The 140,431-nt window shown below is 50.0% G+C and overlaps 4 protein-coding genes, 2 long non-coding RNA genes and 1 other non-coding gene across 7 annotated transcripts; 4 read left to right on the forward strand and 3 right to left on the reverse strand.

Moving 5' to 3' along the window:
- Positions 1–4,489: 4,489 nt before the first annotated feature.
- Trnar-ucg lies at positions 4,490–4,562 on the reverse strand. Its single transcript has one exon. It is a non-coding gene; the product is annotated as a tRNA-Arg (tRNA).
- Positions 4,563–4,792: 230 nt separating this feature from the next.
- Positions 4,793–17,678, forward strand: Polg (DNA polymerase gamma, catalytic subunit). Its single transcript, XM_048329887.1, has 23 exons — positions 4,793–4,958; positions 5,497–6,256; positions 8,552–8,747; positions 9,149–9,313; positions 9,395–9,541; positions 9,651–9,730; positions 10,178–10,360; positions 10,442–10,593; positions 10,775–10,901; positions 11,285–11,521; positions 12,524–12,644; positions 12,774–12,860; positions 13,079–13,186; positions 13,417–13,577; positions 14,099–14,152; positions 14,252–14,369; positions 14,672–14,807; positions 14,889–15,135; positions 15,616–15,738; positions 15,839–16,007; positions 16,109–16,317; positions 16,752–16,912; positions 17,229–17,678. The coding sequence occupies exons 2-23, from the start codon at positions 5,646–5,648 to the stop codon at positions 17,303–17,305; spliced, it is 3,669 nt and encodes a 1,222-aa protein (XP_048185844.1). The 5' UTR covers positions 4,793–4,958; positions 5,497–5,645; the 3' UTR covers positions 17,306–17,678.
- Fanci (FA complementation group I) lies at positions 17,499–53,675 on the reverse strand. Its single transcript, XM_048329886.1, has 38 exons — positions 53,629–53,675; positions 51,382–51,484; positions 50,258–50,330; positions 48,543–48,673; positions 47,043–47,199; positions 46,904–46,961; positions 45,071–45,112; positions 44,048–44,171; positions 43,575–43,660; positions 43,014–43,140; positions 42,622–42,714; positions 40,672–40,808; positions 39,878–40,058; positions 37,589–37,676; positions 35,366–35,496; positions 34,870–34,940; positions 34,437–34,551; positions 32,663–32,785; positions 31,458–31,526; positions 30,117–30,218; positions 28,951–29,124; positions 28,746–28,867; positions 28,147–28,311; positions 27,482–27,661; positions 26,653–26,819; positions 25,747–25,814; positions 25,176–25,292; positions 24,531–24,582; positions 23,650–23,777; positions 23,494–23,562; positions 23,180–23,265; positions 20,877–21,072; positions 19,992–20,045; positions 19,831–19,890; positions 19,121–19,180; positions 18,541–18,636; positions 18,187–18,294; positions 17,499–17,613 (listed from the first exon to the last, which is right to left on the reverse strand). The coding sequence occupies exons 2-38, from the start codon at positions 51,463–51,465 to the stop codon at positions 17,551–17,553; spliced, it is 3,957 nt and encodes a 1,318-aa protein (XP_048185843.1). The 5' UTR covers positions 51,466–51,484; positions 53,629–53,675; the 3' UTR covers positions 17,499–17,550.
- Positions 53,676–59,836: 6,161 nt separating this feature from the next.
- Rlbp1 (retinaldehyde binding protein 1) lies at positions 59,837–64,924 on the forward strand. The gene is made up of 7 exons (XM_048329889.1): positions 59,837–59,848; positions 59,992–60,120; positions 61,597–61,801; positions 62,644–62,822; positions 64,258–64,416; positions 64,499–64,609; positions 64,766–64,924. Exons 1-7 carry the CDS (start codon positions 59,837–59,839, stop codon positions 64,922–64,924), a joined length of 954 nt encoding a protein of 317 aa, XP_048185846.1.
- Positions 64,925–67,632: 2,708 nt separating this feature from the next.
- Positions 67,633–75,160, forward strand: LOC125338846. Its single transcript, XR_007208372.1, has 3 exons — positions 67,633–67,719; positions 74,327–74,333; positions 75,147–75,160. It is a non-coding gene; the product is annotated as an uncharacterized LOC125338846 (long non-coding RNA).
- Positions 70,472–121,127, reverse strand: Abhd2 (abhydrolase domain containing 2, acylglycerol lipase). Its single transcript, XM_048329888.1, has 11 exons — positions 121,014–121,127; positions 102,691–102,791; positions 99,250–99,449; positions 86,039–86,214; positions 84,258–84,425; positions 78,432–78,615; positions 76,065–76,157; positions 74,883–74,993; positions 74,491–74,560; positions 73,775–73,859; positions 70,472–72,390 (listed from the first exon to the last, which is right to left on the reverse strand). The coding sequence occupies exons 3-11, from the start codon at positions 99,441–99,443 to the stop codon at positions 72,194–72,196; spliced, it is 1,278 nt and encodes a 425-aa protein (XP_048185845.1). The 5' UTR covers positions 99,444–99,449; positions 102,691–102,791; positions 121,014–121,127; the 3' UTR covers positions 70,472–72,193.
- LOC125338847 lies at positions 105,625–112,062 on the forward strand. The gene is made up of 3 exons (XR_007208373.1): positions 105,625–106,102; positions 108,330–108,335; positions 112,052–112,062. It is a non-coding gene; the product is annotated as an uncharacterized LOC125338847 (long non-coding RNA).
- Positions 121,128–140,431: the final 19,304 nt, after the last annotated feature.

Raw genomic sequence — 140,431 nt, forward strand, 5'->3', positions numbered from 1 at the left:
AGGCCCGAGTCTGCCCGGGGACTCGGTTGGTGTCTGGGACCCGGCCCCAGGCCCCGCGCGCTCGGACGTCCAGCCAGGCGGGGACACTGACGGGGAAAACCCAAGCGAGACTGGGTGTTGGCCTGGGACACCGAAAGAACCGTGGAGGGAGAGAGGCCGGGGAAGGACTGGCAGCTGGCCGGGCAAATGTACCTTTCCCTGCAGCGCCGACGCTCCCTCCCCTCCCTCCCCCCGCTGCCCTCCCTCCCCCCCTGACCCTCTGGCTCGAGGATTGTCGGGTCACTGAGTCCAAAGCAAACATTTGTGCACAGCCCCCGGGGCTTCTAGAGGTCAACCGGGCCTCTGATCTGCTTGTCTGGTCCAGGGCTGGGATTAGCCCAGCTCTTATCCAGCGGGCGCCCGCAGAGGAGCCCCTGAGCCCGACCGTAGCCCAGGAAAGGCCGTGGCCGGGGGTGGGGGGGGCCCCCACCGGACGCAGAACGTGCGCGCTGGGAGGAGACTGCGGTTCCACCGACGCCGGGGAGGGAGAGGTCGGGCGGGCGGGCAGAAGGCAGGACCCCAACACCCAGGCCAAGACCGCAGGACCCCTGAGGCCCTCCCCTCCCCAGGCCTCGGAACCCCCGAGGCCCTTCCCAGACCGAGGGACCCCCGACCACCCCCAAGGCCGGGACCGAGGCTTGGGGCGCCGGCTTCGGCTCAGGCGGGTCCAGGCGCAAAGCTGGAGAAACTGAAGCCCGCGAGCCTCAGGCTCTTGGAGGACACAGAGCTTTTGTGGGGCCTCCCACCACGGCACCCCACATCCTTTTCCTCTAAGATCTTCCCGTCCTTGGTGGACGGTCGGGACTCGGCGGTCCCCGCGAGGCGCGCGCCAGTGCACGCTGTCCCACAGCGCCCCCGACGGCCCTTCCGGGCGCCGCAGGCGCACACGCGGGGCGCGCGGGCCGAGCAGATGGTTAGGGGTCTGGAGGTGGCGCCGGGAGACAGGCTGAGACCTGGGCGAGTCTTTCCCCTCCTGGCTTTTCTTTATTTCTCAAGCTCCCCTGGCTGTCTTGCAGGTTGGTGGGGGAGGGGGGGGAAGAAAACGACATTGATTCAGATGGTAAGAGCGAGGCTCCATCTCCCTTCTTGGGGTGGTGGGGGGCTCTCCATCGCAGTGGCTTTTATGTTCGTTCACCCAGGGTCCCTTCCTAGCGGCAGGCTCTGGGAAAGTTAAGAAATGAGACACCCCCCCCCCCTTTTCATTAGGTCTGGGGACCTCTGCTGCACGGGTGAATGAAGAAAGGCAAGAGGGGCTGCACAGGCAAAGCCTGCGATTTTTGGGATGTGTGTGGAGGGGGGGCGGGTAGATCTGTTTTCAGCCTGTCCCCAGTTTCGAGGGGCTCTTGACATTCATTCTTTCAATACCTATATACCGAGCCCTGCTTGGGACAAAGCTCAGGAACGGTCCTTAACTTGTTCAAGGTCTCACAGATAGAAATGAATCGAGAAAGGACTGGGCCCCAGCCATGTTCCACCTCATCTCTCCTGTCTCACCTTCTCTTAACTGGTCTCCACTCTGAGAATTCAGCCTCCTCCATCATGTGATCAGCATTGCTGACCTCTCTTCCTCCCTCCCTCCCTCCCTCCCTCCATCCCTCCCTCCCTCCCTCCCTCCTTCTTTCCTAGTTCTCATCTCTGCCTTGTGTGTACCTACATTCCAACACCTGGAACACCCCTCTCTCTGGCATCTTTAGCTGCCTGGATGAAAAATACCCCTCCATGATACCTTCTTACCCAAACAAATGCACACAGTCCTCGTGTTCTGCTAGGCCTCATGGGCTCAGGCAGCCACATTTGTATCTCCTGCATCCTCCCTTTCTCCAGTAATGGAACCCACTTGGTTGCTGGCCTCTGGGGGCTAATCACCAGCCCAGCACAAGCTGCCTTGATGTCTCCTGAACACGGAAGTGAACCCAGGAGGTGTGGAGGGAGGAAGAACCCAGTGGGAGATAAGCAGCTGGGCAGAGAGGGGCAGCTGAGCAAAGGCCTTGGGGGGGGGGGGGAGAGAGAGAGAGAGAGAGAGAGAGAGAGAATGCCTGAGACTTTCTCAGATGGCCCCTGCTTCTCCTGGGCAAGAGAGCTTTGTCCTTTTCCTTTTACCTGTTTTGAATAAGACTCTGTCCTCTGTTGCCAAAGACACTCCTGCCAAGGCAGCACGAACAGCACTCAGGCCTGTGGTCTCTTCTGGATGCCCACGTGCAAGGGCTTCCATCCAGGCAGTGGCAGCTGCGCCACCATGTGGCCAATGTGAGGAACACATCTTACTGTCTACCTGGATGACCTCTCAAGAGACTGGGTTTATTGATAAACTTGAAACTGTTTTTAGGATTCACTGGTTTGGATTTGCTCACAGGGTGAGATTTTGCTAACATTTAATGATTGCTGAGGGTCTATGCTGTGCCAACACTGTTTTAAGCACTTTATTACTAATTCTCATAGCCAGTCTTACGCACTAGATTTGGCCTCTGTCCACACACTCAACAGGTGGAAAAAAGCCAGACACAGAGAGCTTAGTAATTTGCCACAAATCCTAACTAGGCAGGGGCTAGACCATGATGAGAACCTAGAGTTGAATTTGTGTGTGTGTGTGCACACACACGCACACACGGATCCAAACCAGGCATTATGCAAGGGCTTTGCCTGTGAGCTAGACAGAGTCTAAATTCCCTCTGTCTGTCTGTCTCTCAGTACTTGGGTTTGAACTCAAGACCTTATATTTGCATGAGCCATGCCTTCAGCCTTATTTTTTTTTTCTGGTTGTTTTTAGAGAGTCTAGTGGATTTTGTTTTTTGACCAGCTGACTTCAAATTACAGCCTCCTGAGTAGCAAAAACTACAGACTTCAGTCACCAAGCACCTAGTGAATTTTTTTTTTTTTATAATTTCCTTTTTGCAGTTATGGGGTTTGAACTCAGAGCTTGGGTGCTGTGCCTGAGCCTCTGTGCTCCAGGCTAGTGTTCTACCATTTGCGCCACAGCACCATTCCTGGTTTTTGAATGGTGAATTGGAAATAAGAGTTTCATGGGACTTTCCTGCTTGAGCTGGCTTTGAACTGAGATCCTCAGACCTCAGCATTCTGTATAGCTAGGATGACAGGCGTGAGCCACTGCGCCTGGCTTGGTGAGTTACTTTATTATTTATTATTTATTTATTTATTTATTTATTTGGCCAGTCCTGGGACTTGGACTCGGGCCTGAGCACTGTCCCTGGCTTCTTTTTGCTCAAGGCTAGCACTCTGCCACTTGAGTCACAGCGCCACTTCTGGACATTTTCTATATATGTGGTGCTGGGGAATTGAACCCCGGGCCTCATGTATACGGAGCAAGCACTCTTGCCAGTAGGCCATATCCCCAGCCCCTTGATGAGGTACTTTAAAGATATGATTGAATACTCAAGTCAGAAGACTGAAGCAGACTCTTCTCCATAATTTGGGTGGGCTTCATCCAATCAGTCAGGTGAAGGCCTGAAGAGAAGAAGGCTGAGGTCTTCCATAGAGAAAGTGTGTCTTGTAGATTTTATGCCTGGCAGCTCCCATAGCTGTGCAAGCCAATTCCTTAACAGACATCTTTCTGCATGTCTTTTTCTGTCGCTGTCTCTGTCTCTGCCCGTCTCCCTTTCAGCCCTGGGCCGCGTGAATGCTACGTGAGTATTACAGCACCGAGCCACATCTTCAACTTGATTTCAATGTATTTTCTTTTTTTTTAATTAACATTTATTTATTGCCAGTCCTGGGGCTTGGACTCAGGGCCTGAGCACTGTCCCCTGACTTCTTTTTGCTCAAGGCTAGCACTCTGCCACTTGAGCCACAGCACCACTCCTGGCCATTTTCTGTATATGTGGTGCTGGGGAACTGAACCCAGGGCTTCATTTATAGGAGGCAAACACTCTGCCACTAGGCCATATCCCCAGCCCCCTTGCTACAGCGAATCTTTTTGGAGGGAGGTTATGTTTTCGTGAGCAATAAAACACACACACACACACAAAAACTAGTGATTACTAAACAACAGTAACAACACATACACACAACAACAAAAACACCCCAAAAAGTAGTCAGATGCTGGTGGCTCATGCTGTAATCCTAGCTACTCAGGAAGTTGAGATTTGAGTATAGGGAGCAAGTGTTCTTGCTCTCAGCAAAGCCAGATGTGTTTCAGGAACCTGGGCATCACCTCTCACCTGCCGCCCCGCCCTACTTGGCAACCAGCCTTCCTGTAAGGGGGCACCAGAGTCCCGATGGGGTGGTGGTTAGGGTTAGGGACAAAGCGGGGTTAAGCATCAGAACTGAAGAACTGACCAGGGCTGCAGAGGGAAGCAGCTATTAAGCTGATATTAAGCTGTGGTCAGCTGGCAGACTGTGAAGATCAAGAAGCTGCCCCGTTTAGTGAAGGTGCAGGAAGAAGTTTCATTCATAGGCTGAATGACTGGCCAAAAGCTAACCAACCGCTTCTCTACGACCGCGGCAGGACTCGAACCTGCAATCTTCTGATCCGAAGTCAGACGCCTTATCCATTAGGCCACGCGGCCTCCCGGCTGCTCAGCTGTCTTGGGTACCTTAAAGTGTCTTTACGTCAACAGGCGCGCTTGGGACCGACCTACCGGCTTCCGGAGGAGAGGGAGATTGGACCTCGGCTCCCGGCGTCCGCCGGGAGGACCCACCCGGAAGTCCCTCTTCCCCACCCGCGGGCGGACCGTTCCATTAGCCGCCCTCCCATTGGTCGCGCTGGGAGTCTGCCGCCCCCCCCCTGGAAGCCGCGGGACCCAGCGGGTCGCCGAAGGGAAGTTGCGGCTGCCAACGAGGCGCCCCGGCCGGCTGGAGGCTACACGCTACTCCGGGGCTGCGCAGGCCGCTCCGTGAGGAACGCCGCGTCGGGAGCCTGGGGTCGGGGACGCCGCCGACCAGAAGGCACCGGGCAGACCGAGGTTCGGCTGGGGGAAGCGGGGGGAGCCCGCGTCCCCTTCCCTCTGCAGGCCGGGCTCGAGGCCCGGAGCAGGGCGGCGGTCGGGCCCGGGGCGCGCCGGGGCCACCGGCCCTCGGGGCGGGGGACGGCCGCCCGCGTCCCCTCGCAGGGCGTGGGTGGGGACCTGGGGAGGACAGCAGCTAGCCAGGCGTCGGGTTCGAATCCGGGCGCTGGCCGCTGCCATCCTCCGAGCGCCGGCGGGGGGCACCCAGACCGCGCCCCTGGGCCACACTCCGGGCCCTGGCGCCCCATTGTACGGAGTTGGCAAACTTGGGGCCTTAATGGGAGCTCGCCCAAGGTCACCCAGCTTGCCAGAGAGCCGGAGCCGGGTGGAGAGAGTGGAGCCTGCGCCGTCCCGGCCCGGGGTTCACCGGCGGCTTCGGGTCCCCCCGGCAGGACGCCCGAGCGGCAGCCCCGGCCGGGGGAGGGGGGGTGGGGGTGGGGGTGGTGACGCCGCCCCGGCCCACGAGCGACCCCGGGTCGTCGCCTGTCTCCCGTAGGGTGGCGCGAGTGAGCCCGGCATGGTCGGATCGAGCGAGCCCCGCGGCCGGACCCGCCTCCCCGCGCGTCTCTGAGCTCGTGGAAGCAGCCAAGCTGGAGCCCAAGGCCAGGGGTCCCGGCGCCCCGCGGGCGGCTCCCTGCACCCACCATGCGCCGCCTGCTCTGGAAGCCGGCGGCGGGCGTCAGCGGCGGGCCCGGGCCGGCGCCAGCCGCGAGACGCCGGGCCTCCAGCTCCGGCCCCGGTCCCGGCCCCAGCGAAGGGCAGCGGCCGCCGCCAGCGCCGTCCTCGGGCCCCGCCGGGCAGGAGCGGCGCAACCCGCTGCACATCCAGATGCTGTCGCGAGGGCTGCGCGAGCAGATCTTCGGGCCCGGCGAGGAGCCGGTCGACCCCGCGGCGGTGCGCCGCGGCGTGGAGCACCTGCGGCGGCACGGGCTCTGGGGGCAGCCCGCCGCGGCCCTGCCCGACGTGGAGCTGCGCCTGCCGCGGCTCTACGGGGGCGACCTGGACCAGCACTTCCGCCTCCTGGCCCAGAAGCAGAGCCTGCCCTACCTGGAGGCGGCCAGCTGCTTATTGCAGGCCCAGCCGCCCCCCCGGCCCGCGAACTGGGCCTGGGCGCAGGGCTGGACCCGGTACGGCCCCGAGGGGGAGGCCGAACCCGTGGCCATCCCCGAGGAGCGGGCCCTGGTGTTCGACGTGGAGGTCTGCTTGGCAGAGGGAACCTGCCCCACGTTGGCGGTGGCCATATCCCCCTCGGCCTGGTGAGTAGGCTCCCTGGTCTGATTCAGCCGGCGCTGAGCCTCTTGTTCTGTGTTCCTCTAGGGCTGTGGGTTTGGGGCACTAAGCAGGCTGAACCCCAGATGCCTGGGGGTTCACTTTGTGGTGGGAACACAGCAAAGGGAGTGGCCATGGGGCCCGAGGGAGGACCATGTTGGTGATGCTTGTGACTGGACCCCGAGTCTGCTGGTGTTTGGCCTCTCTGACTCCTTCCCCTGGAGCTTGATGAGAAGTTAGTGGGAAAAAAAGACACTTCCATGACTTTTCTCTCAGTTCCTTTAGGTAGAGAAGTCTCCGTTTTTGTGGGATTGTCCTAGGCCCCGTAAAACATTCAGTGTCCCCAGATTCACCACCTCTGCTGGAGGTGGCAGTGCCCTCAGCCACCCCAAGCCTTGGTATCCAGACTTTCTCTTCTCTTTTGAAATAACTTTCTCAGTGCTACTTGAGTTTCCTTTCCAAATGGATTCCGGCAGCAGTTTTTCCCTATCCTTTTCCTTCATTCCAGGGTTAAAATACCATTTATAACCTTCATGCTTTCAGGCAGGGAAAGCACAGCTGTTGGCAGTTTCTTTTCCTTTTTTTTTTTTTAATTGTGGGGCTGAACTCTGGCCTGGGCCGCTGTCCCTGAGCTCCTGTGCTCAAGGCTAGGAGCCAAAGCACCACTTCTGGTTATCTGGTGGGTAGTAGGAGATTTCACACTCAGGCTGGCTTTGAACCTCTACCCTCAGATCTCAGCCTCCGCAGTAGGCAGGATTACAGGTGTGAGCCACCAGTCCCTGGACGGCAATTTCTTTATTCCCACTGGAAGCTACATCTTTGTAAAGAAAACTGAAATGTACAAGGTGAAGGGTCATGGAGGTGGGATGAGGACTGAGAAGAGCCAGCCAGGCCATGTCCTGTTGCTTCAGTTTAAGAGTCACCAATGCTTTGATGTCACCCACAGCTAGAGTATAGGGGAATGGCAGCCAGCATTTGAGTGATAAAGCAAAGTCATTCAGTGACAAGAGAGATAATTGTATCTGCTGCTCATGTTTTGGCTAAAGTTCCCTTGTCTTTTCTCTTCCGCCTCCTTTCTCCTCCTCTGTCTTTGCCACCCTCGCTCTGTTCTTGCCAGTGGTACTGAGGTATGCGTAGTCTGTCTGATGACAGAAGCCATGGCTGAGGCCAGGGCCTCTGCTGAGACTGTGGTGTGTATGGTGCCTGATGGCAGTCTACTTCTAACCTCTACGCCCTGCCACAGGGCGCCTCTCACCAAAGCCCTGATTGGAGGCAAGGGGCCTGGGGAGCCCTGGACAGCCCTGAGCCTTCCCCCAGGGCGGCTTCCCACAGGGTGGCCTCCCAAGGCTGTTTGTTGTCAGTCAGGTCATCAGGCTACGTTCCAGTCTGTGGAAGGCTCCCCCGGGCTGGCTGTCTTTTGGCTTCACACACAGCCGCAGCCGCCGCCACCGCCGGGGTTGTGTGCAGTAGCTGCACATGGAGGCTCCCCGAGCCTCTCCTCCCCGGGCTGATTCTAAGGACTTTTCAGCTTGAATCCCCTGGGTGAATTCCTGCTGTTTGGAGTGTGAGTTAGATGTTGCTCAGGTTTGGAGCGAGAACATTCCAGCTTTGCGGAGCCCCCTAGAGGCCGCAGGAGCTGTGAACAGCTGGGCTGCGCATGCGAGGCCTGGCCACGCACTGTGCTTGCTGGTGGGCCTGACCCTTCAGAACAGCTTGTGGCACACAGGCCGCAGCACCTGGGTGTTGCCTGTGTCAGTGCCGGGCTGACAGGCCTGCCTATCTGTCTCTTCCACCCCACTGGCACCTGTGCATACGTCCTGTCACCCCGGCCCCTCCTGCAATCTCGGGGGGCTCCTGTCACGGGCACAGCTGGTTCTGTCCAGGAGAGGCTTGGCAGTGCTAGGCGATTGGCCCTTGTGCGCATCTCAGCTCCAGCCCCATTGCTCTGGGCTCTCTGCCATCCTCCAGCCCCTCAGCATCCAGCTCAATACCGCTGTCTGTCTTGTGTCTGCTCATGTTCACAAACCCCCCAGCCAGGTGCAGACTCAGGGAGCCCCAGGCCCACCAAGCACCCCGATGACCCTAGCCCAAATCCACCTGCTCCCAGTATCACCGCTGTAGCGCTCAGCTCCTCTTTATCCTGGGAGTTAGAAGCAAAGCCTGTGATCCCACCCCCCCTGCCCTCCCCGGCCTCGGGAAGGTGAGGGACACCCGGCCGCCAGCGTGGGCAGGACGTGGTGGCAGGTGGCTGTGGTGACCCACCTGCCTCCTCACTGCCTCAGGTATTCCTGGTGCAGCCGGCGGCTGGTGGAAGAGCGCTACTCCTGGACCAGCCAGCTGTCGCCGGCTGACCTCATCCCGCTGGAGGCCCCTGCCGGTGCCAGCGGCTCCCCTCGCAGGGACTGGCAGGGGCAGTTAGTGGTGGGGCACAACGTGTGCTTTGACCGAGCCCACATCAGGGAGCAGTACCTGATCCAGGTAAGTGCACTGCTGCCCCCTGCAGCACCTGCACAGACCCCCCACTGACCCCCTGGGCTCTGCCCAGCCGCTCCGTCCCTCAAACAAGGCCTGAGGGGCCCTGGCCTGTGACACTGATGGGCAGCTGAGCTCCTTAGGCCCCAGTGTTGTTTGTAAGGAGATTCCGGGGCTTTTGGGGAGCCCAGTCCCAGGTAGCCGGAGGGCTGGGGGCCAGACCTAGAGCTCTGAAGGCCATTCTGGCCACTTAGTACCGGGAGGTTCTCCAAGCTGTGGCTGGCGTGTGTGTGTGTGTGTGTGTGTGTGTGTGTGTTAAGCAGACCCTCTAGCAGGTTAGGGACCTTCCTAATGGAGGCTCTGTGCAAGGCTGATGTGAGCTGGGGCTGCCCCCCCCCCCCCCCCAGGGCTCGCAACTGCGCTTCCTGGACACCATGAGCATGCACATGGCCATCTCAGGGCTCAGCAGCTTCCAGCGCAGCCTGTGGATGGCAGCCAAGCAGGGCAGACACAAAGCTCAGCAGCTCGTGCAGCGAGGCCGGAAGGCCCAGAACAAAGCCAACGGCCCAGTGGTGAGAGGTCACCGGGACCCCGGCCCCAGCCGCTGTCTGCCTGACACCAAGCTGACCTGGGGGCTCCTCCTTGTCCCCCAGATTTCCTCTTGGGACTGGATGGACCTGAGCAGTGCCAACAATCTGGCCGACGTGCACAGCCTGTATGTGGGGGGGCCGGCCCTGGAGAAGGAGCCCCGGGAGCTGTTTGTGAAAGGCAGCATGAAGGACATCCGGCAGAACTTCCAGGTATGTGTTAGCAGGAGCTTTAGGGAGGCGCAGCTGCCGGGTGTGGCCTGAGGCCCTTGGCGGCAGGGCGTGGCTGCCCGCCCAGCGCCTTCCTGTCACCTTGTGCCAGGACCTGATGGAGTACTGTGCCCGGGACGTGTGGGCCACCCACGAGGTGTTCCAGCAGCAGCTGCCACTCTTCTTGGAGAGGTGAGGGGGAGGCTGTGAATCCTGGGCTTGGGGCCTGGGATCTTTCTGGGCTGCAGGACTGGAGCCCCTCCCTGTCCACCTGTGCCCACGTGGGCCCTGGACTCTGGGTGTCCACAGTGGCCCGGATGCAGGCTTGGGCGGCAGTGTGGTCGGTTCTAGTGACGCAGTCAGTCGAGACGTGGTCCTCGGGCTCATGACTCAGTTTCTCAAAACACATGGGGAGGCACGCACTGTGCTTGCTGCCCAGGGTGCCGATCCGTGTTAGTCACTCTTCCCCTCATCACCCTGAAGGTGGGCTGCAACTCCATGCTGCAGATAAAGGAACTGAGGCTGGGGTGTGGCTGGTGCAGGTCTGACCCTATCTGCACAGGCACCGGGCTGTGGGGCAGTTGGAGTTGAACTTGCCTCCTGTGGTCATTGATGGCAGTCCTCCTCTTTGTCCCCTAGGTGCCCCCATCCAGTGACCCTGGCCGGCATGCTGGAGATGAGTGTCTCCTACCTGCCTGTCAATCAGAACTGGGAGCGGTACCTGGCAGAGGCCCAGAGCACCTACGAGGAGCTGCAGCGGGAGATGAAGAAGTCCCTCATGGGCCTGGCGGATGACGCCTGCCAGCTGCTCTCAGGAGACAGGTAGCCGGACTTCCGGTGGGGGGGGCCGGGCGGGTGGGGGCCGGGCCTTGGCTCAGCCTCGGCCTGCCCTGTGGAATGCAGGTATAGAGAAGACCCCTGGCTCTGGGACCTGGAGTGGGACCTGCAAGAGTTTAGGCAGAAGAAGATAAAGAAGGTGAAGAAGGAGCCAGCCTCGGCCAGCAAGTTGCCCGTGGAGGCGGCTGGGGCCCCCGGGGCTCCCCTGGATCAGGAAGGTGGGGAGTGGGGGGTGGCTGGGGCCCCCAGAACTCCCCCAGATCAGGAAAGTTGAGGGGCAGGACGTGGGGCAGAGCACGGGAAGGAAGGGGTCGCTCCAGTTTTGTTGGGATGCGTATACAGGGGGTCTTCCTTGGAGGCCTTTCTCCTGGTAAGACGCCCCCCCCCCCCCATGCACAGACCCCGGTCCCCCCAGTGAGGAGGAGGAGGCACAGCGAGACGTCGCTGTCCGTGCCTGTTTGCAGCAGCTGAAAGAGACTGCCCAGCTCCTCCCCAAGCGGACCCAGCACCTTCCTGGCCACCCTGGGTGAGGCTGCCTCCCGTCCCCTCGGGACACCCCCTCTGGGCTGTCACTCATTCAGCTGTCTCATGCACACCTCTGATGGCCTAGCATTTGGGCCTCAGTGGCAGAGATGAGGAGAGAGCAGCCAGTGGTCAGCTGGGGGCCAAGTTGCCAGCCTGCCCCTGCTTTCTACCCGCTGTGCGTCCAGGGCAGAGGGGAGGGCTCGGGGGGAGGGAAGTCCTAGGCACCTGCTTAGAGGTGCATGGGGTTTGGCCTGAGTTCCACAAAGGGGCCCTGGCCAGAACACCCCAAGGACGGGGCTCATTTGTGACCTGGGTCACTGGCAGCCCTGGGGCCTTGGAGGGTGGGTGGTACCAACTGTGCGTGCTCTCTTTGGTGGGGCACAGGTGGTACCGCAAGCTCTGCCCCCGGCTGGATGACCCTGCGTGGGCCCCCGGCCCCAGCCTCCTCAGCCTGCAGATGCGGGTCACCCCGAAGCTCATGGCGCTGACCTGGGACGGCTTCCCATTGCACTACTCAGAGCATCACGGCTGGGGCTACCTCGTGCCTGGGCGGCGGGACAACCTGGCCAGTGTGCCAGCGGGCACCAGCCTGGAGCCAGCCGGTGTGGCGTGCCCCTACAAGTGAGACTGGGGGCAGGGGCTGGGGAAGAACCGGGGTCTCTTCCCCATGGCTTCCTGCGCTCTAGGCCTCAGAGCCCTAGTAGGGCCCTGAAGGATGGCATCAGAGTGGGGAAGGGGTCTGTAATACGCAGAGGGAAGATTCTAGAAGTGGTCAGGGACAGCCTGTTTTCACTTTGTTTTCCCCTGAGGTGTAATTTGAGTGCTAATCAAATGCCACTTGTTGTTACTGAACCTTTTCAAGTGCTTATCTCATTTGTTCCCTAAGCAGCCCTGTGAGAGAGGCTGCCCTCACTTCACTTTTATTTATTTATTTATTTTTGCCAGTCCTGGGGCTTGAACTCAGGGCCTGAGCACTGTCCCTGGCTTTGTTTTGCTCAAGGCTAGCACTCTGCCACTTGAGCCACAGTGCCACTTCCGGCTTTATTTATACAATGCTGAGGAATCCAACGCAGGGCTTCACGTATGTGAGACAAGCACTTTACCACTAGGCCATAGTCCCAGCCCCCATCTTTTCCTTTTTTAGTTCTGCTTTGGGATAGGTCCTCCTGCCTCTGCCCTCATGTGGCTAGGATGATAAGCCCGTGCCACCTTGTCTCACCGATTTTAATTTTTACTTAAAATATTGGCGTTGGTGGGCTGAACTCAGGGCCGTGTGGTGGGGGAGTGCTCGGCTGCTGAGCTGCGGCCCCAGCCCTTGCCCGCATTTTATAACCGAGAAAGGTCTGGGAAAGCAAGCAGAGGCCCTGAGCTGTTGACCCACGGCACTGCAGTGGCCCAGAATGGAGGTCCGGGCTTGGCCAGAGCTGGCTTGGCCAGGCGTGGGCTGGGGGTGGCTGGCCCTGTGCTCTGATTTTTCAGTGTTCTACTTCAGACTGGGCCTGGCACCCCCAGCTTGCCCACGGTGTGTGCTGTCATTTTGGGTTTGCCACTGATCTGAGAAGGAAAAGGGAGTGGTGGGGGGCTGCTTGGCTCTGGTAACGAAAGGCAATTTCTCGTACCCAGGGCCATTGAGTCCCTGTACAGGAAGCACTGTGTGGCGCAGGGGAAGCCACGAGTGGAGCCCGGGGAAGTTGGCCTAGCCCAGGACCCCCCGCCTCTCGACAGCAGTGCCGTGTGGCACACGGTGAGGCCTCAGCCCTGGGGCGGGGGCTCTGCACCTTTGGCCGGAGGTGGGGGGGGGCAGCTTGGGCTGAGTAGCCTGCAGGGCAGGGCTGATGCACAGGGCCATAGCCTTACTTCCTCCCTCCCCCAGATGGAAGAGCTGGTCTGCCTGGATGTGGAGGCTGAGGCCAGTTTGGAGAACTCAGGCGCTTCGGAGCCAGGGCAGCCCCCAGCTCTGGTGAGTGGCACGGGCCTCTTGCCCACGCAGCTGTCCCTTCCCATGGTTCTCAGGTTTTTTGGGGGTGGAGCGGGGTTGGCGGGCCATGCTCCCACGAATGGAGCCTGCGACCTCACGGCTTCCCATCGCCCCCCAGCCGCCCCGTTTCCCATCCCACCCTGGCCCTTGCTGAATGCAGGTCCGGGAGCAGGGCCTGACCTAGGTGTGTGGCCCCACAGCCTGCTGCTGGTGGCCCCAAAGCCAGCCAACCCTCTTTCTACCATGGCAACGGCCCGTACAATGACGTGGACATCCCCGGCTGTTGGTTTTTCAAGCTGCCTCACAAGGTAAGTGAGATGCCCTCCCCCCCCCACCCCATGATGGGGCCCTTTGTGAGCACGCCAATAACGGCAGGTCGTGGGGGGTTAGGTGATGAGCTCATGTTACATCTAGTGCGTGGTAGGTGCCTCCACGCCCATGTGGCTGGCGGAGGGCACAGCCCCTGCTGCTGCAGGGAGAAGCCTGGCACCATGTCGCTTCTCCAGCTGGCAGCCACCCTGCCTCCTGTGTTCTCTAGGATGGTAACAGCTACAATGTGGGCAGCCCCTTTGCCAAAGACTTCCTGCCCAAGATGGAGGACGGCACCCTGCAGGCTGGCCCAGGTAGGGCCAGTGGGCCCCGAGCCCTGGAGATCAACAAAATGATCTCTTTCTGGAGGAACGCCCATAAACGGATCAGGTGGGTTGTGTGGAGGGCAGCAGTGGCCCGTGAACCCCTATCCAGGTGTCTGCAACCTGGGATCTTCCCCTCTCCACTGACTCAGCCTGACTGCCAGAGAGAGAACCTGGCCGGGGTCTGAGGCCTGGCCACATGTAGCCTCCCTCTCATCATAGGACCCGGATGGTCCAGCTGCTGGGCCTTGGGAGGTGGTTGGAGGCCCTGCAGGGCTGGGAGCTGGGTCTTGTAGCCCAGATGGCCAACGGTGGTTGCAGCTGCCAGGACCTATGAGCAGGGCTGGGACAGGTGGGCTCGGTCTGCCTTGTAGGTGTCTCCACGCCTCGGAGGGTCTGCAGCTGCGTGGAGGACTGGCCGCCTCATGGGCAGCCTGCTCTCGACTGCTGCTTACAGAGCCCAAGCTTTGAGCTGGGCTTCCCCGAGTCTGGTTAGTTAGCGAGGGCGGTAGAAGCTTCGATGCTGGGAAGGCAGTGTGGCTGGCGGGCTGGGGCTGGGGTACTGAGCCGCAGCCTGTGTCCCCACAGCTCCCAGATGGTGGTGTGGCTGCCCAGGTCGGCTCTGCCCCGGGCTGTGACCAGGTATGTGGCCTGCTGGGTGGTGGGACATGAGAACTGAGTGGGGAGGGGTGGATCCGGGGGCCAAGACAAGCTGCTGATCCTCGCCCCTGACCCTCCTAGGCACCCGGGCTATGACGAGGAAGGCCGCTATGGGGCCATCCTGCCCCAGCTGGTGACCGCTGGCACCATCACCCGCCGGGCTGTGGAGCCCACGTGGCTCACTGCCAGCAATGCCCAGGTATGTGCTGTCAGCACATCTGCTCCCTGGGCTTTGAGGATTTAGGAAGGGCCGGGCGGGGCTCTAGCCGTAGTCTGGCTTTAGCAGACCTGTTCTGGTGCCTGTGTCTGGCCACACAGGGAAGATATGACAGCCACTGTTCACGGAGCTCAGGTGAGGCCAGTCCCATGCTGGCCCCATCTCTGAGCCCTGCAGTGGGGCAGGGCACTCTTGAGCTGTCCCCTTAGGACAGACCTGGCACTTGGTCAACTCAGGCTCTGAAACCAGCTGTCTGGCTGGGTCTGACCTCCCTCTTCCTGCAGCACGACCGAGTGGGCAGCGAGTTGAAAGCCATGGTGCAGGCCCCGCCGGGCTACGTCCTTGTGGGTGCCGATGTGGACTCACAGGAACTGTGGATTGCGGCAGTCCTTGGAGACGCCCACTTTGCCGGCATGCATGGTGAGCAGGAGCGGGGCAGGGACAGGAGCCCAAGGCGACCTCTGCAGGTGTCACTGATCTTCCACCCTCCCCATCCCCCAGGCTGCACAGCCTTTGGGTGGATGACCCTGCAGGGCAGGAAGAGCATGGGCACTGATCTGCACAGCAAGACGGCCGCCACAGTGGGCATCAGCCGCGAACATGCCAAAGTCTTCAACTACGGCCGCATCTACGGGGCTGGGCAGCCTTTTGCCGAGCGCCTGCTGATGCAGTTCAACCACCGGCTCACAAGACAGGAGGCGGCTGAGAAGGCCCAGCGGATGTATGCCATCACCAAGGGCCTCCGCCGGTGAGCGTCAGGCCCGGAGGCCCACTTCCCTTAGCCTGTTCTATAGGTGGTGTGTAGTGGTCTTGCCTTGTGCCAAGCTGTCCTTTGGGCTGCTGTTGCCATGCTCTGGGATCCCAAGCTTAGAAGCTTGTGTGAGCGAGAGAGCAGACATGCTCACGGGTTGGTGCAGAGTGGTGTGGAAGGTAGAGCAGTGGTGCAGGGGCAGAGGCAGCCTGATCCTGGGAGGACAAAACCCGAGCAGGTTCCAGTGGTCCCGGCAGCTTCATGGGGTGTAGCTATGGCACCCACACTTGACTGGCTGACTTGCTACAGGAGGTACACCTCCATAGGTGGAGTAAGGGGAGGCCTCTGCATGCCCAGCAGGTTGCACTGCCTCAGACCACATGAAGGGTGCCCAGGGGCCGGGGGGCGGGGCCATGGCTGTGTGCACCTGCGGCACGGCCAGAGCCTCCCTCTGGTGACTGGCAACGCTACCTCCAGGTACCGCCTGTCAGATGAGGGTGAGTGGCTGGTCAGACAGCTAGACCTTTCCGTGGACAGGACAGAGGATGGCTGGATTTCCCTGCAAGATCTGCGCAAGATCCAGAGAGAAGCTTTACGGAAGTAAGCACTTCCATGTGGAGGCAGGGATGGGTGCAGCTTTGGGTGACCCCAAAGCTGGGGTGCTGGCTCAAAGACACAAGGCTGTCCACCTGGTCTCCAGGTCACGCCGGAAGAAGTGGGAGGTGGTCACCCAGCGGGCGTGGATGGGGGGCACAGAGTCAGAAATGTTCAACAAGCTGGAGAGCATTGCTACATCTGATACCCCACAAACCCCGGTACTGGGCTGCCGCATCAGCCGGGCGCTGGAGCCCTCGGCTGTCGGGGGAGAGGTACGTTGCCCTCTTGGAGCATGAAGAAGGGGCAGAGGGATAGTAGGGGTCTCTGTGGAGGCCCTGCCTCCCCCGTGCCCTCATTTGCCCTGTTCCCCTAGTTCATGACCAGCCGCGTAAACTGGGTGGTGCAGAGCTCCGCCGTGGACTACCTGCACCTCATGCTGGTGGCCATGAAGTGGCTGTTTGAGGAGTTCGCAATTGATGGGCGCTTCTGCATCAGCATCCACGATGAGGTCCGCTACCTGGTGCGGGAGGACGACCGCTACCGCGCCGCCCTGGCCCTGCAGATCACCAACCTCCTGACCAGGTAGGCACGCGTGTGTGCGTGCTTGCACTTTCACTGCACTTGACACGAGGGAGGCCCAAGGAGTGGCCTCATTGGCTCCTTGAAGAACACACCATCCCCTCCCCCTTCAGTCGCATAATTTAGCCCAGCGCAGAGAGCATTTTTCCCAACGTGCCAGTTCTGCTAGCAGAACTGCTGGGGAATGTGAGCAAACAGATCACCCGGGAGCCAGCCTGGGAACCAGGACAGAATCCTCACCAAGAAGCAGACATCACCCAGGGCCACCACTTCCCTGGAGACCTGCCCTCAGGTCCTCCCCTATTTCCCAGCGAGACCTCAGGAGCTGAGGCCGTGCTTGGCAATTGGGCTTGACTTTCCTGGCCTCCCGGGTGAAGGGGTGAGAGGCCCCATGGGGCTGTGTGCACAGCAGGCTGAGTTGGGGCGGGCTTTTGCAGGTGTATGTTTTCCTACAAGCTGGGTCTGAAGGACTTACCCCAGTCAGTGGCCTTCTTCAGTGCGGTGGACATCGACCAGTGCCTCAGGAAGGAAGTGACCATGGACTGCAAAACCCCCTCCAACCCAACGGGGATGGAGAGGAGATACGGGGTTCCCCAGGGTGAGTGGATACAGTGCCTCTGTTCGTATAGAGCCTGGGCTGGCCCACAGACTTGGGGTCCTACTCTGCCAGTGCAGGCTGTTGGTGACAAAGACCTCATTTAGGTCTAGTGCAAATGAAGACATGGAATATCCAGCTGTTCTACGGTTTATTGTCCAGGTCAAAGTGCATTCTTAGGTGCAAAAAAGCTTGTGCAAAAAGAGGCAACATGTCAACCAGTTTGTACCTCTCCAGACCGACCCCCACTTTTCCTTAGCACGAGTTGGCCCCTCCTCACTGGTAGGAGGCAGCCTGGCCACTTTGCACTGTCTTTCAGGTGAAGCGCTGGACATTTACCAGATCCTTGAACTCACCAAAGGCTCCTTGGAAAAACAAACCCAGCCAGGACCCTAGCTCTGCCTGGACAATGAATTTGCTCCTGTGGAGCTTTCGTGGGCGGCACAGCTCGCACTCAGGCTCTCACCTGTGCTTCTGCAAAAATGCTGCCTGCAGCTGGCGCTCGGCAGGGGGACCTGCCAAGAAGGCACGGTAGGGCTCACGGGCGGCAGCCAAGATGTCAGCGGGGCCGTGACGCAAAGGCCTGTGAGGGAACTAGGAATCCTGGCAGAAGCCCCAAAGTCCACATTAACTCAGGCGTTTCATTTTTTCCTTTTCTTCTTGACTGGTTCTTCGTCCTGTCCGCTGTGCTCTGGTGCAGGGACCTAGGGGGCAGAGGGACGCTGAGGTGTGCTGCTCTGTGGCAGTGAAATAAACAAAAAAACCCTGACTTGGTTTCCACCTCCTTTGGCTCCAGAAGTGAATGCCATTGAGAACCTCCATGGAATGATGGGAGTGTGTGCATGCGTGCGCATGTGTGTGTGGATGTCGTGGTGTCAAATTTGCTTTAAGCCAGAAATGCAGGGCTTTACTAAAGCCACACTAGCTTTTTTGATCCTGGAGATCAAATCCAGACCATCACCCAAGCCAAGCCCACTTTCTCACCACCGACCTTTATGGTCCCCATTACCTAGATGCAGGGAGGGGGTGACCCCTAACATAGGAAGACTTGCCCAAGGCCACCAGGGCCCTACCTGAGGAACAAGCTTCTGCCTGCTGCCCTGGGGTTCTGAGGACACCGGGGAGACCCCACTGCAGGATGCTCATCCCGTCCTCTTCCCACAAGTGCCCACAGTCAGCTCTGTATACCACCTCTGAGCTCTTCTCTGCTGGCTGCTCCCGGGTGTGTGCATGTGTGTGCATTGGCGCTCGGAGCTGCAGGAGCAGTGGGCACTGACCTCTTCACTTCCATCCTCCGCATCCTCTCGGAGAATCGTGTCCAGGACGTCGCCTTTGATCTTGAAGTCGCGGGAGGTGCTGAGCTTCATGTGCTGCATGAGGTTCACCTATGGCGAGGGGGCCAAACACACCGTCTGCACACGGCCTGGCATAGCTCGGGGGACAGCACAGCACCTGACAAACCTTCAGTTCCTACCTGCATAGCAAGCACTCCACCTTCCCCGCCCCCCCACTTGCTCTCCACGGGCTTTGGGCGAGAAAACCAGGAGGACCAGAGGTCACAGCGTCCCTCCCTGTGGCTGGCCACACCCCTTCCACAGAGCCGGGCAGCCTAACCACAAACAGTGGTTTACCTTGGTCTTCTTAGAAAGATGGATGAGAAATTTCTCATACTGCTCGATGGCAAAGACAAGGTTAGGGATGGGCTTGGTTTCCCGAAGAACTTTGGCCTACAGAGAACAGAAGTCGGGTCTAGCTTCCAGCGCTGCAGTTTCTTCCCCAGCTGTTTTGAGAACTGTACCTGACTTTGGGAAAATCTTTTCCTAGTTGGCACACTGAGTTTTCACTGCTCTCGCTTCCTCGCATTGAATTATAAGCTAGAGATCAAATGTTTCCATGTGTGCTCACGTGTACTTTCCAAACCCCCGAGGACACAGTCACTGCCCTAAATCACCATCTTAAGACAACTCTCCAGCTGTGCATTGCTTGTGCTGGTGTCCCCAGTACGGCCATGCCAGCACCTGTACAGCCGTCCCCATTAGCGGACAGCTTCATGATGCTCAGCATTCCCCCCTATGTCTAGGCCCTAGCAAGTACACCTGTTCTACTGTTTCTCAGAGCCCCTTCCCTGCACCCTCAGCTGTCAGATCCTTCAGGGGCGCCCTTCCGGAACGCAACCATAACAAAGGCCATCAGTAAGGTCGAGGAGCATACCATGGCGGCAGTTTTCTCTTTCTTCTCGTCTGTGCATTTCCCGTTGTTACTGTTCTTATTCTAAAGGAACAGAAATACGTCGTCATTGCTCGAGGCCAGTGTGCATGAACAGCGCTATCGGGGCGCAGATGCGCAGTGCAGTGTGGGAGGCCAGCCACCTGCTTGCTCTCAGAGACAGCGCATGGCATGTGAGGGCAGGACCACTGTCACTGCTGGTCCGAGAGGTTCACAAGGATGGTTACAGTGAGGACTGAGGGGGACTCCAGCCCTGCAGGAACCCGAAGATGCCTACGATCAGATGCAAGGGAGCAGGACTCCCCGCAGGGCCACCCCGCAGTAGACCACTCTTAGGTGGTCTACTGTGTCCTGAGCCCATCTGCCGAAAGGTGCTGGTGGCATAGAGTCCAGGCACCAGGGAGCAAACCAAGACTTCTCCCAGCCCTAGAAGCAAGCACGTGGCATGTGTGAAGGGGTGAAGCTCGTTATATGACTGTGTGGAAATGCACTCCAAGCCTGCTCCCTTCACACAATGAACTTACACAAATGGGAATTATATTGGAAGCCCAAAACAAAACATATCGATGGTCTCCTTAGTATGACTGGAGGTCAAGGGCATCCAATCCCGCCACTCCTGGCTATGGAAGCAGGGAAGGAACTTTCCACATACTCAGCCCCAGGGATCCTGAGATGCCTGGCCTCTGCTAACTCACCTGCACGTAAGAAATCAATGTGTAGCACAGTGGAGTCAGGTGCGAGCCAGACAGCTTCACCTGTAGCACAGGAGACACCGATGTACCGGGAGCTACTCGGCACAGGAGACACCAGTGCACTGGGAGAGCTGCCCCATGCCTGGCCAAGCCATTTCACTCACCAGCTTTTCCATAATTCTGGGAATTCCTCCGGAGCTCCGGCACACCTGGAGATACTAAGGACAAGAGAGTCCCAGCCTTAGCAGACCACCATGGGAAGGCAGAGGCCACTGTGGTTGTGCCAAGAGGCACGCCCCAGAGCGTGTAAGCCTCCAGACAACAGGCGAAGAAGGACTTCTGTTTCTGACTTGCTCAGCTCATTTGCTTTAAAAGTCCTTCACCCAGGCGCAGGTGGCTCACGCCTGTAATCCTAGCTATTCAAGAAGCTGAGATCTGAGGATTGTGGTTCAAATCCAGCAGAGGCAGGAAAGCCTGTGACTCTTATCTCTGACTAACCACTAAAAAGCCATAAGTAGAGCTATGATTCAAATGGTATAGCACCAGCCTTGAGCAAAAAAGCTCAGGTACAGCACCCAGGCCCTGAGTTCAAGCCCTCGTACTGGCATACATGTGCACACGCACACGCACACACCCAAGTTCCTCAGGGTGAGAGACCTTACATGTACGAAGCCAATGAACTCAGTTACTTCTCCTTTAAATGCCAGTGAGAGGGAAAGGCTCTACAGCCAGACCTGCGCAGCCTGTGGCGGCCATGCGACCACCTGGTTGTCTACGGGGCGGTCCTAGGTCACACACAGACAACCGTGTACTGTAGGATCCAAACTCCCTAGCTCGTTCTGCCTTCAGCCCCGCCAGGGCCAGGAGAGCTTTGCAGGAAGCAGGTGTCACAGACACAGGCCATGGAAGCAAGAGCCTTAAAAAAGCAGATTAGGGTTATGGCACGGGCAAATCGCGCCATCTATGAGCAAACAGAAATGGAGCCACCATGTGCAAAGACGGGGAGGGCCAGGGGGAGGGCAGGAGGGCAGCGGTCTCACGGGACTCACGTATCGGACGAGGGCGGTGAGCGTGGTGTACATTTTGCACAGGCCCTTCAGCAGGGTGTCCACGCAGCTGCCCGAGGGCAGGGCTGTCTGCACAAGCTCGTGGAAGCACGTGAGCAGCGTGCCCAGCTGCATGACGATGCCTTTCGTAGCGGCGTAGCTTGGGAGGGTTGCTGGAGGAGAGGCTTCCTCTGAAGAGAGACGAAATCGCCACAGGTCAGCCAGGCTTACCTTCGAGTTATAAGAGAATCAGAAGTGGACTAAAACCTCTTCCCAGTAGCTGAGCAGCTGGCAGAGCGCACACATTCCTCACGCCGTGAATCTATGATGGTTCTAAGCCACACGGCCTCTCTTCCTCCATTACACCAGAATCTTGAAACACCCCGCTGCCACTGTGCCCGGAAGGGAGATGCCAGCGCTGGTCATGGCGGGGTGAGTTCAGAGAAGCCCATCACCCCAGGACCACTGTGGAAACAACTCTAACCCCCAACCCAGTGGGTCGCTGGGCCTCTGGGAGCTGCCTGGTGGTCATGTATTGTCTGCGGCCAGGTAGGTGGAGCACTCTGTGCCAAGGTCCTGTGGCCAGTGGACTTGCTCTGCTGTCGCTTCCCACAGGGACGCAGGCACAGTGCCGGGTTCCCTTGTGTCCCCTCCAGGGCAAAACAACCATTCCTTCCCTTGCCCTCCCATGTTTTCAGGGGACACCCTAAGCTTGGGTGGTCATTATGCCCGGGTCACGTACTGGGGGGGGGGGGGTGGCTCACAGGCTACAGTGCTCTCTCTGCACTTCGGCCTCCCAGCACCCACGGAGAAGACCACAGAATTGCAGCTAGCCCTTCACTACCCAGCCAAGTCCACGCATAACGCGTCCTCCACAGGCTCTGCAGGACGCCGGCTGGCTGGCCTCTGAGGGGTGCTGGGGGGGGGGCGGGTCCCCAAGCGTGGGTGCCAATGTTTCTAGGGTGCATATCCCCAATCCAGTGGGGAGAAAGTGCACTTTAGCTCCCCTCTTCCCAGGCCTGCACATTGAGGCTACTGAAAGAATACAGGTGACTAACCTGCAACCAACCAAAGATACACAAATCCCAATGCAGAAACACAAGAAACAGGGGTAAAGAAGAACAGCATTTCCCTAAAAATAAACATCGACCACTGCACAGTAATAGACTCTCGTGACAGGGAAGTCGAAGAACACTCAAAAGCTTTCCAAGAATGATAAACATCAATGAAATTGAAGAGGAGATGAATAAACACCTGACTGAATCAAGGAAGACAATATAGAATATGAAAGAGAAATTCAATAAAGATATAGAAGTGCTGGGGGAAATCAAATGAAAACCCTAGAAATGGCCATCTCAATAAGTTGAATAAGAACCTGGGCAGAAAGCCTCACAGCCTGGATCAAGGTAGGTGAATGAGGACATTCAGACAGTAATGGGGGGGGGGGCATGAACAGGAAATGTGAGCCCACTGGAACACCACTAAGACTACGGGTCACAGGCATACAGGAGGGAGAAGAGGCAAAAGCCAAAGGCACAGACAGCATTCCCAATAGTGAGAGAGAAAACTCCCCCAAATCTTGACAAAGAGATGGCCATGGGGAAAAGAACCTCTCTAGAGCATACCAGAGATAAAGCGTTAAGTATACAGAAGAATGAGGGAATGCTGAACATGCAAGACAGAAGCCCATAGTACATCCACTATGGAAATCAGTATGGAGGTTCCTCAGGAAAATAATAATATAGAACTCCCAATGATCCAGCCACACCACTGCTGAGTATATACTCCAAAGATTCAAAGCCAGCTTACTATAGAGACACCTGCACCCGTGAGTTCATTGCAGCACTATTCACAATAACCCAACTAGGGAATCTGCAGAAGTGTCTATCAATGGCTGGATAAGGAAAATATGGCTTATGCACACAGTGCAGTTTCACTTGGCTATTAAAGATGAAAGTACATCATCCGCAGGAAAGTGGATGGAAGCGGAGCTCACCACTTAAAGGAAATAAGCCAGTCCCACTAAGCTTGAAATCCAAGCTGAGACAGGAGAAGGCGGGAGGAGGGAAGGGAAAGGGCTTGGGGAAGAGGGGGGAAAATGAAGGCAAGAGGGGGTGAGTGTGACCTTGATCTGCATATGACCTGTGCACTGCCCCACTCCCCACCAATGGCAACAACAGCAACAACAATGAACACCCAGCACTGTGGCTCAGGGCTCCGCCTTTAGGAGGAGTCCAGTTTAGATTTTGCTTGCCTTTCCTCCCATCACAATTCCCTGAGTGCCACCGGAAGCCACCTTACCTGATGTTTCCTGGCTTGGTAGTCCTTTAAGGTTGGTGATCAACCAGTCCACTTCTTCTAGGACCTTCTCAGCCTGACTTAGGACAAGCAACTGTGAAGGGAAAGAATGCGTGCTTGGCTCTGAACAAGGCAGTCATGGCTTCTCAGCGAGCATGGGCTCAGGACAAAAGCCACCACAAGGATGTCACATGAGCAGAGCGGGAGGGATGGACCTGGTGAGTGATGACATCACATGGAGCATAGAGGAAGGGAAGGGTCAGTGATAGCGTCACACGTCACACAGCACACAGAGGAAGGGATGGACCAGGTCAACACTTACACACGCAGTGGGAGCAGCCGTCTTCAAGTTCACCATTGCAAAGTGGTCGCTTTTCTCCACCTCGCAGTCCTGGGGAGGGAGCATGAGACCTCACAGCTCAGGGAATTCTGAGTCCCGCCCCACACTGGACGCGGCCAGTTGCAGACTCTGCAGTACCTCATCTATGTCTCCCAGCTGCCCATGGATGTCCTGGGACAGGTCCCGCAGCACAGTGACGGGGCTCTTGTACAGCACGTGCAGGCTGAAGAGCAGGTTCATCAAGCTCTTGCAAAACAAAGCATCCTCTGGAGCGGGAAGGGAAGAGAGGGGAGGGGGAGCTGTGCCACCAGGGGCTCCAGAGCGTGCCTGACAACATGGTGGCCATGTCCTAGACACAACATGGCAGTGCCAACCTTACTGTCCAGATGACTAACTCCACTGCCATGGCGCCCTTTAATCCATCTACTGTCCCTTTACTAGTTCTGGGCGCTGTGACCAAGCACCTACCAACCACCCTGGAGACCCTCCCTGCAAAGAAACTGCTACCCCAACTTGTGATACCACGGATTAGCTAGCTCTGATTCTGGATTTCATCTCAACGGAATCGCAGTGCTATACAGAATTCTCCTATAGGAGTCACACAGTTCCTGCATCCATGCTGTCCAGAGCAGCTGCAGTGTTTTGACCTATGAAGTTAGTACTACAAGTAACAGGCCTCCATGTACTTCTGCTCAGAGAATTGGGGCACAGGCGCAGGTTTGATTTTAGTCGTTTTTGTCAAGCAGGTGTCTAGCCTGTTATACTCATTTACACCTCTACCAGTAATGAACAAGAAGGTTCCCCAGGCTAGCCCTGAGCTCATGATTCTCCTGTCAGCCTCCTAAGCCCTGAGATTACAGGGCATGTATCATCACCACACCCTGCTTATGTCCTTGCGAACACTTGGCACTAACACCTCTGTCATGAAGGTCACTCTGGTGAACATACAGTTGGGAATGCCCTTTCCTCTCTAAAATGATTCCATACACCACCTTTAGGAAATGAGAGGACGAACTTACCCCTGCTGTTTTCCTTGCAAATCTTACATGTCCAGTTTAACATCTGCAAAAACTGAGAGATCATTCCGATATTAGATTGTCAGAAAGTCCTACACCTTTCCAAGCCAACAAGTGACCTGCCAGAACGTGTGCTCAGATGACAGCGCCGTCACTTTAAGTGACAATGGCACGGACAGAATAAAAGTCCAGAATTCTGAGACTTAGGAATACTATTCTCATACTACAGCAAATGACTTAATTCTCCATGACTATACACGCACATGGGCCCAAGTCCTAGGGTCTGCATCTACTACCTCCAGGTGCTCGCTCAACACCTGGCCCATGTGGGGTGTGTTCAGGTCCCTCCACTAAGCTTCCTGCTCCTGCCCCGCATGCCCGTGCACACCAACAGCCTGCTGTCTCTGCAAGTGCATCAGTGCACACACACCCTCTAATGAACTCCCCGCCCCCCCCCCCCCCCCCCGAGGTCGTGGCCTTCTCACAGCAAGAAACACACAGACTGGGCAAGAACACGGCTATCTGCCTGACTGTGTTCTAGTGTTTGGGTTCACCCAGAACTGGTGTCCCTGTGCACAGTAGGGCAGCAACACCGCACAGGAACACGGCTCGGTCCTCAAGAATGCTAAGTTGTGGATGGGCAATTACCTGAGGAGAGGAAGGTTCCAGCAGCCTGGACAAGCTGGCGAGGACGGCGACCAGCAGCTGGGCTTCTTTGCTATTAAAATCCTCTTCTCCGCTACTGAGTAAGTTCAACAAGGCCCTCTGAGAAGACAAATAGCAGCAGACACCTGTCTCAGGGCGGAGGCACTGAGCTAGAGAGTTGCAGGACAGGGACGGAAAGGCTCAAAGCTACCAAGGTCCACGCAGTGCTCCACGCAAACCTGGGGATGCTCTTGGAGAGGGTGGAAGCCTGCCCTGCCTGCCCGGTGCGCAGGAAGAAGCAACCAAACCACACTGGATTTCTGGTGGCACTCCATTGCTGCCTCCTTAGCCGCCCCCCAGCCAAAGCTGAGAAAGCAATTTGGTCTGTTTCACCCCCACAACAGCTCCTGGCAGACTTTCAATTATTTGCTAAGGAAAACCCCATAATAGGCTCCCATGCTATGTTTTGGACAACCAAGGGCTAGACACAAAGAGACCTCACTGGTCTATACAGTCTGACCAGGGAAGCACCTCGCAGGCCCCCACATCAGCGTGCCGCTGGCAAGGTTCCCACCTGGAACTGTCGGATCTGGAAGGCCGCCCTCTGCGTAACAGGGACGTCCACGCCGTCCTCTTCATTATCTGTGATATTAAGGAACGGAAAATAATTCTTTGAAAGTGCCCCCCTCCTTTCAGAAGCGAAAACTATACAGTCAAAAAGGTCGAAGAGGGCTGGGAATATAGCCTAGTGGAAGAGTGCTTGCCTCGCATACATGAAGCCCTGGGTTCGATTCCTTGGCACCACATATATAGAAAAGGTCAGAGGTGGCATTGTGGCCCAAGTGGTAGAGTGCTAGCCTTAAGCAAAAAGAAGCCAGGGACAGTGCTCAGACCCTGAGTTCAAGCCCCAGGACTGGCAAAAAAAAAAAAAAAAAAGGTTGAAGATGTGAATGTATTTCTAAAACTAAAGGATTTCTTTTTACTTTTTGCCATTCCCAGGGCTTAAACTCAGGGCCTGGGTACTATCCCAAGCCTCTCTGTGCTCAAGGCTAGTGCTCTACCACTTGAGCCACAGCACCATTTCCAGCCTTTTCTATTTATGTGGTACTGAGGAATCAAACTCAGGGCTTCATGCATGCTAGGGAAGCACTCTGCCACTAAGCCACATTCCCAGCCCTTTTGTTTTTTGTGCCAGTCCTGGGGCCTGTCCCTTAGCTTTCTCACTGTAGGCTGGCACTCTACCACTTGAGCCACTTCTACCTTTTGGGTGGTTAGCGATTAAGAATCTCATGGACTTTTCTGCCCAGGCTGGCTTTCAACCATGATTTTCAGATCTCAGCCTTCTGAGTAGCTAGGATTATAGACGTGAGCTACCAGCATCCAACTGCTCCACGGCTTAACATGCTATCTATCCCATGACATCCCACTTTCCAGCCACTACAGCTGAGCACAATCCAGTAGAGGGCGCGCAAGTGCTCACCCAGAGCCCTGAGGAACTGCTGCACCTTGGGCTGGAAGAACTGGCCCACGGCGCTCAGGATCTTCTCCAGGCCTTCCAGGCACATCAGTGAGATGCTCTTCCCCCTCTCCTTCTTCCCCGAGTCTTCCACGACTGTGGGAATTGAAGTGTATCTCCACAACAGGACCCTGCGGTGGGACAGGGTGGTCAGTGCCCCACAGGACTTCAGCAAAGGTACATCTCATCATAAAAGCATTGTATGTCAAGATTTCTAAGCAGCTGTGTTTCTGAGGTTGTTACGTGTGGTACTCAGGGTCCTGCTCTTGAGCCATGTACTTGGCCTACATGAAACTATTTCTTGAGTTTCAGTCTCCACTTCTGTACTGTTAGTAAATAAAAATACTATTTTTGATACCAACCTTGTTAAACTCAGAAGATCTATTAGGCCTTTAAGAAACTCTGGCCATTTGTTCAAGTGATTCTGTCTGTGCATCAAGTTATCTGTCCCTTCCCAGTCTGGATGCCTCCTAAGTGAAGCATGCACAGAAACTGGTCTTCCACCATTCGACTTCACAGATTATGGACACGGGGTTAGTCAGGATTAAGAATCCATCCATTTTTCCTTCAATTTTATCTTTTTTTTTGCCTTAGCATTTTGAATCTCTTGTCAGATGTATATACACTTACACTGCACAATGTCACCCTCCCTTCTGGTACTACAGTAAGCTTTAGTGTAAGACAAGTCTCAATAGCAGTGGGCACATTTCACTCTCCACCACTGGTCAATGAATTCCTGCTGGACAAGGCCAGGCATGCAGGCCAGCGCGCATGCGTGGGCTGGGAGCCTTACCGAGTGATGTCGCAGAGGCTCTGGAAGGTCTTGTTGGGGTTGTGGCTGTCAGGGCCGCCCACGTGCCCTGTCTCCTTGAGTTGCTGCGCCTTGTGCAGAGCCACACTCACTGCGTAGCGCAGGAACTCAGTGCTGGACCTGAGGACAGACAGGCTCTCCTCATGGCTTTGGGTGCTGTCCCTAGGGAGAGAACAAGAGCGTCACCTGCTGCTGCCTAGGGAGAGTGAGAACACCTCCCCTGCTACTGTCAGGATGTGGAGTCAGGCTCTCTTGGGATGCAGAACCCAGCAAACTTTGGACACCAGACTCCGAGCAGCCCACACCAGCTTCTCCACAATCACCACTACCACTCCCCTCCCTTCATCCTTTATATGCAATAAAATTTAAATGTCAGACTTAGCCTTTAGGTTTCTTAGCTGTCCCTTTATTAATTCAGTTTCTTCCTTTATTCTCTTTTAATCTGTTGCTGGGTTCAAACCATTTGATGGATTTTCTATAACTTGGCTGGAATCCATTCCTATCCTTTCACCCATTACCCAACATTGAGGACTTAGCTTTAATAATCTGAGGGACTTAAGATTCCTGCCTCCGATCATCCAGCTTTCACTTTAGGTGGGAAACAACCACACTGGGCTCTGACCTGTTGTTTCTACACCTTCAAGTACCTGAAAAGCGCCGTGAGAAGATCAGACACAAATTTCATAGACAAAAAACTCTCATTCGTCTTGTTGGCCATTTTGCTTTTGCCTTTCCCAGTTTTTTCATTAACGATGTCAGAGAGCTTCTTATAACACATGAATAAGCTCAGAATCTCCTCAAACTTATTCTTACTGTGTAACAGGAGAAAGAGGCCATCAAGAACGTACGTTAGTATATTCTGGGTTATCTTTATGATCAGTAAACACTCTATGCATTTGTTAAGTAGATGGACTTCAATTAGCACAGCAATCCCAGCCCTCACCAACCCTTATTTACAATGGTTAAGGCAGAGTGCGAAAGCCTGACACTGCCTCTAACCCAATTCCTCTACTAACAGGACTACTGGAGCTCCAGGCTGGGAATTTGAATAACTATGAAAGCCCGCTACAGGAGAACAGAGGCCTGACTGGAATTCGTGCTGGCATTCTCTGGAGGGAAAATCATACAACGCCCTCCAGTTAGAGCCACTTAGGAGATGCTGTAAGAGTGTAAGGCCCCGGCTACTTATGTATGTAACTAGCTAGGTAAGAGAAACATGCTACATGTGGTCTCAGCAACACTTTACCTGAAGTTACTTATGTAGAAATTATATTCTATCAGAACCTCACAGACACCCATCACAAGGTGTGCAGACATGTGATTCTTGATGCCAGTATTGGTGCTCTGAGAAAAATCTGCAGATTTATCCTGAAAGACACGTGGCAAAAATCAACAAGCTACTTATTGCTACCCACTCCCGTGCTTCCACATAGTCAGGCCCGAGTGCTCACGAGTTCAAAGTCTTCTAGCTCACTCTTAACCATTCTACTGGTAATAGACCCCAGCATGTCATCTAGCTCTTGGTAGACGCCCTCTTCCTCCTCGTCGGCATCTCCATGTTGTAGGGGCAGCACTGTGCTCTTGTACCAGGACAAACAATGCTGGGTACAGCACAGCAGGTAATCCTGTGGAGGAAGATGAGGAAATCGAGTCTGTAAAGGATACATGCTTTGCTTTGCACACAGGATCTTTTGCTTTGGTCTTGGCCAGCCTCAAACCACAGACTTCTGACCTCTGCTTCCTGAGTATCTGTGACTTGTTCTTGTAACTACTGGCTAGCCCCCAACTGCAATTTTCCTATCTTCACTCCCCAGTAGCCGTAATTACAGGTATACACCACCATGTAAATAATAGTCTTGGGTATAAAGAGATAGGTTATAAAGCTTTTAACAGCAAGCAATTCTTATGAAGTTCAAGTTACTTGTAAGCATCATAGATTAAATCCATTGAAAATAATGAAACAGTACAAATGTAAGGGAATGGAGATGTTGTTTTGTCCACCTCTCCCAAAGGAATGATCATTAGATGTGTTAGCTCCAGTCAGAAACAAACAGCCTTGGAGCCAGGCTATGGAGTCCCAAGGTTACTATAAAGGAGAGGTTTATGTTGAAGGCACTTTTGGGAGACCAACACAACATCAGAGACCTTAGGCTGGCACAAAAGGCACTCAAATGAACACGGGTCAGAACCAGAGAGACAGCCTCTGCCCCCAGCCACCAGCCCGAGGTCCATTTATTCCCCTTTCTACCTTTCCTAGACAACGAGAACAGAATAACAACCCATCTTACCTCCTCTGAAGGGCCCGTGAGCGCCCATGGCTCACCCTACATGATACACTCCTTCCAGACCTGCTCCCATGTGACCCATCCTAAAGCCCAATTATTTAACTTATATAATCACAGAGCCATGACAGAAAGGCCAGATGCTTCTGGGGTGGGGTAGGGGTGCCATGACTTAGCAAGGTCCCACCACGGACATCCCCATCCACAGATCCAAGGTGGCAGTGGGTCAGACATGATGAGTAAGGCAAGATCCACAGAGAAAAGTATCTCTTTACAAAGATCAACCTTATTTCTACCAGTAAGAGTAACGGTTATAAGAGGAATGCAAGTTTTACCAATGGTTCTTGCAGAGAGATCTGATTCCCTTGTGTCAGAACACAAGCTTCTACTTTCAGAGGCGGCAGAACATCAGGTTTTGGCTCATAGTACTGTTTTAACTGCAGGAAGACAGTAAGGAGGAGAACCATCAGAGCTTTTGAATACCTCCGCTTTCTTTACTATGGAAACCAACCAGTACCTTTGCTAGCCCCCATGGAGGGGTGCAGCAAAGCTGATCTTATTCCAGCTTGCCTACATCCTTCTGCCTTTGCCTCAGGCACAGAAATGACAGGATTGTAAGGAGCCCTGTCCTGTACTCCTTCACACCAGTTCTAACCCAGTACAGGCAATCGGCATTTTCAGTGTAACTTTGTGGTTGAGCTTGAGATTCCAGTACCACCACTGATTATTGATTTTGACAAGCTTATCAGCGTCTTGCCCTTCATTTGAAAATGAGCATATAGTCACCAAACAAGGGTTCTCAGTACACTATGTGTTAAGTGCTTCACACTATTTAGCATTCACTAGAGCTGAAAAAGCTGTCCACCATCACTTATTTTGAAACCCTCTGTTCTGAGATCTACATAACCTAGGTCAGGAAGCCCTGCTCCAAGGCTTTCAAATATCACTTGTTATTCTTGCTAATACCTGAATACTCACCAGTTGAGTATTAGAGTTTGAAAGATCTGTATAACCAAAAGGCTATAAGTTTTATATAGGATCATGACAAGGCCCAGGGAAATCTTTTTGGATAACAAAAGACCTTCCAGGGGCTGGGGACATGGCCTAGTGGCAAGAGTGCTTGCCTCATATACATGAGGCCCTGGGTTCAATTCCCCAGCACCACATATACAGAAAACGGCCAGAAGGGGTGCTGTGGCTCAAGTGGCAGAGTGCTAGCCTTGAGCAAAAAGAAGCCAGGGACAGTGCTCAGGCCCTGAGTCCAAGCCCCAAGACTGGGAAAAAAAAAAAAAAAAAAGACCTTCCAAAAGACTGAGTTGCAAGAGAGCACAAGCCTGCGCTCACTTCCATTTCAAACAAAATGATGCAAAGGGGTCTAGACTAATAAAAACTACAAGTGAATTATGTCTCCAGCTGTTAAGAGGAGAGTACAGAAAACATCCTCGCCAAGACCCATGCATGTGTCAGAGAACAGCAGCTGCCAAGTGCAGAAGAGCCACAAACACCCAGAATGGGGAAGCCCCCAGGGCATGCCCCATCCCAGCAGGACCACCCCCTTCCCAAGCAGGGCACAGCCCTCTCCCCACATTGGCACAACCTACCAGGGTACTCCTTGAGAAATACTTTATAGTACCCCAAGTCTGGAAACCATGACTCGGGTGGGCTGCACATCTTACCTGCGAGAGAAGCGCCTGCATGATGGAGCTTGCCAGCTGAGAGTTCCTTCGAAGCACATCACAGAAGCCCTAGGAGCAATCAGACTTTCTTTATCTTGTGTAGCTGGGATGATAGGTGTGTACCACAATCCCTAGCTTTCTTTTTCCCTTGAGATGAAGTCTCAAACTTCCTTTTGCCCCCGGGGTAGCCTGAAATGACGATCCTCCTGATCTCAGTCTCCTATGTAGCTGAGATGATAGATGGGAACCACCACACACTGGCCTCAAACTGCAATCTTCCCTAGTAAAACAGAACATTTTTATTCTCCATATTTTCTGTAATGAGCCTGGAATAATCCAGCTCATGACACGTTCTGCAGCTTACTTCATGAAGTCAAATGAAGTAAGCTAGCACTGCTCTTCTCTGAATAATGTCCACATAAGTCTCCTTGCTGGGCTGTTCAAGCCCTCTATTCCTGCCTCTACACAGAAGTACCCAGCATCCTGATGCAGAGTCCTCCACAGCCCCACTCCCAGGGGGCCACAGGCTGAGCTACGCGCTATGCGCCAGCCATCAGTGCTAACTGAACTGGTCCGTGTGCTGCTACTGTGCTGTCATGAAAACTACAGAAGACTTACAGAAGTGGCGCTGTGGCACCTAACTAGCCCTGAGCAAAAAAGAGCTCAAGGGACAGTGCCCAGGCCCTGAGTTCAAGCCCCAAAATTGACAAAAAAAAACAAAAGCCCCACAATTGACAAAAAACAACAACATCAAAAACCCAACTATATGATTTAGTCAGACCTGCAAACCAAGTATTTTTATAAAAACCAAGGTGAATGCATGGGAAGACAGTGATGGCTGAATGGCCAACAAGTTGGGGGTGAGATAATGTGAAGAGAAACGCTGGCCCATTGAGAGGTTCTGAACCTGGCCTGTATGTGAAGTACCTGGAAATGAAACTTTGGAAGGCAATAAATTATGTTTATGGCTTGAGTTACAAATGGAAAACTAGGTGTTATATCAAAAGACTGGAAAGCAACAGTCCATTTCAGTCCCTTAAATTAATACAACAATTAAGATATATCATTTAAAGTTTAGAATTCTGACTCCATCATGGTCTACATGTAGCACAGGCCTAGCACAAGGGCCTGTACCTTTATATCAGCAAAGAGTGAACACACAGAGGGCCGAGGCAGGTGAAGGCGTGCCTCCATGTGTGACTTACCTCATACAGCATGAGGCGAATGTCGGCCTGCTGGCCCAAGCACCGCCGCAAACTGTCCATGATCTCCAGGCAAAAGGTTTCATTGGCAACAGAATTGTAACGGCTGTGGACATCCACACGAACCTGGAAGGAGGAGGGGTCAGCTGTAACTCACCAGAGTCTCTCCTGTAAGGAGTAACACCAACCAATGCCCCTGGCTGAGTTTAAGACACTGTTCCACCTGGCTGTCACTACGGGGAAATGCAGCACTGAGGCAGACAGGATTTTATCTAAGAACCTAGTGCCACACTTCTATGAATCCCAGGGAGGTTTACACATGGACAGGGCCAAAAACAGACATCCTCTGTTCAATTTAAAATACAGTGGGGCAAATGAGAGACCAACAACTCCCAGGCATCTAGTGAGGTAGCTGCTAGCACCATGACAAATCTTATTTCTACCTTCTACTGACTATGGCCTGGCAAGACATCTAACCTCTCAGCCTTGGTTTTCTCATCTTTAAATGGGGATAATAAATAATACGCACAAATGATTTCTGCTGCTCCTAACATTTAATGGAAGTCCTATGTTATAGACACAAGGTTTACAGTTATACTAGAGCAATAAAAGATTCCCATTGGGACTATAAATGTAAATCACATCATTTAAATCATAAAGACAATTTTATGGCCCCAAAGCCCGGATTATCAAACTACAAAACTTTATTTTCTCAGATAGTAAGGCTTAATTGACATACATGTGGTAGAGTAAATATGCTTAGTTTTGGAATGGGTGATAAAAATAGTACCTGGCCTCAGAAAATTACTGTTGAGGATTAAATGATAGTGAATGTAACAATGAACCCCCCCAACCATATAACTTAATGTAAGCCAATAACTAAAAAGATAGTATAAAATAGTGTAAAGCACTCATGTAATGATTAAACAGTGCTATCCAATAAAAGGACAGATCACAAATGCAAGCCACATACATAATTTTAAATTTTCTAGTAGCCACATTAAAAAAAATGAAACGAGCTGAGTGTCAATTGCTTATACCTGTAATCTGAACTACTCAGGAGGTTGAAATCTGAGGACCACAGTTTGAAGTCAGTCCAGGCAGAAAGTTCTAGAGACTTTAATTATCAGGCAAAATGCCAGACTGGGAACATGGCTGAAGTAATAGAGTACCAGCCATGATCAAAACATCCTAGAGAGAGTATGAAGGCAGGAGCTCAAGCCCCAGTACCCACATATACACAAAAGTAAAATGAAGCAGGTAATGTAGATATTATCTACTTAACGTATCCAATATTATCTCAAAACACAGTCATTATAAGGTAATTCTCTTTTTTAAATTTATTTATTTTGCCAGTCCTGAGGCTTGGACTCAGGGCTTGAGCACTGTCCCTGGCTTCTTTTTGCTCAAGGCTAGCACTCTGCCACTTGAGCCACAGCGCCACTTCTGGCCATTTTCTGTATACATGGTGCTGGGCTTCATGTATACGAGGCAAGCACTCTTGCCATTAGGCCATATTCCCAGCCCATTATAAGGTAATTCTTAAGGTAATAATATCTGTCCTTTTATTTCATACTGAATCTCCAAAATCAATGTGAACTTATATAGCACAGCTCAATGGACAAAAGTTATTAGTCCAACGACAACAGTGAGGCTGTCCCATCCAGCGCACAGCAATTTTCCACTACTGACTGGCAGCTCACACCATCATCATGGAACGCAGCTTCTTCAGGCTCACTGCACCAGCACCGGGCACTTCCTATGGGGCAGTGCTTACCTGACTGACGCCGATAGACTGGCTGCACTGCGAAGATGCCAGGCTGCCCAAAACCTTAAAGTTCTTCAGCAGCAACAAAAACCCAGCAACTGCAGACTTCCGGGCATCAAGCTGGCTGGCTCGGAAACACAGAGACATTAAACAGCAGAGTCCCTGAGATCAGATGACGACAGATTTGTTCCGCCATCAACCTCTGCGGGAGCTTTGGAAAGCACTCATCTTGCCTAAGCCTAAGTTTCCCCATCTGTCAGGGGGAACTGTGGTGCTTTTCACCTCACAGGGCTGCTCTGCAGACATAGGAGAAGCAACATGTGATGTGTGGAGCAAGGAGGTGAGACTTGGCAATGGGGCTGTGCTGGTTGGCAACATGCGGGACTCTCCCTGTGAGTGGCACACTAAAGCACACTGGTGCCACCTCAGGACTGGGATATACCTGGCAAACATGGCTTTCCGAAGGACGAGGATGAGGGAGTCTCTCACTGCCATGCTGACTTTGAGAAGCGGCTGAGGAGGATGCCCAGGGTAGAAGAAAGAGCAGTTAGCACATTAGGGGTTAGAACAGTCCATTCAGTGCTGTCAGCACCCACACTCTGGGGTGAGCTTTACGCATGTCTCAGGACTATGTTTTCTAAAAAGGATTGGCAGTACATGCTGGGGCTGGCTGTCAAGGCCTTTGCTAACTCATCACACTCAATAATTCTCTAAGACGTTCAATAATTTTATTAAAGTGAGGAGAGAGGCGATGCCCAGGAGCCAGCTTGGAAAGCTCTCTAGCTCAGCTCTGTGGACCTTTTACAATCAAACTCCACATTTCTGACCCAAAGAAAACAGGATTTCTTAGACTTAAGCATGCATAAAAGAAATGTTACCAGACTTTTGTTGGGTACTTAAGCCCCATTCTGGCAAGAAACTCAGGTGAGAAGACTTACCTGCACAGCCTTAAGTAATCCTTGCACGGTCTGAAGCGGCAGGAAGGACAGATAGTCAAATGTCTCTGTGACTTTAGAAGAACAATTCTGAAGAACCAACGGTGCATACAAGATGATATCTGAGAGCAAGTCTGAAAAACAATATATAATCAGCTGCTTCAAATGACCATAGACATTTGCACTAAAGTACAGAGGAAAAGAAATAACTCACGTATACTGTCAACAAGTTTCTATTGAAATAATTTTTCCCAATGTAAGCGAGACCTGTTAACATTTTTTGTGATAACTCAAGAATACAAAATTGCCGAAAAGAGAAAAAAGCCAGCATATAGTCTAGCCTGTCTTTGAACTCAGGGCCTGAGAACTGTCCCTGAGCCTCTCTCTCTGTGCTCAAGGCTAGCACTCTACCACTTGAGCCCCAGAACTACTTCTGGCCTTTTCTGTGTATATGGTGCTGAGGAATCGAACCTAGGGCTTCAGGCAAGCACTCTACCACTAAGCCACATTCCCAGGCCGCCCCCCCCCCACCCCCCCCCCCCGTTTTAACATTTCTAAGCTAATTGTATTTGGGTGTGGGGGTGTGGGGGAGGGGGAGGGAGTAGTCCTGAGGCTTGGACTCAGGGCCTGGGCACCATCCCTGAGTTCTTTTGTTCAAGGCTAGAGCTCTACCGCTTGAGCTATAGCTCCACTTCCAGCTTTTTGGTGGTTAAGTGGAATTAAGAGCCTCATGAACTTCCTTACCCTAGCTGGCTTTGAACTGTGTTTCTCAGATCTCAGGCTCCTGAGTAGCTAGAATTATAGGTGTGAAACACTGGCAGTCTGCTGAAGGTAAATTTTTTTTTTTTTTTTTTTTTTTTGCAGTCCTGGGGCTTGAACTTAGGGCCTGAGCACTGTCCCTGGCTTCTTTTTGCTCAAGGCTAGCACTCCAGCCCTTAAACCACAGCACCACTTCTGGCTATTCCTATATATGTGGTGCTGGGGAATCGAACCCAGGGCTTCATGTATGTGAGGCAAGCACTCTACCACTAGGCCATATTCCCAGCTCTGGAAGCCTTTGTTTGTTTATTTATTTATTACCAGTCTTGGGGCTTGGACTCAGGGCCTGAGCACTGTCCCTGGCTTCTTTTTGCTCAAGGCAAGCACTCTGCCACTTGAGCCACAGTGCCACTTCTGGCCATTTTCTATACATGTGGTGCTGGGGAATTGAACCCAGGGCTTCATGTATATGAGGCAAGCACTCTTGCTACTAGACCATGTTCCCAGCCCATGGAAGCTAATTTTTATAATGCAAGCCTACAGTCCCATTAGGAATATATAAAAAATGAAACATGGGTCTCCAAATATTTTAATGATTTAGTTGGAAATAAAAAAAGTTTAGAGGAATAAAAACATAACAATGATATCAAATATCTAAAAAGAAATTGTTCTAAATTCAAGCCTAAGAGCTGAAACTAGAAAACCTCTAGTTGAAAACACAGGAGAAAATATCAATGATGTTTGGTTGGGAAAGGTTTGTCTTTTTTTTTTTTTTTAATACTTGACACAAAAACTAGGAACTATAAAAAAATGATACATTAAAAACCTCATTTCTAGGAAGGGGAGCTGTGGCTAAAGTGGTAGAGCACCAGTCTTGAGCAAAACTGCTCAGGTCCTGAGTTCAAGCCCCATGACTGATCAAAAATAAATAAAATTAAATTAAAACAACAACAACAACAACAAAAACTTCTTTCTATATGACAGTGCAAACATGCAGGTGACTTTCCCTAGCCCCTGACTGCAACACCATAAATTCTGACGGTGACCCTACACCTACAGATTCAACCAACCTCGGGGAGAAAATACATGAAGAAGCGCACCTCTTGGTTAAGCTAATGGCCAATTCTGCATGCATCACCAAAGACTTCTCCCATCTTGTCATTCATTCCTACACAGTACAGGGTAACAGCTACTTACTAACAAGCACGAGTGATTTAGAGATGACAACAGCATTTCAAAAAGGCCCAGCAGCAGCTGTGGGTTTGGATAACAAAAGGGTGAGGGCATCCTGAATTCACCTCCCCATGTTCCCCCTAAGAATACCCCCTGCTCTACTGGCTATACTGACTCCCCAAGTGGACCTCTCAGAATCAGAGGCTCTACAGGAACACACTGCTGCTCCAAATCAGCACGGCATTAAAAACAAAGATTCCTAAGAACTTCCTTCATCTCCTCAGAGTTCAGTACCTAAGAAATGACTGATGGGAGAGGATGCTCTGGTAATGACTCTGTTGAAAACTTGCTCCAGAATTTCTTGTCTGATCACCTCATGGACCTGAAGAGAACAGAACAGGTAGCGTATCACTCTCGATTCGAAGGGCATCAGTGCATGTCAGGCAGGATATCATCTGCACAGGGAAAAAACTGACAGCTTAGTCACCAACATGACAGAATATGGTGTGGGTCACCTGAGACAGTCACAACTCTGCCCTCATTCTGTGCTCTGATGAGCCAATGAGCAAGAATGTCATACTGACACAGGATGCATGAAATACTGGTGACATCAAGGTCAGGCATCAAATAAGGAACACTTCTGCTGAAGTAATCCATTACACTCAACACTCACATTTCTGACAGTACCCAGAACTGATTCTAAAATCATTTACAATGAAAGCCACTGACTTCACCGTTCTAGATAAAGTACTAAATGTATATTAAATTACCTGCAGGAAGTGGAGGTGTAGCTCAAGTGTTAGAGTGTCAGCCTTCAGCTAAAAAAAGCCAAGGAAGAGTGTGCCTTGGGTGTGAGTTCAAGTCCTAGTACCAGCACACATAAAAATTACCTCCACGGCTAGAAATGTGGCTTGGCAGTAGAGTGCTTGCCTAGCATGCACCAAGTCCTGGGTTCAATTCCTTAGTAGCACATAAAAAAAAAAAAAGCTGGAAGTGACACTGTGGCTCAAGAAGCAGAGTGCCAGCCTTGAGCAAAAAGAAGCCAGGGACAGTGCTCAGGCCCTGAGTTCAAGGCCCAGGAGTGGCAAAAAACAAAACAAAACACACACACACACACACACACACACACACACACACACACAAAAACCCTCCAAATGACATTTTTGGAAGATATTAGTGGTACACAGATATATTAAACAGCTGAGTATCAGGGAGATTAGATACAAGACTCAGTAGCAAAGGCATTTAGCACCAGGTATGACCTAGCTTTTTGTTTCCTTTGAAAGAAAATGAACTTTACGAGGCAAGCATCCTACCATGAGGTCATATTCCCAGCCCTGAAAATGAACTTTAGAAAGCTGTTTCAGAGCCAGACTCCAGTGGCTCACGCCTGTAATCCTAGCTACTCAGGAGGGTGAAATCTGAGGATCACAGTTCAAAGCCAGCCAAGGCGGAAAATACTGTGAGACTCTTATCTCTAATGAACCACCAGAAAACTGGAAGTGGTGTTGTGGCTCCAATGGTAGAACACTAGCCTTGAGCTCAGGACAGTGCCCAGGCCCGGAGGTCAAGTCCTATGACTGACAAAAGGAAAAAGAAAGCTGTTTCAGAAACCAAGGTTCAGGTGGCAGTTAGAAGTTGGAAATAAGCCAAAATAATGTAACCCTCGCAATTAAAAAAAAAATTATAAAAAAAAATCTTCCAAGTCTGATGTTCTACAACAAACCTAAACACAATTGCATTTTGAGGTCAGAGATGAGCTCAGATAAGATGTTTGCCTAGCACACATTCATGAGCCCTCAGTTCAATCCTCAGCACCACCAAAAAAAATAATAATAATTGCATAAGCAAATTCCATTAAAATAAGCAACTACTCTGATGGTTCATCTTTAAAAAAAAATTTTTTTTTTCAGGTTTTGAGCTCTGGGCCTCATACTTGCTCAGCTTCTTTTATTGCTGGAGCTCTACCACTTGAGCCTATGATAATTCATCTTGACTGGACTGAGAGATACCCACAATAGTAAAGTGCACTTCTGGGTCTCTCTGGAAGGTGGCTCTAGGATGCCTGGCATACAGGACAGCAACTGAGGGAAAGAAAAGACTCCCTAGATAGGGGTGGCACTATCCAAAAGGGAACGAATGCAGAAGCTCGTAGAACAGGCTGCTAACACTTGTGCTCTTGCTCTGCCTCTGTGCGGTGAGCAGATCCTCACTATGCTCTGCTACCCTGAAAGACGTTCTGTCCACACTCAGGACTGAACCTCCAAAGCTGTGAGCCAAAGGGAATCTTTTCTTCTTCTAAATAGTTTCTTAGGCATTTGATACAGTGATAGAAAGCTACCACACACTGCTGGAGAAGAAAACCATGGAAAAGCTAGCTTACATTCCAACCCCCAGGACATGGCCAGGAAAAATAGCCTCAAGTGCAGTGAGAAACCTCTATAAAGACAGAGAAATATTCTAAACCGGATGTGCAGTGTTTCAACACCACCCACACACTGTTATGCTTACCCCATCACATTTCCTTACCTGCCATACTTGCCCAACTCCCAGGCCAATGTCCTAGAATAACCAGAATCTCACCTTGAACGTCTCCAGCAAGATACGGGCACCCAGATCACAGGCATGCTGGCTTGGTGTCTTAGAAAGACTGGAGCTGGTTTCAACAGCTTTTCCATCACCAATCTTCTTTGGGCCATATGAATCCATCAGAATAAAACCAAGTTTCACCAGGCCCTGAGTCACATGATCCCAACTATGAGCACTGTAAGAGAGGGAAACTTGGTTAAAGAAAGAGGAACCTTCTTTAAGAACTTGTGTGAGAAACTGACGTTACCCTTCACATACGAACTCTCAGCGAGAACCCCACACCTACAAGAGTAACCTACACCATTGTCCATTGCTATCTCCAAGTTACAAAGGCAGATGGTGTTATGCAGATACCCCTGAGGCTGGTGCTACATGCCTGTCATCTTAGCTACTTGGGAGGCTGAGATCAGGAGGATGGTGTGAGACCGGTTGGGTTCATTAGACTTATTTTCAACTAATAGCTGGCTGTACCTGTCATCCCAGGAGCAAGCAGCTGGGATTGAGAGAATCAAAATTTCAAGGCAACAAAGCCTGTGAAATTCCACCTTAAAAGAAGCTGATCGCGGTATTGTGTGGCTTTCATAATACCTAAAACAGGAATTCAAAAATAGAAGGAAAAAGTCTCTCAGACATTTCTGCCTAACTGTTTTTGAACCTAAATCCACAGATCTCAGTCTCCTGTGTAGCTGGGATTACAGGTGTAAGCTACTGGTGCTCAGCCCACATTGAATTTTCAAATGGAAGATCCCTCCCTCACAAACCTTTGGTCAATAGTTTAACAAACTCACCTATTCTTCACCACTTCCAAGATGATGGTTGAAATACAAGTTCTTTGAGGAACAAGGTTCTGAAGGAATTTCGAACCTTTGAGGAGCTGTAGATCCTTAAAGCATCTCATGATCGAACTCTTTAAGAGATCAAACACCTAAAGAAAACCAAGGAAACAGGAAAATGAAGCAAAACATTATGGCTGTGCTCCGAACGAATCTTGACCCTGTTTGCATGTCACCACTCACTAACTGGAGACCAAAAAAATCATGACTTCCAGGGGAATGTAGGAACTGAAGGCAGGCCTTTGTCAGTGAGAAAAAGGGCTAAAACTTAGTCACAGCAGGCAAGATGTCTCATGCCTTATAATCCCAGCTACCCAGAAAAGGCAAGCAGGCAGGCAGGAGCACCACAAGTAAGGTTAAACTAGGCAATGTAGTGAGACTGAGCCTCAAATTAAAAAGCAAAAAGCAATGGGTGGGAATCTAGCTCAAGAGTAGAATGTTTGTCTAGCAGATGTGAGGCCACTGGCTCAATTCTTAGTACTGGAGGGAAAAAAAAATCACCAGTAATCTGGAATGCACAAGGTTGGGGAGGGCGTGCGTGTGTGTGTGTGTGTGTGTGTGTGTGTAAGATTTTATATATTTCATTCTTTCAAGGCACTTGCTCTATAATTTCAACTCAACCTGGAACAATTTCTTAGAAAGCTCCAACACAATAAAACCACTGCTGAGTCCCACCTGTCCTACCGTTTCCTGCAATTCTGGGCCATGGAGCACACTCCCAACTTATCCCCCCTGTACCTCCTGGCTAACTGCACACAAGGAAATGAAGGTGCAAACTGAGTTTCTGAAGCAGTCATTCAGCCCAGCTGAGAACAGTGAGCTATGTGTTCTCAGCACCAGCAGGTGGGGATGAAGTTGTTTAGAAAATTGGGGGCAGGGTCTGGTGATGCAGCACTGGAGGCTGAGGCAGGCTCCAGTAACACAGCAAGACAAGTCTAAACACAATAAAATCCCCAAACAAAACCCTCAACAGGTTTGTTTTTGTTGCCATTGTCCCTGGCTTCTTTTTGCTCAAGGCTAGTACTCTGCCACTTGAGCCACAGCACCACTTCTGGCTTTTTCTATATATGTGGTGCTGAGGAATCAAACCCAGGGCTTCATGTATATGAGATGAGTACTTTACCACTAGGCCATAGTCTCAGCTCAACAGGTTCTTATACTGGCTTTTTTTGTTTTGTGGCCGGTCCTGGGCCTTGAACTCAGGGCCTTAGCACTGTCCCTGGCTTCTTTTTGCTCAAGGCTAGCACTCTGCCACTTGAGCCACAGCACCACTTCTGGCCATTTTCTGTATACGTAGTGCTGGGGAATCGAACCTAGGGCTTCATGTATGGGAGGCAAGCACTCTTGCCACTAGGCCATATCCCTAGCCCCTATACTGGCTTTTTTGTTTGTTTTTGGCCCTGGGACTTGGATGTGGAATCTAGGTGCTGAACTGAGGGTTTTTGTTCAAGGCTAGCCCTCTGCCACTTGAGCCACAGCTCCGCTTCTGTCTTTTTGGTGGTTACCTGGGGCTAAGGGTTTCATAAACTCCCCTCCTGCCCAAGCTGGTTTTGAATCTAGATCCTCCGCTCTCAGCCTCTTGAGTAGCTAGGATTACAGGTGTGAGCTGCCGGCACCCAGCAGGTTTTTATATACTCTTTCCTTTTTTCTTTTTTGCCAGTCCTGGACCTTGGACTCAGGGCATGAGCACTGTCCCTGGCTTCTTTTTGCTCAAGGCTAGCACTCTGCCACTTGAGCCACAGCGCCACTTCTGGCCATTTTCTATATATGTGGTACTGGGGAATCGAACCCAGGGCTTCATGTATACGAGACAAGTGCTTTTGCCACTAGGCCATATTCCCAGCCCACTCTTTCCTTTTTTCTTATCAACTATGAAAGAAGCCAAGATGTCATTGAGAATATTACCTGTTCTTCAAAGCGCTGTATTCCTGTTACAGAGAGAAGAAGAGCCACACTGAAAGGACAAAAGTATCTACTGGGATCTCCTTGCTGCCCTGCCTAGAACAGAAAAATCAAAGGAGAGTCACTGCTTACACACAGCCAACTTCAAAACCAATCCTGGACTGATCAAAAACCTCAATGTAGAAGCTCAAACTATAAAACTTTTAGCAGAGAATACACACACAAAAAAACTCTTTAAGCCTAGGTCCATGTTTCTTAGTTACAATGACTTTTTCAAAAAATGAACAAAAGAGGTGAACAGGCATTTCACCAAAAGTATTAGAAAAGCTAATGAATATATGAAAAGATGCTCTAATGCTAAGTATCTCTAAGTGAAGAATACTGCTGGTTATTACCTTTGCTTGTTTCAGAAGTTCTCTGCCTAGCTCAGAGTCCAACTTGATGGCAAACACCACGTGGAGGATAATGGTGCCTTCCACATGGCGAAGCTCACCTGACGGCACAGTAACAAGATCCAGCAGCCTGCCCAAGTCAAGGAAAGGCACAGTTACACAAGTGCAGGTGCTTCAATGACCAACAGGTGGACATGAGCTCAACTCGCAATGAAGTAGAATAGGAGCTGCCCCACTCTGCTCCTTTTATAACAAAATTCATTGAAAGAAGTCCAACAGTCATTATTTCCGCTCCTTTTATTCTTTGCTGAGTCCAACCTAATTCAACCTGGCTCCACTCTCCCCCATTCTAACCTCCCAATGGTGAACTATTCTTGTAAGGTGATAAATGAAGGCTGCCTAACCATTAAGTGGGGAGAAGACACGGGAAAGGGGAGGGGAAGCTACAGCGGTTGTATGCTGGGGTAAGTAAGTGGGTGAAAGGGAAGATGTCAATGAAGTGGCTAAAACACACAGTGAGAAGAACCTACAAGCAATTTTTGGCACCTGAACCCCGACACTCACTCATCACCGCTCTGATCCTCACTATGCTGCTTATCCAGCTCTCGGAAGAACGACACGATTCCTTCTAAAACAGTCTTTCTACTTCCCTGGAGGAAAACCAAAATAGGTAAGCTCTTTCAATTAAAGGCAAAACAACAGAGCTTCCAGTACTTTCCAACACAAAGGATTATCAAGGAAATAAACTACAATGGGGAGTCAAAATGTGTAAAACACTTTCAATGTGTCTTGAAAAACTTAGTCCTGGGCCTGAAAAGTCCTCTAGCCCACCCTTTCTGAGATCAAATAAAATAAGAGAAGGGAGAACCGGGGCAAGTATACACAGGTGGATTGTAATTGAGGCTAATCCAAGACCCTACTTGAATGTGAGAGCAAAAAGGGCTCCAAGGCATGGGGGAGGAGGGAAGGAACAAAACTGAATGCCTATACCTAGCCAGTTATACCACAAAAATGCAGGATCAATTTGTCATTTGTACCTTTGAGGAGAGAACTAGAAGCTGATAGACCAAAGGTGGTATTTCTTGAAGATTCAACATGGACAGCATCTTCAACACTTTGTCCACTACAAATTCCACTTCTTCTGCAGTCAGAGGGATGTCCCTGTGGAGCACAGAGTCCTAATGTCCATCCAGGACCCAATGGCCTTGGCTTGAGAGATTGATTCAGGATTTTACAACAGCTACAATTGTATCAAAAATTTTGTAGGAAATAAAATTTGGGAATAGGAAATAAAGTAGGAATTAGATTGTTTTGTCTGTTATTTTTTATTTTTCTTATATGAAAAATCTTTAAGAAACCACTGGTGGCTCAGGCCTGTAATTCTAGCTACTCAGGAGGCTGAAATTGGAGGACTTAGGTTCAAAGCCAGCCCCAGTAAGAAAGTCTGTGAGACTCTCATCCCGCCTAAAATTAACCACCCAAAAGTTGGAAGTGGAGTGTCCTGACTCTGAATTCAAGCTTCAGGGTTGGCATATGTGCACGTGCACACAAACACATACATGCACAGAACAATAACCTAAGTAAAATAGCCTTGGAAATGAGAAGAAACTCCCTAAGAGAAAAAATATCGGAGTGTACTGTTTCAGTGTCTAGAAGAAAGGTTCCCGGGCTGGGAATGTGGCTTAGCAGTAGAGTGAGTGCCTAGCACGCATGAAGCCCTGGGTTCAGTTCCTTAACACCACATAAACAGAAAAGGCCAGAGGTGGCGCTGTGGCTCAAGAGGTAGAGTGTTAGCCTTGAGCAAAAAGAAGCCAGGGACAGTGCTCAGGCCCTGAGTCACAAGCCCCAAGACTGGCAAAAAAGGAAAAAAAAATGCATTATATGCTGTTGATAATACTGACTATTGATTACACAAATACTTATTTCTGTATTATCGGATATCAATATTTATTGTTACATACACGATTCATTGTTTATATATAAGTAAAATGGTTACCTCATAAAAAAAAAAAAAAGAAGGAAGGTTCCCAAGGCAAGCTGGAGAAGAGAATAAGGCTTACTTGAACATGGAGGTAAGCTGGATTATATGTTGTTGATCCCATCTGGTTAAAGACAAATAGGAAAGAATAAATTTATTTCATTTTAATTTGTTTATGGGCAACTTCATAAAACCAGTAAGGACAGAAAAAAATTGAGTACTTTCGAATTTGATTTTGCAGAACTCAGCAACAAGATAAAACATACACCACTTATAGTAACAATCAACAAGATAAAACAAATGCAATTTAAAATAATAATGAGAGCCCAGACGTTGGTGCCTCATGCCTGTTTTCCCAGCTACTCAGGAGGCTGAGATCTGAGGATCTCCACTGGAAGCCTGCCAGGGCAAGAAAGTCTATGAGACTCTTATCTCCAATTAAGCACCAATAAAGCTGGAAGTGAAGCTGTGAATCAAGTGGTAGGGTGCTACCCTTAGCAAAAAAGCTCAAAGAGAGTGTCCAGACCTTGAATTCAAGCCCCAGGACAGACATAGATAGATAGATAGGCAGACAATAAAACAATCAGTTTTTAACCTGCTGGATCAGTAAAACAAATAAAAACCAGTCTGATGACACTCAACACCTGTGATTGTGTAATACACGTCACATAATATTTTATGGAATACATAAGATAGCACAAAATGACCCTCAAAATTTCTATTTGCTATTTAAATACATCACATGCATATATCTGTCATTTAGACATATAAAAACGTCAATTGCCTCACTTTTTTTTTTTTAATGTTGGTCATGGGGCTTGAACTCAGGGTCTAGGCACTGTCACTGAGCTTTTTTTTGCTCAAGGCTAGCTAGCTACGTGTCACACTTTGAGCCATAGCTCCACTTCAGGCTTGGGGGTGGTCCATTGGAGATACGAGTCTCTTGGACTTTCCTGCCCAGGCTGGCTTTGAACTGTGATCCTCAGATCTCAGCCTCCTGAGTAGCTAGAATAACAGGAATGAGCCACCAGCATTAGCTGCAGCACTTTTTTTGGGGGGCGGGGGGGGGGGGAGTGCCAGTCCTGGGGCTTGAATTTAGGACCAGGGAACTGTCTCTGGCTTCCTTTTGCTCAAGGCTAACTTAACACTATACCACTTGAGCCACAGCGCAACGTCTGACTTTTTCTGTTTATGTGGTGCTGAGGAATCCAACCCAGGGCTTCGTGCATGCTAGGCAAGCACTCTACCGCTAAGCCACATTCCCAGCCTCTGCAGCACATTTTTTACAAAAGAAAGAGAGAGAGAGGGAGAAAGAGAGAAAGAGAAAGAGAGAGAGAGAAAGAGGGAGAGGGGAGAGAGGGAGAGGAGAGAAGGGGAGAGGGAGAGGGAGAGAGAGGGGGGAAAGAGAGAGAGAGAGGGAGGAGAGTAATAGGAGGAAGGAAGCAGGAAGTGGTAGCAGGGCATATCCTTACCATAAGAACCTCAGAAGGACACTAAATCATGTTTAGTGGACTACTCTGCTACAGTAAGGTTGACAAATCAATTGAAACTGTACGGTCTTAAAAAAGAATGTAGTGAATCATTATTCTTGAAAATTCACTGCAGAATTAATGGGTTTTATGGTGGAAATTATAAAATAATAACAAAAAAATGGAATATAGGCTGGGGATATGGCCTAGTGGTAAGAGTGCTTGCCTTGTATACATGAAGCCCTGGATTCGATTCCCTAGCACCACATCGAGCAAAAAAGAAGCCAGGGACAGTGCTCAGGCCCTGAGTCCAAGCCCCAGAACTGGCAAAAAAAAAAAAAGGGGGGGGGGATATAAATTTTACAAGTACAAATCCTTGAAATAAATGCTAGTGCTTCTGTCCTCTGGCAATCCCGAGAAAGTTGCACCCAAATGGAAAGACTCACTTGCCAGAACAGAGAGTGTTAATCAACTCCTTCTTACATTCTTCCCCACTCAATTCACCTGGAAATGTAAACAAGACACAAAACTAAGTTTTGATCAAGTGAACTGAGAAAAAGCCACTAAAAATTGGAAGAAATTTACCTGTCCCATATGTCAGATTTTCCTTTTTGGTAGACAATGCTACCAAAATGATAGGCAACAACTCCAAGGACTTTCCATTCACTAGATTGCCGTCTTTGATCATGCCAACAAACTCAGTGGCTAATTCAACCAGTAATGGTCCTGGAAAACGGTGAGCCTAAAAGTTCATGAGATGAAAGGAAATCAAGAAGCAGGCATCCAGTGTTTAAAAATCATGTTTTGCCTGAAGTAACTAGATTGATGCAGAGACCCAGAACTGGCCCTAGGAGGGAGACAGGGGACCAGGCTGCCCTGTTACAGTTAATTACCATAAAGGACTTCAACCTTCTCCATCAGTTCTTCAGGGAGACCCATGCCTGAGGTACCACAAAGGCAATGTGCATGTCGAGGTGACTTCTATTCACTATTCTGTTCTTTTTGTATTTATTTATTTATTTTTAATTTGTCAGTCCTGGGGCTTGAACACAGGGACTGGGTACTGTTCCTGAGTTCTTCTGCTCAAGCTAGCACTCTACCACTTTAAGCCACAGGTCTACTTCCAGTTTTTGAGTGGTTCACTGGAGGTAAGTGTCTCATGGGGACTTTCCTTCCTGGGTTGGCTTCAAACCACGATCTTTACATCTCATCCTCCTGAGTAGCTAGGATTGCAGGCCTGAGCCACTGGCTTACACTTCTGTTCTTTAACAATAGCTCTTATTCATAAATACAAAAGTATGTTAGGGCTAGGCACCAGTGGCTCAGGCCTGTAATCCCAGCTACTCAGAAGGCTGAGATCTGAGGATCAGTTTTAAGTCAGCCGGGCAGGGAAGTCTGGTGAGACACTTATCTCCAATAAACTATTCAGAAAATTCAAGACCCAGGACCAGAAAAATAAATAAATAAATAAAATAAAAGTATGCTACAGCCAGGCTCCGGTGGCTCACGTTTGAAATCCTAACTATTTGAGAGGTTGAGATCTGAGGATTGCATGGTTCAAAGCTAGCCCAGGGGCTGGGAATATAGCCTTGTGGCAAGAGTGCTTGCCTTGCATACATGAAGCCCTGGGTTCAATTCCTCAGCACCACATATATACAAAAAGGCCAGAAATGGCAGTGTGGCTCAAGTGGCAGTGTGCTAGCCTTGAGCTAAAAGAAGCCAGGGACAGTGCTCAGGCCCTGAGTCCAAGCCCCAGGACTGGCTGGCAAAAAAAACAAAACAAAACAAAACAAAGCTAGCACAGGCAGGAAAGTCCATGAGACTCTTATCTCCAACTAACCACCAGAAAACCAGAAGTGGTGCTGTGACTCAAAGAGGTAGAGAACTAGCAATGAGCGGAAAAAAACAACCTAGGGATAATGCCCAGGCCCTGAGTTCAAGACCCATGACCCACAAAAGAAGAAGAAGAAGAAGCAGCAGCAGCAGCAACAACCCTAGGTTTGGCACTTACTTTCCTTTCTTTCAACAAATTATAACCACCCTCCAATCTACTCTAAAACAAGTAAGCTTACTCTTGCATCTTACCTCCAGCATTAGGGATCCTATGAGCTCAGAGGCTACTTGTTTTGGTAAATCTCCTGATTCGACCAACTGGATACAGTAAGTATATATCTTTCGTCTCCTAAGGGCTCCATCTTCCTCAGAGCAGGGAGAGCCTTGTTTTAAACAGATGGTACAGAACAAAGAAAAAAGGAAGAAGTCTTACAAGGGTGAAGGATAAACAGAAAAGCCAAACATTTGTAGTTTAATATGGACTGAATTCTTAAGGGACTAATGATACTACGATGCTCAGAGCAGCAATATGGAAGGGGCTTTGAAAAAGAGCGTCATTTAGCCAAATAGAAGACCGAGACATCATCATTCTCTGTTGTTCACTTATTTTGATAATTATGTAGCACAGGAGGAGAAATAATATTATAATATCATATTATAGTCTATCTTATATTTTGGGAGAGTAGAATTCTGTCACCCAAATTTAATGTGCTTAACATACTTCATTTCAAAGCACCATCCCCTCAGTGCTATCCACAGGAATGGTGGTGTAATAAGGATTTAAAAATATGTCTCTTGGGCTTGAGTGTGGCTTAGTGGTAGAGTGCTTGCCTAGCATGCATGAAGCCCTGGGTTCCATTCCTCAGTACCACATATACAGAAAAAGCCAGAAGTGGCACTGTGGCTCAAGAGGTACAGTGCTAGCCTTGAGTAAAAAGAAGCTCAGGGACAGTACCCTGGTCCTGAGCTCATCAAGCCCCAGGACTGGCAAAAACAAAACAACAACAAAAAGTCTCTTTAATAAACAGTGAAAATACTAGCAAAGACAGCCAAATCAACTTGTTCAGACCTCTGGAAGTTAGCCACAGGCTTCCAACAACCCAGGAAGTACCTACTGAAGAAAACTGCTGAATCCATTTTAACACGCTATACTATTTCCATCCCTGACCCAGTAGTCCTGAAAAATGCTAAGATACTACATATCACATGACAGTAAGTATCACATGGAATGGAATACTCTGAGACTAATGCTTTTCAAGTTTATGTAGACTCCACACCATTTCTACTAAATCCTTAGCACTATTTATTTATTTATTTATTTATTTTCCAGTCCTGGGGCTTGGACTCAGGGCCTGAGCACTGTCCCTGGCTTCTTTTTGCTCAAGGCCAGCATTCTACCACATGAGCCATACTGCCACTTCTGGCCTTTTATTTATGTGGTGCTGAGGAATCAAACCCAGGGCTTCATGCATGCTAGGCAAGCACTCTACCACTAAGTCACATTCCCAGCCCCCTTAGCATTTTTTTAAAAACAGGAACTGATGAGCCACTAGGCCTACGCCTTGACCTCAGGGACTAGATACTGTCCCTAATCTTTTGTGATTGAGGATAGTACACTATTACTTGAGGCACAGCTCTACTTTCACCTATTTGGGGGTGGTTAATTGGAGAGTGTACCACCAGCACCAGGCTGATGATGAGCTTATCTTAAAAAAAAAATGTAAATATAAAAGACCACAATACCCAAACAATTCTGAAAGATGCCATTTCATACTTCAAAGCTATAGGTGACTATGGACTGGATGTATAGAGACAGACAGACAAGGGGACAGAACTAGGAACCTAGGAATAAACCTTCCTATTTACAGGCAAGTAGTTTTTGTTTTTTGCTGGTTATAGGGCTTGAACTCAGGGCCTAGGTGCTGTCCCTGAGCAAACAAACCAACAGACAGATGAAGAACTGTTACCTTTGAAAATGGCTCTCACCAGAGCTCCAGCAGCTTTGCCTGCCACTGCTTGATTCTGAAGGAGATTAGTCAACTGCAATCAGAGAAGGAAACACTGTATATGTCTCTGCTAACAGCTCCTTTATCTGAACCACCTAAACACTCAAAAGGAGAAGGCAGCAGGGTGTTGGTGGCTCATCCCTGTAATCCCAGCCACTCAAGAGGATGAGATCTGAGGACTGAGGTTCAAAGCTAGACCAGGGGGTTGGGAGTATGGCCTCTATGAGGCATAGTGCTTGCCTCATATATATGAAGCCCTGGGTTCAATTCCTCAGAACCACATATATAGAAAAAGCCAGAAGTGGAGCTGTGGCTCAAGTGGTAGAGTGCTAGCCTTGAGCAAAAAGAAGCCAGGGACAGTGCTCAGGCCCTGAGTTCAAGCCCCAGGACTGGCCAAAAACAAAACAACAACAAAAAAACCCACAAAGCTAGATCAGGCTTGAAAGTCTGTTACTCTTATCTCTAATTAGCTACACAAAAAAGTCAGAAGTAGAGCTGCGGCTCAAGCAGCACCAGCCTTGAGCACAAAAGTTCACGTTCAGTTGTCCAGGCTCTGACTTCAAGACTACAGTATCACAAATAAGTATAAGTATACATATTTTTTTCTTTTCTGTCAGTCATGGGTTTGAACTCAGGGCCTGGGCACTGTCCCTGAGCTCTTTGTTCAAAGCTAGCACTCTACCACTTTGTACCACAGTGCCACTTCCGGTTTTTTGGTGGTTAAGTAGAGATGAGTCTCTCAGACTTTCTTGACTGGGCTAGCTTTGAACTGGAGGACCTGTGACGAGAGGAAGTAGCAGAGACGTCGCTTCACCCTCCATGTCCAGGATTGTCACCGTGTTCCTCTGCTGCTTTTTTTTTTTTTTGGCCTGTCCTGGGCCTTGGACTCAGGGCCTGAGCACTGTCCCTGGCTCAAGGCTAGCACTCTGCCACTTGAGCCACAGCGCCGCTTCTGGCCGTTTTTTTCTGTATATATGTGGTGCTGGGGAATCGAACCTAGGGCCTCGTATATCCGAGGCAGGCACTCTTGCCACTAGGCTATATCCCCAGCCCCCTCTGCTGCTTTTAGCAAACCATGTACTCACCTCATCCTCTCTCAGGGTTCTAAGGAATTCCTGCAGTCTATCAGTTGTTTTACTTGTTGCCAGAGATAAAATTTTCTGGTCCATTGTTGCTCTTATCGGGGAACTAGAAGAAAAAAAAATGTGTCAGAGCTGAATAAAGCTTTCCAAGCAAACAAGTTTATTTTCCCCCTTTCCCCGAGTACTTCACACCTATTACAGAAAGCTCACTTTATTCTCAGATTTGTTAGTTTTGAACAACCATGATTTAAAAAAAAAAAAATACATGAGGAACTTTTGGGATTCAGGGATCGGAAAGTTTCCCCAAGGTTAGAAGCAATAGAACTGAAACACTTGGCTATCCAGCTCCAGACCCCAAGACTCCATGCTTAAACTACTATGCTGTTCTGGGGTGGCAGAGGATGCTAGGGAGGGAGAGGGGAGGTCAGATCACAGCAACCCAAACTGGCATCCAGGCAGATGAGGGCAGTTTCATGGTGAATATGATTAAGTAAGCCTATTTCAGCAAGCACCTTTGCTAAATAGTGGCCTGAACAGAGATGAGTTATAGGCAAATGGCTGCTAAGCCTAGTGAGCACAGATTTCTTGCCAAGACTCCAGTAAACATTACAGACAGGACAGGCCCCGAGGGGTGGAGGCCTCATCCACATATTCAAAGGATTTCGGTTTATTTTTGTTTTTCAATAATGGGGTCTGAATTCAGGGCCTTATACTTGCTAGGCAGTCACAAGCACTGGCTAGATTTTTGCCTGGGTCAGCCTGGGATCCAGCTCCTTGATTATATTACAAGCTAATGCTGTGGGGGCCTCTAGAAAGGCAAACAGACCAGGCAGGGTGGCTCACACCTGTTGATCCCAGCTTCTGTGAAGGCAGAGATGGAAAGACCACTGATCTAGGCTAGGGGCACACCCAATCCCAACGGTACAACCCAGGCGTCAGGTAAGAGGGAGGCCTAGGTAACAAGTAGGGGGGATTGAGGAACGAGGTCTCTCGGCACAAAACCTCGAGACCTTATTTGGAAAATAAAGCAGAGCAGGGCTGGGGGTGTGGCTCAAGCGGCAGAGAACCAATCTACCACACAAGCACAGGGTCCTGAGTTCAAAGGCGGGGACTGCAAAATGCGGCAGCTGGCCACGCCCACCTGGGGCCTCCCGGAGCCCGTCCAGGTACCACCGAGTGGGTCTGCCCCCTGGCGCGGAGCTACAAACGCCAACCCAGGATGTGGGGAATTTCCAGAAGCAGGAGCTTGACGGGGGGTGGAGGGAGGACGAGGACAGGGAAGAGGGAGACCGGTGGGGGGTAGAGGGGTAAGTGGAGGGCAGTGGGCACGGGGTCGGAGAGGGGGTCGGGCACCCCCGGCCCGAGCTTGGCAGGGGTGGGAGCAGCGAGAAAAGCGCGCAAACCCCAGACCCCGACCCCAGCCGTCCCCCTCAGCGGTTCGCGGCGGGGCACCCCCAACCTCTCGGGGCGACAGAAAGGCCACGTCGTGAGGAGAGTCCCCGAGTCCGGAGAGATCCACTCCCTTGCGTCCCGCCGGCCCGGCGACGCACCGCGACCGTCACCAGAGCCGCCGCCACCAGACTTACAAAATGCGCGCGCTCCCCTCCGAACGCCGCCGCACTTCCGTTACCCAGGGCAATAGGTCCCGCCCCCGAGGCTCACTTCCGCCTTCAGGGACGGGGCGTGGTTGGAAGGTACCACTAAGGCCAAGAAGAAGGGGTGAGTCCCCGCCGCAGTTCTTGGGCGTTCCCACTCGCAGGTGGAGGGAGGGGAGGAAGCGTAGGCGTTGCGGCCCCGAGCGTGCGTGCACCGTGCGTGCGGTGTCTGCTCGGGGTTCCGCGTTCTAGAGTGGAAGCCTCCAGTGCTGAAGCGGGTGGGGTCAAGCGGTGGTCCCCGCAAGTCTTTGCCTTAGAAGCATCTGAAGGCACCTTCCCCTCCCCCCACCAGGTCCACCCCAGAGTAGTGAGTGCTCCGTCAATACATTTGCTAAGTTTTCTAATTCTGAGGTTCTATCTTAGATTAAGGGAGCCGCTTGTGCAGAAGGCCTGGGTAAAGTCACAAGCGCTGGCCAGTCCAGAATGTGAAGGTGCAGGTGGGGAGGACCCCTTCGGGGTGAGCGAGGAGCCACCCCCAGGGGAAGGGGGGGGTGGTTGTATTCGAGTACAGTATTCCTGGCCGGTGACTGTCGCTGGAATTGTACAGGAGAGAAAAGTGTTGAGACAGAAGGTGGTTCTGGAGAGAAATCCTTACCTTACCAAGAGAACAGATGACCAAAGCCGCTCAAAAAGCAAACTTTTCTAGGCCTGGGCCTTGAGGTGAGGAACCCAGTGTGTGTAACTTTAGGTTAGCTCGTTGACTCTGTTGCATTTGTGCATTCCAGGTGCCAGCAACCTCGGGATCACAGGGGTCTGGGTTGCCTCGGCTTTCCATTAGCATCATGGCCACGCCTATGCCAAAAGAATAGATGCTGATTACTAACCAGCTTTCCTACCCTGCCAGGCTTCCTTAGCCAAGCAACAAATCTTCATCCCAGTGGTGCACCTGGACTTCATGCATTAGCCAATAGCAAGCACTTCCAGAACAATCATCACGGCTTGCAAAGGAAAAGGCAAAAACCTTTAGGCCCTTTAAAAAAGGATTGTGATGTGAGGCGGGCCATTAATATTTTCATTTAGGAAGATATATCCCCCCACATCCCCAAATGTTTACCAAGAGCAGCAAAAAACAAAATCGAAGGGTGAGTCATACGGACCCTGTCTTTAAGGTGACCTAGAGTAACCTTTGCTCATTATAATACTAAAATTTCCACCTAATCTCCTTTCCGTCTGCCATGTTAGAACAGTGCTGTGAACAACGAGGGCATTGAACTGAGCATGCACGGAGAATGTCCCTCTTCCCCGCCCCTCCCCCCACCTGAGGAATCTTTCCCACCCACACGGTCTCGTGTTTGCTTTTTGGGCAAAAGAAGCCAGCCCCATTGTACTTGGTTCCACCTACACTGGGGAGCTATTATGATAGATGATTCTAGAAAAGCGGGCTTCTGACCTTACCAACATTATAACCACTAACTCTTAGAAGAGTCCAAAGCACTAGCTGGGCCCAATCCGTCCTGCAGTGCCAGGTTGCTCCTTTGGGAATTTCTGTTTTCTCCTGTCACCTCCCCCCTTCTTTGTTTATTCATTCGTTTATTGTGGTTCTGGAGAGCAAACCCAGTACTCCATTGTTTCAGAGTGTGAGCTTCTCAAGACAGAGTTGTGTTTTATTCACTTCCAGGTTCGTGGTGTCTGCCACACAGCAGTTACTCTAGAGAGGTTGGTTGAAAATATTCAAATAGGGTGCTGGGAATATGGCCTAATGGCAAGAGTGCTTGCCTCATATACATAAAGCCCTGGGTTCGATTCCTCAGCGCCACATATATAGAAAAGGCCAAAAGTGGTGCTGTGGCTCAAGTGGTAGAGTGGTAGCCTTGAGCAAAAAGCCAGGGATAGTGCTCAGGCCCTGAGTCCAAGGCCTAGGACTGGCAAAAAAAAAAAAAAAAAAGAAAGAAAGAAAGAAAATATTCAAATAGCCAGGCACTGCTAGCTCACAGGTGTCATCCTGTTGTGCCAAGTCGCAAGACCACCCCCAAGAACACCACCGAGATTCAGACACTCCGAAATGCAAAAGCAAGGCAAGGCTTTATTTAACGAGCTGCCAACTCGGGCCTCGTCCTACCCACCGACACAGCGGAGGTTAGGAGGAAGCCCCGAGCTGTGATTACACAGGGCTTATAAAGGCAAAGAACAAGGTTACAACAATCAGCTGTGCAAGCAAGATTAGCACACAGGTACAAATCTGATTGGCTCAGGGTTCGATTCTAAAATGGGGTTCACGTGGTGGGGCCTGACTTCAAAGTCTGGCACCTCATTTCCCCCTTTTTCTTTTTGGTACCTTGGGAGCCAATCATGGCTCCATTCTGTCCATTTCAATGGCTTGCATGTCTAGGGGATGATATAGAGGTAAGGCATGGGCCAGTAGGACCCAATGTAGTAACCAAAGGGCCTGTCACCATTTCTTACAAGAATATTCTCTGTACCTCTGTTCTGCATGTCTCTAGTTTATCCTGCCTCATCTTCCCAAAAACAACTCTGGTCCCTTGATTTTAAAGGGGGGCTGATGGGTGAAGATCATCCATCTTCTGTAACTTCTTCAGGCTGACTCAGGGGCGTAGACCTTACCTAGCCAGGAACCTATAACCTTAGTCTCAGTCTTGAGGCGAAGGCAAAGCGGCTGAGTTGGGTGCTTGGAGACCTCCCATGTTCCATCATGGTAGTTGTCATCCAGGGCAAAGGGGTCAGCTGGCCTGGTGTAGAAGCAATGAACCCAAGTGGCGATGCCGTCTAGGGTCCCTTCCACCGTGGTTCTTAGGATTTCAGTCCCCTGGTCTGAATAAATGGGGGGTAGGGACAGAAGCAGAATCATATCTTTTAGAGTCCAATTCATTTTCTCTACCTGTCCTGCACTCTGGGGTCTATAAGCACAATGCAATTTCCAATCCGTCCCCAGTGCTGCAGCTATTCCCTGACTTACTTTTGAGACGAAAGCCTGTCCGTTGTCTGACCCAATGGTGGATGGGAAGCCATACCTGGGTAGGATTTCTTCCAGATCTTCTTAGCCACTACATTCGCAGTCTCATGCTTTGTTGGATAGGCTTCAACCCATCCTGAAAATGTGTCTACAAAAACTAGCAAATATTTGTAATTTCTGTGAAATCTACTTCCCAATACACACCTGGCCTATTCCCACAGAGGCGAGCTCCTTTAGTAATCTGTTGATTGGGGGCATTGGCAAGCTGACAGGCCTTTAACAGATCTCAATAAGGACACAATCTCAGGTCTACAAGCTTTCTTTACTAAACAGATGTATGAGCTTAAAATTCTCACTGCCAGTCAGGGCTTTGAGTAAATGCGGGGGGTGAGATTTTAATCTATCCTCTCATTTGACAAACTTACCCTTACTAACCACTATCACAGATGACTGGCAAATTCCTGCCCAGTAGACAGACATGGGCACTGGAAAGGCATGCTCATGAACTATTCTTCTAGGACTTCCCGGCTTTAACTTTTGAAAGGCCAACAGTAGTGACTCTAGGATCTGACACCATCTCTGCCATCCAAGCAGTGGCTTACTGCCTCTGGATGCTCCATCACTTTTGTCCCAGGAGGAGTGACTTTCGACTTGGACTCAGGGCCTGAGTGCTGTCCCTCAGCTCTCCAGCTCAAGACTAGCACCCTACCACTTTTGAGCTCCACACCACTCCGTTCCCAGCACTCTGCTGGCTAATTACAGACAAGTCTCTCACAGGGACCTTTCTTTGCCCGGGCTGGCTTCGAACCGCAGATTCAGATCAATGAGTCTTATAAGGGGCCACTTTACTCCAATTATAAGCAACAAGGTGGTCCACACAGAAGTAGTTTTTAAGCATGCTCTCTTACCTGGAACTTATTAAGGGTCAGTATTAGATCTTGACAAACTTGTAGGAATCACCTGTGCTTCTCTGTGGGCCTGCTGGAAACTGTTACAAAAAAACCTACAAAGAAGCTGGAATGGCAATTAAACATTTTGGTAGCCATAATTCTCCTTTTCTCACTTTGCAATAATTATTTAGGACAATTTTACTTCCAAATTTCTTCCAAAAGGCTACAAAAACAAAACAATTAATACAAAAGGAGGAAAACACACAGGCCTAAGAAAAGTTACGAGTTGGAGATCTCCCAAGCTGGCCCACAACCTCCTACAAGGGTGCAGAAGGAATGGACCCGAGTTGGCCCACAACCTCCTGTAAGAAGGAGTGGACCCGAGTTGGCCCACAACCTCCTGCAAGGGTGCAGAAGGAGTGGACCCGAGTTACGAGTTGGAGATCTCCCAAGTTGGCCCACAACCTCCTGCCAGGGTACGGGAGGAGTGGACCCAAGTTGGCCCACAACCTCCTGCCAGATAAGCAGAAGGAGCAGACCCAAGTACAAGGTGGGCGGGTTGAGTCTCGTTTAGGAGGTCCTCCTGGTCAGTTCCGGCCAAAAACCAAACTGACTCGCGCCCTACAAGCAAAAGCAAAACAGACAAATTACAGGACAAGACAAATGAACAGTGCTGTTTTCTTACCTTCGGAGTCTGGGATCTCGGGGTCTCTGGGGCTATCCCGGACGAGCCCCCAAATGTTGTGCCAAGTCGCAAGACCACCCCCAAGAACACCACCGAGATTCAGACACTCCGAAATGCAAAAGCAAGGCAAGGCTTTATTTAACGAGCTGCCAACTCGGGCCTCGTCCTACCCACCGACACAGCGGAGGTTAGGAGGAAGCCCCGAGCTGTGATTACACAGGGCTTATAAAGGCAAAGAACAAGGTTACAACAGTCAGCTGTGCAAGCAAGATTAGCACACAGGTACAAATCTGATTGGCTCAGGGTTCGATTCTAAAATGGGGTTCACGTGGTGGGGCCTGACTTCAAAGTCTGGCACCTCAATCCTAGCTACTCAAGAGGCCCAGATCTGGAAGATCAAGGTTTGAAGCCAGCCCAGGAAGAAAAGTCTATGAAACTCTTATCTCCAAGATATCTAGCAAAAAGCCAGGCTGGTGGTATGGCTTCAAGTGCTGGTGTACCAGCTAAGCAAGCAAGCCAAGCAAGCACAAAGTCCTGAGTTCAAACCCTAGTACTGGCAGGAATAAATAAATAAATAAATAAAATAATGACAAAAGAAAATACAAGAAGGTGGGGAAAGGGAAGGGAAGAGAGAGACTGATGAATTAATTAAATGGGCTTTCTTGTTTGGGCTAGCTTTGAACTAAGAGCTTCTGATCTCAGCCTGTTGAATAGCTGGGATTACAGGTATGAGCTGCTGGCTCTCAGCTAGCTCAAATCTTCTGTTGAAGGGCACTAGCCATACTGGATTAGTAGGGCCTATCCAAGTAGTTAGCATTTCCCTAGCCTCAGGTCCTCAGCTCCTCCCACTAGACCCCAGACCCACCCATACCTAATGAGCCACTCCTACTCACTATCTACATCCCCTTTACCCCCAGAGAGAAGCTGCCACCTGGATAAGGTGCAGATGCCATGTAGCTCCCTCTCCCATGGGAACTATGGCCCCACTAATAAACCTCCTTATGAACCTTCTTCTCCTGCCTGTGATTATCTCCGCCTGGTCCTCTGGGATGGCCGATACCTATGCTTTCACAAGTGACCTCATTTCAACATTTATTACCTCTCTAAAGGTAACCTGAGATCTGGGGTTGGCAGAGCAGGTGCCAGGCATGTTGGGGTCCTGCTTTAATCCTCAGCAACACACACAGGAGCCTGTCCCCCACCCTCACGGTATCATCTGGAAGGCAGGTTGGCCTACCTGGTCCCTCTTGCCCAGCCTTCACCAGCTACATTTCCAACTGACTCTGCTTTGCTGAGGCTGTAGGGGGAGGGTGGTCCACAGGCTTGGGTTTGCCAGAGCTGCGGCTCCATCTGTCATTCCATTCATAACTTCCTTCACTCCTGTAGGTCCTGCCTGGGGAATGGGCGCTCAGAGGCCTCCTGCCCTCTGCTTGAGGACAGCGAGGGCAGGGAAGTAGGTCAGATCCCAGGTCCCAGCCCCATGGAGGGTGGCTGGAAGCTTCCACATGGCTGAGCAGGAGAACACAAAGGAGGGCTTTGATGCATCTTTCCCCTCTCCCCAGGCCACTTCGCCACCCCACTCCGGGCCTCCTGAGAGCCTGATTTAATGGGAAACTGTGGGCACAGTGAGAAGTTTCTTGTGACCCACTAATCTGGGCCTTCTGACTGGTCCCAGCCCCCAGCTGAGGCTTCCCAGAGCTCTGCTGGTTCAGGTACCAGGAGGCCCCAAGGAGGAGCTGCTGACTTGGCAGGTGAGTGGGGATCAGGGGGGCCTGCCCGGGCCAGGGAACCCAGGAAAGGGGTGAAGAGGTGGGCCTGGGGAGGGGGTCCTGGAAGGCCACATCACAGGCTGCCTGGCCATTCTCCAGGGCCAGCCAGACCACCTTGTCCTGCAGCAGAGTCTGGAGTTGAGAATGTAGTTGGGCTCTAGTTTATTTCTGGCCATATCAGCTAGTTACCATGGCTGATGTGTGCAGTATTTACATGTACCCCTTCTGCCAGCCTAGCCCAAGGATTAGGCCCTTCAAAGCTACCTGGGAGTTGTGGTCCAAGTGGTAGAGCACCAGCCTTTAGTGAAAATTCCAAGCAAGAGCACAAGACCCTGAGTTCAAGCCCCAGTGCTGGCAGGAAATGAATGAATAAACAAATACAGCCCCACATACTGAAAGCCCTCAGCAGGGGGCTTGTTCCTAAGGGCACAGCAGGTGTTCACTTTTGCATTCCTGACCTCCTCTGCTACCGAACCACTGGGCCACTCCAGCGCCAGCACAGAGGCAGCAAGGCCCTTCTCTTCCCTAGGAGAGTCTCCCAGAGAAAGATGTCAGAGGGGGTGAGTAACCCTGGGACTCCCCTTCCCTACTCCTCTCCTCACCCCTTCCCTTCCTTCTCTAGCATCTCTGCTCATGTAGCCCCTCTGTGGGCCCTGGGTCCCCCAAAGGAGGGGGCTTAAGAGTGCCCCACTTGTCTGCTCAGGTGGGCTCGTTCCGCATGGTCTCTGAAGAGGAGCAGGTCCTTCGGGCCCAGCTGCAGCAGCTCACCACCAAGGACCATGGCCCTGTCTTTGGCAGGTGCAGCCAGCTGCCCCGCCACACCTTGCAGAAGGTGAGGGGAGGAAGGAAGGGGGAGGAGCAGAGTGGAGGGAGGAGGCGGGGCTGCCGCTGGCGGCAACACAGGATTGGTGTGGAGGACAGGTGTGGCAGCAGGCCCCGGCTGGAGTGTAGTCTGCTGTCCAGGTCATGCTGGATGTTAAGAGACTGAGCTGATCTAGACACTATCCTGGAGGCCAGGGTATGCACTGGGCTGACTGGAAGCAATCTAAGGCCCGGACATGAGGAGCACTGATTAGGAAGAGGCTGGTGTTAGGCCCTGAGTTCAAGTCTTGGCCCTGGAGGGAAGGGGAAAAAGAAATGGCTAGTTAACAAATCTCACTTCTGTCCCCACTAGACAGGCAAGAAGCCTAGAGCCCGTCCTTCTTCCAGCCCGCTATGTGACCTTGTGCAAATAGCTTTTCCTCTCTGTGCCCCTCTCAGAAATGGCCAGATGGTGCTCTGTACAAGTTAGCAGAGATGACTTGGGGCTGCAGGGGGTGTACTTGGGAGCTCAGGGCCGAGCTGAGTCGGGGCTCTGCATCTCTGGGCATCTTAAGTGGAAGGTGCTGATAGGTCCCCACACCTGACTCCTCCTCTGCCACCTTCCCGCCCTCCTCACACCACCAAGCAGGGAGCAGCCTAGAACTCTCAAAGCCAAGGAGGCTGCTAAGTCAGAGTCTCAGCTCTGCCCTTTGTAAGCTGGGTGAGCCCAGGCAAGACACTTTGCCACTAGGAGCCCCCCGCCCCCGTCTACTCATCTGAGAGACAGGAATAAGAATACCAACCATGCCAGGCCTGGTGGCTCATGCACATAATCTCGGCACTGGGGAGGCAGATGCCAAAGGATTGAGAGTTACAGGCCAGCTTGGGTCACATAGTAAGATGCTGTCTAAACAGACAGATAGACGACAACAACAACAACAACAACATCCAGAATAGAATAGGATAGGACCCATGATGAGTGGTGGTAAAGATGAAAAAAACATGATGTAGCCAGGCACCTGTAATCCTCGCTACTCAGGAGGCTGAGAACTGAGGATTGTGGTTTGAAGCTAGCCTGGGTAGGAAAGTCTGTGAGACTGGGCTGTGAGGTGGAGGTGTGGCTCAAGTGGTAGAGTGCCTGCCTTGAGTGATAAAGTGAAAGGACAGTGCCCAGGCCCTGAGTTCTAGTTTCACTACTAGCACATACGTGCGCATGCGTGTGCACACACACCACACACACACACAACTAGCAGAGCTCATGGTAGGACAGAGCAGTCACCAGCAGTTATTGTGGGAGACACATGCCATTGGCAGTACCTTGTGCAAGCCCCAGGACCAGCAGTTTCACCCAACTTCCTTCAAACACCCAAATCAGCAGCAGGATCTGGAGTGGCGGGCGGTGAGCGGCAGCCCTCAGCACCAGCCCTAAGTCCTGGCGGGCTCTGGGAGGGGTCTCCTCACTCACCAGCCCCTGCCCTGTAACCCTGTGTCTGCATACCCGTCCCAGGCCAAGGATGAGCTGAATGAGCGGGAGGAGGCCCGGGAGGAGGCTGTCCAAGAACTGCGGGCGCTGGTGCAGGCGCAGGCGGCCTCGGGGGAGGAGCTGGCCCAGGCGGTGGCAGACAGGGTCCAGGGAAGGGATGGCGCCTTCTTCCTGCGCTTCATCCGGGCTCGCAAGTTTAACGTGGGGCGCGCCTACGAGCTGCTCAGAGGTGAGGCCTGGCTGGGGCAAGCCGTTGGGAGGGCATTGGGAGGATGGATGTCCACCTCCCACCTGGCATGGACAAGACTCCCTCCTGCGTGGGCATCTGCAGAGTGGGGGAGACCTGCTCAGTGGGGGACAAAGATGGAGCTGGTGGACAGTAGAAGTGCAGCTGGAATCAAGGAGAGCCTCTGTGTCCTGCTGGGATTTTGTATTTTGTTGTTGTTGGTGGTTGTGGAGCTTGAAGTTGGGGCCTGGGCATTGTCCCTGAGCTCTTTTACGCAAGGCTAGTGCTGTGCCAGTCTGAGCCACAGTGCCACTTTTGTTTTTCTGTTACTGGGAGATAAGAGTCTCAAGGACTTTCCTGACTGGCTGGTTTTGTGTGTGTGATCTCAGCCTCCTGAGTAGCTAAGATGATAGGCTTGAGCCACCAGCATGGAGTTTGGACTTTATGGGGAGGGGGAGCTCTTTCCCAGAGCTGCCACACCCTTCAGCTGACCTTGTGCCCAGTTCCCATGGCAAGAGGTGTGGGAAACAACCATCACCCCTCCATCTAGGACGATATCTCACACTTGCACAGTGAGTGCACAACACCTTTGCACTTTGAATCTCACGGGGTTGCCATGACAATTTGCTGAGATAGGTGTGTGTGTGTGTGTGTGTGTGTGTGTGTGTGTGTGTGTGTGTGTGTGTGTGTATGTGTGTCAAATTTTGGGAGAGGAAGCATGAGGTTTGGACAGCTCGTGAGGAATCAGGAAGGAGCCCAGGTCTCCAACTCCCACCCCAGGATGGGGTGGGGGGCAGGCCAGGGCTGGGATGACTCCCTCCAAGCACTCCTTCTCTCTCTTCCAGGCTATGTGCACTTCCGCCTGCAGTACCCAGAACTCTTCAACAGCCTGTGTCTGGAGGCTGTCCGCTGTACCATCGAGGCGGGCTACCCTGGGGTCCTCTCCAGCAGGGACAAGTATGGTCGGGTGGTCATGCTCTTCAACATCGAGAACTGGCATTCTGAAGAAATCACCTTTGATGAGGTTTGCAGGGGCTCCCCCAGCTCCCCTACCTGCCTCATGGACAGCCTGGATCCCCCTCCAACTCTCTCCCCTCTCAGATACTTGCTCTGGCACCTCTGGAGGTCTGTGGGATGGGGGTGGAGTGGGGGAAGTAGCCACCACAGGCCACTGAACCCTTTCCAGGCAGAGAAGATTTGTGGCTTGTTTCAGGGCAGCTGGAAAAGCTCCTGCATTGCAAGCAGAGCCGGATGGGCATAATGCATGGAGCCTCCATCATCTCTACCCAGTGCACGGGGGGGGGGGGGGGGGGGGGCGGGGAGGCCTTGCCCAGTGCTGCAGGCTGACAGCAGAACAGGATTTGCTGACTGAGGGCTGAAGGAGCTTCTGGAAAAGACAGGTTCCTCTACTTAACAGACAGTTTCCTTTGTATCTGTGTGGGTGGCAAGCTTGCTTGCCTGAACCCTGAGAGGTTGCACCAAGTGGAAAAATGAGGCTTTGTTTTGGGAGAACTTTGGGATATGGCTTGAAAATGGCTTTTTAATTAGGAAAGATGCTGCAAACTTGTTTTTGGAAAATACTATTCAGTTGCTTCAATAGAATTATTAAATAAATGTCCATCTTCATCTGGGTACTGGTGGCTCATGCCTGTAATCCTAGCTACTCAGGAGGCTGGGATCTGAAGATCACAGTTTGAAGCTAGCTCATCAGGAAAGTCTATGAGACTTATCTCCAGCTAACCAACAAAAAGCCAGAAGTAGAGCTGTAGCTCAAGGCCTAGAGCACTAGCTTGGGGTGAAAAAGCCAAGTGAGAGGCCCTGAGTTCAAGCCCTAGTACAGTTTCTTGAGGATACCTAGTTTAGCATGGACAGATGTAGAAACATCTAATTTTCTTATCACACACACATCACTAACAAATTTGAAATTATCCATCACTTAGGTACCCAGACACTTTTACATCTTCCAATAATTTGGTTTGGTGGTTGTAGAATTTGAATTCAAGGCCTCATGCTTGCTAAGCAGATGTTCTATCATTTGAGCCACTCCTCCAGTCCATCTTCAGTCTAGTTTTCTAGGTTGGCACACATAGACACCAATATTTTTCTTATAAAATGGGATCCTACTTTAATATGGTATATGCCATGCACATCTTCTGGCCATTAGTGGCTCCTGTGCCATTTTTCACTGTTCCTGAGTGTCACAAGGCTTTGATCTATCATGATTTTACGAGTCCTTTGTGGCGTACTTTAGTTGTGTCCAGCAGTGCCACCATTATAAAGAATGTTGGGATAAATACTCTTAACTACAAATGGAAACCTCCAAGGTTGTCATCTTGTGCACATTCCCTGAGGGGAAACTTGTAGAGAATTCGTCCAGTCAAAGGATGTACAATTAACTGTTCCCTGGGAAGGTCGGGTCTGACCCCCCCACCCCCCACCCCCCGTCTCTCCTTCCCCAGATCTTGCAGGCATATTGCTTTATCCTGGAGAAGCTGCTGGAGAATGAAGAAACGCAAATCAATGGCTTCTGCATCATCGAGAACTTCAAGGGCTTTACCATGCAGCAGGCTGCGGCACTCCGGGCTTCAGATCTCAGGAAGATGGTGGACATGCTGCAGGTGGGGCCTGGGAACCTGCCCCCACAGTCATCTCCTCTCACAGCTGGGGAGGCTAGGGTCATGGGGATCTCCATTTCTGCAGGATTCCTTCCCTGCCCGGTTCAAAGCCATCCACTTCATCCACCAGCCATGGTACTTCACCACCACCTACAACATGGTTAGGCCCTTCTTGAAGAGCAAGCTGCTGCAGAGGGTGAGTGCAGGCCTGACCAGGGCGCATGCGCAGTGAGCTGGAACGCCGGCCTGGAGCATGAAGCAGAGAGCTCCTGTCCCTCCTCTCTCCCTTTTTCACCCCCATCTGCATCCTCAGGCTGCCTCCTGCTCACCTGTCCTCCTTGCTTCCCTGCAGGTCTTTGTCCATGGAGATGACCTCTCGGGCTTCTTCCAGGAGATTGATGAGACCATCCTGCCTGCTGACTTTGGGGGCACACTGCCCAAGTATGATGGCAAGGTGGTTGCTGAGAAGCTCTTTGGCCCCCGGGTCCAAGCCGAGAATACAGCCTTGTGAGCATGCATCCATCCTGAGTGGGAGCCGTAGTTAGCATCCCGGCCCTGTCCCCACTGGCTGTCCTGGACTCGAGGCTGGGGAAACATGGCCCCAGAGGCCCTGGCTTCCTCAATTCTGAGCTTCAGGGGAGCTTGGGGGTCACCTTTGAGGGTGGGAGTGGCAGCCAAAGGGTGGGGGGGATTTCTCTTGAACAGAATAGTAGGACATTTTGACTTGTGTGAGATTAGATTTCAAGACGTTAACAAGGCCTGTTGATAATTTCCTCTGGAACTTCTTAGGGTCTGTGAAAGCAGGCCAAGAGGCTGGATTAAAAGCATCCCCACCCCGCATGCAATAAAAAGAAAATAGGGTTAACATTGACATGATTTGGCAAACATAGTGATCTTGGTGCTCATAGGCAGGTGAATGATTTTCTCCCAGAATTCCAGTGGGGAGCAACTTCATTGTGGGATAGCCAGTCCTCCTCCATCAGGTGCAATTTGATGTACTTGCCAGCCTGTTCTGACTGTGGACTCATACTGACCCCTGCTGGCCATGTTCTGGCATTGACCCACTGGGGGCAGGTTGGGCAGGAAGGTCCAGCTGCTTCAGACCTTGCCTGGGAAGGAGGTCCTTGGATGCTGAAACCTGACTTGCTCAGCCCCACTGGCTTGTGTGTACCTTTCTGTTTTGTTTTGGTGTGCTGGTACTTGAACTTGAACTCAGGGCCTGGGCACTGTCCTAGAGCTTCTGTGCTTATGGCTAGCACTCTACCACTTGAGCCAAAGCTCCACCACTTCCCCATGTGTACTTTTTTGACTTTAGTTATTTCTAAAACAGACAGGGTCTTGTCCTTTTACTTGGGCTAGCCTGGACCATGATCCTCCTATCTATACCTCCCAAGAAGTTGAGATTACAAGGGTGAACCACCACACCCAGCCTTGCCTTAGAGATTCTCATGTACATAATCTGACATATGGCTGGACACCGGTATCTTTTCCAGTCCCCTAGGCAGCTCAGATGTAATTAATTGCTTTAAGCCCTGTGTGTGGGCACATGGAAGTTACGTTAAGAAGGTGCCACACCATGCTGGGTGCCAGTAGCTCACTCCTGTCATCTTAGCTATTCAGGAGACTGAGATCTGAGGATCATGGTTCAAAGCCAGCTTGAGCAGGAAAGCCTGTGAGACTCTTATCTCCAATTAACCACTAGGAAACTGGAAGTGGTGCTGTGGTTCAAAGTGGTAAAGCACGAGCCTTGAGCAAAAAAAGCTCAGGAAAAAAAGGCGTATGAAATGCAAACTTAGAACTTGAGTTCAAGGAGCCAGACTCCTCTGGCCCCATTTGCAAAAAAAAGTCTATGTGAGAGGGTAGTAGCCACAGGCTCAATGTCTTAGAAAAAAAATGAGCAAATGGTGCCCAGGACTATGCACAGTAGTAGCCCTGCCAGCATGCAGGACATGTGTGGGTGAGCACAAGAAGGAAGAAGTTAGAGCTTGATGATGGACACAAACCCTGTGAGTACTTTCAAGCCAAGATGCTTTAGGAGGTTGTACACACAGGCAGATTGCTGCTATCCTCTGGGACCCAGTAGACATGTGCAGCTGTGCCATGGGGAGACTCCTGGTTTCTACTCTGTAGTGGAAGGTGGTTTCTGAGTGGGACCCAAGCAGACCAAACCAGAACCACTGCTCCAAATAACATGAGCACCTTGGAAGATACTGAGTGGCTCAATGGCCCACCGTAGGCACACTTATCATTCTTCTTATCTCATAAGCTATTTTTTTTTTGAAGCTGGGTGTGGTTTGTGCCTACAATCCCAGCTCCTTAGGAGGCAGAGAATGGGAGGATTATGGCTTGAAGTGAGCAAGGCAAAGTGTTTGTGGCATCCTATTTCACAGTGTGTGAGCTGTTCCAGCTGTTTAGGAAGTATATATTTAGGAGGGCCATGGTCAAGTCAGATCCTAGTCAAAAAAGTAACAAAAGCGAAAATGGATAGGAGTGCTGTGATAGAACACCAGCTTAGCAAGTGCAGGACCCTCAGCTCAAACCCCAGTACCACTAGAAAAAAGAAAACCCACTAGACAAAACCACACAGAGCCCTGCTATGTTTTTTGTCTTTATTTTTTTAAATAAAGAAATCCCATTGAATCAAAGATAAGAAAATTACAGTTTTTGTAATGATTTTTTTAAACCACCACACAGAATCAAAGTAGAATCAAAAGTAACATGAGAACATAAGACGACCAAGGACACAATTGTTTAGTACAATTTCTTAGTAAAGGTAAATATCCTCATGTTTAGAAAAAATTGCATTGCTAGTTGCAAATCTTGAATGCTTCTGCCCTGAAGGATCCTGTATTCCGCAACACTCCCCCCCCCCCCCCACCCCAAAGATCCAGCTGCACAGGGACTTTTGGAACTTGAACTTAACAATACAGTATTTTCAGGGCAGCACTGGCGATTTGAGAAAACCTCAAGAGGACAAAACCAAACCAAACCCAGAATCAGGAATGTGAAAGTAATGGTTCTGAAAATCAATCTGCACACAGATTTGCCAACCTATGGGGGGGTCTCACTAGGAAAAGGAGTGATGCGAACCTCTGGTCATCCTTCCGGGTGTTCCTCCCTCCATCCCTCCATCCCTCGGCCCTTGGCAGCACTGAGGCAGCTGCAGTGGCACAGGTGAAAGCTCAGGTGCCGGGTGGCACCTTCACAGTGGGACAGACCTGGACTGCCTGGAATTGGGGTGGACTTGTGCTTTAGCAAAAGAAAGAGACCCAAATAAAAATCACAAGCAGACAAACCCTAACTCCTGTCCTTCCTCCCCTAATCCCAGAACAGCCTGGGAGAAAGATTGTTGGCGCTGGGAACAAGGGGTCAACGATGGGGGGGGGGGGGTGGGCAGCAGGGGAGGCGATGGCCTGAGGCCAGGTGCCAACAGTGGACTGTCCTGGGCCTGTGTTTCTGGGCCAGTGGGGACCGGAAGGGAGAGAAGCTGGGTTATGGATTTCATCACTGATTGCGAGGCGCCTGGTTAACAGCTGAAGTCTTATCACGAATCTCAGGATGGCCGACTCAATCCACCACGTAGAAGTGAACTTCAGCTTGTTCATCAAGGGGCACATGAAAACACATGCTAGGAAAGGCCTGAACTTCCGAAGGGGCCGTTGCCCTTGTGTGAGTCTGGGCAGTGGAGTTGGACTCTGTGCCCTACTCCTAGGGCTGCCATGGGGACGGGGGATGGCAGCCACCCCAGGGGGCAGCCCCTCAGGTGGAAGAAGACAGCCTTTGCTCTGGATGGCGTCGGGTCCCCTCTGCCAGCGGGGATCCAGTTCCCCTTTCCTCAGCTGAAAATACAACTTGGCAAAAGCAATTCCAACCTTTGAGGGGGAGGGCACTTCCCTCTGCTTAGATAACAGATAACTTGCCTGCAATTGCTTGGCCCCTCAATGCCACAGGAAGGCCAGTTTTCATGGCTTTTGGAAGCATCTGAGCAATGTGACTTTGAACAAAATGTGGCTTTGAACAAAAGGAAGGCCAAGATGTCAGAGGAGCTGTAGGTGAGACATTTGGGTCTGCTCTGGGTCTCAGATTGTCGAGGCCTTGGAGGTGCGGGACATCATGTGACAAGGACCCTTCCACTCACCTGTGGGATTTCCCAGTCTGGCCATGGGTTTGCTTTGAGTCTCATTCATGATGTTGCTGTAATGCCCAGGAGGAGGGGGAGTTTCCAAAGCAAGTTAAGGCTTTGTGGCAAGGACGACAATTCCAAATGGTGCTAGGCCGGATGCTGCAATGAAATGCTTTCTCCTTCTCTTTCTCCCATCCTCATAGACTTCCTTCAGTGGTGTGTGCTGTCCAGGGGTCCTTAGCTCTAAGTCAGGATCAAGGCCACAGGAACAGAAAGGCCTCTCACATCTCCGACACCTGCTTGCTGGCGAATATACACAAGAACACACACCCACAATTTCCTCGGAAGTCCAAAACCCATCTCAAATCCCCCAGATACAAAGGCAGCTCTCATCCAGAATGCAAGGCTGCAGACAAGCTCAGCGACCCAGGGAGGTCAGCGCAGCCAAGACCATCTGGGAATGAAAGGCTGAGCAGGAAGTGCTTTCTGACTGGCGACACGGCACGATGGCATCAGTCTCTTATCCCAATGGCCGGCACCTGCCATGGTCACGAGACCACACCAGGACACTGCAGTGACAGTGGAGGAAGAAGAAGCCAAAGACCAGGCTCTGGATGGGATCCAGGCTCTACTGAGGAAAGGGTGAATGCACAAACTCCCCCTCCAAGGGCCCCAGAGACCAGTAAGCCCGGGGCTGTGATCTAGCTGCTTCCACCTGCCATGACTGTGGAGGCCATGGCCAGCAAAGACCCGGCAAAGGGTGCATCGGAGGAGAGAGTCGTCTTAGAGATGAGCTGGGAGAAGGACTTGTCTAATGTGACTAGAGACAGTGGGGAGAAGCCAGGCCTCCTGGACAACATGTCAAGAAAGTACATGGAGCTTACAGATCATTGTAACAACAGCCTGTCATTTCTGCTCCACGTGGGGGCCGTTGATGCAAACTCATTCAAACCCACCAAGATCCCAGGTCTTCTCCAAATCCACAAACCTCCCTCCTTACATCACTGCATTGGAGATAGGACAGTTCTTTTTGAGTCAAACAGTCCTAATGTGACTGGAATCAGTATCTCCAAACTGAGGGGCAGGAGGACAACTGGTGAAATGTGGGTGCATCTCCCCTTTGGCTTTTAACGTTGTTCCTTTGATTTTAAAGTAGAGTATTCAAGCACTCTAGAGATCCAGTCTTGTTTTAGCCCAGATAGGATCTTAGTAGCAAGAAGAGCAGTCGCATGGCCATCAGGAAGTGGCCTACCCTGGCTTACCCGGTGCTCAGAGCTTGGTGCCCTCGTTCCCAGGCAAAGAGATGCTGCCTGAAAGACAGCTCCAGTCTCATCTCATTCCCACGCCTGCGGGTCTGAAGCTTGAATGAAGAAAGGGCCTCAGTTCATTTCATGTGAACCAAAATGGAATGTGAATGCCATTCAGTCACACATTGAGAGATTTCAGCTGGGACGTGTCCCCCCTCCTGGTGTATGTGGGGGGGGAGGAGTTCCAGCTGAGTGGTGGCAAAGCCCATATCCCTGGAGGGGGAAGGACCCCGCACCCCTTACTTCTGCCTGTGTGGCAATAGAATTGACTCTTCTCTGGAAGGGAGTGCTGCTGGACCACTCCCCGTCAGTAGGTGGCGATGTGGCTTCAGGCAGATAAAAGGGGATTCAAACCTATTATTGCTTGGTTCACCTATTTTCACAAAAAGTCTGGAGGCATGAAGGTAAGTGCAGAAAATATGTCTGAATCGTCTAGATTACAGCTATTGTTGGAGAGAGGAAAGAGGCAGAGGAGAGGGACTGGCTTCCAAGTTGAGGGGCAGGTAATAAAGTGCTAATTTGTGCTAAAAAGAATATAAAAAGAAATGCGTTGGAGAAATGACAATGCGTTGGAGGAAAAGCAAAATGCAGGAATCTGGTGAATGTGAGAAATGAGACCATGGCAGGGTTGAGAGCACAGAAACGGATTCTTTTGAGCCAATGGCTGTGTCTTGTGTTACTTAGGGTGACCTGATGATTGTCAGAAAACGACTCAGGTTACAGAAGTCACTGTCACAATCACAGCCAGTGCCTAAAGTCTACCCGCCAGTGGCCAAGACCAGGCGTTCTGATGGCTCCAGTCATCGCTGAGACCCACATACAGACCCACTCATTATATTCCAGTGTGTCCTGGAGCCCAAGAAGAAGCAGCAGAGAAAACATATTTTTACATGTCCAGTTGACATCCCTCACAGTTCTGTCCAGTTCCAGGTAGCAAGCGCCGGGCTCTTAGATTCTCAAGAACTGCAGAACTGCAGACAAGGAGTTCTTGAATCCTAGAGTGATGTGTCTGCCTCACAAGACAAAGGTGTCACAAACAGCAAACACAGGCAGCAAACAGCTGCTAGTCAATGAAAAAGCTGCTTGCGATAAACACCTGTCCTTGTGGGTTGGATATAAGCTTTCTTCAAACTCAGATCCGGCTTTTGAATTGTTTGGTATCAAAAAGCCAGAGGTAGAGGGGCCTGGGTTCAAAACCTAAAATGACAACTGAGTGCTTTAAAGCCCTCCCAAATCTCTTTACATGGAATGGGGGAGGAGCGAGAAAGATAGATGAGGACACCTACATGCTTAGATGGGAGCTAGCCCAGGGCTGGACTGGAGGGGTGCTCTCCCAAACCTCAGCACTCTGATGTCACGGAACCTCTAAACTGGTGGTCACCTCGGCAGAGCCCCCTGTTTTCTCACTGAGAAGTGGAGCCAGGGTTCAGCCCATACCCACTTCCACCCGGGGCTATGGGAGAATGTCACAAGGCCAGCTATAGGGACCTGGGGGAAAAGACACTTGATTATGGGTTCAACAAAATGAGCCACCAAAAGCTCCTGATTGAGAAGGTGCTGGACAACCTGGTCCCCCATCTCTGCCTGGTGATGAGAGTCCCCTGGGGCACTTGTTAAAAATTAAAATCCCCAAACTCCTCCCACCCCCATTCAATCAGCCTCTCCGAGGGGAGGGGCCTGGGAGGCCGAATTTTTAAAAAGTGCCCCATGCGACCCTCTGCAGCGGCAGCAAGGAGTGAGAAACCACCTTAAAGAAGGTGAGGGAGAAACTTGGCTAGCAACTGGGAATGTTTTAATTTGCGGTGCTGGGGATGGAACGCAGAGCTGGGAGCCTGCTCGGCAAAGCCCCACCCCTGAGCTCCACCCCTAGCCCTTTCCTTTGCCAGGTAAGAGACTGAACTCTGAGCCCTGGAGGCCCAGGTCCTTGGACTCCCAAGCTGAGTTGTGCCTTGGGCACTGGCCTGGGTTGGTGGGCATCTATCTGGGTCTACGCCAGGGCACGCACAGTGATCACAAGGTGACACATGGTCAGGGAAAAGCCTTCCAAGTGGCAAAGCAAAACTGCACGGCAGACACATTTTTAATAGGGAAACTAGATGTGACTGGCTAACAAGTAGTCAGACGCTGAGATTCAACAGGAGGCTTGTCCCCATGGCTAACAACTCAATGGGGAAAACCAGTAACTAAGCACAAAAATAACCTGGAGCCCCAGGGAGAGCCGCCTACTTGACCCAGATATGCAGGTGGGTGGGCCCCGCTGGCTGACGATGTGAAGTCCCATCCGGGTCACAGAGCCAGTGGGGAAGAACGCGGCTTCCGCAGGGCTGGAGTGCGCCGGAGTCCAGGGGCCTCATTCCTGCTCGGCCTCCACCTGCTCCGTGTCAGAGCACTGGGACTTGTTCCGTTCCCACTGGCATATGGCATCGGCGTACTCCACCACCAGCTTGTCCATCCACGTCAGGGGCTCGGGGAACAGCACGGACCCCTCGAAGAAGCCCAAGTGTCCCCCGTGCAGGGGTAGCACGAACAAGACATTCTCTCGCTTCTCTGCAGGGAGAGGGGCCGAGTTACTGCCTTCTCCTTAGTGCCTCGGGGGAGGTGAGCTGCTAGGGCTGCCTGGAAAGGTCACCTAAGTGGGCACCAACCAGTGTGGGGGCAGAATGGACATCGGCTTCAAGAATTCTTAGAACTCTCAGTGAATCTCAGACTTGGCTACAGATTTCAATTACTGAGGGATAATTTTTTTTTTCCTTTGTGGTACTGGGTTTGAACTCAGGTCCTCATACTTGTGAGACAGAAGCTCTACAGCTTGAGCCATAGTCCAAGCTCTGTTTATGCTATTCTTCAAGTAGGGTCTCGCTTTTATGCCCAGGCCCAGCCTGGACTGCAATCCTCCTATTTGTTTCCCATGTAGCTGGGTGACAGGTGCACACCACTGTGCCCAGTTTTTTCTGTTGAGATAGGGTCTTGTGAGCTTCTTGCCCAGACTGACCTCCAACCTCAATCCCCCCAATCTCTGCCTCCCGAGTAGCTAGGAGTACACACGTGAGCCACTGGGCCTGACTCTGGGTCCAGGCTGTCTCTAGACTGATTTGATCAGTAACTCTGGTTGGGGAAGGGTAGGACGAGAGGGTCCTAGGCAGGGATATGGCTGTATCCTAGGTGATGGGCTATGCTCCCCACCCTCGCATACCTGGCATATCTTATTAAGATGCTAGACAAGGAGAATTCAGTGGGGCAATCACCTTTCATGACAGGCATTAATCTCCAAGACTGATACCTAAGTTGTGACAAAGGATGCCTGAGCTCCAGATGCCACGTGCTAAATGGCCACCTCAAGTGGATGGCTTGCCTGACTTGATTCAGCTGCTTACACACATGGGGCTCACGGAAGTGGGCTGTGGAGGGTGGGGATAGGATCCTGGGGCTGAGAATCCCAGCACAATGGAAGTGTGGGATTCCCCCCTCCCCTGCTCTTCTCTTTTCCTTCTCCTCTACCTCCTCACCAGCAGGGACTGAGGCTGCACTGGCCCGAAGCACAGTGACACCCCACAAGCCATGCGCCTGCCATTTCAAGCACCTACATTTTCATTCTACAGCAGCTGGAGAGACTGGTCCCAGAGGGAACAGCATGGGCCTTATCATTTTGCTTCTCAGGACAAATTTTAAGTGCAAATATTTCCTTTGGTCCAATTCTATTTCTTAATGGAACTAGAACGTTGGGAAAATACTTTTGCAGAATACCAGGACTCCCCCAAAGCCTTCGGTGGTAGACTCAAGGATGGCTCTGCCTCCTGTACATGGACATTCCAGAAGGTTCTGTCTAGGCCCTCCTCAACCCCAGGACTAGCAGATGAGGCAGAAGAGAGCAGTGCCATCAGCTGTCCCTCCTCAGAGAGGCTGGGGCACGGGACGGCGAAGGAACACTTACCTGAAAGAGATTTAGGAATGGTTAGAAGGCTTTCATGCACCAATGGGTCATCAGCTGCATTCACCAGCATGAGAGGCACATAAATCTGCAGTAAGAAAACAGATCAGAATGAAACACAGATACCCCTTTCCAGTATCACATTCACGACTCAATGCTCAAATTCACTACTAGACCTCTCTCTCTGCCTGCCTGTTGTTTCCTGTTACAGTTATAGAGAAATTTGGAGTTTAGTCTTACATATCATGTAACAATCATGGCCAACAACAATAAAAGGCCAAGGCTGGCATGACACCTAGATGAATCCATTATGAGATCAGAGACGAGGCAATATTATACTATTAAAGGAAATTTAAGAAAAACTCAGGCACGGCAGTAATTTCTAGGCTTCCTAGCAGTCCAGGAGCAGCATGGTGTATGTGGCAGGCTCTGGGATTAGTGGACGGTGGTCACAGAGGGAAGGACTTTGGCTGATGGTGACAGAGGGAGGGACTTTGGCTGAAGACAAAATTCAAGTGGGCTCAAGTGGTAGAGCACCTGCATAGCAAGTATGAGGCCCTGAGTTCAACTCCCAGAAACATATGCACACACACACACTCTCTCTCTCTCTCTCTCTCTCTCTCTCTCTGCAAGTAAAATACTGGGGTAGTTCTAGCCAGATTCTGGGTGAGCTTGGAGCAATTAATGAGGGACATGCGTTGAGCTGTAGGGACACTCACCCTGTGCAGGTACCTCATGCAGCTCTCCTCCTCATAGTATTCCTTCAGGGAGTTATAGCCATGGAACTTCCTGGAACACACCGAGAAAAAACAAGGCAAAGCCAGCCTGTCATTACATTGCAGTGATCGCCCTTAGGTTTGGGCAGGAGAACACCCGGGCAGCGGCTGGGTCTGAATGCGAAGGCTGAGCTGAGCTGACTGAGCTCTGCTCCTGTACTTACATGTGTCATCTATGGGTGGCAGAATTGGGGCGTGGGGGTCAGGAGTACTGGATATGCTAATGAACCAACACTATGATGGCTCTGATATGCCAGTAAGCCAACCCCAAGGTTTCTGGGTGGAAGGCAGGGCAGCTGATGAACCCCGCAAAGGGGAGGGTACTCTCCACCCACCTCATCACGTTGTCGTCGATCTGCGTCAGGGACGTGGCTGTGTAGAGCCGGCTCAAGTCTGTGTCCTCCAGGCTCTGGGGTTTCTTCACATGGTCTCCAAAAAGAGCTTGTCTGGAATGAGACACAAAAGCAAATGGGGTACACAGAGGCGGTGCTCGGGTCCTCGGAGCTCTCTCAGTGTGGTTCTCAAGACCCAGGTTCAGATCTACACAGCCAGGAAAAGCGAGGTGGTAGAGGAGAAGAGGCCTGAGGTGGGTCTCAAAGGAGCAGCCGGGGAGCTGGCAGGATGACAAGGAGACTCTTGAAAGGGTGAGGGAACAAGGGAGGGAGGCTCTACATGGCCTCATGCCACTGAAGGGAAGAAGGGAACACATGCACGTGGAGGGGGAAAGACAGTCATAATAAAATCATCACTGCCGGGCACTGCTTCAGGCACCCAGGGGTTAGCCCAGCAAGGACCAAGTGCGGGGGGGGGGGGGCAGAGTGGGCATGACAAAAATCAGGAGGCCTGACTTTGGAGCTTCCTGTCACCAAGCTGCTTGGTTAGAGCCCAAGGCTACGTGAAAGGGGGGTGACAGGGTCAGGCCACCTCAGGGCTGTTCTAGTGGTTCCTGTCTTGGGCTTAGTGGGAATTAGGTTGGTTTTTGGGGTACCGAGGCTGGAACCCAGTGCACACCACACCATTAGACCTTTTGCTTTATTTATGTATTTATTTATTGGCAAGGGCTTAAGTTTTTGCTTGAGGCTGGTTTAGACTACTTGTGTCTCTTGCACAGCTAGGATTTCAGGAGTGTTCTACTGTGTTCTTTTAGTGGAAATTTTGACTGCAGAAAGTGACTTGGCAAATAGAGAGCTTAGGATGAATTTGTTTCTAAGTCACCAGTGCAGTCAGCAAGTTGGCGCACACCTGCTTTTATTTTAAGTTTTGCTTCTTTTGAAGTAGAGTCTCGATAGTCCAGGCTGGCCTGGAACTAGTACTGTAGGCTAGGCTAGCGTCAGAGGCCAGCCCAGGCAAAAAGCTAGCAAGGTCGGCTGCCAGAGGCATCAGAATGGAGATCTTCCTGCCTCTGGTTCCTGAGTGCTGGGATTGCAGGCATGCACTACCACACATAGGTCTCTCTCTTGCTTTTTTTCATTTTTCTCCTGGAGAATGGTATCCTGGGTGGAGGGGAAGTGTCCTACCTGTGCGAGAGGATGATCTTCTTCATGTTGTCGGCCATGAGGAAGTTGTAGAAGCGCCGGCACTGGTCCCACTGCATGAAGGTCTCCTGGGCCCTGGAAGAGCACAGTGAGAGTGAGGGGCCGCGTGGGGTGTGTAGGCCGCAGGCTGGGAGCGGCCTCTGGGGGCTGATCTTGCTAGCTTTTTGCCTGGGCAGGCCTCAAATTTTGATCCTTTCTATCTCCACCTCTATTTTATCTATGGATAAAATGCTTTTATTTTAGTTACGTACTTATTGGCCCTCTCTGCAATGCAGGCTTTTTGAGGGCTTATTCTGGATGAATCGAATTGATTTTAGCTGCATCCAGTCCAGAAGAGCTCCCTCCTCCCTTCTCTAAGCTTTACAAGGGCAGGACATTCTTCTGCCCCGACAAACCAATGAAGGAACTCATTTTCCTCCCCCTTCCCTGTTTCCCCTCTCTCCTGTCCTGCTACTGTTCAATAGATGAATTTACAACTAAGTATCTTTACCACCGAGTTCCACCTAACTGAGCACACAGACTCCGGGGCTAGTTGGCAGCTGTTTCATCTGGGTCTAGGAGACACCATGTCATTCAGGGGGCATTTGCAGAACCCCTTCAGTGTTCGGCAGGTAGTAAAAAGGTGAGCTGGCCTAGCAACAGCTAGACTTTGTGAACAATAGCAAGTGGGTAGCTGGCTTCTCCAAGCCCTCGATTAACTACAACAAGGCTAGAGGGGAGGGCTGAGATGCCACAGGGAGGGGGTTGTGGAGCAGAAAGGTCTCAGACAACTAATGGCGGGGCGGGGGGGTGGGGCATAACAACCAAGACTCTCAGCAGGGCCCTGCAGAAGAACTGCTCTTCTTCATCTTGGAGAAGAGGATGCAGCCCAGAGGCCCAAGGTGCTCACTGTCCTCAAGTCAAGGGCAGGAAGGAAAAGCTATACTGGTCTAAAGGAAGGGACCATTCTCTGTTCACTCAGCCCATCTGGTTGAGAGGATGGAGCTGAGGTCCATTCATGCTGCTGGGGACCTGCATTTAACTGCACTGCGCATGTGCCATGGCTAACAGCAGATGGCGCTGCTGTAACAGAATGGCATGGAAAAGAGAACCCATTTTGTTAGCTGGGCTAGCAGGAGAACCTAGCGACTCCCACATTGGCCAGCTAGCTGTCAGGTGAGTTCAGAGGCCCCGCACCTGTCTCCCTGTAGGCCCTGACCCTGGATCTGGTGGTAGCCTGGCATTTATTCACCATTTTCTTGGGTGGGGGAGGATGGGAGGAAGGGGTAGTGTTTGAACTCAGATCCTTGCACCTGCTAAGCAGGCTCTACACTACTTGAGCCACTCTACCAGCATTGTATGTTGGTTGTTTCTAATAGGAGCTTGCTGTATGCCCAGGCTGACTTGCACTGTGACCCTCCTTTCTGTGCTTCCCCCACATGGCTGGGTGGCAGGTATGTGTGCCACTGTGTTTGGCCACTGGTCAAGATGGAGTCTCGCTATTTTTTTTTCCATGTTGGCTTCAAGTGGAAGTAATATGTACCTTTAGAAGTAATACAGACTGCCTTTCCAATTAGAAAATGATGAAATATGACTATGCAGTGTGGAAGGTATGGGGGAGGCAAAACTGAAGGGTTCTTATAGTTTTCAAGACTGTACAGTGTTACACGGACCCCAGCAGTTTTCTGTTACTTTCTTGTGGAACTCTGGATCTCTTCAAGAGATCCTGAATAACTAACTGGCCACACCCACGTGTAACAAGAGAGACATTTTCATGAAGGAAAAACGAGTGGATTTGCAGTCTGGAGAAATGTGAGCCTGGTGACTGCAGAGACAGGGAGGGGAGGCAGGCAGGGCAGGTGCCGTGGACGCGCATCACCCTGCTGAGATAGGCAGGGTGTCCTGTTGGCCTGAAGTCTTCCCTAAGGGTCAGGCCCTCTGTGAGGAGGGCTAGGGCAACCGAGATGAATCCTTGAAGCTGAGGGCTACACAGACCCCTTCCCGATGCCATCTGAGACTCCACTGAGGAAGGAGGAAGCGCCCAGCTGTCAGCTCCTGTGTTCTCCCATCAGCCCCTGATGCTGCCCCACCCCTCACAGAGACCCCCAGGAGCAGCAGTGGGCTGATCTAACTGCATATCTGATCCTACAATGACACAGCCACGTGCCCCAGGTTTAATGGTCCCAGAGGACAGCTCCAGTGGATGATTTGGGCCCAACCCAGGTGAGTCTCGGACTCAGAAACTTCCACCTAACCTGCCATGCTGTTTTCCTGTCCCTCAGCTCCAGGTCTTGGGGCATCTCGGAAGGTAAATGCTTACTGAAGAACAGACAATGTGGGAAGAGTGGGTGCAGGCGGTGAGCGACTCACCTCAGTGCACTGTACCCCTGGCACACGCTGACGCAGCACAGAACCTTCTCTTGGTTTGCCTGGGTCTCCCCCAAGTATTTGCACACAATGTTGCCCCCCAGGCTGAAACCCACCACGACGAGCTGGGTCAGAGGATACATCTTCCTGATGTAGTTCACCATGGCTCCGAACTCCCATGTGCAGCCTGTGGGCAAAAGAGTGAGGCCACCTGTTCACTCCAGGGGGAACACAAGCTGGAAGGCAGAGATGAGCTCACATCTGTGTGCTGAGACAGATACAGGCACACACTGATCTGGCTACTTGGGAAAGTTTCCAGATGCCCCAGATCCCAGAGAACCAGGGGCAGGCAGTGCCCATGAGAGGAAGTACCACATATCGAACAGCTTTAGGATGGGTCATGGGCTGGGAATGTGGCCTAGTGGCAAGAGTGCTTGCCTTCTATACATGAAGCCCTCCTGGGTTTGATTCCCCAGCACCACATATATAGAAAACAGCCAGAAGTGGCACCGTGGCTCAAGTGGCAGAGTGCTAGCCTTGAGCAAAAAAGAAGCCAGGGACAGTGTTCTGGCCCTGAGTTCAAGGCCCAGGACTGGCCAAAAAAAACCAAAAACAAAAACAAAAAACAGCATGGGACGGGACATGAGAAACCTGCTTTGATATGGATGGGTATCAACACAAGCATTCTGGATTTGTACAAGGGTTCATACGTGGATGTACATAACAGCAAGGGCAAACCCTTTGGCACTGGCTCCTTGGGCTAGAAACGGGGAGGCCATGCCCATGTGTAGAATGATCCTGGTATCCAGAACAGAAAGGTCTGGAGAGGATGTCAGCTTTGGGGTCCTCTTGCCAGTACTTGGGGAGGGCAGGAGAGATGAACTCCCTCCCAGGGGATGTCCAAGATGCTTGGTAAAACAGGAAAAATGTTCCTGACACAGGGCCAGGGTGCCCAGGGAGGCGGGCTCCTTCAGAAGTACTCGGGGGTGAGGCCCTCTAAATGGAGAGGTTGCTGGGGCCTGGCCTGCCCAAGAGAGGTGATCTCAGCCGGTGTCTGCTGGGATGCTGGTGGAGCCATGTCAGCTCCACCTCTACAGCATTGCTTGAGGTGAGGTCAATGGCTATACCCACGTGAAGGGATTCAGCGCATCCCACAGGCACACTTAGAGATCTTTAGGGGTGTTGGCTAGAGGCCGACCTGCAAGAAGATGGATCTACAATGGAAACAGGAGCTGCTGACCTGGCACCAGCGCAGAGGTATAGAGACCCTGTGAACAGCTCCTTTGCTAACCAGCAAATCACAGGCACTACCTTTAGGGCTTGGGTCAGCTCTACCATCTTCCTTCTGGCCTAAGCCAGGCCAGTACCATCATCTGCCATTCTCGCATGGCCCCATGTGCATAGAATCACCTGGACAGGGTATTAGGAATGAGCATCCCTGTGCCCCACCTGAGAAGCAGATGGCCCAGGGACCTGCATTATTTCTTCTGAGTGGGTAATTGATGTAATGGTGCAGAGTTCAAATAACAAAAGATGCAGTAAGAGGTGTCTCTCCTACCCTTCCTTTTGATGCCAGAGGTGATGTATGCATTGGTTAGTACCTTGCTGGAGCAATTACAGCTAATGGTGCAGGCTCCTGGGGGTGGGAGGCTCTGCTTAATGAAACTAAACATGTCTCATTTGGAGAAAAGGTTGTGCCTGATACTGGACAAGCTGTCTGGTGTTCTGCAAAGAGCTGACACACATGCCTAGAATCCCAGCACTCAGGAGGCTGAGGTGGGAAGATTATGAGTTCAAGGGCAGCCTGGCCTATGTAGTGAGACTCTGTCTTGAAAAAGCAAGAATGCCAGGACTGAAGCTTGGCTCAAGTGATAAAACACTTGCTTAGCAAGTGCAAGGCCCCAAGTTCAAACTCCACTACCATTACTGGGTGAGGTTGTAGGGGAGAGCTGTCACCTGTCCCAGGCAAAGGATGGGAAAAGACCACAGTGTGTCCAGGATCAGCCTTCTGGAAGGCTCAGAGCCCACCTGGGATCTCCACCTGACATTAGCTGCAACCTCTCTTAGTGCCTGGAGCCCCTCCCTAGCTAGACAGTAGTCTAGTCTTAATACTGGGAAGTCGTTAATGAGGATCTATGTGTTTAATCCTTCTGGAATTAGCACCAGTAACAAGATTAGACATTTAATCTTGCAGCAGTGTTTCAAAGACAAAGGCAACATAGGAGATTCTAGCCTGGCTTCTAGACAGAATGGCAGGGTTGTTTGGGAAGGTGACCTGCTGAGAACAGGAAACACTTTTTTTTTTCTTCAAGTCACTAAAGAAAGATAAGGCAAAGGCTTTCTGAAAGCCTTTTTAAAAACCCTTTCTCTAAATGCCACTAACATGACTAAGCAGGCTAAAATATAGGGACCCAGAGACACAGTGTGCCCATGCATGGAGCCTGAATCATCTCTGTGTTCCCCATGCCAGGCATGGGCAGGGCCCTGGGAGGTGCCCGCAAGATGTCATGTGGGTAAGACAGAAGCTTGAGTCAGGTGCCCATGTGACCGGCCAAACTGTTCCACGGAGGTCTATGACACACTCATGGACAGGTGGGTGGCTGGGAGTTGGCAGCCCAGCACTTTCATAGTAAAAACATATTGGTCATTTCTTTCTTTTTTTTTTTTTTTTGCTCAAGGCTAGCACTCTGCCACTTGAGCCACAGGGTCACCTCTGGCTTTTTCTATATATGTGGTGCTGAGGAATTGAACCCAGCACTTCATGTATGAGAGGCAAGCACTTTTTACCACTAGGCCATATCCCCAGCCCCACGTGGGTCCTTTCTTAAAGCCCAGGGAAGCTACTGCTAAGGTGAGTCACACAGGATGAAAATTTCAGAAGGAATCAAGTGACAGCCCCTCTTGGCCCAGCACATTAGCTTGTCTAGCTCTGAAACAAAATGAGAACTTTTAACTTTGTCTCCCCCACTTGCTGGCCTAAACATGGCCTTGCCCTCTTTATTTGTTTTGTTGCCAGTCCTGGGGCTTGGACTCAGGGCCTGAGCACTGTCCTTGGCTTCTTTTTGCTCAAGGCTAGCACTCTGCCACCTGAGCCACAGCACCACTTCTGGCCATTTTCTATATATGTGGTGCTGGGGAATGGAACCCAGGGCTTCATGCATACGAGTCAAGCACTCTTGCCACTAGGCCATATTCCCAGCCCCGCCCTTGCCCTCTTAAGGCTGTAGGCATCCACACTGGGACCTCATCCTACAGAAGCCATGGCTGCCTCATCTCCATCCTGCTCTGGGCCTGTGGGGGTGCGCCCCTCCCTTGCCCCTCAGATGGGGACTGGTAGGAGCCTCCTGAAGGCAGGGACTTATACTCATGCCTGTATTTTCACTCCAGGCCCTACACATGTCTAGATGTCTAGAGCCTCTCCCCTCCCCCCCCACTACTCCCCAACCCAGCTTGTCTGTGTCCCAGAAGCTCAGGATGCTCTTTGGCTTTAAAGTGCATGTGCATCTGACATAAAGCAGTGCCCTCACTCCTTGGAGGAAATAGCAGCACGTGTCTCCTATAGGAGAGGCACTGCAGCTTGCCGATCAGGACATGGCTACTTGGAAGGATGGCTTTTAAAGCGCTTGGTTTGAAACCTGGGTTAAACAGTCCTTGTCTTTGTGACCTGAGTGAGTGAAAACACAACTCAGCCCAGTCTGGCCCTCATTAGTGAGGCTAATGGAAAGCCCCACGATTCCACCAGTGCACAAGGAGCTATTTAGGAAATTCTGGGCAAGACAGATCTGTGGTCAAGCATATCTAATCACATCAGCAAAGCTGGCCAAGGGCACAGGATCAGTGCTTCTGTGGCCTGGAACAGAGTTCCAAAGTGGTAAGTGGGAAAAGATCTTTCCTAGCTTTCTTGGAGGGAGTGAGCAAGCTAGGGGCTCCACACAGGACAGGAAGAACACAAGGTTCCACGCTTGCTTCCGTTTTCTTCCGGGAAGGGCCACTGTATCCAAAAACTGAAGGCTGTTTGCAAGGACTCAGAGCCTGGCCTCGGCTCAGAGCCGTTGTTTGCACAGGGAGTTCTCACCTAACCATCAGGCACACCTGCTTGACAAACATTTGCTTGTGAGGTGTCACCATATGTCCACAACCCCACTTCACGTCTATCACCTAAGGCCTCAGCCTGTCAGCACACAGCAGTCCCTGGCAGAGAAAGAGGGAGGGCCCTTTCCATAGGCACAGGGAGCTGCAGCAGGAAGCAGGAAGACCTTTGTTCTCATGGAGTGGATCTCTAGGATGGACAGACAGCCAGTAAATATGGACACAAATACAAGTTACAAAAGCCAACTCATAGCTTGGAAGATATGAGAAGCACTGGGTAGAATAACGGGGGAGGGACATCACATGGAGGGGGGCAATGAAGGGTTCTTTTGAGAGGATGAGACCCAAATGGCAGGGAAAAGCCTACTGAATGCCACAGAGGGCCTTTCCAGGCAGAACTGGGCAGCTCCGAGACAAGAGGCTCTGGGGTTTCCGGGAACATGGGGACTTCCTAGGCCAGTGGCCAGTACTCCCATCTGCTCAGGGTGGGACAGTACCCAGTGCCTTAGCAATGGTGGCACAAATGGAATGACCATAGGAGGGCAATCTGACAATATGTGCAAATACGCCTAAAAATGTCAACTCTGTAATTCTACTGGAAACCCACTCCAAAGAAGTTATTGAAGAAAAATTCTTTGTACATGGCATTTATAGCATCATTCTTTTGTTTGTTTTTTTCCAGAGCTGAGGACTGAACTCAGGTCCCTGCACTTGCCAGGCAAGTGCTCTTCCGCTGAGCTAAATCCCCAACCCATAGCATCATTCTTAAAATGCAGAAAAACATTAAATAACCCTACATACCATACAAAGAGGACCAGTTACATAAACCATAAGAGCAATAATAGCAATGTGGCTCTTAAATGATTAAATACAGCGACTCTGCAGCTTCATGTTGGTGATTATAAGGTTCTTAAACAAGTCACCATAGATATGTCCACTGAGACTGAAGCGAAATACAAACTGCGAACACATAGATGAAGACAGGGCGGGTGGATGGTAAAAAGTTCAGTTGTTTCCCACTAAAACATACAATTTTTCTGGTTACAAACATTGCAAATGGGGGCTGGGAATATGGCCTAGTGGCAAAAGTGCTTGCCTCGCATACATGAAGCCCTGGGTTCAATTCCCCAGCACCACATATATGGAAAATGGCCAGAAGTGGCGCTGTGGGCCTTGAGCAAAAAGAAGCCAGGGACAGTGCTCGGGCCCTGAGTCCAAGGCACAGGACTGGCAAAAAAAAAAACCAAAAACCAAAAACCAAACATTCCAAATGTTTATGCCTAATTTCATGTGTTTATTATTTCTGGCTGAAGATATCATCTACAGGGAGGACTCACAGGAATCAGGATGGAAGAGTCCTGAGCCTTGGCTCACATAGGACTTCTGGAAGCATCTGCCCAACCATGAGGGCCAACTGTTAACCTCAAGGAATGTGGAGGTACACTTGGGTCTAAGGTAGCAGGTTCCCTCCCCACTGACACGCATGTGCCTTGCTGTACCCTCTCCTGCCAGCCACAGAGTCCTGAGGATGAGTGTCAGATGGCAGAGTGGTGAAGGGCGAGGCTCAGCTGCCAGTCTCCCTGGCTCCAGTCCTCCTCTGGTGCTTACCAGCAGCAGGCCTTGAGAATCCCTTCCCCTACTGTTTCTGGAAGATGGCCAGGAATTGAATACTTAAAATCACAGGGCTCGGCAGGGGTGGCAGGGTACCTCCACAGACACAGGGAAGGGTGCCCTACTTACCATAGGTGAACATGCGTGGCGAGGTTAGCTCGATGTTGGGCAGGGCTCCCAGATGGTTGAGCACCGCACACCGATAGCCGTTTTTCTGGGCGTAGTCCACGAAGGTGCGGATGTACTGCTTCTCACTGTGATTGGCAATTCCAGGGCAGATGACCATGGTGACATCGTCTGCAAGGGGAAGACAAAGGTCCTGAGGGGGTCCATCGACTAAGTCAGCACTGATATTAACATGGAACTGGGTGGTAGGATGAAGGGTGACTTGTTTTTCTTTTTACACGTTCTGTATTATCTCTACTTTCTAAAATGAGGACTTAGTCCTTTGGTAGTCATCATAAGTGGAAGAAAAAGGTGCTTTTCTTAGAGCATTTGGTGGGTGTGGACACTGCCTTCCCTGGAGCCACCTGCCTCAATCTTTTTTGGTACAGGGCTGGTGGAAAGACATCACTACAAGGAAGAGTCAGTTTTTCCCTTTCCAGCCCCACCAGGAGGAGCATGCTGGCCACACTAAACCTTCTGCTTTCATGTGAAAAGAAGTCAAAGAAACAGGAGAAAAAGAAAACAACATTTAATTGAGAATGCTAGAGAAATAAATATTTGAAAGACCAGCTACAAGATTTATAAACACAGTGTGAACAGCTACTCTATTCATCTCTTCATTTCTTTGTGGGTGTTTACTGTGAGTCCCTACTTCTGGACGTAGGGGGCTCCTGAATTCCTGTAGGAGGATGAAACACACACACACACACACACACACACACACACACACACACAAAACTTTAGAGTGGCAGGTGCCAGGAAGAACTGAAGCAGGGGGGCGTGATGGAGCTACCAGGAAGGAAATGCTAGTTGGTAAGGGGATCAGGGGCTCTCTCTCCAGAGTTGACATCTGAGCTGGGACCTAATGACCAGGACAGATAGCTATGTGAAGGTCTGGGGAGAGTAGGGGCATAAGTGAGACTTGAGCAGCTACGCAGCCATTCCTTACTTCAAGTGATTTAGAATGTATTTACTGTATTTCATGCAAATGATTACCACATTCCCCAAACAAACTAGGTGCCTTTGAATAAGCAAAAGACATGGTCTCTTTTCCTAGGAACTGTATTCAAAAGGATGTGGGCATCTAATTCCACTTCCTCAGCTTCCTCGTTATGAAACATTTTATTGTATTACACAGAGCAATGCCAAATGCCAGCAGCAATGGAATTGCCACTGGAAATGGAGTTGTTTCTCTGCAATAGGCATCCCTGACCCATGTGTGGTAAATGTGGCTTTAATATGTCTTTCTTTCCAAGGAAATATACCCACAGGGCACCCAAGGCCTTTGTATGCTCTACTCAGCTGCTTCTCCAAGCTCTGTTTCCCATCAGTGACAGGCTATCTCACAGGGCTGTGAAGGAGACTGAGGCAACAGCACATATGAAACACCTAGAAGAGTCCAGGATAGTCCAGCCTCTGTTCCTCACATTGATGGGCATGTTTCTGCAGGACCTGGGCTCCGTGCTCTCCCTGCTCCCTTTAAATGAGGTTTCTGGATTTCCCACGTGCATCATAAAACTGTTCTCCACAGTTTCCTTGAGATCTCTGTGCAGGATTCTCTCCATGAACCGGCAGGCCCACGCTAGATTGAACCTTTGCAGACTTGGATCTAATCTCAGCAGATTTCCAGATGTCATCCAGATGATGTCCTGGATACCACGTGATGGGAGGGTGGCATTTCCACCATGCCCCGCCCACTCCTGCTCTTTGAGTGATGGCCCAATGCACACCCTGAATGAACTCACCTCCGATACAGTGCTCAGCCAAGGGCTCAAAGAGGTCGAATGTAGATGTGGCCCCATCAGACATGGTGATGAACTTGCGGTGTCCATAAGGATGTGGTGACCTCACCCTCCCCATCTTCCCATACAGGGCCGTCTGGATGTGTCCACTCTTCCCCCAGATCAATGGTGGAATGTATCTGAGAAGGAAGGAGAGAAGAGGTCAGTCTCCTCAAGCTCCTTGAACACTCTACACAGTAGGAATAAACACAAACGTGACATATTGCCTTACATCTGGGTCACGCCTTCCCCTTTTACTTCATATATTATTACATCCTTCATGAAGTGAGCTAACATACTCATCTAGACAGGATTTCAAAGTTTGGGTGGTAAGTACGATAACCCCGGTGATCTCCAAGACAAAACAGCAAGCAAGCAATATATTTTGAATACATTCTAACTTGACAGAGCTGGCCTCATTAGCATCAAATGAGCAAATGTATATAAAATAGCTACTGAGTGTCTACAAGCTGTAAATTCTCACTTCTTTCTCTTTCGCTAATGAGAGGCCACAGCTGCAGTGTTTACCCCATTAGCCAAAAAACTGCTGCGCTCAGCTACATCCAGAAGGGCTGCAGACTCTTCCAAAAGCCTGCCAATATCTTGGGGTGTAGGGCAGGGGAGCGCCACTGTACACCCGAGAGAACGTGCTAGAAGGGCAGAGCAGCATGACTGGTGGGTTAGGAAGGATGAAGCCTGGAAAGCCCCTAGGCAAGCCATGCAGCCTCCTTCCTTGCCACTGGCCTGTGACATCATCAAGTGACTCCAAGCTTTGGAAGAGAACACCCAGATCACAACCTAGTCAGTGATGGGAAAAAGGGGTGCTCCAAGTCACAAGGAGGAAGCGGTGATGGTTTGTGGCCAGAGTACAAGACCACCCCACTTATGCTGACTGACGAGGGCTTCTCTCCCACATGGCTTTTGGTTGGCCAGGATGTGTTCTACATATAAAGAGCCCCAGAATATACCACAGCCATGGCCTCAAGCACTCCTCCCTGTATGTGTCACAGCAGTGTTTGTTAACAACTTACCTTAACCTACTTGCCAGCTCAGGCCTGACATTTCCCTTGGGTCTGGAACATTCAGAAACTCTTTCATTCATTCTTTTTGTCTGCAGGCACATAACTTACATCTACCCAAACTTAAGAGAAGGGATGTTGCCATGGTAAGCCAGGTCCCAGACAAGCTTCCTCTGAGGGGTGGGGATGAGAGGAAGAATATTTTTTTAAGACTGAAAAGCCACTTGCCAGCTCACCATGACAGGTGCAGCTGTCAGCACAGAAGCCACACCTTTGGAGAGCAGACGAAGGTGTTTATAGGAGCTGCCTGGATTATAACAGTAACAAAACACAACCTTATAAAAATGGTGTTCATTGCAGGCGAGGCCCAGAATTCTAAAGGTGGAGACAGGAGGATGAAGAGTTTGGGGCCAACTTTTTTTTTTTTTAAGATCTTGTCTCAACAAAACAAAACAAAAAAATGATGTATGTTGATTAAAAAAAAGTTAAGAAACAACAAAGATATACATACATACATAATTTTAAAAATAGTGTGTACCACGGTAACATGAATTTGGCTATTATGTGACTAGTACTTGACAACTTCCTTTTTCTGGCCCATTCAACCCCCTTCTCACACAGAGAAGGAGTAAACCCCTCCACGGCATGTGTCATGTCATCAAAGAAGGGAAAGGTGGAATTCCCTCTGTCCTAGGAGATGAGCTTGCCATCCTTCCATAGCAAGCAGTCCATCTGTTCCCTGAGTGATCACATGTGCATGTATGTGTGTGAACACATGTGCACGCATGTCCTTGCACTCTTATGTTAGGAAATGACTGCCTCAGAATCACTCAGACTTTCTCTGTTCAATGTACGGTCAATTGTGCACAGCAGACATCTTTCAATCTTTATGATATCACCACCTACTGATAAAACACTGTTTTTAATTAACTTCACAATAACACCACAGCAGCATTTATAAAACTCAACTTTAGGAATGCATTTACTCAAGTGGGGTATAGTAGATGTTTTCCTGTTTATATAACTTATCTACAGGCCACAAGAAATGTCATGGCTTTCTTTGCGTTTTGCAGAGTGCTGGTTTGACACACTGACTTGCACATGGACACGTTTTAAAGGCCATTATGAGTACGGGAGGCCTTTAGGTATGCTTTGCTGATTCTGAGAGCAGGAAGGATGCTCTCTGCTTCTTTACCAGTCCACACACCAGGCTGTCTGTCCGATGTGCCTAATAAATGTTTGTTACTAAGAAATAATCTAAACCACCACAAAACATAAAGGCCGGCCTATCTTTCTCTGCTGGAGCCTATTTATAACCAACATCTGGCTTTACGAACACAGCTGCCCAATGGGAAAGACAGCAAGGGAAAACCTGCCTCTCCCTCCACCCACGTCCCCAGACACATGAATGCACACATGGCTCTGGGCAGATCACACATGCGCGGACACACACAGCCTCTGGGCAGATGGATTAGGGACAAGATGGATGCTGGATTCTAGAAACAGAGGTGAAAAAGAAAAGTCAACTTAAGCTTCTCTTTGTTCTAAACCAGTGGGTAACCACTTCTTCCTTAGGGGACCTGATCCTCAGTTGCAAATCAAGCTACTTTATAGCTAGTGGCACATCCAGCTTCTGCCAAGTAAGTGCAAGATCTGGCACGTGGTAGGTGTCTAAAATACATTATCTGAGGTTGAATCCTCATGGCCCTGTCCTTCGGGGCACCACGTGCCCATCAGTAGCTATGCCTTGGCACTTTTGGTTTCTCTTGGAAAGGACACATTGTTAAAGCAACAAAACCTAGGTGTGACTACCAAGTAAAGAAGAGAATCAAGACTGAGATAGTGGGCGTTCACAAATGGAGGACAGGATGGGGAGCAGGGCAGAAAGATCTGCCGGGTCCAGGAGGGAAGCAAGGGCTGTGCTCTTTATCCAGTCAGGAGGACCCCACCACACACACGGGGGTCAACTCCCAGGAGCTATGTGTTAGATGTAAGAAAAACAGACCTGGATTGCCTGGTGCCATGCAGCCAGGATTAGAGGCCAGGCCTCTGACTCAGTCCAGAACTTCCCTTACTAGGCCACACTCAAGGAACCCCAGTTCTCCCGCACAGAAGTCAAGTGAACAAACATGTCTTTTGATTTTTGGTGGTCCTGGGGTTTGATCTTAGGGCCTTATGCTTGCTAGGAAAGTGCTCTACTATTTGAACGCTGCTCCTAGCCCTTTTTGTTTTTGCTTTTTGGAAAGTGTCTTACTTTCACCCAGGCTATCCTGGGCTGTGACCATCCTATTTATGCTTCCGGTGTAGCTGGGATGACAGGAATGCTGTTGAGCCTGGCTATTGGATAAGATAGGGTCTTGCTAACGTTTTGCTCTGGCTGTCCTCAAACTATGATTCTTCTGATCTCTACCTCCCTTGCACCTAGGATTACAGGGGTGATCTAAAGATTAAAAACAAATCTTTGTATAATTTTTTCTTCTGTCTGATCAGTTATCACAATGTTCTGTTAAATCATGTTTGTCCAGATGATTGACTGTATTTATTGGAACTTCTCTATGGTGTTCATGGAGAGATTGAACAGAGAGCCACTTCTCTGCTTTTATAAGCTTTTCATGACTATCACTGTCTTCTGATACTTCTAGAAGGTAGTTATTTGAATATTCACATGTAGGTATTTCTAAAAGAAGGCCAGAATGTTAATAAAAGCATCTTTGGTCTGTCCCTGAAGATAATGAGACCTCAGAGAGTAAGAAGAACAAGAGCAAGGGGGAATGCAGGCGCTTCCAGAAAGGTGACAGGTGTCTGATTTGGGAGAGTGTTTCATCCTGCTTTAATCTGTGCCTGACTCACCAAGCTGAGCACGGTTCTGGGTGCTGAGAGCAACACTTGGTCTGAAAATGAGCTGGCCTTCCTCTGTGTGGGAGGCCAGGAGGCCAGGGAGAAGCAGAGCCTTTTACTTTTAGGGGAACATCTTGTACCTACTTTTCCTGGGCCCTGACCTGCCAGAGCTCCCCACCAAAGGCCAGAAATCCAGGACCATAGTGGTTCCTGCCACTTTCCTGTACCAGAACTGGCTGACATGGAGCCAGGAGGTCAACAGTAAGGCCTCACCCTGCACGGCTAGCAGCCCTGCAGGGGTGGCAAGGCCGAGGTGGTGAAGGACTTCATCAAGAGCTTCAGGAACAAACAAATAAGTTGGGCCTTGAATCTCATGGGCAGCTTCCCAAATGGCCATCAATAAGCACAGCTGAAGTTCGCTCTGAACACAGCCTTCCCCGGACCACAGGCAGACACTCCACAGCTGCCACACTCACGTGTACACGGCTACCACTCCATGTTCTATTCTTGATCTGCAGGAAAATTCCAGGGCAGAGGCAGACCATTCTGCGCCTGCCCGAAATGACCAAGAGTGGCCTGAGGAAACCAGACAGAAGTCTCGTCCTTGAACTTGCTTTTGAAGTCCAGGATGGTGGGGGAGTGGGGGCAGCTGGACAGAGCCTGCCAGTCTCCAACTCCTCTTGCATCCTGGGCACGCTATTGGACAGAGACTTTAAAGAGAGCAATGATACCACTTTAAATGAAACTGCCTTTTTTTTTCTCTAAGGAAAACAACTTGGGTTTTTAAAATTGAAAGAAAACCAGAGAAAATTTATTTAAAGGTGATGCTTTTGGTAATGAAATCAATTAAAAGAACAACATTTTTAAAGAACACCAACCACTCTATAGAAAATCATGATACCTGGGCGCAGGTGGCTCATGCCTGTAATCCGAGCTACTCAGGAGGCTGGGCTCTGATGAAGATTGTGGTTCAAAGCCATCTCAGGTAGGAAAGTCTATGAGACTCTTTATTTCCAATTAACCACCAGAAAACTGAAAGTGGTGCTATAGATCAAAGTGGTAGAGCGCTAACCTTGAGTGGAAAAGCTCTGAGACGCACCCGGGTCCTGAGCTCAAGCACTACAACTGACTGACAAAAAACAACAAAACAAAACAAAATAACAAACCCGCTTCCTGTCCCAGACCAGGCCCGAGGGCTGGCCAGTGTGTCTGTATAGAGGTGTGTGGCCCCTCACCTGCCGTGGACACTGTGGTTTACTGACAAATGTCATCCACTGCAGGACCAATAGTGCAAATAGCTCGCTAATCAAGGAGGAGTGCCCCAACCTTAGGAGGATGTACTGAAGCAAATCCACTGATCCTCCTAGCGTCATCTCTCCAACTGCAAATCTATGGAGTCAAAGACCTGCCCACACTGACCAAATAGGACATTGTTGACCCAAAGTACACAAAACAACTCTGTCTTGCTCCTGTGTCCCCCATGACCTCTCCTGCAGGCAGGAGACATGCACAGCGCCAGTGGGCTGCCCTTGTCTGACCCAGGGCTGGCTTTGGCCAATTTCCAGCACAAGGCTACCTCACTCTGTCAGGCAGGGCAGAGGAGAAAAGATAAGGACTTGAAAAATCCCCCAAGACTGGCCTCAATTCCTTGTGGGGAACTGGAGGAGCTACATGCAAGCTACTGAATTCTCCACCTGGCAGGTTCTTAAGAGAACACTTTAATTAAGAGATTCCTGCACGAAGTCAATGTTGACACTTGACATCAGCACCTTGCCTTCCTTCAATGTGCAGAAAATAATTTCTAAAGTGACAAGCAATGAGGTTGGGGGGGGAACTCAGGTGTTCTTAAAATATTTAATAAAAATGATGCTGCTTTTGTCAGTAATTATATAGATCATTATTAATAAGCCACGCTCCAAACCTGACTCTTTGTGTTCCCTGAGTTTTCAGTCATGATACAGGAGATTAAGAGGGAAACCTGAGGAAGCTCTTGGGGCTTGAGTGACTTGAAGAAATGAACTTGGACTGGAAAACTTGGCATCACAAACCATCGATACTCCCTAGGTTAGCTATAAACTATGGGGGTTTTTGTTTTTTGTTTTTGGTCTGTTGTGGGGTTTGAACTCTGGGCCTGGGCGTTGTCACTCAGCTCTTCAGCTCAAGGCTAGTGCTCTATCACTTGAGTCACTGCACTACTTCCGGTTTTCTGGTTAACTGGAAATTAGAGTCTCACGGACTTTCCAGCCCAGGATGGCTTTGAACCACAATCCTCAGATCTCAGCCTCCCAAGTAGGTAGGATGAGCCACTGGTGCCTGGCTTACCTACAAACTTAATGAGAGGATTTTTATATTTGAACTTAAACACTCCAAAGTTGGTACTGAAAAATGAACTTAGCTGTCATAGCCAAGGCAATTATGAAAAAGAGTGCTTGAGGAAGCCTGCACTGCCCACTGCCTGAACATGGACTCTAACAGTACAATCTGCTGGTGGCCTGTGTTCAGGATCACCAGCATAAAAGGCTGGAACCATGCCTATGTACATCCAGGAGGTTTAGATGGGGGAATTTGTAGCACTTGAATAAATGGGGTGAAGAAGGCAAAATAAAAGGCCATGAAGAAAGAAAAGAAAGAAGCTGCACGTCACATCAAGATAAACTCCAGCAAGATCAAACATTGCAAATGAAAAATGACATCCAGCATGTGCTGGAAAATAAGGTAACTAATTCTGTATTAATGATCTTTCTGAGGAACATCCTAAACCTAGAAATGATAAGAGATGTTTGATTATGCATACATTAAAACCAAAACAAACAAACAAAACCCTCCACCTTCCACATGGCAAATACTACCATGGGCAAAGTCAAAAGACAAATGACAAACCAGGAACAAATATTTGCAATTCCTATCGCAAAGGACTCCTTTATTTCCCTGGTGTACACAGAGCTCTGGCAAATAACCAGAAAACAGGCTAGTGACTGTGAGCTCCATGGCCGGGGGTATCCATGGACACTTACCAAAAAGGAAAGAAAAATATCTTTCAGAGGTATAAAAAAGTGCACAGCCTCTTTCATCAAAGAAATACCAATTAAAATCACAGTGAGTAAACATTCCTCAGCCACCAGCTAGGCCGCCATAGACAAGCAGAAGACCCTCCTCCCCAACGTGAGCAGGTTTGGGGACATGGGAGCAACCACATAGTGCCGGCGGGAGAGGCTTGAGGACGATGGCCAGCAAAACGTTCCACACCTTCCTCCAATCTAGTTGCTTTCACACCAACATGGGTGCATCAAGATGGAAGCACAAAATGATTGGAAGGGCACAGGGAAAAACAGGATTAGAAAGAGGGCAAGCGGCTCCTCTGGAGGCATCTCTAAGAGATGTTGTGAAGAAGATGGCAGGCTAAAGCTAAGGGCCTCCCCCGGCAGCAAGGGCAACAAGATCAGAGACCCGACTGCCTTGAGAAACTACTGGGAAGTAAGTGAGCCCTGCTTCTCAGAAGGACCTGAACAGAAAGGAAGGCGGAGGCGCAGCGGGCTCAACAGGAGGCACACAGCTCCTAGAACTACACAGAACCGCACAGAAGCCGCTGTTGGTGACTGTTCGGCTCCTTGGGCCCCAGCTGGGTCAGCCCTGAGGGTAGCAGCGCTCTCCTGAGGCAAGGGAGCAAACAGGTGCTCAAGCGGTCAACAACTCTACCATTGAGAGAAGTCAGGCCAGCTGAGGCACCCGACTCCGCCATACAGTAAACATATTCTCGAAAGTTCCTTCACCAGAAAAGGCAAAAGCCAAGGTAAGTGGAAGCTGCGAGTGAGCCTTGTGCTCCCACTGCTTCCTGTTGCCACACCTGTACCTGTGCAAGCAGGGCTGGGTGGCATCTCTGTTCTGTCTGTGGCACTATTCTTTCTCCACAGCTTGGCGGCCTTGTCACTAAGCCACCAGAGACTCAGCCCTTTCCTCTGGTGCCCCAGACCATTTCAGTACCCAGCAGACCCCTGGCTTCCCAGGTATGCTCAGGAGACTGCCTCCTCATCCCCTTTCTGGGGATCCGAGACCTCCCACAGACCCAGGACTCTTGGCTACAACCAGATGCCTCTTGTCACCAGATCATGGCACAGGAACGGGGCCAAGAACCAATTATGGAACCAAAACAAGTGGTTTGCATCACTAGCAAACAAAATCAAAGAGCACAGCGACCAAAGGGCAGACTGCGTGGCAGGTCTACATGCCAGGTAAACAGCACCAAGTCTACATCTAGGAATGAAAAGACATGGCCAAGGTTGAGCCAAATGAACATCATGGAACTGGGGGACAGAATGAGACAGGAAGAGGGCAAAGCAGTCACTTCCTTACCTTGGTGACTAGTTCAACAGCGCATAGGACAACAGGACAAACATGAAGGGGTATAGAGTGTCAGCTTGCAAGGCAAAGCCAGTGCTCCACCTGCCAACTGCTCCAATGTCCAGTTCAATAGTTCATGCCCTCACTGGCCTTGGTTGCCTTCTCACATGCTGCAGTGCCAGGACACGGGTCCAGAGCTATCTGAGCTTGGGGCCACACAAGGTCTCCTCACCCAAGTCACCAAAAGGACCATCTCTCCCACTCTCCCTGCCCTCCTTTGTCCCTAAGAAAAAAATCACTATTCTGACATTAAATTACAGATACCAGCATGCACTGTTTCTGGGTGAAGCAAACACAGAAATTTCTGACAATCCCTTTCTCCAGCCTCCAGAAGACAGCTGAGGGTAAGGAGAGAAGTTATTGTATATATTTGTCATTTAGGAGAAGGTCTTGAGGAGTGGAGAGGGGACATCAGTAGAAATGAGCAGAAATGAGATGGGCTAGGATATGGCCTAGTGGTAAAGTGCTTGCCTAGCATACATGAAACCCTGGGTTCGATTCCTCAGCACCACATATAGAGAAAAAGCTAGAAGTGGCGCCTGTGGCTCAAGTGGTAGAGTGCTAGCCTTGGGCATAAAGAAGCCAAGGACAGTGCTCAGGCCCTGAGTTCAAGCCCCAGGACTGGCAAAGACAAACAAACAAACAAAGTAGAAATGAGAGAAGAAGCATCGTGTTACATGTGAGGAGGAGAGTGTGGTGGAGTGAACAGACTAGAAGAACAGGTGATTAAATATTGCTAATTAATTACCAAAATACATATGCATTTATTCACAGAGAAGGATCTTTATTTATTCAATTGCCAAGAAAGGAAAATTCTATATTGTTATGCTTCATCTCCAATTTTATAAAGGAATTTTATGGAATGTCTCACTTTGGATTAACATGGACTTCCTGTTCAAGCTGGTGGGATGTGACTGGACACACCAATTTGGGCTCTGGCCAGGAGGATTTGGTGCCACCCATTACAGGAAAGTCAAGTTCATTGTGGGAATGGCAGGAGGAGACATTGGAAAGATGGAAAATCCCACTGCTTTGCTGTTTCTCCTGAGCACCTGCCTTCCTGGGAGGCCACAGCTGGCTCTCGATCACACTGGCCATCAGATAAGGTTTCCCAAGTGTTTCAAATGCCAGACTTTTTAAATGACTTCTTAGAAGTCAAGTAGCCCAGCTTGATGTCCGGCTGACCACACCAGCCCCCCCAAGTCTTCACTTTATGATTAGAAACTAACATGGGTTGAAGATTTAGGATGGTCCCCTGCCGTCACATGGCTGAATTATGTCCCTCTTCATGGGGGAGAAAGCAGGAGACACTGTCTCAACAATACCCAAAGCAAAAGCACTGGGGGATATGGTGCAAGTAGCAGAGCACTCACCAAACAGGCCTGAGGCCCTGAGTTCAAACCTCAGCATGCCAACACCAAAAGCAACAACAAAAACCCAGGAGGACTTAGGATATAGCTCAGGGCTAGAGCACCTGCCTCGCTTTGGGACTGATCTCCAGCACCACCTTGTTGTCTGTAGATAAAGACAGAAGCAAAGAACACAGAGATACCCATGGTAGCAGGGGTACTTTATCTCTGGTTGGGAAAATGGTAGGGTTTTTTTCTGTGCCTTGTTTTCTATTTTTTTAAACTGAGTATGCATTACAATTTTTATTCCAAAAACAAGCATTGACTGCTACTGTCTAGATTTTTTGGGAGGGGGATGGTTTCTAACTGAGCTTTGGTTTGCTTATTTCACTAAAAGCAAACACTTGTTATGAACAAAAATATGCATCACTAGGTAAATATTGGCCTGTTGCTAAGTGAACAAGAAGCACTTTACTCACCAACGTAAAACTTCAGACATTCACATATAAAAGGTGCATTTTCGGATGAGTCTTTGAGCCAATTATCTTAAAAGAGGTTTAAAAACTGACTTTAATGCTGAAAGAGAAAAACATCCCCATTTCATAGCAAGCACTGAGAGTTCACCTTTCATCCACATGTTTCCTCCCCCGGAACAGAAGGAGGCTCTGTTCTGATTTGCACAAGTCACGGTAAGCATTTTCTGACAGCCAGGGGTACAGAGCAATCCCAGCAATCCTAGCTGCTAGCAGGAAATCAGCTAACTGAGATTTCCAGCCAAGGCCAGGGCTGGAGTGGCGGGGAGGTGAAGGGGCTGCTGCAGGCAACCTTCCTCCAAGGAAAGTTCTTTGAAAGCTAGAAGATGCCCTGTCACCCTGTCAGTGTTACCAAGTTTCCTGCTCTGGGTTTCAAATAAGCGAGACCATTATGAAAATGTGATCCAGACGAAACATCAGAGTACAGTGGCTTCCCCCAGAGGGGGGGAATTAGAGGTCATGTGGGAATTGAAAGCATTTGGGTGGGTGGGGAGGTGTCAGTCCTGCTAATGACCCTCCTAGTGGGTAGCCTTTTCCTGCTCAATGTCTCACCTGACAGAATGTCCCTTGCACTACCCCATGAATAAGAAGGGAGAAGTTACTTGTTTAGGCTTTTTCCTCCCTGACATCCCTAGTGCCCTCCCAACCTCCAAGTCACTAAGAGAACCAGGTGTCAGAGTGTCAGACTCAATGCAGTCACATAGGCAAAGAGGAATCTGAGAGGAGCCTGTTACTGCACTGCAGAAACACATACAGCAACCCTGGGATTTGACTCTGTCAGACATAAGGGTCCAGAGAAGAGTCGGGGAAAGGATCCTTCTACTCTCCTGGGTGCCGGTGGCTCACGCCTGTCATCCTAGCTACTCAGGAGGCAGAGATCTGAGGATCACAGTTCAAAGCTAGCCCGGGCAGGAAAATCCATGAAACTCTTAACACTAATGAACCTCCAGAAAACCAGAAGTGGTGCTGTGGCTCAAAGTGGCAGAGTGTTAGCCTTGAGCAAAAGAGCTCAGGGACAGAGGCTGGGAATGTGGCTTAATGGTAGAGTGCTTGCCTAGCATGTATGAAGGTTCAATTCCTCAGTACTATATAAACAGAAAAGGCCAGACGTGGCACTGTGGCTCAAATGGTAGAGCACTAGCCTTGAGCAAAAGAAGCTCAGGGACAGTGGCCAGGCCCTGAGTTCAAGCCCCAAGACTGGCAAAAAAAAATGTTCAGGGTCAGGCCTAAGCCCTGAGTTCAAGCCCTATGATTGACCAAGAAAAGAAAAGAAGAAGGAGAAAGATGAGAAGCAGAAGGAGAAGAAGAAGAATCATCCTTCTGCCCTCATCATTTTTCATGTTCCAGGTAGAGGGCTGCAGGCTGGGAATTCTGCTGCTGTAGGAGGCAGGTCCATCCATAATGGGAGGGCTAGGAAGCAGTTTCTTTCTTTTTTTTTTTTAATTTAATTTATTAATTGAACACAAATTTTTTGACAAGGTGTTGTGCAAAAAGAATACAGTTACATAGTAAGGCAGTGTGTACATTTCTTGTGATATCTTACACCCTGTTTTTCTTTCCCTTCTCTAGGTCAGGAAGACATATATACAATAAACAATGTATCAAGAACATATACAGTAGCCACGTGGCCAAGCCCAAGAAAATTCGCCTAGGGCTTTAAATGTAATGTCGATATTAGGCAATATGTTGACAGTAGTCTTATATGAACGTACATACATAGCTTTTGAGCTATTGTATTCCACTGAGAGGTCAATTTTTGACCTTTATATGTTGAGTAATCGTTTGGTTTTAGTTACATACTGTTGGGTCGCTGCCCCAATCCTGTGGGAAATACTCTTTGACAAGCAGTTTTTTATTTCACAGACCTGGTCTCCTACTGTCTCTCCGTCTCCCTTTCTTTTTTTTTTTTTTTTTTTGGCCAGTCCTGGGGTTTGGACTCTAGGCCTGAGCACTGTCCCTGGCTTCTTTTTGCTCAAGGCCAGCACTCTGCCACTTGAGCCACAGCGCCACTTCTGGCCATTTTCTGTATATGTGGTGCTGGGGAATCGAACCCAGGGCCTCATGTATATGAGGCAGGCACTCTTGCCACTAGGCCATATCCCCAGCCCCTCCGTCTCCCTTTCTTTTTCTTTCTTTTTTTTTTTTTTTTTGCCAGTCCTGGGCCTTGGACTCAGGGCCTGAGCACTGTCCCTGGCTTCTTCCCGCTCAAGGCTAGCACTCTGCCACTTGAGCCACAGCGCCGCTTCTGGCCGTTTTCTGTATATGTGGTGCTGGGGAATCGAACCTAGGGCCTCATGTATCCGAGGCAGGCACTCTTGCCACTAGGCTATATCCCCAGCCCCCGTCTCCCTTTCTTAACAGTCATATATCAGGGAGAACATGCCCCTTTGTTTTCTGTGTTCTAGGCTTGTCTTGCTCAACATTATTTGTTCAAGTTCTGACCATTTCCCTGCGAATAACAATATTTCACCATTCCTAATCGCTATGTAGTATTCCATTGTATATAGGTACCATATTTTTTGGATCCATTCATCTGTGGAGGGGCTTCTGGGTTGTTTCCATATTTTGGCTATTGTGAATTGTGCCGTGATAAACATGGAAGTACAAATGTCTTTTTGATATCTTGGGACTTGCTGTTTAGGATAGATGCCTAGGAGTGGTATGGCTGGGTCATAGGGTAGGTCTATATTGAGCTTTTTGAGAAACCTCCATACTGTTCTCCAAAGTGGTTGTATGGGAAGCAGTTTCTGAGGAACTTGTCTTTTTGTACTTCAAATTCCTCCATCAACCTCAGCTCTGCCTTTAACCTAGGCCCTCTCCACCCTTCTCATCCAGGATGGGGCCAGGGACTAGAGGATTGGTGCTGATGCACATGCATGGGCTCAGGGAGATGCTCACATCCAACTACACCTGGCCTGGAGCCCCAAGGACATAGGACCACACATTCCTCCACAGCAGGTCGTGACAGAGGTCATCTCAACACAAGTTCCCTGGCTCCAGGTCAGCACCTTAGGATGACGGAGAGAGCATGTACTCACTCTTTGGTTAGAAGAGGACAAGACTTGAGCAGAAACCGCGAGAGCCCTGAGTCCTGGAAGTAGAGGTCAGGTGGGGCGGTGGGGCTCTTCAGGTTCAAACAGCGGACGATCACATACAGCACGGCGGCCACGGCAGCCAGCTTCACCCCATCAAACACAGCCGGGAGCTCGGGGGTCTCCAGCATAGCATTCATCTTGATCTAGGGAGCAGAGGCACATGTCTGGGGTTACAAACGCAGTAAGGCGGGGTGGAACCCACTATCTGCATGTTCTGCTGTGGGCATGTGCCAGGTGTGCATCAGGCAGAGAGCGTCGGCGGCTGACAGCACAGATCCCCAGGCAACACCCCATCACAAACCCACAGCCCCCCACACTGACAGCCCAGGGAGGGCGTTGTTGACGCTCGACTCTCATGAACATTTTGGAGATAAGTACATTTGGAGTTGGATGCCGGTGTCAACCTAGCTACGTGGGAAGCCGAGATCAGGAGGCTGGAGGTTCCAAGCCAACCTAGGCAGAAAAGTCTGTGAGACTCCATCTCAACAGAGGAAGCTGGGCATAGCGATGTCGTCCCAACTGAGGTGGGGGGGAGGCAGGGGAGCAGAGAGAAAAATAGTTAAGATTGTGGTCTACTCCCAGGCAGGAACAAAGAGGCTAATCTGAATAATAGCCAGCAAAAAACAGGGCTGGAGGGGGCTGGGAATATGGCCTAGTGGCAAGAGTGCTTGCCTCCTACACATGAAGCTCTTGGTTCGATTCCCCGGCACCACATATATGGAAAACGGCCAGAAGGGGCGCTGTGGCTCAGGTGGCAGAGTGCTAGCCTTGAGCGGGAAGAAGCCAGGGACGGTGCTCAGGCCCTGAGTCCAAGGCCCAGGACTGGCCAAAAACAAAACAAAAAAACAGGACTGGAGTTGTGGTTCAGCAGTAGGGTATCTGTGTAACAAGCAAAAGCTCTGAGTTCAAACTCCATTATGGTAAAAAAGAAACATAAAAAAAAACATCCTTTTGAGAATGGGAAAAACAAGACTAGTCACAAAGGCAGGGGCAGGCTTTGATTGTCCTAACTGGTTGCCCCAATCTCTCTGCAAACTTCATCCCCATCTGTGTGTGCTAAGTGCTGTGGGACAGGAATGTGGACGGGGCTGCAGGGGTCCTGAGTGTGTCTGTGCTGTCTGCTGGCCCCAGCTCTCTATTTTCAGAGCAGGCTGGATAAAGCTACCTACTTAAGCCCCAGCCATCTGCCCCTCAGAGTCCCTGGCACCTTTGTTGAGATTCAACCCAAGCTGGGGCAGTCCTGGTACCTGGGGCTTTTGTGCCATGTGAAATGGAGCTTGCCGATTTTCTTTTTCTTCTAGACAGTACCTGATGTAGCCATTAGTCCAAAAGTAGGCTAAGGGTAATAGGTCAAGTTTAGCCACCAGACCAAAACTCAAAATTGCAGTACAGGAAATACATATGCATATTTGTTTTCTCCCAAGCTATCCTAATTTTTCATCTTTTGATGTAGATTTACACACACACACACACACTTTCCAAATATCATCAACAACAAATGCAGCAGTAACCAAAATCCAGCAGTTTCCCCACTGTCACCAGCATGCCAGGACATCAGCTGCTGTCTTCAGAACTAGAGAAACCACACAGGAAGGAGAGGATGGTAACTCTCGGAGCCAGGTAGCTACGGCAACTGCTTCTCCGCAAAGGTTCCAGTACCCTTTGCTAAAGACAGGCATCACGAGAACTTCGGGAACCCACAGTTGAGACATAATGGGCTGGGCAAAACAGTCACCAAAAAGGTAACTCCAGAGTTCTCTCTCCACTGGCTTCCCCTTGTCAGAACAAGAGCAGACTGTGTATAGCTTCCCTGGGTAAGCATGTATAAGGGTGGATCTTAGAGTACATTCTTGGCTGCATGAACCTTTGGCCTGAGAGGAATAGTTTGCTTAAACTTGACTTTTGGTGTGGAGCTGGTGGTTCATACCTGTAATCCTAGCTATTCAGGAAGTTGAGATCTGAGGATTATGTTTCCAGGCTAGCCCAGGCAGGTAAGTCCATGAAACATATCTCTAATTAACTAAATATGAAAATAGCCAGAAGTGGAGCTGTGGCTCGAATGGTTGAGTGCTAGCCTTGAACACAAAAGCTCAAGGGACAGTGCTCAGGCCCTGAGTTTAAGCCTCAGGAATGGCAAAAGACAAAACAAAACAAAACTTGACATCTGGTAGCACATCACCTCACTCCTGCAGTCATGGCTCTCAAGGCTCTCTGTAAACACCTAAAACAATGATCCCCAGCTTTGGGGGACCTGTGGGGTTCCTATGGGAATCCCCAAAGTCTATGAACCCCTGAAATGTACACAAATGTTTGTAAACAGAATTTTCTGTGGGGAGGATTCTCAAAAGCACTTGTAGCCTGAACAAAAGTACATGGCACAGTGCTTAAAAGATGCTCAGCAGGTACCACCTTTGCCTTTGTCTCTTCTCCATCCCCTTGCTGGAGATCTATGGAGCTAAACCGATACCCAATGAACACCCAAGACAAAGCAGTGTCTTAGCATGGATTTCTATTGTTGTTTGTTTGTTTGTTTGTTTGGCCAGTCCTGGGGCTTAGACTCAGGGCCTGAGCACTGTCCCTGGCTTCTTTTTGCTCAAGGCTAGCACTCTGCCACTTGAGCCACAGTGCCACCTCTGGCCTTTTCTATATATGTGGTGCTGAGGAATCAAACCTAGGGCTTCATGTATATGAGGCAAGCACTCTTGCCACTAGACCATATTCCCAGCCCTTAGCATGGATTTTTAAGTTTAATAATGGAAAGACCTTAGGAAAAAAAATTTATATCAAAAACACTATCAGGCCAGGAGAATGATACACATTTGTAATCTCAGGCCTGCATAGTAAGACTGTGTTTTAATAAAACTGAACAGCTGGAAGCTGGTGGCTCACACCTGTAATCCTGGCTATTTAGAAGGCCGAGATCTGAGGATCATGGTTCAAAGCTAGCATGAGCGGAAAAGTCTGTGAGACTCTTACCTCCAAATAAGCCAAAAGTGGAGGTGTAGTTTCAGTGGTGGAACACCAGCCTTGAACAAAAAAGCTGGTGGATGGTGCCCAGATCCTGAGTTCAAGCCCCAGCAGAAACAAAAACAGAAGCTAAATAAAAAACTAGTAAAAAACAAAACAAAACAAAACCTACCCAGAAATTTCAAAGTTTCTCTCTGACTCTGGTGTGGTGAGATAAGCAGGTCTTTCCTATCACCTTTGTTGAAAAGAGAACAGAAGAGCGGTGCTGGGGTCCCCCAAGCTGGGCCAGCTCTTACTGACTTACAGGAATAAACAAGTCCTTCCCTCCTTCCCCTTCTGTACTCATGGCTCACTAGACTATACAAGCCTATGGGGAGAGGGACAGGCGGAGCAAGAATAAGTCTGTGCAGTGCATACCTGGTTCACTTAACTCCTCTCAGCGAGAACACAAATTTTCCTTGAAGAGAGGTCCAGGTGGGCTGACCAGGTCAGATCTCTTATTCAAATTAACCTACAAGCTGAAAAGAGTGCATGGTGACATTTCACAGAAGAAACCATTTAATGGACATAGACGCAGTCTTTAAAGTCTTCCAGGGAAAATGGAATTTCTTTAATTAACATGTGGGCCATGTTGTGGATGTTTGGCATTTTATACCTGCTGGGGATAGCCTTTGGCAGATGACCAAGACTGGTGGCCATCTGCTGCATCCTTCTGGCTACTTTGCACTGACCTGACCCCTGATCCCTTAAGGTGGTTGCCAGCAAGAGCCAGTGTAGGCATCATTTTCGAAGGCTCAAAAACCCAGCCAGGGTCCAGAACTAGCAAGAACAATAGGTAGAGGCCAAAGTCTAGATGGGCACCTGGGTGGGGGGCTACAGAAGGGAGCGGTAAGACCAAGGACCCCATTGCAAACCTGCTAAAACACTGTAGATTTCAAGACAGCAAGGACGTGAAAGGAAGAATATGGGTCCCAGACAGTTACTCAGGATGATGAGATTTAAAGATCATAGTTTGAAGCAATCCCAGGTAGGAAAGTCTGTGAGATTCTTATCTCCAATTAACCACCAAAAGGCCAGAAGACAAGCTGTGGCTCAAAGAGTAGAGTGCCAGCCTTGAACAACAACAAAAAGCCCCAGTACAAAAAAGAAAAAGAAAGAAACATGCAGTCCTTGGAAAAAACAATATAAAGGCCTAGCCATGGATATGTCTAGTCTACCCTGACTGACCATTCAAAGTGATGATATCCACAATAAGAAATGAGGGGAACTGGTGTGGAAGGGGGGTAGAGACTACAGGGTAATAAAACTTAGTGCCTGGTCCTGATTTTTGTTGGGCCTAGCAAGCTTGAAGCTCTGAGGTCAAATCTTAATTTCTAAAACAAAAGAAAGAGAAGAGATTTAAAAGAAACCACTCATAAGAAAAAAAAATGAAAACCTTGTATCAAGAAAGCACACATACCAGTGTACACAACAGCTATGTATGTATGTGGTCCAGCTGAGAATGCCTTTGAGCTTCCTGTCCGGGAGGACAGAACACCCTGGTTGCCCCCTAAAATGAGAAGGCAGTTCACATCCAGTGCTCCCACCCCCAGAGGCATGGCATACAGTGCAAACAGGGCTCTGTGCACCAGATTTTAAAAACCTGTGAGAGAGGGGCTAGCCAGCACCCTCCTACAGGTTTCTTCAGCAGCAAATGCAGAAAAGGATTAATTTTCTCAACCCTCGAAGAATGCCGAGGCTTTAACACCCCTGGCAGTTAAGAAGTCTTGTGAGAGACTTATGATCACTGGGGCCCAAGCACACAGCTGTGACCCTGCAGTCCTGGCAGGGATCAACTCTTCCACACATCCCTGGAATGCCGCTGGCTAAGTGAAGGAATGACCTCCACTACTGTGTGCCCAGCATCCTATAGGAGTGCAATTAAGTAGAATCTGCATTTCAACTGCAAAGAAAAGAAGCTTATGTTAAGGCTGTGTCAGCACAGATTTACGAGAAGAGAATTTAGTCTAGGAAACAATTAAGTAGGGAAAGACTTATGGAGTCTGGGCCTTAGGGTGCTAATGCAGGGTTTAGGGGATTGGGAGAGGTAGGGTAGATAGGGAGAGAGAAAGCAGAAGAGGGACAAAACAATGTTTCTCTATCCATCCATCCATCCATCCAGTGATCAAACCAGGAATTAGCAGGCAATTTTAGAACAAAACTCTCTTCACATTCGTTTCAGTGTCTCACATCTTTTTTTATTTTTTATTATTTATTTATTTATTTATTTTTGCCAGTCCTGGGGCTTGAACTCAGGGCCTGAGCACTGTCCCTGGCTTCTTTTTGCTCAAGGCTAGCACTCTACCACGTGAGCCACAGCACCACATCTGGCTGTTTTCTGTATATGTGGTGCTGGGGAATCGAACCCAGGCCTTCATGTATACAAGGCAAGCACTCTTGCCACTAGGCCATATCTCCAGCCCTCAGTTTCTCACATTTTATATTCTGGTGTTCTTTCTTTCCAAGGCCAACCTGCCACTGAATTTGGTAACTATAACAAAACTTGGTGTTCATTGTACTATTTTGTGTGTTCCTGCCCACTTTCTGGGTGAGTGAGCAGGAGGCAGCCTAGAAGGGAAAAGAAACCCCAGAGGGCTGGGCACCCTCTCCACCTCCCCTGGGCTGGGCTTCCATGCATCTATAGCAAGCCCCACCTGCTAGATTATGAGTGAGACTTAGGTGCTGTAACTGATAGTTAGAACTCTGTTTGTAGTTTCTCCATTAACAAAAGAATCCCAGGTGCTGCCAACTGCCAGCCAGTTTGCCATCTGGTCATTCCAGGTGTCCCTTGGACTTAAGAGACCAGCTTGACTGGTATTTCCAGCTCTGAACCAGGCTGGGCCCCACCTCCCCACCACCTTCCACAGCAGAGCATCACTTAAAGATGCAGAGAGAGGCCACTGCACTGAAGAAGCTCCAGTCTGGGTGCTCAGAGACCTGGATCCTAGTGCCTGCTCTGTCCTTTCCCCTTCAAGGTCACCAGGCTGGGAGGTAAACTTGAAAAAACCACTTAACCTTCCAGGCCCTAAAGACCTCATCTGTAAAAGGAGAGGACTGCAGTAGAAGTGGCCAATGCCAGAGACCTCTTTAGCTTGAAATGGCTGAGATTTTTTGTAAGATACAGTTGCAACCCTTGGCTAAAGAGCACAGGAAAAATCTGTTCATGTGATGTAACAGAACCCAGGCCTAGGGGGGAGGGGGGAATGAGGGATGAGGTAACAAACAGTATAAGAAATGTATCCAGTGCCTAACGTATGAAACTGTAACCTCTCTGTACATCAGTTTGATAATAAAAATTAAGAAAAAAAAAGAACCCAGGCTTGCTTTCCAGCTTGCTGCTTAGACCATACAACAAAACTCACAGGAGCACCAACCCTCAGGGTCTTCTTTCTCCAAATAAATTAAGTTCTCATCTGTGTTCTGCATGCCAGGAATGCCAGGGCACTAATCAGGAAAGTGCTCAAAATATTAACAATCACCACAAAAGATACACTCTCCTGACCAGCACAAAGGTCTCCTCAACAATAAAATAACTGGCTGATAGACTAGTTATTTGTTAACTTTCAACCTTCAACAAGTTGAAAATTAATCCTAGGGCTCACACTTCCACATTGAACTTACATTAGACTTAATAAGTCACTGAATGCCAGTGATAATCAAGTTCCCCTACACTTCCAAGAAGCTGGGTGTGGTAGCATATACCTGTAATCCCAGCACTCGGAAGGTTGAGGCAGGAAGTTGGCAAGTTCAAGGCCAGTTACACAGAGAGCCCCAGGCCAGCTCGGACACTGTTATATGCGGCCCCTATTTCTGTGCTAGAAGGGATCCTTGCAGCCCAATACCCTGGGCAATTCCTCTAGACCGCCCCCCCCTCCTGCTCAGGGTCTCTCTTGCCCCTCACAATTGCCGCCTCCCTACAGAAAAGTCCATGCTGGCTTGGCCTAGCCCTCTCAGAACACTGCTTCCTGCCCTGCCATAGAACCCTAGGCCTTCACAGGCAGGCTCCACCCTCAATACCACCCTGGGAGGGTGATGGAGATCTCAGCTCTCTGCCACAAGACCGAGTGGTAGTGATAGGGCACATATCTGTCATCCTAGCACTCAGGAGGCAGAGGCAAGAGGATCTGTGGTTCAAGACCAGCCTGGGTTACACAGTGTCTCAAAAGTAAAAACCAAACAACAGAACATGGTCTGTTCTCAATCTGAGTCATTTCATCTTTCATCTTTGTTTGGTGGCCCAAGGCAGGGGGAAGGGGGTCACCCCAATGTAGATATCATCACAATTCCTGAGAGAAAGCAGGTAAGAAAAGAATCAGCTTCTCTCCTTGTCTGCCAGTAGACCAAGGAAGGCAGAGCTGTATATGTAGCAGGAAGTGACAAGGCCTAGAAAGCCCAATGGGCCCTTGGTGTCTGTCCTTCACTGCCATGGCCAGAAGTACTGCCAGGTCTCAAGGTGTGGCCCCGGCCCTGCTCTCCTGCCTCTCTGTGGCTCTCATGGTGATGCAGTCACCACCCAGCCTTTCAGTCAAAAGGACAGTGCAGGTGAAGCTCTGCTTCATCCTCTAGGGACTAGCAGGAGGTTCTGGAGGCACAGCATTTTGAGGCATGCTTTACTCTTTCCTCTTTCACAAATACAGTACCTCTGCTGCTGGAGCAGGGATGAGAGCTCCTGCCAGTGCAAAGCAGCAGGCTCTCGATCACATGGATTCCATGGTGACTGGGCTTTAGGTGACGCACGCTAGCAGCAAAGGTAGATAAATATGGACAGCTGGTTTGTGCTCTGGCCCCGGGGACTGGGCAGACATGAGCTGGGCTGAACAATCAGGAAAACTAAAAATTTAAAAGGAAGCATGTTGAGTTGATTTATTTTGGGGCTTGAGCTAAATGGATTGCTTTTCCAAGGAAAGAAATAGAAGTTCACACTCTTCAGTGTTCCTATCTCCCATCGGCCAGTACAACCTCCTGCTTGTCTGGTGCTGGCCTCCTGCCTTCCGGCCTCCTACTCTAGAAGTAAGTATTCTCAGACTCTGTAAAGCCTGGAGGGCAAGTCCCAACTGCCACCCTGGCTTGGCTTGCCAGCAGCTTTCACCCTTTGGATTTTAGCCAAACCTGCATGTAACAGGCAGACATCTGGTCTATCTCCACAAACTACAGCACACCATAGATAGTGAGTGCACCCCACATCAAGTGGGTACTCAGCTCCCATCTCAGGAGCTTTCCTCTAATGGGCCTTCCCAGCACATATGACCAGCCACCTTATCAGTGTCCTGGGATGGCAGGGAGTGGCCAGCAAGAGAAGTGATTTCACCAGAAACATGGCAAATACTTTTCCATAGTAAGAGGCAAAGATGATCCCTATGTACCAAGAATGGACTCCCCTGCAGAAGCGGGAAGTGCTTTCCTGGAGAAGGCCACAGCCAACATATGAAAAGAACAGAACCCACTGGAAAAGGGTCAGTACCTCAGGGGAGGGAGGGTATAACCTTGAAAACAACATCCTCTTTTTTTTTTTTTTTGCCAGTCCTGGGTCTTGAACTCAGGGCCTGGCTTCTTTTTGCTCAAGGTTAGCACTCTGCCACTTGAGCCACAGTGCCACTTCCAACTTTTTCTGTATATGTGGTGCTGAGGAATCCAACCCAGGGCTTTATGCATGCTAGACAAGCACTCTACCATTAGGCCACATTCCCAGCCCCCAACATCCTCTTTTGACATTCCACCTTCCTCCCTACACACCTCCCCAAGGCACTGGCTTCTTTCTCACCTCTGTGGGAGCTTAATGCATGGAATCCCTGAGTAGGGAAGTAGACACAGCATAAGTCCACAAAGCACTAAGTACTAAATCCTGAAGCACCACATGAGCACTAGCAGAAATCACACAAAGAAGCCACTAGAGAGGAAGGTGGACCCCTAGTTGGAGAAGCACAGAAGAAACATGACAGAAGAGATGGTGAGAAGGAGAGGTAGACACTGGAATGCTGGGCAGTCAGGAGACTGGCAAACAGGACAAGGGGGATGAGTCTGGAGTAGCGACAATGAATCACTGGGGAATGACGCTTCTGTGTGTCACTTGCAAAGGGGAACTCCAGACATCAGCCTGGAAGGTGGTGCCACACCTAAAGTTGCTGCTATGTGTGCTGGGCCATGCATGCTACATAGTGCAGGCCAGTGCAAAATGACCAGAGCCTGCAGGTGTAATAAGCATTTACCTGCTATGCAGAAGTAGGCTAAGGGCTATGCAGGACAATGCAGCAAGACCTTCATGATGCCTAGCTTGTTTTGTAGGATGTGCTAAATTATACAAGGCCCTTTACTGAGGGGCCTATCCCCCCCAGACCCTAAAATCAGTTGCTTACCTTCATGTTTTATAACTGTCCTATCACAAAACTCACTATTCTCATTTCTACATGAAAGTGACGATTCCTCTCTCTTTAAACTGATGGTGAATCTGGCTGTGCCCTTCTAAGGCAGTGTTGGCGTTTGATCTCCACACAAATCGAAGATGAGAATGTTGAGCACGTCATGGGCATGTGTAGATATTACTGGTTACCCGAGTCTACGAACAGGCCTGGAGCACCACCACCATGAGCCCCTGAACAGAATTTGCTTAGCAGATCATTCCATAAGGCAGTGAAGCACAGTTCCCTATGGGCAAGCGGGCAAGCGTGTGCTGAGAAAGTTCACTGTGACCTGGGCTGTCAGCTGCTTTGGGGTATTTTAGAGAACAGTTTTGAGGTTCGGGCAGATAATTAGCCATTCAAAATGAAAACTGTCTGCTTTCCTTCATTCAGGAATGACTGTTCGAGGTTATATTCTTCCATCACTTCCTTGTTTACCTAAAGAACATGTTACTAGATTCAAACTCCTTCCTGGCCAAGGGAGATATTTCAGACTGAAACAAACTTCTCTGGGTAGCAGAAGGAAAGCAAGCCTCAGAAGGAAGGTGAGATAGAAACCTACCCATTGGTTGTTAAGGTTCTGAAATACCCTGGAAGACCCATGACCTCTGCTACTCAGCCCAAACATCCAATGCAACAAAGTTGTCAATGGTATTTTCTAACTGACATGAGCTTATTTAGCACAGCAAATACACATTAGAATGGTGTTAGTCCTAGGTTAACCTAGACCAAGAATGAGGTGGAATTATAAAATAGGACTGCTTAGCTAAGTGTGGTGGCTCAAGCCTGTAATCTTAACTACTTGGAAGGTAGAGACCAAGGGATCAGGGTTCCAAGGCTAGGTCAAAAGGAAAAAAATGCTAGGTGCAGTGGCTCATACCTAGATTCCTAGCTACTCAGGAGGCTGAGATCTGAGGATTGCAGTTTGGATGAAGCCAGATGGGACAGAAAAGTTCTCATGAGACTCTTATGTCCAATCCACTCAGAAACCAGAAGTGACAACTGTGGCTCAAGTGATAGTGCTATGCTAGTTCCATGACTTTGGGCAAGTTCCCTCACCTCTTGATATCTGAGATGCTTCACTCATTAAATGTGGATAATAAGGCCTTCCTAGAAGAGTCACTGCGTGATGTAAATGAGGTAGAACAGGCCAGGTACCAATTGCCAGAGTACCCTGCTATAACAATAAAAGTTAAAAATGTAAACACAGGGCTGGGAATGTGGCCTAGTGGTGGAGTGCTTGTCTAGTATGCATGAAGTCCTGGGTTCCATTCCTCAGTACCACATATACAGAAAAAGCCAGAAGTGGTGCTGTGGCTCAAGTAGTAGAGAGCAAGCCTTGAGCAAAAAGAAGCCAGGGACAGTGCTCAGGCCCTGAGTTCAAGCCGCAGGACTAGGGAAAAAATGTAAACACTAACTTGCCAGTGGTGAGCCATAATGGGCAAAGGCAAAGGGGCTTGTGCCATCCACTAACAACACAGATTCTGGCCCAAGGCTGAATGTCTGGATCTGCCAGCTTAGTTAGCCTGGTCTTTACCTTACCAGCAAGTAATCGCCACCCATCTCAACGTAACCATTTACTACGGGTGACAATGGCACGATGCATGCACATTTATGCCCAGGCTGGCTCGGATTGTGATTCTCCTACTATAACTGAGACCTCCCTTGTAACTGAGACCTGAAGTGTGTATCACCACATCTGGCTTGTTTTCTGAGAATGGAGTCTTGCTAACTTCTTATCCAAGCCAGCCTGAACTGCCACATTCCCAATCTGTCTCCTGAGAAACCAGGATTATAGCCTGGCAACTCACTACACCTTCAAATGAAGGAATAGAACTACATGATAATAAAGTTCTCTATTTCTGTAACTCTATACTTTATCAAGTGCTCATGATTTAATACATGACCTCACTCATTTCGCAAAATGCATTTGTGTTGACCGTGGAGACCAGGCACGTAATTTACTACTTAAAAAGTGGAGCTTCAGACATTACCTCATTCAGTACCCACTGCATCTGTGGGAGTTACTATGAATGTAAGAAAGGAAACTGAGGCTGAGGCTCCTAGTGGCAGCTCTGGGTGAGGCTCCAGGAGTTCAGAGAGAGAAGGATCTACCTATGTTGGAGGCCCTTGGCAGAGCTGGCTGAATGCCAGCATTTCAAAGACAGACAAAAATTCCTGTGCCTTTGATACACCGTAGTGACAACGTTGAGATTTCTTGTGTAGTTCCAGTGCACCTTCCAGCCTTCCATGTGACACTGTTAATAACCACTAGGGGTGATATTAATGACAGACCATGGGAAAGGTCTGCTTTCTACATCAGGGACCAGCCCTGGCCACGGCCCCTAACACATTCTCACAGTGTTGTTGACAGGACTGTATGAGCGCTTTGTTTACTTGATCAAATAGAGGCAGGACCTGCAGCCAGTCTATGTGGAAGGGGAGGAACAGGAAGCATTCATGGAAAGCTCTGGGAGAGCTGGCGGATGGTGGGACACTCAGCATCTAGGCCCCAGCGGAGATCCTGGAGCAGAGCCCCTGTGTCATACCCGGCAGAGAAAGGGCTGTGTGAACACCTGCCAAGCAAATAAAAACAATGAGCACTACCAATGCTGATAGTTCAGCACAACCATGGTCCCAGGATGCTGTGTGTCCCTCAAGTTTTGGGGTCCAATAATTTCATAGCTGGATATGTGAGAGAAGTTACTAGGATGTCCAAAAGTACAGGGGCAATGCACTAAAACACATAATTCCATGTCAAGTGAATAAGGCAAGGAACACACACAATATCAGGTCAGTTATACAAAAGAGAAAGAAGGGCTGAGCATTATGGCTCATGCCTTTAATCCCAGGTACTAGGGAGGCATAGGAAGAGGACTTAAATCTAAGGTTAGTACTGGGTAAAAATGAGACTACCTAAAAAATAACTTTAAAAAAAGGGGGTTGGGGGCATGGCTCCAGTGGTAGCATACTTGCTTAGCACCAGATTTCAGAAAGTACTGCCAAAAAGAAAAGGAAAGAAGGAAGGAAGCCAGGGAAGGAGGGGAAGAAAGGAGAGAGGGAAGAAAGGCAAGGAAGAAGAGGAAGGGAGGAAAGGCGGAAGGAAGGGAAGAGGGAGGGAGCATATGGATATAAACACATATATTTGCTGGGTTGTACATAAAATATTTTTGCAAAAACACGCAAGGCCCTTGTAACATTCACTGCTCCTGAAGAGGAGGAATATTCCCTATTTGCTTTTGGAACGTTACAGCATCTGAATGTGTCAAGAAAACCTCTCTACAGGACAAACTACCCAAGACCTCTAGTCCTATAGTTTAAAAGAGGTAACCAATCAGTGGGAGGTTCTTATCTAAATCCTTAAAAAAAATTAAACTTATAAAAAAAATCCTGATGATATATATTTTTAAGTGTGTGTGTGTGTGTGTGTGTGTGTGTGTGTGTGTGTGTGTGTGTGTTTGTCCTGGGGCTTGAACTCTGGGCCTGGGTACTCTCCTTGAGCTTTTTTTGCTCAAGGCTAGCACTCTACCACGTCAGCCACAGCACCACTTCCAGCTTTTTTTAGTAGCTTATTAGAGATAAGAATTTCATGGACTTTCCTGCCCTGGGTGGCTTTGAACCATGGTCCTCAGATCTCAGCCCCTAGTAGCTAGGATTACAGGCATGAGGCACTGGTGTCCAGCCCCCGATGATAATTTTATTTATTTTTTTAAAAATTACTTTTATTTTTATTTTTGTCTGTCGTGGGGCTTGAACTCTGAACCTGGGTGTTGTCCCTGAGCTTTTCAACTCAAGACTAGTGCTCTACCACTTGAGTCTCACAGACTTTCCTTCCCGGGCTGGCTTTTGTTTGTTTTTTCTTTTTCTTTTTTGCCAGTCCTGGGGCTTGAACTCAGGGCCTGAGCACTGTTCCTGGCTTCTTTTTGCTCAAGGCTAGCACTCTGCCATTTGAGCCATAGCGCCACTTCCGGCTTTTTCTATATATATGTGGTGCTGAGGAATCGAACCCAGGGCTTCATGTACACGAGAGGAGCACTTTACCACTAGGCCATCTTCCCAGCCCCCTGATGATATTTTTAAACAGTTAGAAATCTGAATGATTGGATACTTGATGGTATGAAAAGAATCACTGTGAGCTAAATATATACATACATATATATCATGGATGATTGACTCAGGAAGTCTGTAAAAAGAAATACTTGTGGAAATACTTTTCCTGGAAATACTTCTACCTGTGGCTGTGATGTTTGGGCTGGACTTGCAGATAAAGGTGATCTGGAGAAGGAGATGAGGGGAACACAGGAAACTGGCTGACCAGTCATCATTTCAGGGGTTGGTGCTGGTCAGAGCTACAGGCCTCCCTGTAGGGCTGTCTAATCAAGATGAAAGCTTATTTCCCAGCAGGACACAGGACACCGCACCTTTAGCTGCAGTGAAGCCGCCCAGAGCCTGGCTGGAGCCCATGAGTCAGCGGCTGCTGTCCTGGCCAGGGTTTAGGTCATGCAAATGAATTCCTTTTACCCACTTATGAGTTATCCAATCATCTCCTCACTGAAGAAGTCCCTACATCTTTCCACACTCTCTATTTCTGTAGCACATCTCGATTTCTCTCCCACTTGGGTTTACCTGGCTCTAACTCACAGGAAATCCACATGCACAGGGGGAGCACTAAGATTATATGCATCCCAACATGCCAGGACAGGCCTGTGGATATGGCCCAGTGGTAGAGGGCTTGGCTGGCATGCCCTGAGAGGCCCCAGGTTCCATCTCTGGGGAAAAAACAAACACCATGAAATCACAAAGTTGGAGAGTTCTTCCTGTAATAAGAACCAAAGAACTTGAAGAACCTACCATTGCACAGTTAGAGCTGCTCAATGAACAGAATCCTCCCCTCTAAGCCCTCTCAAAGGCCAGGAGTCTCCCACATTCAAAATGGCTCTAAATCAGATTCAGAGGTAAACTGAAGCAAGAGAAAAATTCAGGTCCATTCCAAGAAAAAGAGAAAACCAAAATCCACAGCCAAAATCTGGAAGCCACAGAAGATTCTAGCCCCACGTTTCCATTGTGTGATTATTGAAAGCACAATTTTTCCTGGAGTAAGAGAACAGATAGGGCGGGGTGCTTAATAATGCTCCCCAAACAGGAAGTCCTGGGATGAAGGGCAGGGCTAAGGCAGGACAGACACAGCAGGTGGGGTGGTGTGAACACCAGCTCAGACAAAGGAGATGCGGGAAGTGCCCTTCAAAGAGTCCAGGCCAATCCTCTGGAGATCAGAGAACACAGGGTGAGGCCCAGGCCCTGGCCCAAGGCCCTCTTCCTCTCCATTGCCCCGACTCTCCCTGCACAGGGTGACGTAGAGCCTGCCACCTCACCTCACCACTTCTCAGGCTCAGGGCTACAGATCATAGAGAAGAAGGGTATTTGCCACCGAATGCTTTTAACATCTCCATGCGAAGCTGCTGCCTATTTAAGACTGATTCTCAGCATCTTTAGAAACAGCAGATATCTAAAATAGACGGCCTTCATAAAATGTGACGTGGAAGCGCTTTTCCTCCTGCCAAGAGATATTAAGTGAGGGAAAAAAAAGCAAGATTCCAAACAGCATGCATATAGCACGCTAGCATCTGTGTAAAAAGCACGGTGTGCAAATATTCCTGACAAGTCTGCCCTGATGTATTAAGTATATGATATGTGCCCGTGGCTGTTGACTCACGCCTGTTATCCTGATTACTTGAGAAGCTGAGAGCAGAAGGATCTTGGTTCCAAAGCTGCCTAGGTAGACACCTAAGACCCCTTCTTAATCCATAATGGCCCAGCAGCATGCTCCTGTCATCCCAAACTATGTGGGAGGCTGAGATCAGGAGGATCGTGGTTCCAGGCTAGCCTAGGCAGAAAAGTCAGAAAGGGTCCATCTCCACAGTCTTGCTTGCAACCTATGACCAAAGTGATGCCAGAAAGATTATAGTAGCTCAGGTGTGCTCTTGGTAGGAGCAAGACCCTATAGAATAATAACCTAGGCTCAGCAGTATTCTGCCAGCCTACTGAGTTTGAGACCCTGTGTTCAAATCCCAGTACCAACAACAAGAATATATGTATGAGAAGCACATTCCTGGAGGAGGAAAAAATTAGTGATGCTGGTTGTCTCACAAGGAAGCAGGGACCAGGGTGGGCAAAAACACATTGACCATCAAACCTTTTGTGCTCTTCAAATATTTCCCTTCAACATAGAAATGCACTGCCTATTAAAAATTAAAAAAAAAACTTTTGAATTAAATACGTTAAAATTCTGTTTGTTTTTGAGACAAGATCTTGCTAGGTAGCCCATGTGGGTCTTGAATTCTTAAGCCTCTTGCCTCATACTTCTGAGAGCTGGGATTACAGGTATGTACCACCACCCTGCCCCTTCCAATAAAATTTAAATTAAAACAATTTAAAATGAAATCAGTGGCTGGGAATATGGCCTAGTGACAAGAGTGCTTGCCTCCCATACATGAAGCCCTGGGTTCAATTCCCCAGCACCACACATATAGAAAATGGCCAGAAGTGGCGCTGTGGCTCAAGCAGCAGAGTGTTAGCCTTGAGCAAAAAGAAGCCAGGGACAGTGCTCAGGCCCTGAGTCCAAAAGCCCCAGAACTGGCAAAATAATAATAATAATAATAATAATAATAATAATAATAATAAAAAAATAAAAAATGAAATCAATCCTTAAGCAATAAAGCAAATATACTTGTTAGTCTGGTTAACTGTGATCTTGGCAAGCACCAGATGCTCAGTTTGTTGACCTTAATGAACCCCCAGTTATTGACAATGAAAGAAACCAGAAACCAAGAAACCCAAGGGAGTCAATATGTTAATTCCCTTAGCACTCCACCTGTCTGCTACTTAACTGTGGCAAAAGATCAGAGAATGGGCTTGTGGGTAACAAGCCCTCAAGCCCCCTGGGCCAAGCACACATACTTCACCTGTCTACATCAGCTACTGATGAAAGAAAACATGGATCCTCAAACAGTGACCTGAAACTGAAACAACAAAATAAATCTGCTGATATAAGGGTGGCCCCTGAAAGGAAATAATGTTAGCACTTATCAAACACATGGAAACACAGAGGTTAAAAAAAAAAAAAAGGGGGCTGGGGATATGGCCTAGTGGCAAGAGTGCTTGCCTCCTATACATGAGGCCCTGGGTTCAATTCCCCAGCACCACATATACAGAAAACGGCCAGAAGCGGCGCTGTGGCTCAGGTGGCAGAGTGCTAGCTTTGAGAAAAAAAAGAAGCCAGGGACAGTGCTCAGGCCCTGAGTCCAAGCCCCAGGACTGGCCAAAAAAAAAAAAAAAGGCCTTAATCACTAGGTATGGTGGTGGCACACACCTGTAATCTCAGCACTTGGAGGCAGAAGTAGGACGTCGAGGCTACCCTGGGGTACTTGGGGAGACCCAAGTCTCAAACCATCTCAAATCAACAGCCTTCATCACATTACATACTGGCCAAATGCTGGATGAGGAAAAGTTGCTATAACAGAGGTACCTGCTCTTGGGGCTAGCTTAGCCCTAGACAAAACGGTAAAGTTTAAAACACCTCATGCTGGACATCTACTGTCTTCAACTGCTCAAGGAGAATGCAACACTCACCACCACCCCAAAACCAAGAGTGTATCAAGTAGACCACACAGAATCCCATTACATTGGAAGGGTCTCTCTGCTAGGGATTTTCAGAGCCAGATTTTATTTTATTTTATTTTATTTTTTCAGGCAGGAGAGAAAGTTTATTACCGAACTGCTGGCCTTAGGCCAAGATGATCCATGGCCGGAGAGAAGGGAGAGAGAGAGACCCCCACCCAGCCCTGCCTTATATCTAGGGCAGGGGCAAGGGGTGTGGCCTCAGGGAAAGGGGAGGTAACTGCCTCCAGGTCTGCAGGTTACCCAGGTAACTGGGTGGAGACTTAATGAGGTGGGGGCTTCTACATGAAGCCCTCAGGGAGAGGACCTAACATTCCAGCCTTTTAATAGTTATGAAAAAGGATGAAGACTCTCTCTGGCTGCTTCCTGCTGGCAAGGGGCGTGGGTATTAGGGGTAAAAGGCAGAAATGTGGCCTCTCCTGGAGAAGGCAAGCAGCAGGGTCCCTTGGTGGTAGATGCCAGTCCTTGAATGAAGCCTGGAAGAAGTCTCATGAGGCAGGGGCTGGACAAAAAAAAAATATTAAGGCAAAAGGAAGGGTTTAGGGCAAAAAATTAAAAATTGGATGACTTGGACAGTTCTTATACTCAGGTATGGACATTAGATGGACAAGCTACTATCTCTTGATCCCCTGGCTCTGATTAATTTTGAAAGGGTGAGACAAAGTGACTCCATTTTGGATATGATCATTTTCCTCTTACTCCACTCCATGATACTTGTTCCCGGGACTGGCTGAGTCCCAGTGGTCTAGGTGCTTGTTGCTGGGATGGCTTGCCCCCATTGGCATTCACAGGATTTGAACTCAGGGCCTGGGCACTGTCCCTGAACACTTCTGCTCGAGGCTAGTACTCTACCACTTGAGCTCCACTTCCAGTATTTGTCTGGTAAGAGATAAGTCTCTTCAGCCATGCTTACAGCCTGGCTCTTCGCCGATTAATTGGGAGATGGAGTTTGAGAGAGATTTTCAGCCCTGGCTGGCAGAGCCAGATTTTAAGATTAAAAAAAATAATAAATCCAGGCATCGGTGGCTCATGCCTGTAATCCTGTCTACTCAGGAGGCTGAGTGCTGAAGACTGCAGTTCAAAGCCAGCCTGGGCATGCAAGTCTGAGAGATTCTTATCTCCAATTAACTACCAAAAAACTGGCAATAGTGCGGTGGCCCCAAGTAGTAGAGCACTCGCCTTGAGCACAAAAGCTCAGGGACATTGCCCAGGCTAAGTTCAAGCCCCAGAACCACAACAAAATAAAATAAAATAATATAAACATGTTTTCCCCTCTTTCCCATAAGATCGAAGAGATTGTGCTGTGCTCTTGGTAGGAGCCCTGGGCAGAGGTAATGAGAATCATAGTAATGTGTGGGCCCTGCCAGAGATCTCATGGAGAAAGGTACAAGATGACAGAGCCAAGAATAAGGTTGACTAAGATGCCCTCCCACCCCAGTGTCAGAAGCAATGAGCAAGACAGAAAGCCAGGGGTCCACATTAAAACACAAGAAAAACTATTACTCTAAAACAACCACTACAATAGCCTAAGACAAGCACACCCAACTCCACATCAACAATCTTAAGAAAAACAAGGCAGAAGGTACCAATCAATAGAGTGAACCTTTCTGATTTAATCTAAATCAACAACAAAGGTGACAGCCATCTTTCCATCATAAGGGAACCCACTGAGGGTGACTGATATATCAGAATCATGAGGGGAACGGGAAGGGAAAGGGAAAAGGGAGGACAGGGAACCTCTAGGGCTGCTGTGACCAGACCACTCGGTGGTGTCCACCATCTAGCTTATTTCAGGCTCTGGAAAAGAACAGGGAAAATGCAAATGTAACTGCGAATAAGCTGGATTACCAGCGAAATCGGTGGTCCACTTTTGTTCTCTGCCAGGCGGGGCAAGTGCCGCTCCTCCCCCCACCCCCTCCATACCCCTCATATGACTAAGGAGCTTGCTTAAATGCACTTGACACACGATCCCTGAACTTCCGAAAAGCACTTAAGATAGTGGCTCATGAAATCTTAATCTAAAAGTGTTCATCCATTTATAATCAAGCTGCAGCACACTGATGACTGGGGAGAAAGGCCAAGCAGAGGGGCCCACATATTTGCATAGACACTGGACACTGCCATTGTCCTCAACTTGGTTTACACTTAGAGAGATCCTCTCACCCCATTTAAAGATAATTTTTTTTAAAAAAGATTGAGCATCTAAGAAGAGTGTGGTTACAAAAGGAGATAATGAATTATCTAATTCAATAAAAGAAAAGAAGGATTAGAAAAAAGATGCCATGTGAGTTGAAAACCCCTGCAGATGGTCTCTGTTAAAGTGAAATGGTTTTTATTTTATGTTGGAAGGGGGAAATTAGCTTCCTAGTGGAACATACTGGGTGGTAGATCTGAAACAAAACTAGACAAAAAGGCAACAAAATATTCTATTTAGCAAAGCAATATAGCTCCTGTCCTTCAATCTCCTGACCCAAGTGCCACTCTCCTTCCTGTTTGATAGATGCAGAGATGTTACTTGTCCAAGTTACACAGCTAGTAAGAAGCAGAGCTAAGATTCAGGCACTCGGGTACCACACTTTGTGCTCCTGCTCTCTCTGGGCTTCTCTAGACCTCAAATGCGAAGGATGAGACAACTAGTCTGGAGGTAAAGTACCAGACATGTGCTGGCTACATCTCCATCAAGACAGCATCTCTAAGCTGGGCACCAGTGCTCACGCCTGTAATCCTAGCTACTCAGGAGGCTGAGATTTGAGGATTGGGGTTCAGAACTAACCTCAACAAGAAAGTCTGTGACACTCTTATCTCCAATAAACTACTTAGTAAAAGCTGGAAGTGGCACTGTGGCTCAAGTGGTAGAGCTCTAGTCTTGATCAAAAGAAGCTCTGGGACAGCACCCAGGCCTAGAGTTCAAGCCTCAGGACTGGCAAAAAAAAAAAAAAATAAAATAAAATAAATAAATAAAAGATCAACCTTCAGTCATGGCTCTGATGACATCTGCCTTGTGAACACCCCTGGCCTCAGTTTCCTCTCCTGCATCTTGAGGAGATTGAATTAGATTAGCTCTAGCTAGAGTTCCTGGCCTCTCAGATGACACAAGTCCACACTGACAACCAACAGTATATAGACTGGTCTGTTCTCATACTGGCGATTCAAAGGTTAGACCAAATAGACAGCAAGTTGTATTCTGATTGTTCCTCTGCCCCTGACCTTCAGAAGACCATGTCCTTGTGATTCAGGAAAATGACAGAAGGTTCTGAGGGGGGGTGGGGAAGGAGATAGTTTTTCTTTTGCACTTTACTTAATGTGGTTGTAAGGGTCCTTGAAAAGCTCTGGCCCAGATCATGCAGACTGCCAACCCTGCAATCTCTCCAGTCCCTCTTTCTTGGAACCTGCCTTTGGATTTAGTTACTAAAATGCAGGTACAACTGGAGGTTTGAAAAAAAGAGGAACTGAAAAGACGGAATTCACTGTAGTTCAAATTTAAAGCACTTGCTGTGGTAAGATAAACCATTTGGCTTATTTACTTTTTGGTAAATCTGCACTATAAATCCTCACATCCCCACTTCTAAGCTGACACCTCAAGACTCAGTATGAAGCTGGGTACAAGTGGCTCACACCTGTAATCTTAGCTTTAACTCAGGAGGCTGAGATCTGAGGATCACTGTTGGAAGCCAGCCTGGGCAGGGAAAACCATTAGACACTTATCCCCAATTAACCCGCAAAAAGCCAGAAATGGAGCTGTGGGTGGTAGAGGGCTAGCCTTGAGCACAATAGCTCAGGGACAGCACCCAGGTCGAATGCAAGTCACGAACAACAACAACAATTCATTATGAGTGAAGTCAACACCCTCTTGGGTCCTAACCAACTCCCAGAAGTACCCTTCCCCATCGAAGGATGTCCCTGGTGTGCACCTGCGCCTTAGACAGGGCCTTACAGGCGGATCCCGGGGGCCTCCCTTCGGGGTCCTCCCTTTGAGGACCTCCCGAAGCATCCCTGACAGGTGGCTGCCTTGGGCCTCTGCCTGGTCGCCTCCAAGGTCGAGGCCCTGGCTGCTCGTCTGGCAGGGAGCCCCTGGAGCTGCTGGACAGCTCTCCCTGTGGGCCCACGAAGCGCCCAGAATGGTATAGGGCAAGCTCGGTCAGCGCATCTCCAAGTGGATCCCAAACTGTCTCCCCTCAGAACTCGAACCCGTCAGTGGTGAGGGCGCCCCGGGACCCTCAAACGCAGAGGCCCATTGAATATCCGGAACTAAAATCAGCACCCTTTCCTGCACTTTCTCCCGCCGGCCGGGACCCGGAGATCCCCTCCACACCCCGGGGAGTGCGCGTGAACCAGGGCGGGGGTGGCGGCCCGGCCGCCGTCGGGGTGGTCCCCGAACTCGCCTCCCCGAGCACGGAAGGACAAAGGACTCCGGGAAGGCGGAGCCCCTGCGCGGCCCGGGCGCCCGGCCACGGCGGGAGCAGAAGCCGGGCCCGGGGACCCCGGGTGACAGGACGCCCCCTCCAGAGCCGGAGCGCGGAGCTCGGCGGCGCCTGGCCGGGCCGCAGCGGGGACCACTGGGCTCGGGGCTTTGGCCCGACGGGTCGTGCCGACCCCGGCTCCGCGGAGCTCGCTCAGCCGTGGCTTTACCTGTGCTCGGTTGACGACCGTGGCCCAGCTTCGCCCCAAGTCCGATTCCCCTCAGCTCCGCCCGCCGCCGCCGGCTGCGCTCCTAGAAATGCAGCCGGAACCCCTGGCCAGCGCAGCTCCCGCCGCTACCGGCCCCGCCCAGGCAACGGCCGCCACGCCCCTGACGACCGCCTCGGCCACGCCCCTCACCACGGGGACCCAACTGTTCATTGGATAGCTCAGCCGCCACTCTAGTGGCTTGGGGGCCCTCACATTGCATCTAGCCGGCAGCCCATTGGTCAGGAGGACTGCTCCTCAAAACGGAGGTGGGAGGGCGACCTTACCGAAGAGCTCTTCGGCCATTGGTTACTTTTGACGTCTTTGGCCCGTGGGCCAAGACACTATTGGACAAGGCTCACCCTGAGGGGGTGGGGTAAAGGAAGCAGGCCTGGAGGCTTGGGTGGTGTTTGGGGGTGATGGGGGCGAGTGGAAGAAGCTGGGGCGATTGTGACCGCAAGCTGGTTTGCGGGGTTGGGTAAGGTCAGGTGTCCTCCGCGGGGTGGGGAGAGGAAGGCTGCTGACAGTTCGGAGGTGAGACTCTGATGAGCTCGGGCCACTGGATGGACGCACCTGTAGCCCCGGACTCACGGGGCCTTACCCTGGAGAGAGGATGGAAAGAAAGTCTCCGGAGAAGGAAGGGTGGAGGCAGTGGAGGCCGCGGCCTCCGGCGTCTTCCAGCTAGAGAAGGAGGATGGAGACCTGTGGGGTCTTGTAGACTTTAGTTGTCTGTCCTACTGGTCTTTTAGCCAGCCCTGGGCATTGGAAGTGACCTGAAGGAATGGGTGTGTGTGGGCGGGGGGGTGGGGTGTTGGTGCAGACCCAGAATGGAGGTGGGTACTGGCAGAAGGTGGGGGGAGGGGGGAAAGGGGTCCTCTGGCAAGTCACCCTGATTTCTTCATTTGGCATCTAGGGGTAACGTTAGGAGGAGAATGAAATAGATAAGCCCTGCTGGGGTGTCTGGCATGCGGTAGGCCCTCACCCACTCACCCTGATTGCATCGATGGAACCTGGCCCAGCTCTAAAATTCTACGAGCCTGAAACATGCCCTGGCATGTGCTGTCCTAAGAATAGAACGCTGCTGTGTCCCGAAGTGCGGTTCCTGTAGTGTGGACCCAGGCGCAGTGGGCAGCCGGAGATGAAGTGGGAGGAGCCACCTCACCAGAGAAAGGGTGTGTGAAGCAACTCCTGAATGTTCTCCAGCACACTTGGGGATTGTGACAAGGAAAAATGGGCTTGCTCAAGGTATAGGCCCAAAAAGCAGAACTTGAACTCATGGGCCTGTTGCTGTCATTTGCCAACCCCCCTCCCCCAATCATGGATGGTGGCGCCCTACCATTGGAGCCATGCCTCCAGTCCCAGCATTTTGCTGACTAATTGGAAATAAAAAATCTCAAGGATTTGTCTGCCTCAGGCTGCCTCCACTGCAATCCTCAGATCTCAGTCTCCTGAGTAGCTAGGATTGGAGTCCTGACTATATTAAAACAGTTCCGACTTCCAGAAAAAGAGCCTTTGCTAAGTAGGAGTGGTAATGCAGGTGTAAACTAGATTGCTTTAGCCCATACAATAAATACATCAAGGCTTCAGGTTGTATGCCACAAATAGGTACAATGATTTGTCAAGTAAAATAAAAAAAATTAAAATAGTAACTTAAAAAATAGATTGGTTGCCAATTGGAAGGGTTGCCTGGGTGTAGGTGGGGTGGGGGAGGGTGTGTGCAGACATGCTTGGTCCTGATCCACAATTTTCTGATTCTCTGTATTTTAGTGGCCACACACACGTGGCTGCACGTGTGCTAGGGAAATGGCCCTGCCCAGCACAGTTCTTCTCATGCCTGTTTGCTAAGACTGAGATGTCTTCCTCAGCTCTGAAAAGCATGGAATGGCTCCTGAGATGGGAAATGAGAGTTCCAACTTGACTCAGAGCCAGGAAAAGCAGCTGTTTGCAGTGAATGGCAGGGAGCTCACCATTGTGGATCTTTCCAAGAGGTTTAGCCCGGGACATTAGGGATTCTCAGCCCCAGCTGTATCACCAGAGGCTGGAAAAGAGGTGTGGGCTGAGCCCCAGCAGAGGCGGAGAGTGAAAGGTGGTGTATACTTTCTCCCTGATTGTATGGCTTCCAGAAGGATCTGTGAATCCAGCCTGCCAGAATGCTTTCTTATTTGTCTCTGGTTTCTATTTCCTTCCCTCTGCCTCAGCTCTCGCCATACTCTGTTAATCATGTTGATTCATCCAACAAAGCATCTCGGTGGGTGCCACTTAGGAAACAGGATGGCCTTATTTTTTGCCGTTAGGCATGGTAGCCTAGGGGGATTCAGGGTTTAGTGCGTCTTGGCCCCACATACCCAGACTTTGTGACATGGCTGAGAAATGACTTTTTCAAAGCATGAGGACCTTGAGGGAGAGAGGCTTGCACTTAACACACATCCTCAGCTGGCTAAAACTACAGGATGTGGTTAGAAGTGTCTCCAACTCAGCAGGGAGCGGGAAGGAGGCTCTCAGAGGGATTTCTTCACCTGAGAAAGTCTCCCAGCTGCCCTGGGAGACAGGAAGTTGCTGAGGTCAGGTCTGGTGCTCTGTTCTTTCTCTTTGGGGAAAACCAGCAGTTTCTTTGGCTTCTGAGTTATTCTGTATCCTCAGGGGACCAGTGAGAGCAAACAGCTTTGAAAACTCTGCTCCTTTGGAATTTTGGGTGTGTGCACCTCAGCCCTGTGGCCTTAGGCAAGCGCAGTACCTCTGCGTTCTACTTCTGTTGGAGGCAGAGGGTGGCATAAGGGCTGCCTTTATTGCAGCCTGTGGGTGATAAACAAATTAATAGATGTAAAGGAAGCAAACGGGCCTGGGATATACTTAGCACTTAATAAGTGTGTGCCATAGTATGAGCAAAACCCATATATATATGTATACACATATATAGTAATATGTATAATATGTGATATATTTGTATATCACATAATACATATATTGTGTGTATGCTATAATATAGATATACTGAATAAATAAAATGGCATTAGTATATACAATGTGCATTATATACTTTATTATATGTCATATATAAGATAATACATATAACACATAAGCATATAATGTGATGTGTGTGTGTATGTGAATAGCACACCTGTGATACCAACACTCAAGAGGCTGAGGCAGAATGATCTTGATTTTAAGGCAAGCCTGGGCTGCATGGCACAACCTTGTCTAGAAGAGAGGTAGAGAAGAGGAGAGGAGAAAAAGGAGAAGGAAGGAAGGAAGACATGCAGGCAGACTTAGAAATCCTGCATATACACACTCTATTACTCCAGAATATACTGATTTTCTTTTTTGCCAGACCTGGAGCTTGAACTCAGCACCTGAGCTCTGTCCCTGAGTTTTTTTTTCCCTCAAGGCTAGCACTCTACCACTTGAGCCACAGTGCCACTTATGGCCTTTTCTGTTTATGTGGTACTAAGGAATCCAACCCAGGGCTTCATGCATGTTAGGCAAGCACTCTACCACCAAGCCACATTCCCAGCCCCTGATTTTTTTTTGTTGTTGTTGGGGTTTTTTTGTTTTGTTTTGTTTTGTTTTGTTTTATTGCCAGTCCTGGGGCTTGGACTCAGGTCCCAAGCACTGTCCCTGGCTTTTTTTTTTGCTCAAGGCTAGCACTCTACCACTTGAGCCACAGCACCAACTTCCGGCTTTTTCTGCATATGTGGTGCTGAGGAATAGAGCCTAGGGCCTTCACTCCACCACTAAGCCACATTCCCAGCCTGATTTTTTTTTTTTAACCAGCAAAATGGACCACCTGGTGAGAGAAACCTTTCCCCTGGCTTCTCCTCATTAAGAGGATAGACAGAAGGTTTGAGATTAGACCTTGTGGAATAATCACTGTGAGGGATGTGGGGAAGGAGGGGGCTGCAGCCTGAGGTGTAGCCTGGATTTTCCTGGTGGTCTGACATGATTCAGACCGAAGACTCCAATTCTGTCACTACACCACCCCACTCGGTGCTGCCAGAGGACAGTCCAGGCAGCGGCTGGAGGACGTCCAGTGCCCAGGCCTCCTGGCTTGCTTCCCACTGATAATGGAGATGAAGTTCCCTTAGAAGTCCTAAGTCTACTCCAGTACCGCCGTGAGGACAAACTATGAGGAAATGTAGGCTTTGGCTCTTTGTCTCATTGGAAGAAACATCCAGCTGGCCAGCCAAAACAATGATGAGAAACTGCCCTGACGCCCTTGCCTTGTTTAAGCAACCCAAATGTGAAGTCGTCTATAATAAAAATCATAAAATGGACAGTCCTGAAAAAGTTTGAAAACTGTCTCCTGTTGGAATGACTCACAAATGGTTCCAATTTGAATGACAAATGTTACAGTAATCCCCCCCCCCCCTTTTTTTAAATGCAGATCCTGGGGCTCAGAGCCTAGGTGCTGTCTTCCTTTAGGTTTGTTTTTTTTTTTGTTTGTTTGTTTGTTTGTTTTTAACTCAACGCTCAATTTCTACCACTTGAACTACAGCTCTACTTGCAGCTTTTTGGTGGTTCATTGGAGCTAAGAGTCACAGGGACTTTCCTACCCAGCCTGGCTTTGAACTTTGGTCCTCAGATCTCAAACTCCTGAGCAGCTAGGATTATAGGCATGGACCACTAACATTGGCTTTATGGGTAATCCTTATTCTTGCATACTTAGGACTCAGCACTGGAAATGCTTGTACACACACACACACACACACAGAGAAAGGTGTTCCAGACAAATAATCAGAGATACACAGTTATCGGATGGGTGGCTGGCTAAAGAGGATTTCTTAGTCACCATGCATTCTTCTTTCTGATGTCATCTTTAATTATAGAAATGAAAAATTGAGTTCTTCATGCTAGTATTTCCAAAGGAGTCAATAAAACAACATAACACAATCCCTTCCCTGTGCACACTCATGCTCTTTAGCAATGCGAATGTTACACACCCTTATATGGTTTCGTCATGTGTAGAAATTAACCAGACAGTAAATATTTATTTATATTTTTTACTAAGAACGATACAGTCCTAAAGAGACAGAACCATAAAGCAAAGTCCCTTTGCAGGCGGGGATATGGAACAAAGGAGAGACACACAGAGAGCGCAGGATAAGCACTGGTGGGCAATCAGTGTCACAAATCACTAAAGCAGGAGCAGTAGCTTCTCTCCATGGGGGTTTGAGCTGGTTCTTGAGGGTCACAGGGCTGAATTTGGGGGTGTCGAGGGCCACCGGAACAGAGGCCTCTGAGTGGGTGAACACACAGCGGTTGCCAGGTGCTGAGTTCCGGTAGGAAGCCACTAGGTGGTGAGCAGGTGGCTCTCAGCCTCTGGGTCCCTCCCTGTGGAGTCAGGGTCAGGATTTTGCAATGCAGTGGGGCAGGGTGCATCTTTGAGGAAGGGTTGTGTAAATATTGTGTATCGATATCCCTACCTTTCTTGGGCTTCAGAATATGACATCTCCATGCCCCCCACTGCTTTTCTCTTCCTGTTCCCTAAAGTTCCATCTTTCCAAGTTCAATATCACCTGTTCTCTCCCCTTCCCCTCCTCCTCTCCCATTTCCTCCTTCCTCTTCCTGTCCCCCCTCCCCCACTTCTTCTACTTATCTTGTATATGGACAACTTTACAAAGCATTACATTAAAAAAAAAAAAAAAAAAAGACTTGCTGGGTGCCAGTGGCTCACGCCTGTAACCCTAGCTACTCAGGAGGCTGAGGACCACAGTTCAAAGCCAGCCCAGGCAGGAAGTCATTCAGACTCTTATCTCCAATTAACCAGCAAAAAGCCAGAAGCAGAACTGTGGCTCAAGCGGCAGAGCACTAAACTTGAGCAAAAAAAAAAGCTCCAAGACAGCACCAGGCCTTGAGTTCAAGCCCCAGGACTGATATCCCCAGCCCCCACCCAAAAACAAAAGGACTCGAAATCTCTTTTTCTACAAATGGGACCCCTGTCTCCTATTCAAAACCCTGCCTCGTAGAGGATGTGTCAGTTCCGTCTCCTTTAAGTGTCTGTGTTACTGTAATCTACTAGAATCGCCTCTGGCCTCCCATCTGCCTTTTACCCCACGTTTAACCTGTGAGGAAGTCCTACTGAACCTCTCTGTACTCACATCCTGTGTGTGTGTGTGTGTGTGTGTGTGTGTGTGTGTGAGAGAGAGAGAGAGAGAGAGAGAGAGAGAGAGAGAGAGAGAGAGAGAACATGTATATGCAAGGCCTTTTCTGTGCCAGGCATGCACTTGGTACGTGCTCTAACCCTGAGCCCACCCTCAGCCCACAAATCACCCTTCAGTTCTGTGCTTTCTCCTTCTGTAGTGTAGTCCAGGCCGATGTCATAGCTACCCTCTCTTCTACCTGGATCCTGAGTACCGCCTAAGGATGGGCCTCACCGCAGTCTGGCTGCTTAATCACTCGCACCGGGTACATGACTTCCAGAGTGGTGCCAGGGACAAGCTCTATGAATTCCTTCCCCATCAAATGACCACCACCGATGGAATTTATGTATTGATTTGGTGCCAGTCTTGGGGCTTGACCTCAGGGCCAGGGCTCTGTCCCTCAGCCCTTACACTCAAGGCTGGCACTCTACCACTTAAGCCGCAGCTCCACTTCCAGCATTTTGGTGGTTAGGAGGAAAGAGTGTCATGGATGATCCTTAGATCACAGCCTCTTGAAGAGCTAGGACTACAGCCTGGAGCTACTGGCTCAGGAAAAAGCAGGACCGGTTGTGTTTTCCAGTAACTGTTCTAGAAGCTGGTCCCCTCCCCAGTGTCTAGAGCCTGGGGCAATTGTGGTGACCTTGGCGGGCATGACTCAGCACCGGATGGCCGAGTCTCATCATGGAGATGCCACGTCTTTGCACTGTGCGTTCTTGAAGACATTTTCTCCTGGCCCCTGGCTAGTTTGAGGAAGCCCCAACTAGCCCACGTGGAGAGGCCCCGTGCAGTGACCCTGTGGAGTTTGTTCAGGCTGACTGCGGAGCTGAGGTTCCAAACCACTAGACGTGTGGGTGAGAGTACCTCCAGATGACTGACCCCCCCTCCCATTCTTCCCAGCTGTGACCCCAGACCTGAGGGGCAGATCAGCACCACTGCTGGTTCCCCTCCATTTCCTGACACCCTCCCCCGCCCACAGTCCACTGGCAAAGTGACACTGAAGCATCCAACGTTCTGATAAATCCATCACCGCTCCGAAGTAGCTGAAGCCCAGTGCTGGGGGCTCACCCTAGCCACTCAGGAGGCTGAGATCTGAGGACTGAAGTTCAAAGCCAGCTCAGGCAGGAAAGTCTCATGGGACCCTTACCTCCAGTGAATCAGCAAAACAGTGGAAATAGAGGTGTGGCCCAAGTGGTCCAGCACCATCCTTGAATGAAAAAGCTAAAGGACAGTGCCCAGACCCTGAGTTCAAGCTCCAGTACTGGCTTGAAGGTGCACACGCGCACACGTGCACGCACACACACACACACCCATTGGATCTCTCTTGGACAGTGGATGGGGGGACTGGCTTTTCAATGAGAAGGGGTATGACCCCAGGTCTCTCATGAAACACCATTGGGAGCTAAGGTCCAAGCCTTGGAGGGCATGACGGGGCCCCAAACTCATAGAGGACACTGTTTCCTTGAGGCCACCAGCTGGCCTGGGTGGAGGACCACGGGTGAGATTTTCCTCTAACCAAGAGCCACATGGCAGGGAACAGGACCCGTGGCTGGGAATGAAGAGGCTGCAGCTTCTCAGCTCCCCGAGTGGAGTCTGGTGGACTCTACCTCCCCCCCCCTCACGGTTACCCCCACCCAACCCCGTGCTCATGGCCTCTAAGTGTCACCCAGAGCCACTGTACCATTTTGGAGGTAAGACTTTCCTGTGTCTGGGTTGGCCTTGAACCTCCATCTTCAGATCTCAGCCCCCCGAGAAGCTAAAGATACTTTTGACCTATGATGGATCATCGCTAGTCTCAGCCATTCCTCCATGACAGCTCCCTTTCTGTGTCCTGAAACTCTTTCCGAGCACTGTCTTCCCAGGGTGGTGACAGGAAATTCAGGGGCCTCATTCCCGAAGGGTGAATTATGACCCTGAGACCAGACCTGTGAATTTTGATGGGATTTGTTGGTCAGGACATCGGAACAGGAAGTCGTCCCCCCACATACAGGGGAGGGGGGTGATGGTGAAGGAAGAATCTCCAGTTTGGATTTCTTCCAGGTATGGAGGGTGGGAGGTGGGGCAGGTGGTCAGGATCATGCCAGCTTGTCCAGCCACAGTACCCAGTCTGTGAGGGATGCTGGGTGGGTGCCAGGTAGCTGGGCTGGGTGGGCAGAGGCACCATTCTTCTTGGCGGCCTTGGCATAGGGGGCTGTGGTGAGTCTGGTTAGATCTGGCTAGGTAGAGCAGAGAAGAGGGGCCCCACCATGGAAGGGCAGTAGGATGAGGATGTTCTGGACAGGAGAGAAAATTTCCACTTCCCCTGTCCCCAGAGCCCGGCAGCCTGGCTGGCGGCTGTTCAAGTGCTCCAACCCCGTCTTCCCTCATGAATTTTTCATTGCAGGCAAAGAGCCGTTATCGCTCACTGTGTGGCTGCCCAGAAGCTGCTCTCTCAGCCGCTGGGGCCTGGGCAGATGAAGGGGCACATTAAGGCCAAAATGAGCTGTCCCCTGAAATGGAAACAGTACTCTCTGCCCTTGAGAGGGCATCTTCTCAGCTGCTATTTGTTTTTTTTTCCTCGTCCCGGGGCTTGAACTCAAGGCCTGGGCACTGTCCCTGAGCTTCTTTGTGCTCATGGCTAGCATTCTACCATTTGAGCCATAGAGCCACTTCTGGCTTTTTTTTTTTTTTTTTTTTTTCTGAGTAATTCACTGGTCCTGTCTGTGGTCCTGGTTTAGATTTTAACATTTCTATACTGGCAGGAAATGTAATATAATATGTACCATATTAACCCTTTCCTTTTCTTTTATTTGCCAGTCCTGGGGTTTGAACTCTAGGCCCAGACACTATTCCTGGGCTCTTTTGCTCGAAGCTAGTGGCTCTACCACTTGAGCCACAGCGCCACTTCTGGTGTTTTCTGAGTAGTTTATTGGAGACCATAGTCCAGTTGCAAAGTCCGGGCTGTTTCCACAATGGAGCCCATTGAGATGGAGACAAATGGCTGCGGTTGAAGGGGAACAGCACCACCATGAGGCCAAGATGGGAATGGCAGCAGGAGCCTGGCCGATCACAAGTTCAAAGCAGACCCAGTCCTTTTTGGATTCGTTGTTTTGTTAGTTTTTTTTTTTTTTTAAAGTTATTTTGAAGGTAGGGTCTGGTAGTTTTTCTTGGGCTTGTTGAATCAAAATCCTCCTACTTGCTGAGGTGCTGTGATCATACCTGTAATCCTAGCTACTAGGGAGGCTAAGATCTGAGGACTGAGGTTCCAAGCCATGCTGGGCAGGGAAGTACAGTGAGATTCTTACCTTCAATGAACACCACCAAAAAGCTGGAAGTAGAGTTGTGAATATACAAGTAGAGTTGTGAATCAAGTTGTGAATCAGCCTTGAGAAAAGAAGCTAAGGGACAGCACCGGGGCTGAAGGGATGGTTCACGCCCCCAACCCCACAAGTATGGGCATACACATGTGTGTGCGCGCACACACCTGCGTGCACACACACAAATTCCTTTTACTTATTTTTCAAGTAGCTGGAGTTATAGGCATATAGAACCACATTCATCCTTTTTTTGTTGTTAAGATGGGAATATTTCCTGCTTTTTAAATTTATTTTCTTTTCAGTGCCTTCACTTATTTGAAATGGTTGTGGGTAAATTCAGCTGAAGACCACCCACTGGCCAACCTTGGGCTTTTGCCTTCATTTCTTTGGGCATCTTAAACCTGCTAAGTGCACACGCTGAGCTACTTCCAGGCCCTGTCCTCCCTGGCTTCTTCATCCTGAAAGGATCAGAAGCCTTGGAATCTAGAGAATTCCTGAAGAACTTGTCTGGCTCAGTAAGAACTTTTGCCAGAATGGAAGCAATGAATGCCTTGTGGTAGGGCCTGTCCTTAAACAGGCTGGTCTTGGAGCCTGGTACAGCTCACCAGCCTGCAGTTCTTGCCCATTTCCAGGGAGGTGGGGCCTTGCCTCGATCCTTCTTCAAAATTCCTCCCAGACTACAAACCCCAGTGGGCCTTGGGGCCTTGGAAGTTAGCCAATACCACTACTGTTGGCTTTAGCTTTCTTCCTCCTCCTCTCCTCCTCCTCTTGCTCTTCTCCTTCCTCCTCCTCTTCCTCCTCCCCTCCTCTTCCTCTGATTCTCCCCCCCACCCCTTTCTTCTCCTCTTCTTCCTTTTAACCAGCCTCACCTCCTGTGCTTTCTCCCCTACCCATGCTCATTTTATGGAGTGCTATCATTTTTTTTTTTGGCCAGTCCAGGGGCTTGAACTCATGGCCTGGGCACTGTCCCTGAGCTTCTTTTTCTCAAGGCTAGCACTCTACCAAGTGAGCCCACAGCACCACTTCCAGCATTTTCTGTTTATGTGGTACTGAGGAATTGAACCCAGGGCTTCATGCGTGCTAGGCCAGCACCCTACCACTAAGCCACCTATCATTTTTGAAATGCTTGTCTTGACCTTAAACTCCAGATCACACCTGTGACTCCCTTCCCCATGTCCTCTTCCGGAAACTGCATCCACAACCTTGGCTGGTTCCGCCCACTGGGCCACCTGGTCCAATAGCCTTCACTCTGCAGTTCAAGGGTCTCTGCAGGACCCTGGATGGTTGTTCTGGATGGTCACCAAGTACCCCTTCCCCACCAGACTTGCTGGGCCAGGGATCTCTTTAGTGACCTTTAAATTGTCCATCCTTGGGCAAAAGATGCCCCTCTTTCCCCATGGCTCTGCTGGCCTGCCTGAGTTTGTTTGCTAAGACCTCTAACCCTGTTGGGGGACTGGGGCCTCCCCAGATCCAACTATTTGGGTCTGGGAGGACTTCTGGAGCCCACTTCCGATGTGTTTCAGTGGAATGGAGGAAGACTTCTTTTCCTCTTTGGCATTAGGACAGAGATGTGAGCCCAGCGCCGCACCGGGGCCCTGATGTCCCAGTGTGCAGAGAAAGCTCTTCTGTGGAGCAGGAAGGAAGGCCTCAGGGAGAAGAAGACCAGAGATCAGGGGTGCAGGGAGGGAGGAGGGGAGAATTCCTCCTGGCATAGAGTTCCTGGATGCAGCCGGTCCTGAAGCAAGCCGAAGTTGAACCAATATGCTGTATATTTTGGCTCAACGAATCAATCCATTCCCCCTGTTGACTGTGCCTGTTGTTGGTGTTTTAGTTGAAGAACAGAGATGTTACCGGATGAGTCTTGATTAGTGGTGGCCTTGCTTTACCCTACCATGCACCATTGATGTGAGGATGTGTGTGTGTGTATGTATTACCTTTTTAGCAGTACTATAGTTGTAGTTTGAACCTAGGGCCTCATGCTTGCTAAAGAGGTAGGTGTACTCAAACCTCCAGGCCTTTCTACTTTAGGTTTTCAGATAGGATTTCCAGCTTTTTCTCAGGACCGGCCTCAGGCCGTGATGCTCCCAACGATGCCTCCTCTGTAGCTGGCATGACAGGCATGAACCACCATGCCTGTGTGGTTATTGCTAACTTTTTGCCCAGGCTAGCCTTGAACTACCATCGCTTCCTGAATAGTTGGGATGACAGGTAATTCCAGCTGGGAGCTACTGCCCCCAGTCTTGACTCTTGGCTTTTTTTTTTTGGCCAGTCCTGGGGCTTGGACTCAGGGCCCAAGCACTGTCCCTGGCTTCTTGCTCAAGGCTAGCGCTCTGCCACTTGAGCCACAGTGCCACTTCTGGCCATTTTCTGTATATGTGGTGCTGGGGAATTGAACCCAGGGCCTCATGTATACGAGGCAAGCACTCTTGCCACTAGGCCCTATCCCCAGCCCCGACTCTTGGCTTTTAATACTCATTTCTTGTCTCATTCCCTGTCCTTCTTCTTCATTCCCCGCCCCCAGATCCTGGGCCCTTTTAGGGCACATTTGAAACGTTTCACCCAACTCCTTACAAAGTACTCCTTTGGTTTTAAATAGATCAGCCGGGTAGAGTTAGATTTCCTCATGTGCGGGACAGGGACACTGTCCCGCAGTGTTCAACAATTTACAAAAATTCCAGAAGGCAGCCAGAGCTACGGAGGACTGCCGTGCCAGTCCTGAACTTGCCGTGACAGGACAGCTCATACCTCATCTGTGAATGTGGGTGCCCTGAGGTTGTGAATCCAAGTAATGTCCCAGCGCCTTCTGCCAGCAGGGGCCGGGGTGGGAGGGAAGCCTGCTCCCCGTGGGTCCCCAGAAGTTCAGTCAGCCCTGGGAGGGGTGCTGAGACGATCATGAAGACAGGGAGTGCCCTTCCACACACACGTGTACACACACACACCACACATGTACACACACACGAGGGCTGTGAGACTAGATGACCACAAGAGGGCGCTGTGGAGCAGGACATCTCAAAATTGGCTCCACATATCATGAGGCCTGTATCACAGGCAGGGGCTCAGGTATGGGTCCAATGGGGTTTGCTGGGAGCCCGGCTGTGCCCCGCCCCGCTCTGTGCTCTGGGCATGCCATGGCTTCCGCTTCCAGGAAAGGTGGGTGAACTTCCACCTCGGTGCCAAAGCTCCAGGCAGCCAGGGCCTCCCACCTGCCTCCCCTTCCACGTTGCTCTAGTCTCAATCTGGTTGCCGGTGGCTCACGCCGGTCATCCTAGCTACTCAGGAGGTTGAGATCTGAGGATTGCGGTTCAAAGCCAGCCTGGGAAGGAAAGTCTGTGAGACTTTTATTTCCAATTAACCACCAAAAAGTGGGAAGTGGAGCTGTGACTCAAGTGGTAGAGCACTAGCCTTGAGCAAAAAAAAAAAAAAAAAAAAAGCTCAGGGACAGCTCCCAGGCCTTGAGTTGAAGCCTTCCAGAACCACCGCGCGTGTGTGCGCACACTCACACACAAACACACGCACACACATTTCGTTTCTGCAACATTTAAGAACAAAACACACCATTACTGATCATTGTTAGTGGGTCTGGAACTAGATGTCCATTGGTATTATCTCCCCAGTGTGCAACACCAGCCCCCGCCTCCATTCTCTGACTCTGCTTCCAGGGGGGCCCTGTGGCTTGCTGAAGGCCGGGTTTCTGCCTTGGAGGGGCTTGTCTGCTCTGAGGACAGTGACCTCCCTCCACTTCCAGGTGAGTGGGTGTTCAGGAAGCCCGGGAGGGTGGGGAGTGTGCGCTAACACAATGAATCATTTATTGGGAAAACTTGCTTTACCTGAGGGGGAAAGTGTGTGTCTTTTTCCGTAGCTGTCCTCATATTGTCACTGGCAAGGGGACCCATGTCAGCTGCCAAGGAAAGAATTTTGGTCCCTTCAGGCGTTAGGGCGGGTGCTGCAGGCAGAGAGGGTTGCTAGTGCGAAGGGCACAGTGCCCATCTTAGAAGGGGCAATGGAAGCTGAGCCATGGCCCCACTCTTTCTCACTGGGCAGACCCCTTTGCCCTCAGGTGGAATGAGCAGCTGCTGACCCTCGACTGGGTCAACAACTGTGAAGTGTCCACACTTAGGTTTGTGGAGCCAGTGACTCTTAATTTCTTTTTTCTTTTTTTTTTTTTTTTGGCCATCCTTGGGCTTGAACTCAGGGCCTGAGCACTGTCCCTGGCTTCTTTTTGCTCAAGGCTAGCCCTCTACCTCTTGAGCCTCAGCGCCACTTCTGGCTTTTTCTATATATATGGTGCTGAGGAATCGAACCCACGGCTTCATGTATGTTAGGCAAGCACTCTATCACTAGGCCACATTCCCAGCCGGATTCCTTAATTTTTTCTTATTTATTTCTTATTATTATTTCTTAAACCCTTATACATATTGTTCTCCCCCTTCTTTCTTCTCCTTTACATACACCCCCAAATTCACTCATTTACTTCTTTTACTTACTTATGTACTGGTTCATTGGAGATTAGAGTCTCAAGGGCTTTCTTCCCTGGGCTGGCTATGAACTATGTTCCTCAGGTCTCAGCCTCCTGAGTAGCTAGGATCACAAGTGTGAGTTACCGGTGCCCGGCTAGATTGAGTTTTGTAGGGGTGAAGGGAGTCTCTTGGGAGCAAGCTATTAAAAAGCACCTTACACGCTGTCTCTTCATGTGGCAAAAGCCAAGTCTTTGCAGCTTCCTTGTCACCTGGGGGTGTGGAGGTGAACACCCAGCCAGGGCCATGCTGTTTGGGCTATCTGCTTCCCAGAATCATCAGCCAGAGAAACTTCCTAACTCACCAGGTGCCCAGACTCAGGCATTTTGTCATGGTCACACAGAATGAACTAGGACACACTGTGTCGAGCCAGAGCTTTAACTCATGTAAGACCGTCCTAGTGTTCCAATCCAGGAGCAGACCTGGTCCCATTTACTTGGTCTTCTTTCAATGAGCTTTTCTGTGTACAAACACTGCGCTTCCTTTTTTTTTTTGCCAGTCCTGGTGCTTGGGACTCAGGGCCTGAGCACTGTCCCTGGCTTCTTTTTGATGAAGGCTAGCATTCTACCTCTTGAGCCACAGTGCTACTTCCGGCCTTTTCTGTTTATCTGGTGCTGAGGAATCCAATACAGGGCTTCATGCTTGCTAGGAAGCACTCAACTGCTAAGCCACATTCCCAGCTTCCTTTTGTCATTCTTTTTTTTTGGTCAGTCATTGGAGCTTGAACTCAGCACCTGGGCACTGTCCCCAAGCTTTTTCACTCGAGGCTAGCACTCTCCCACTTTGAGCCACAGCACCACTTTCGGTTTTCTGTTGGTGAATTGGAGATAAGAGTCTCATGGATTTCCTGCCCCGACTGGCTTCAAACTGTGATCCTCAGATCTCAGCCTCCTAAGTAGCTAGGATGACAGGCATGAGCCACTGGCGTCTGGCTTAAGTATTCTTTAAGATGCTACTGTAAATGGAATTATTTTTAAGTTTCCTTTTTGGGTTGTTCATGTGTATAAAATGTAAATATAAAACACTGAGGTGTCCAGTATATAAAAATAGTGGATTTTTGTTTATTTTGGATATAGATCTTGTCTCCTGCAACTTCCCTGAGAAATGCAATTGTGTGTGTGAGAGAGAGATTTCTTAGGATTTTCAATGGATAAGATCTTGTGAAGAGAGGAAATGCCCCTTCTTCCTTTTTTAACCTGGAGGCCCTTTGTTTTCCTCCTCCTCCTGGGCTGGCTCAAACCTCAGAACAATGCTGGATAGAAGTGTTGAGAATGGACCTCCTTGTCCTGTTTCCTGGCCTTGAAGAGGAAGCCTTGGGTCCTCACTGAGGTGAACAGTAGCTTTCCCCTGATGCCCTTTGTCACGTTGAGGAAGATCCAGTTCTGGGAATAGAACCCAGAACCTCAAACATGCCAAGCGAACTCTCTACCTCTGAGCTATACCCCAGCCTAAGGAAGTCCTCTTCTATTGCTGCTTCTTGAACTCTTCTCTTTTCTTTCTTAAATCATGAAAGAGGGCTGGAATTTATCAAGTACCTTTCCTGCATCTGCTGAGAGGATCATGTGAGGTCTGACCTTGGTTCTATTAGCATGTGCATGGTAATTTTTTTAATGCTAAACCCACTAGATCTCCCTACATTCAATCCGCTTGAACACCATATGTTATTTGAATCTTGTATATTGCTAGGGTCCATCGGCTCTTTGATTTTTTGTTTCCCAGATTCATTTTTAGTGTGGCTTCAAAAAAATATGCCTTGCTGGGCTCACCCCTGTGATCCTAGCTAGTCAGGAGGCTGAGCTCTGAGGATCACAGTTCTAAGCCAGCCCAGACAGAAGAGGAAAGCCAGACATAGAGGTGTGATTCAAGTGGTAGAGTACTAGCGAACAAACAAACAAACAAAAAAACCCAAACAAAGAGCAGAAGGCTCTGAGTTCAAGCCCCAGTTCCAGCCCCCAAATAGATACTTAAGTAGACTCACATAGGCTCAGAGCATCTCTGAGCATGCCTAAGTTGATGTTTGGTTAAATCACTAGGTTATTTAACACCATAATATGATACTGCGCCCTCATACCTAGACAAGCTGGGACAAAGAATTGACCTCTCAGAGGGAAGGGAGGGTGAGAGACGCCAGGCGGCAGATATGGCCTGGATTTTGAGTTGTTTCTCCTTCAGGATAGCAGAGACTCCTTGGGAGTGGGAAATGACAGTGTCCTGAAGTTACAACCTGGTGTCCGCCTGAAAGAATGTGGGTTTCAGACAAACATCCCGATCCTTTCCTCATCAGATACATGGTAGACCCAGGGACTCAGAGTTTGTTTGTTTGGTAGCCCTGGAGTTTGAACTCCAGGATCACAGGCGTGAGCCACTGCACTCTGCTTCAGAGTTTAGTTTGGGTGTTGAAGATTTAAGAAGGATAATGTGGGACAGGTTGACACGGGCCAGTCAGCTTCTACTAGGTTCCCATGCCACAACAAAGGGCTCCCAAATCATGGCAGGCGTTGGGTAACAACCCTCTTTGCTGGTGGGCGCTGTAGCTGTGGCCCTGTGTACTGGGACTTGGGGCATTCTAGAACCTGCACACGACAGGAGAAGCCCCAGGTGGATTGTGGATCCCGGAAGCAAAGAGAAAGACCTAGGCAGCTGGAAGGAGCAACCACCTTGGGCTGTGGCTCCGGCTGCTCCCGGGTCATCCTGAATTCACGCGATAATGAGGGTGGTGGTGGGAGATTTCCTTTCTCAGGTCCCATTGGAAAGCTCCTGCCAGGAGGAGGAGCAGGACACTGAGTTCCTCCTGGGGGCCTGCTGGGGAGAGTGGGGGGCTGCCAGGGCTCTGGCCTGAGCTCAGGGTCACTGGTGGAAGAGTGAGTGTATGGGAACGTGTAGGGGGAAGGGGGAGTGTGCGCGTGTGTGTGTGTGAGTGTGTGAGCGCGTGGGAGAGTGTGCATGTGTTTTCTTCTTGCAATAAACAAAGCCTGGCCTGGAGCTGGCCTGGGCAGGTGGAGCCAGCGGAAGTGCTGTGGTTTCTGATTGCAGTCAACATGGGGAGGTAGGAGGTGTGGGCAGCTGTGCAGACAGAGATGAAGACAGGGGCCTTGACCTTTCCTTTTCTCTCTCTCTCTCTGCCTCTTCACCTCTCCAGTTGTTTTGATAAAAAGAATCAGATTGTTAAGCCAGTAGAAATTCAGATCTAGCAGACTTCAGAGGTCCAGGGGCATGGCTGGACAATGGAGCACTGCCCTCGGGAGCACCAGGCCCTGTCCCAACCCCAGTCCTGAAGGGGGAGTTGGCCTGCAGGACTGCTGCTCCCACTTCCCGTGCTGACATTTCCGAAGCCCAGCCCCCACCCCTCCCCCCCCTTTCAGATCCCGGATTCTACTTCAGGAAGTCCTCACTGGCTGGGAATATGGCTTAGTGGTAAAAGTGCTTGCCTTGTATACACGAAGCCCTGGGGTCGAGTTCTCAGCACCACATATATAGAAAAGGCCCGAAGCGGCGTTGTGGCTCAAGTGGTAGAGTGCTAGCCTTGAGCAAGAAGCCAGGGACAGGGCTCAGGCCCTGAGTTCAAGCCCCAGGACTGGCAAAAAACAAAATAAAAAAGGAGGTCCTCACAGTGACAACAGAATTTGCGAAATGCCAAGTTACATAAAACTCAACAGGCTGTGCTAACAGAAGAAAGCTGACCTGCAAGACAGCCTGCCCCCCACCTCCTGTCCCATTTGCCCGGCCGAGTGCATAAACTCAGCACTGGTTTATTGTACTTGTGCCACAGCTGGCACTTGAACTCAGGCCCTGGGTACTCCCTGAGCTTTTCTGCTCAAGGCTGGTTGGTGCTCTACCTCTGGAGCCACAGCTCTACTTCTGGCTTTTGGAGGTTCATTGGAGATAAGAGTCTCATGGACTTTCCTGCCCAAACTGACTTCAAACTCTGATCCTCAACTCTCAGTCTCCTGAGTAGCAAGGATTCCAGGCATGAGCTACTAGGGCCCAGCTTAGTGTAATATGGAGGTCAGATCTGGCCAGCGCCATCATTGGCTGTTGAGGGGTGTCAGACTGACTCCATCTCAGAGTAAAGAGAGCAGAAGCCGACTCCATCTTCACTAAGATCTCCCCCACCCTATCCAGGGCAGTTCCCCTTCGCTGTGATAAGATTGTGTAAACTGCTTGACCACATGAGTAGTGGAACATTCAAGGTTAAACCTGTGTCCTCCCATTAGTAGGCTAATCAGCCTGCATCATGTGAGCCCGGCCAAATCCGTGTACCAGTTCTAACTAGAATGACGGGTTGGTTCAAACAGTTGTTTTGAGGCAGACTGTAACTCCGTTGGCCACCTGCGTGTGTGTTTGCCTTTATAACCCAACCTCGAGTGTGGCCTGGGGCGCGTGGTCCTGGCTCCCAAGTCTGGGCTGCAGCCCTGGCTGGCCAGCCCGCTTTTCACGGTCGCAGTTTCAGCTCCTGAGTCTGGGCCGTGACTCTGGCCGGTCAATATACTTTTTACTTCCCTAATAAATCCATCTTTTTACTTGAGACTGTCTCTGAGTGGTGGACTCTTGGAGGGATGGGGGATTCACCCCACCCTCGGACCCCGTTACATTGTGGTCCCCTCCCTTGGGGGGACCCCATTACACTTAGTACTCAGGTTCTCCAAGTTTGCTGGGCAGGTGCTCTACTACTTGAGCCACACCTCCAGCTCTACAAACTTGTTTTATCCTAATAAAAATACTGGAGGGCCTTGGGGGGCAGGGGTAGGAGTGATAGCATGCAGGATCCATAAGGCCCTGAGATCAATTCCTAGCACCTAAGGAAACAAAAGAGAAAGGAAGGGGAAGAAAGGAAAAGTGAGGGGTAGAGGTGAGGAGAGGGAGGAAGGGAGGGGGGAGGGAGGGAGAAAGGGAGGGAGGGAGGGAGGAAGGGAGGGAGGGAGGAAGGGAGGGAGGGAGGGGGAGGGAGGGAGGGAGGGAGGGAAAGAGGAAAAGAAGAAAACAAAACAAGAGAAAACAACCCCCTGGAGCACAGAGAGGGTTAGTAATTTGTCCCAGGTCACACAGCTGGAAAACAGCAAGGGCTGGAACTTGTTTTTTTTTTTTTTTTGGCCAGTCCTAGGCCTTGGACTCAGGGCCTGAGCACTGTCCCTGGCTTCTTCCCGCTCAAGGCTAGCACTCCGCCACTTGAGCCACAGCGTCGCTTCTGGCCGTTTTTCTGTATATGTGGTGCTGGGGAATCGAACCTAGGGCCTCGTGTATCCGAGGCAGGCACTCTTGCCACTAGGCCATCTCCCCAGCCCAAGGGCTGGAACTTGAACCCAGACAACCTGTATGTAACTCATAGCACGTTGCCTCTAGCAAAGATGTGGTTGGAGCCTGCCTGACCGCGTGGCTCCTCCAGGCGGGGAGTTCCTCCAGATGTGACGTTCGATGGAGGAAAGGAGCTCAGAGAGCTG

This window comes from Perognathus longimembris, chromosome 20, assembly GCF_023159225.1.
Source record: "Perognathus longimembris pacificus isolate PPM17 chromosome 20, ASM2315922v1, whole genome shotgun sequence".
In the NCBI taxonomy this organism is placed as follows: Eukaryota; Metazoa; Chordata; class Mammalia; order Rodentia; family Heteromyidae; genus Perognathus; species Perognathus longimembris.

What these genes read in the sequence shown, in the direction of transcription:
- Polg (XM_048329887.1), top strand. Translation starts at nt 5,646, where the DNA reads ATGCGCCGCCTGCTCTGGAAGCCGGCGGCGGGCGTCAGCGGCGGGCCC. An exon ending in GCCATATCCCCCTCGGCCTG is followed by an intron (nt 6,257 to 8,551) that starts GTGAGTAGGCTC and finishes TCACTGCCTCAG; the next exon opens with GTATTCCTGGTGCAGCCGGC. An exon ending in CAGGGCAGCCCCCAGCTCTG is followed by an intron (nt 12,861 to 13,078) that starts GTGAGTGGCACG and finishes GTGGCCCCACAG; the next exon opens with CCTGCTGCTGGTGGCCCCAA.
- Rlbp1 (XM_048329889.1), top strand. An exon ending in AAGAAATCACCTTTGATGAG is followed by an intron (nt 62,823 to 64,257) that starts GTTTGCAGGGGC and finishes CTCCTTCCCCAG; the next exon opens with ATCTTGCAGGCATATTGCTT. An exon ending in AGAGCAAGCTGCTGCAGAGG is followed by an intron (nt 64,610 to 64,765) that starts GTGAGTGCAGGC and finishes GCTTCCCTGCAG; the next exon opens with GTCTTTGTCCATGGAGATGA.
- Fanci (XM_048329886.1), bottom strand. Translation starts at nt 51,465, where the DNA reads ATGGACCAGAAAATTTTATCTCTGGCAACAAGTAAAACAACTGATAGA. An exon ending in GAACCCTGAGAGAGGATGAG is followed by an intron (nt 50,331 to 51,381) that starts GTGAGTACATGG and finishes CTCTGATTGCAG; the next exon opens with TTGACTAATCTCCTTCAGAA. An exon ending in CAGCTTACCTCCATGTTCAA is followed by an intron (nt 44,172 to 45,070) that starts GTAAGCCTTATT and finishes TGTGCTCCACAG; the next exon opens with GGACATCCCTCTGACTGCAG.
- Abhd2 (XM_048329888.1), bottom strand. Translation starts at nt 99,443, where the DNA reads ATGAATGCTATGCTGGAGACCCCCGAGCTCCCGGCTGTGTTTGATGGG. An exon ending in TGTCCTCTTCTAACCAAAGA is followed by an intron (nt 86,215 to 99,249) that starts GTGAGTACATGC and finishes CTTCCTTCTCAG; the next exon opens with ATACATTCCACCATTGATCT. An exon ending in GGCTGAGCACTGTATCGGAG is followed by an intron (nt 84,426 to 86,038) that starts GTGAGTTCATTC and finishes TTCCCCTTGCAG; the next exon opens with ACGATGTCACCATGGTCATC.